General features: G+C 46.0%; 1 protein-coding gene across 1 annotated transcript; it reads right to left on the bottom strand.

The window, feature by feature from the left end:
* Positions 1–33930: 33930 nt before the first annotated feature.
* Positions 33931–87269, bottom strand: EIF4E1B (eukaryotic translation initiation factor 4E family member 1B). Its single transcript, XM_078650616.1, has 7 exons — positions 87237–87269; positions 83683–83783; positions 82430–82525; positions 79836–79899; positions 78283–78396; positions 43505–43644; positions 33931–34270 (listed from the first exon to the last, which is right to left on the bottom strand). Exons 1-7 carry the CDS (start codon positions 87252–87254, stop codon positions 34156–34158), a joined length of 648 nt encoding a protein of 215 aa, XP_078506742.1. The 5' UTR covers positions 87255–87269; the 3' UTR covers positions 33931–34155.
* Positions 87270–144179: the final 56910 nt, after the last annotated feature.

Below are 144179 nucleotides of genomic sequence, written 5' to 3' on the forward strand. Positions count from 1 at the left end.
ATAATACCTTTTATGCAAGACCTATTTTTAGATGTGCAATATCATGGAATAACCCCAATGTCATGGCAGTACACAGACGTTGTAATTTTTTTAAAGAAAGACAAACCCCCAGAACTCGTCGTATCGCCCGATTTCGCTTATGAATACAGATGCAAAAATATATTCGAAAGTTATGGCCTCCCGATTACAAAAGAACATCGCTGCAATTATTTCACCATGGCAGCACGGCTTTGTTCCTGGCCGGGAGACCACAGACCACACGCGGCGAGTAATATTAATATTAGATATTGCTGAGATTGAGAAAAGAGCAGTGGCTGTGGTCCTACTAGACGCCGAGAAAGCCTTTGATCGGGTGGCTTGGAGATACCTGTGGGATAAACTGGCTGATAGAGGCTTTGGTCGAGGATTTATTTGGGCAATACAGGCTATGTATTATAACCCTCACACCAAGATTCAGATATTGGGTTCTACATCTAAGAGGCTGAAGATAGAAAGAGGTACTCGCCAGGGCAGCCTGTGCTCCCCAATCCTTTTCGCATTTTATTTGGATCCTTTTATATCCCTGATTTTAAATAATCCCATAATTAAACCAGTAGTTTCTCATAGGTATGAGACAAAAATATTGCCGTATGCCAGTGGGATTGCCTTGCTAACACCACAAGAAGCAATTGCAGAGGTAGAAAAGCTGGCAGAAAAATTTGGGAGGAGATCAGCATATCTTTTAAACAGTTCAAAGACACAAATCATCTGCTCCCCCCACTGTATATTACACGATCTTCGAGTAAAGGAGTCGGCTACATACTTAGGAGTCAGATTAACAGCGAAAGCTGGTGATATCTGGACAATAAATATAGATCCAATGATGTCTCAATCAGTAGGGAGTTTAAACGACTAGACCATTTACACCTCACAATATTCGGCAGGATAAAGGTCATTAAAATGAAAATCTTTGCTAAAATGTTATATCTAATTCGGGCCATCCCACTAGAATTAACGGTAAAAAATATACAGAAAATTGAGGGGATGTTCGCTAACTTCATTTGGAGCTATCAGAAAACTCGACGTGCTTACAAATACCTGAGCCAACCGATTGATCAGGGTGGGTGGAATGCTCCTAATATACAGCTATATTATTGGGCTACGGCCCTGCAACATCTATGTATTTTGTATTATCATAAGAATATGCAAAATGATGTGATTGAAGTACCAAGTATCTATGAACTGGCGATTTGGGAAGTCACAGGAGGAATATTTCAGCGTCAAGATGACTTGATAAAATATCAAAAGAAAGGCTACAAATGTATTGACTGTGCAACTAAAATTTGGAGACGGGTAGGGAAAACCTATATGATAAGCAGGGTTACCAACTATTCATCACTTTGGCATTCTGACCTCCTGCGTTCAATTATATATGAGGATATGGCCAGAAAGTGGGATGAAAAGGGGATCGTAATGCTGACAGATGTTTATTCAAATCGAGAAATGGTGAGGTTTAAAGAAATTGCACAGAAATTTGGCCTGCAAAGTGATTTGTGTTTTAAATATCTACAGGTTAGGAACTGCATAAGAGGTATTTCAAAAGACAGTATTAGCACTGGGTCGATACCAATACTTCAGCTCATGAGTAATTCTAAGAATAGAATAAAAGATTTTTATCAGGAGCTGCAAAAATTTACACCCAATGATTTGGAAAGAACAGAAGCAAACTGGTCAAGTAAATTAAGTGATGGGGAGGTTGATACAGATAAGCTGTTGGAAATGGGTAAAAATGTTTTTATGTCATCTAACCTAAAGGCTCAACAATACAAAACGGTGTATAGCTTATACTATACACCGTCAAAACTTTTCAAATGGGGAAAAAGAGAATCGGATGGTGGCCCAAGATGTCAAAAGTGTACCAGCTGACATGATACATATGTTTTATTCTTGTGCAAAATTATATAACTTAAAAATGGGGATTGAGTCGTTTATGGCACAGACATTGGGGGAAAATGTTAAGATTTCCCCTACATCCTCCTATAGCATTTGCTACCACAGCCTCCTATCTTGGTGTGACAATGTCAGCTAAAGTGGAAGACATGGTTAGGCTGAACACAGATCCATTATTGTTTTCCGTCAATCGAACTCTGGAGAGGCTGAATAATCTACACTTATCTTTATATGGCCGTACAAACTCTGTTAAAATGATTATATTCCCAAAATTTCTGTATTTATTTTGTACTATACCACTTTTGTTTCCTTCTGTTCTTTTTAATAAAATAGACAGAACTGTATTCAGGTTTCTATGGGGTTTCCGGAGAGCTAGAAGATCTCTTAGATGGTGTGTAATGCCCAAAGAAAAAGGAGGGTTAGGGTTCCCCAACTTTCGTTTATACAATTGGGCAATTTTTCTAAAAAATATGGGTATTTTAATATTTCCAGATTTTAAGTTGGATGAAGCCATGGCACCTTCAATCTATGAAATGCTACTTGGAGCTGAAGCTCGATTATGTTTGCTCAGGTTCACAGAACCGAGTTACTATAAAAAAACGAAATTTAAAGTCTTGATCACGGCGTGGGAAATTTGGAAACAATTTAACCAAAAATTTTGCTTTTGTACAAAATGGAACTATTATACGCCTTTTTTGGGGAACCCTCGGCTTCCTGAAATTTTCAGGGATTCTGTCATGCAGAAATGGCATAATTTTAAAATCTGTTCATTCGGCGACTTATTTCAGAATGGGCAATTGGTACCATTCTCTTATTTACAAGAAACATACAATCTCACAAGAGGGGATTTTTTTAAATATCTCCAAGTCCGTAGCTTCATAGAGACTAAAATTGTGCCAAATGTCAGTTCTATGAACAAAATTGAGGTATTAGAAAGCAGTTAGAGGAAAAGCAGAATTGGCACGATTTATCAATTAATGCTTAATAGAATCAAGGACGATTTAGAAGCTCACACTGTCAAATGGTCTAGACTCTTTGAAATAGAGCAAGTGGACATATCAAGGTCACTGAAAATTGCTAGTTCTGTCTTGTTTAATGGGTGATTCAAAAGCCAACATTTCATGTCTGTTTTTGATTTATACTACACACCATCTAAGTTAGCGAAATGGCAAGTATCAAAAGGTACTAATTGCAGTCGCTGTGGACACATGGCTGCCGATTTAGTCCATATGCTATTTTGGTGTCCGAAGTTAGCTCAATTCATAGTAGAAGTGCAAAACTTTTTAAATAATATAATGGAGTCATCACTAATACTATCAGCTGAATTAGTGATATTAGGAACTCAAGCTGAACAAACGGATACTATTACGATTGAAGAGGAAGGTTTTTTATTTATCACTATGTCAATTTATAGATATTGTATAACATCTCGATGGCCAGAAGTTAATCCTCCAGTTTTTTTGCACTGGCAATCCAAACTACTAAACATATATCAGTTAGAAACTGCGCTATATCGACTTAAAGGCCGGAAAAAGAAGATGTATGGACAAAAATTATGGGCACCCATTAGTAACTGGATATAATTATTTAGTCTGGATTTAATTTTTTTGTATTTCAAATATTGTATATTTACATCCTTTTTTGCTGTATTATCTTGTCTATAGTCCTATTGTAATAATCCCGTGAATGCTTTTCTCTGTGATGAACTAGTCAATGCTGACACAAATGTGATCTTTCTGTTTTTTCCTTCTTCTGTTCTCTTTTTTTTTGTTTTCTCTGTACCAAATAATCATCCACTGCCATAAAATTCAATAAAAACATTTTAAAAAAAAGATTTCCTCTACATTAATGTTATTGGGCTATGACGCAAGGCTGCAATTTGATGTGCCACAAAGGGATTTTGTGTTCTTAAGTCTATCAATAACACGTCTCCTGATTGCCACTGTATGGAAGGACTCCGAACCACCAACATATTATCAGTGGTTAAATCGGTTAATATTTACTGGGAAGCAGGAAATTGCTTTATATAAATGTAAATGGTTAAAAACTATGAAGAAAGGTATGAAAGTCTGGAAACCACTTATTGTTTGGATGGAGGAACGAAATAGACAAGGGGTCGGATAAAGGAATAGATTGTATTATGCTTATAACGAATGACAATGAAATGATAATGCTAGAAAGTTATGTTTTCTTTTGTTTATCTAGTATACCTACTGTATAGTTTTCTTTACCAAGCTATTCTACTGTATCATGTCTGATTTCAATAAAAATATATAATTAAAAAAGAGAGGATGCCGGCTATAGTTGCACTTTCTATATTGGGTCTCTTCTGATGTTTTATTCAAGGGCCTCTTCTTCTAATCATGATTTTCTTTAGGGGTGCCTGCCTTGGTATTTGCTGTACATTTGTTTGGTTACATTTAGAATAGCCTTTTCCAGCATTTCTAGCCTTTGTCTGGAGTCATGTTTTTCTGCACTTGATGGCATTTGTTTTCCTTGATAATTTATCCTTGTGCATGCTGTGGTCTCTCCAGGGAGGTTTTTGATTTTTTTTTGTATTTCTTATGCTACTTATGGGGATTCCCATTTCTAATTATGCCAATAGTTAGCTGCTCTTCAGTAATTGATTTATTTCAATGTCGTAAACTCAACATCCCATATTAAAATCCCATATTAAAATAAAATAGGTTTTCTTGTTGAGATTACGCTGGCAAGAGCTGGGATGTTGTGCTTTTCTATATGTTCTGCTTCTTTGTAAACTCTTATCATTACCTACATGAACACCCTTTGAGGTTGGACAGCATTGACCTCTCCCATTTTCTTTTCAAGTTTTAGAAAGTTGTGCTCAAACAGGTTGATAAAGTCTTTGGTACCCTGGATCAACGCTGATTGTTAGACTTGGCATTCTTGGCGTGGTTTCCCCTGACGTTTTGCCTCTTCCTACTGCATTTTTGACTGTGCGCTGGATTTTGTTTTTGCTGACTTAGATACTTTGTTACTGCTGATCAGTGTCAAAATGAAAGGGAGCCCATTTTTCTTGCCGCCACTGCCTCTGCTGTGCCCACAACTTGCCTTACCTGCAACAGGGCGCTGTCTACAACCACCGAATGCCAGCATAACCATCTGGACACCAGGTGACCACATCCCCCAGCATTCCACGCAGCAGTTCTGCTGCACACCGTGAGAGTGAGCACCAGGATGTGCTCACAGGGTGGCCAGGACTCCCGCGGGGCGGGAGCCAGTTTTTCTTGCCGCCAGGGACGCTGCTGTGCCCACAACTTGCCTTACCTGCCACAGGACGCCGTCTAAAACCACTGAGTGCCGCCATAACCATCTGGACACCAGGGACCACATCCTAAAGCATCCCACACGGCAGTTCCGCCACACACCACGAGAGTGAGCACCAGGAGGTGCTCATAAGGGCGCGAGGGCTCGCGCGGGCGTGCCCGGGCCGTAAGAGGCTGGACCACGTTATTTCCATTTTTGATTATAGGTACATGGTTAATCATTTAAATTGTATGCAGATCTTTCTTCCCGCCTAGTTTTAGTAGGCGGTTAAAACGTCTTAAACTAGTTCTTGTAGGTGGGTCAAGTGGATTCCTCTGGGGTCTATTTAATAACGCTCACATTTTTTCTCTACCTGCACTGAAGTAGACTACAGGCTACATATTGTGGGGCCAATTTACTTTTTCAGGCATTGGCTAACTACCTAGGGCAGTAACTATGGGGAGGCGAAAGACCCAGGCGAATCAAGAGGGGACTATAGTTACAGCCAGAGCAACAGTAACCACCATGGACGCCTTTTTGTCAAGGGCTGCTTCAGTCATTGACAAAGAGATTTAATGCGTTAATAGGCGACTATCAAGATCTCCCTCCCGTGGCCTTTATCCCCTTCTGGGCGGGTCTAACAACCACTCCAAGGAATCTACTGTTGAGGTACAGAGTACTCCTCTTTCCCCGGGGTTGGATAGTGATATCCAGGCTAAGGATGTGCGCTTTCCCGTACCAGAAGTCCTGGGGAGGTACCCCCTAGGCCCTTGTCCCCTGTAGTGATAATCTTGAACAGGAAGGGCGCTGCTCCCGCTGATACATCAGGGAAGGGTGGGAATGGTGGGAAGATTATTGACACCCTAACAGAGGTATCCCGCAGCCCCAATTCATCACAACAAATGAGGGAGGCTTGTCGATCCAGTGGAAGCTTGAAAAGAAAGTGTAAAGCAATAGGTAGCCAAGCTAAAAAGACCAAACCCAACGCGCCGATTAAACCCTCACTTGATATGGGGGCATCTTCGCTAGTAGCATCCCCTATGGTTGATTATCCCACGTTGGAAGTTTTTAAATCCATTCTGAGTTCCATGCTGGAGGAAAAATTGTGCCCCATTGTGGCTAAGCTAAATTATATAGAGCAAAGTATAGCAGACCAGCTCAAAATCTTGCAATCCATTCAATCACCAGAGAGCATCAATACTGAGTTAACTAAACCCAAAACTACATTAGGCATTCCGCCTTCATCAGGGGTAATTGGGGGCTCTTGTTCTTCTAGTATTATCCTGACCCGTGGCGCAAACACGGCCTCCGGCAGCACAGGGGGGATGCCCGACGGTACAACTGAGGGTTTGGCATCGAATGGGGCCCCACTAGTAAAGCAACATGGTCAAGCAACTCCGGATTCGGGGAAGAACATGGGAAAGCCGCAGGGACACTCCACCAATGCCCTGCATAATTCAGCAGTCATTAACTTGCCACCCCAATCGACCCCATTGGTGGTCATCCTGGGGAATGTTCCGCCACTTTCACGTGGTACCAATGAGGACTTTTCCCAACTTAAGAACAAGGTCACCCACTGGTTGTCTAATAACACTTCCGTGGATCCAGCAGCAGAACAAAATATCCTTATGGTGCGACGTGTGGGCTGGCTGGGTAACACCAAGAAATCAAGGGGGGTGATTGTATAATTGTGAATTTTAATAATCCAATGCTCGTGGAGAGAATCTTTAGGGAGGTTCATGCCGAATTGGCTAACAGGGATCCCGGCATTCAGATTTTGCCTCTGGGTTTTTTTTTTATAAGCCTGAGCTTCTAAGGAGTAATAATCTACATTTATCACATAACAGGCAGTTTCAAAGACCCACCGAAGCCCTCGGGACAGCCACTTTATCCCCATGGTAGTGAGGCATAACATGTTGGGGGATTGCCATTTCTCCCCCATTCCGCAGGGCTCAAACAGATTCACAACACTCTCGAGGTTGGATGACTGCGATTGACTGAACAAAAGTTTAGAGCCTAATGTATCATCTGTCCAACACCAGGCACCCTCCCATCCCCCTTCCTATAGTGCCGGGTCCCCTATGCAGATGATGCCCGGGTCACCTATTCCTGTGCCAAGGGAGGTTTCATCTATCGTACTACCAGGGGATTCTACGGAGCTAGATGATTCTAACGTTCTTTCTTGGAACATCGCAGGGCTAACGGGGAAGTTTCAGGATCCGAAGTGGGTGCTGTTCATCAGGCAATTCTCTGAGATTTGTCTTCAGGAGACTTGGCTGGTGAACTGCAACTTATTTTTAGAGGGTAATAAAGCCTTTTTTGTGACGGCCTCCCCGTCAGTTAGTGGTAGAGCTAGGGGTGGTTTGGTTATCTTTACAGCATTAGCTATGAATTGCAGGATTAAGGAACTTCCCACCACTCATAGTGATTTTCAAGCCGTCACCCTAAAGCGAGGAAACGAGAGCTTGTGCACGATTAACTTCGACAATACAGTAAATAGCCAGGGGGTTTGCAGGATTACCCTGTTGAGCTACCTTATTAGACAGTATTGTGGTCATGTTGCCCACAGTCTCATGATAGCAGGGGATTTTAATGTTCACCCGTGTGGAGACTCTGCAACCACTAGCATGGGTGAAATGGGCTGTGCCAGGATGTGGGGACTCCACTTTGAGCACTCCGCTCAGGGGAACGCACTTAATGATTTACTTAATGAATACGACTTGATTTCTTCCAGGTCTTCTGTTGATGCATTAAGTAAACAGCCCGTTCCATCCTTTAAAGAACGCAGCGGTGGGACTTTCATAGACCATATTTTTTATTTCAGCTGGCTGCCAGTCCATCCTCCGGGGATTCACAATCATAGAGAGTGCTTTTAGCGATCACAACCCTTTGTGCGTATGCTTGGAGGGTGGTTTGTTGAAAAGGCAGGCAAGGGTGTTAGCGCTGGGTGTGCTGTGACCCACGGATGGGAGGCGCCGCCTTATGTGGTGCCAGGTGACCCCGGACTTATTTTATGCAAAAGGTACATGAATCATGTGTCTCTGAAATAGCATCATGTGTGTCCCCTGACTCCCTTGCCGTGGGTGTTCTCAAGGCTCTTGAGGGGATTGTCTCCAAGTTGGGGCACTACCTACTGCCCCCGCACAAAGAATGCTGTGTAGAGATCCTAAGTGGTTTAATTCTCTATGCTCTAAAGTTGCCAGAGAGCTAAAGGTAGCCCTGAAAGCAAACCCGAGATGAAAAACCCCGGATCAGGGCCCTCCGCCTCAATTATAAAAGGATATTGGCAAAGCACAAGGCTGAACTAAAGGAAACAACATGGAGAGAATTATTAGATCCAAGTACGTTAGGTAGTAGCACGAGATTCTGGGGATTAATTAACAGACCCTTATTCGAGAGGGATAGGGCAGAGGATATATGCACCAATATAACCAAAGACGAATGGGTGTCTCATTTTGGGTCTATATTTAAGAGTGCCACAACCCAATTACAATTCCAAGCTAGAGTTCAAGATAAAACCATGATCCCATTTACGCAGAGTGAGGTGGAGAAAGGGATTTCTGGGCTGACGTGTAATAAGGCTCCAGGTCCGGATGGTATTCCGCCGGACCTTTTCAAATCAAATCCATCCCTCTGGGCCTCGGACCTGGCGGCCGTGCTTAAAGCGGCGGCAAAGACGGCTGTTCGGAGTCCTGGGGCACCTCAACAATCGTCCTGGTATTCAAGAAAGGCGATCGCAAAAGCACTTCTTGCTATAGACCGATCTCCCTTATTGATTCCGTGGTCAAGGTCGTGGGCGGAGTCGTGTTGAACAGATTGTCCGTCTGGCCTGAAGATAATAGGATTATTTCTGATATTCAATATGGGTTCCACCAAGGGCACTCTACCTTAGCACAATGCCTCAATCTATACATGATCCTCGGGAAGTACACAGTTGCCCGCCGGGGTACGATCTACATGGCGTTCATGGATCTTTCCTCCGCTTTTGATTGTGTTAAATCGGGGGAAATTGTGGCAGTCCATGAGGGCCATGGGGGTGGAGGCTAGCCTGGTTGACTTTCTGAGGGACCTGCATAGGGATACCAAGGCAAATTTCAGATTTGCTCAGGATCACAGGGTATCTAGGGATTTTAATACTGAAAGGGGAGTACGGCAAGGGTGCATCCTGTCCCTGTTTCTTTTTAATTTATACATCAATGACCTGGATAAGATCTTGGTAGAAACCGGGGCCGATTTCCCCTATGCGGGGCGAAGGGGTCTGCCTGTCCTGCTTTACGCGGACAACGCGGTCCTCCTCGCCAGAACCGCTAGAGGTTTGCAGTCTCTGCTCGACACCTTCCGAAGTTTCATGGCTGAACGAGACTTAGCCATAAATAACTCTAAATCCTATATAATGCAGGTCGGATCGAGCCCCAAAAAGCAGTATCCCTTTATAGTGAATACCGAGAAAGTGCCCATAACGCCAACCTTCTCATACCTGGGCGTCCGTTTAGATGACCACCTAAATTGGGGTGCTCTAGTTTGGAGAAAAAGGGGAGAGGTGATAAGAGTGAATACAGCTATTTCCAACTTTGCCGCAAAAAAGGGTAAGCGCCCTATCGCGGCAATGATGAAAATAAATCAGGCGAAAAGTGTAGCAATCGCTAGTTACCACAGTGAGTTATGGGGATATGCAGCATCTGAGGCTATCCAGGTGGCAGAGTATATTTTTTTTAAAACAGCTCCTAGGAAGTACCTAAAGGAACATCAAACTTAATAGTACATGAAGAAACAGAAAAAGAAAATTTAAAAGGTACATTTGTAACATATTAATGTTTTGAGATTTGAGATATGCCTAAGGATATTTAACAACTAGGGAATCCTCTGCTATTGCTCTATGTATATTTTTTTCAACTGCTAGGATATAGAGTATTCTTGGTATAATCGATAAATCTCTCGAGACTTAGCTTATTGGCTTATTCGTTTCTTTCAGGTGAGCTCATATCTTCTGATGAACTGTTGTAATTTTTAGCCCATACAATTCATTTGTGTTCTTGAAAGATATTTGATGTTTTCCTATTTAGTTTGAAGGTAGAGGATTTTCTCAATATTGCTGGTTGGGATAATATCTATCAATTAAAGCGGTTTTCTTACGAGAAAAACCGGAACCATTCATTTCATGTTTCTCCAATAGGAAACGGAACACGGGGATAACTATCCGAAATGTGGGTTGTTACATTCAACATCATGAATGCAAATAGCTTGCCAAGAATTGAATAATACGACTTAAGAAAAGGCCATTTGAGAACTTTTTGTAAGTAACAAATGAATTTCGGAATCAGCCGTTTAACAACGATAACTGTTTTTCCCATAGGTAGATTTTCATTTTGGATTTTTTTATTTTCTTACAGTTACACTAATCTTCATATCAATAGAAAAAAGATTTTTAAACTTTCTTATCGAGTTATCAAAAGTGTTTTTCTTTGAGTAAGTATCACGTTTTAGTTTGGCAGTATCGAGATAGGCTCAAGTATACATAACTAGTTGCTAGCAGAGACCATTTGTTCTTGCCACTATAAAAATGATATGCAGTTATGGTCTTAAATGAGCACTGAAGTAAACCATATTTTATAGACTTAATTGGTTTGTAAGTCTCTCTTGTCCATTTTTTGGGGGATGGAAAAACATTCACTTTAGGTATTTTTAACTATGAGTTCTGTGGCTATGTTGTTACAATTGTTTTATCTGAATTTGTGTTTTTTTCATTGTATAGATCATTTTATAATAAGATGATATATTGAATGTATCTTATTTTTAATAAATGTATTTTATTACACACTTCTTTCTCTAGGTAATACGTGGCTATTCCTGAAGAAGGCGCTGGTTCGCCGAAACGCACGTCAAATTTATTGTTGTGCCACTATTTATGTTTATCTCATTTTTTGTGATTGCTCATAATATTGTGTTTGGTTTGTTCTATATTGCATATAGATACAGATCTTTTTATTGAAGTATGTATTTTATAATGTGTCTTTTTTAAAAATAACTGTGGCAATAAAAAAACAGAACCTCATTTATTAATGTTTTGATTCTCCCATCTATCATTGTATAGACAAGACGGTACAATTGCCTAGGTTGTTATTTCTCATACATATGTGTCCCTGACCTAGGAATTGAATTAATTTTTAATTCAGGGGGTCCTTGTTGGGTTACCATTCATTTGTGACATTCTGGCAATGCGCCCATTGCTTTTCTGGCTCAACTGTTAGTTAAATAAAGACCTAGCCCTTAACCATCAGTTATTGAGAGAAGTCTTGAGCCTTGAGCACATGCTTAACATCCCGTGGCTAAAATATATAAAAGGCTGTTTTGGTGAGTTGGGGCGTCCGGACCTTTTTTTAAGACCTGATCTTATTACCACAGCGGATTTGGAGTTTGTAAAGAAGCCTTTTATCTCACTCAAAAAATTTATTAGAGACGGGGTAGAATTGTGCAAGCCAAGCGTCCGTAAATTTGTGATGCTCAAAACTACACCATCTACGGAGCCATATCTTTTGTGGTCTCGGTCGGCCCACGAGCGGTTATTATTGACCAGGTTTCGAATGGATTATTTCCATCTTTTACTTGCTGTACCGAAGGGAAGCCATAGAGGCCAGGTGCTACCACCCTGTGGTTGCGACAGAGTGTCTCCACAGGATTTGGTGCACTTCATGTTTTTGTAGCTTCTATGATGCTCCCCAGAGGATCTTTTTAAAACCAATTTTTAAAAAGTTGAATTTTATTCAGGTCTGCCCAGCCCTTTGCTTTCAACAAATGTTGAAGCAAGAATGTACCCTATTTGTGGTTGGTTACCTGAAATCTTCATTGCCGATCAGAAACTGCATGGACAACTAATATATCCCCATATCACAGATGTGAAGCCAGTAGCTATACCCCTAGTGTGTACATGTTTTTTATAGATGACTGATTTTGTCGTGTATCGACCCTTTTATTCTTATAGGAATGTATATTTATGCAATGTGTTCATGACATATGTATTTGTGCTCTTATAAATTTTACCGGAAGCATTAGAACTTTTATGGGTTTTGATTTTTAAAACCGAATAAAGTATTTTGAAATTGAAGTGCTCCCCGTCTAAATCACGATTGGTTTTCCATGATTTGCATACTTGATTTACTTGTAAGTCCCCAGTAAAGTGCACTGAGTGTGCCAGGGCCTGTAAATCAAGTGAACCTAGTGGGCTTGCAGCACTGGTTGTGCCACACACAAGTAGCCCTGTAAATGTATTTCTGACGTATCACTGTAGTGTCTGTGCGCACAGTTTTTAACTTTCATGTTGACCTGGCAAGTGCACCTACCTGCCAGGCCCTAACCTTCCTTTTTCTTACATGCAAGTCAGCCCTCGTGCAGACCCAAGGTACCCTCGTGGTAAGGGTGCAGTGTATGGGAAAAGTAGGACATACTAGTGTGTGCTACATGTTCCATTAGTGAAATACTATATTTCATTTTTCACTGTTGAAAGGCTGACTGTCCCATAATAGTGAAATACTGCATTTCATTTTTCATGGTTGAAAGGCTGGCTGTCCCATAGCTATCATAGGAGCTACACTAACACTTTACATGTGTAACTTTCAATTGGGAACAGCTAGAGATTTGGAGCATAGGCTCTCTGAACTCAGGAGTTAATAACATCTTTTAATAAAGGTGGTTTTTCAATTGTGGATTTTAAATGCCACTTTTAGAAAGTGAATCGCAAAAATAGTGACAGAGTGCACACCAATTCTTTCCTGTTAGGTAAACAATCGTTTTTTTCATTATTTAGCGTGCTGGCCCGGAACCGCGGTCTGCCCAACCACGTGAATTGAAGAATCACTGGAGAAAGTGGGGCGAGAATGCACCCCACACCGGACGCACAGCTTAAAGTGCAACATACTGATGCCAAAAGTAGTTCAAGTTCATCAATTTTTATTTTTGTTGTGGTTATTCCAACTATTACGTTGTTCATGGTTTATTGGTCACATGTTAGACAAACTATGTTCACATTTAAACTCCTTAATGCTGTAGACATGCCATAACGAGCCTCGTTATGTAGCATGGAATGTTACATAGATATTCCTCGATCAAATCATTTCCGTCACCCAATGCATTTCGTGCCTTTCTTTGCACTTCGTCAGGGGTTCACTACAATTATTAAAAAACATGACTGTTAGGTTATGTTTCAAAATGACTATGATTTATCCAATTATACAACGAATACACCTCGTGTCAGATAAGCAGGTTTGTAGCTTAAAGCTCATAATCAACGTTTTGCCCGCTGAAATTCATGTTACTAAATAACATTTGTTATATGCCCCATCATTCACTTAGCGCTGCTCTCCAGTCGATCCCCAAAATACTTTCAAATTTTACCGATCCTTAAAACATTTTCAACCCGGTGACTACCCTTTAATTTCCCAGTTGTTTGTTTCAGATGTAATCCCATAAACCCATACCTCGAGTGTTCTGGTGACTTCTTCCTCTCATTTCCAAAGTCTTACTGAATGTTCACCTTCCACTTAATTATAACCACCTGTGTTATACGCGTGCCACCTCGTGCCTAGTCAGAGCACCCTCCCTCATTCGTTAAACTACAATACCCATAATTCACTATTATTATTCTATACAAGGGCTGGTAAGAAACATATAACCGTCTTCGGTTTTTTCCATCTTAGATTGACATATAGTTTTCACTTTTGAATTTTATACCTCCGGTATATGTTTTATCCATCTTATGTATCCCCACTCCTGAAAGGTGTATCAGCGCCCATTATTGTGAACAATTCAACAAAAAATTCCCCGCCCTCCCATAGGTGTAATTTTAAACATTGATCACCCCAAACATCCAATCGTACTTGGTTGAGCTGTGATCGGTAAAGTTTGAAAGTATTTTGGGGACCGACTAGAGAGCAGCGCTAAGTGAATGATGGGGCATTTAACAAATGTTATTTAGTAACATGAATTTCAGTGGGCAAAACGTTGATTATGAGCTTTAAGCTACAAACCTGCTTATCTGACACGAGGTGTATTCGTTGTATAATTGGATACATCATAGTCATTTTGAAACATAACCTAACAGTCATGTTTTTTAATAATTGTAGTGAACCCCTGACGAAGTGCAAAGAAAGGCACGAAATGCATTGGGTGACGGAAATGATTTGATCGAGGAATATCTATTTAACATTCCATGCTACAGAACAAGGCTAGTTATGGCATGTCTACAGCATTAAGGAGTTTAAATGTGAACATAGTTTGTCTAACATGTGACCAATAAACCATGAACAAAGTAATAGTTGGAATAACCACAACGAAAATAAAAATTGATGAACTTGAACTACTTTTGGCATCAGTATGTTGCACTTTAAGCTGTGCGTCCGGTGTGGGGTGCATTCTCGCCCCACTTTCTCCAGTGACTTTTAGAAAGTGGACATTTTCTTGTTTAACCATCCTGTGTACCTGTACCTTTGCCGGGTCATGTATTCACTGCCTAGTTTTGGAGCGACCAGAGCGGTGGATGTTCATTCACTCTAGGTAGTCACAAGGGGGGTTGACGTGTGCCCTGCCTTTCCTGGGTGACTCGTAGCCAGGCTAAATAGACCTACGGGTAGATGTATCAAGCTATTTTTTAGTCGCAAGCACTGCGAATCGCAAAAAAACAGCATTCACGACAAAAAAATAGGAATATGAGATGTATATAAGAAATCGCATCACAAAATAAGTAATCGCTATTTTTGCGATTACTTAATTTGCGAAAGTATAAATTCTGTGAATTTCATTGCGATTTCTTATTTTGCATGGTTTAACATTTGCGAATTTCGCAAACAAGAAATAGCAAAATAAGAAATCGCAAAGAGATGTATGAAAAATTCGCAAATTGCGAAAACATGAAATTCGCAATTTAAGAAATCGCAATTAACACCAACTACATGCAGGTGGTAACCAATTTGAAAGTATAAAAAGAAACACAGAATGCAATTTTAACTTTCAAAATGGTGGGACTTTACATGATAGCTTGGAGGCTGTGTATCCAAGCCCTTGCACAGAGGAGACAGACGCAGGAGAGAATCTTCAGACTGCGCATTACGTTGTTTCAGCAGACAGAAAAGGACATCTTTGAAAAATGCAGACTCGACCCACACACCATTTTGGACCTCATTGATAACTTGAAACACTTTCTGGAACATCAAACAGCCAGGACCCAATCAATTCCTACGCATGTACAGGTATTGTGCTCACTGCACCTTTTGGCTTCTGTTTCGTTTCAAAGGGTCATTGCAAAGGTTGGAGGGGTGTCTCAGAGTGTGCTGTCACGCTTTTTAAAAGTTTTTCTGGATGCAATGATGAACAGGCTACAACATCACATCTACCTCTCCAACACCCAACAAGCGATACAAGAGATTAAACTGGATTTTTATCAAATTGCACGTTTTCCACATGTGATTGGTTGCATAGATGGAACCCATATTGCCATCACTCCACCGGCTGCCACAGAATATGTGTACAGAAATAGAAAATGTTATCATTCCATCAACATTCAAATGGTGTGCAATGCAAAGTACACTGATATTGTGGCTCAGTACCCAGGGAGCACTCATGATTCCTATATCTTTCGGCATAGTGGACTACATAGACGTTTGAGTGCTGGCCAGTTTGGAGACGGTTATCTACTAGGTAAATGTACCACTATTTCACATTCTTACTAACAACAATTTTCCTTTGATGTGAAATACACACTCATTCTTTCTTTCTCATCATGCAGGTGACAGTGCCTATGCTGTGCGTGATTTCATTCTGACACCATATTTGAATCCATCAAATGTACATGAAAGGAGATATAATAAGGCACACCACACCGTTCAACCCGTGGTGTAATTGAAAGGACTTTTGGAATTTTGAAAAGCCGTTTTCATCGCATTCACAAAAGTGGTGGTGCTTCACAATACAATCCTGCAACGTGCTGTAAAATTGTAAGTAGCTGTGCCATGCTACATAACATGGCCATGAGAAAAGGGACTGAAATTGAAATGAGTGACTCAGATACATCTGATGATGATGAAATACCTCCACCTAGAAGAGCTACAGCAGGAGTAGGAGCTGCTGCTGGACGTCAGACGTAGTGAGATAACACGCAATTACTTTTAGGTAAAGACAATGAATCCCAAACATGTATGTGGTTTTAGTATTGAATGTTTTTAATTCACAAACATTGAGGCTACCAATGTAGTGCTACATGACCTGTTAATGCACAGGCAAAGTTACATTTTCATTGCGAAATAAAAGGGTAAATGAGTAGTAACAAAATCAAGATATGCAAAAAGTCATTTTTTGCACTGGCGGCTTTGAGTAGAGCGCTGCACAGATTCCATGCTTCTATTGGATGAAGAATGTCCGGCATTCCTTCCACTCCTGCGCGGTGTTGCATCTGATGTAGGAGTGGGATTACTGATACTCCTACTGGAGGTTTCCTCAGTGTCAGCTGCTTCAAACAGTGCACTTGCACCAGAGTTTGCTGTCTGGAGTAGTTCAACAGCAGATGTTACTTTGTCTAAACCTTTGGCTACACTCTTTGTGCACTCACTGACCTCTCTCTGCATAGTAATACTACACCTTGTAAAATTAGAAGTAACAATGCACAATCTATTTATGGTTTTGGTGTAGCCATGCATCCTGACATGGGCACAGTGTGCTGCCCTGTTGCATGATTCCTCATTGTGTACCAGGGCCAAACAGTCTATCCATTGATGAAGCCATTGCTCTCATCCCATTTCCCATGCCTGCATTATGCTAGTTTAATTTGCACAGCTGCCTGTTTATAGAGCGTAGGGCCTTGTGCTGTTGGCGCTGCACATGTAACATGTCCTGTTCTAATCCTGCAAATACAGTTGGATTGTCCTCTTGTCCACCTCTGCTGCTCCTTGACCTTTCCATAGTATATGCACGTGACCTTCTCTGTGCCTGTGATTGCTCTACAGGTACTGGAGGAACAACTGTTTCCTGTACACTTTCACTCGCACCACCAGCTTTTATGTCATCATCTTGAAAAGGAGGCAGAGGGGCTACATGTGTACGCTTTTTCCTGACAATGGGAGTGGACTCAATGTCATCACTTATACTGTCTTCAACAGCACAAACATCTTGAAGAGGCGATTGATTGCAATCACTTTCCTCCCTGGAATGTCCTGCCTGTGCTGTGAATGTAGATAGAGACATATGAGTTTGTTGTCTGGATTACTTTATGAGCTTAATAAAGTGTTCGTACTTTGATAAAACATATTTTGTAGTGTATTTCAATCTACATTTAAAAAGCACAATGTCATTCTGTTTTTTCACTTAAGTAAAAAAAATGTTGTAATGTAACTACAACTCCCATAATGCATTGCTCACTGTCTGTGACTCAGTGTACCTGGTCTTAAGAAAATCCCACTGTGTACTTGTACTAACTTAAAGCACATGCATGTCTCACAACTTCACTCACACACAAACATGCATCTTACCTTCTGCTGTTTGTGAAGGCTCAGAGCTGTCAATCTGCGCAACACCACTCACACTCTCAGGCAAGAGAGTGGCCTCAACAAGCTCCTCACGGGAGTTTGCTGCTCAGCCGTAGATGTCCCACCGCCTGTCTTGCTGGACTCCTTCAATCTTGCTGCTAGTTTTTCCTTGGACCGGAGGCGCATATCATACCATCTTTTGCGCAACTCCTCGATGGTACGTGTTGTCACTCCAAATGAATTTACCTTCCGCTGGATGTCCAACCAAATTTTCCTCCTACGTGCCTCTGGCACTTTCAGTGCTGGTTTTCCAAAAAGCAATTCATGGTTGCAAGCTATCTCCTCTATTAAAATCTCCTGTTCTTTCTCAGAGAACTTGTGCTTCCTCTTCCACTTCCCTCCGGACAATCCCTCCTGTGTGTTTTCAGGCTCCATGACAAGCAAAACAGGTCTGCTCAGCTCCCAAACAGTCTTCTAACTGCCATTGGGTGTGGCTCAGGCAAACAGGTGCAGGTAATCACCCACACTTCCTGACTGTGATGTCCTCACCCTGTTCCTGCACTGGCTGATTCGATTTCTTAATTTGCGAATTTCACAATTTAAGAAATCACAAATTATTCGCAGAATATTTTGCGATTAAGAAATCACAAAATATTCGCAAAAAACTACATACATCGCATTTTGCGAATCTATATTTGCGAATCGCAAATAAAGGATCGCAAAAGGCTTTCTTGATACATCTACCCCTTAGTCTGCATTTAGACTGGTGGGAGGTGTTTTCTATAGCACCTGAACAGGTGGTCTCTCGTTTACACAATGCTGTCCATCTCCTGTAGTGAAGCTGGATCAGGGAGGACAGAACTGGTTTTTACTGAGCTCAAACTCTTGCAACACAGACTTTGAAGGAAAAAGGGGTATAAGTAGTAGACCTAAAAACCCCAGGACTTTAGATTACTTTTGGACTAAGAGGACCCTAGCAAGCGCTATAGAGCTGTCAAGAGGTGTACTGCCCCTTTGCTGTGTGTTGCTTTGCTGGGTTGGCCTGCAGTTGTTGCTTGTCTGTGGGCAGTGGAAAGGACTGGACTTTTGCCTTGCTGTGGTATCCTGATTAAGAGGATTCTCCAAGGACTTAAAGTAGAGCTCACCTCCTGTTCTGAAGTCTCAGGGACACAAAGACTTCACCTGCATCTTGCTAAACAGCACCTGGACTCCTCTGCTGGACTCCTGATTGACAAAGGGTACAGGTTTCTGATCCCTTGGAACTCTGTGGTTAGTGCTACAAACCAGGAAAAACAGATGCTGCCAGGACCTGCACAAAGGCCATGGGCACCACTCATGAAATGCACAACACACCACCTTGCCTGCAGCGCAGCTACGATGTCGACAAGTTATCACTCTCACACACTAGCGCTCGCACTGCCGCCTGCATCTCAACATCGCAGAGCCAATAACCGACATGGGTTACTTCCCAAACTCATCACTAGCACTGCTGAACAGAACCGAAGCCTCTTCGCTGACTCACCTCACCTTCTTGTTGACTCAACCCCCATGCCTCACCTCCACTGTGGCAGTAAGGAGCCAGCTTTGCCCATCAACACCTCACCTTCACAACACAGTGAACCATCTTTTGACTTCATTTTTCACAGTACTAGTGCTTGGGGTCCATGTAACTTCGTGGCTGGTCCGTGCACCTCACAGTTGGTGTTGTACTTTGGATCTGTGCCTTTCACGACGTAATAGCCGCAGCTGGCTCTATGTTTTTAATAGCTGTTTTTTGCAGTAATCAAATAAAAAGTCATTATGAATTGTGTATGTTGGATTTTTGTCGTTTTGGTCTAGCTAAAGATACTTTATTTTCCTAAACTGGTGTGGTGTCCATTTGTAGTGTTGTCACAGCGTTACTGTGTGTCTGGGTGCAAATACTGAACACATTGCCTTTGGGACAAGCCTATCTGCTCGTGCCAAGGGGGGTGAACAGGGGTAAAGTGTGAAATTCCCTTATCCTGAATAGAAGCAAGTTCCCTACATGGACAAGGCTTATACCACTGTCAACTAAAGACCCCCATTTCCAACCTATAGCGTACCTGAAATACAGTTTGGGGAGGCTATATTTTACATCTAAAAGGTGCATTCACTACTGACATACTCACTTTATGTATTACATGTATTCAACATAAAATCAAAATATTACCTACACCAGTACCAACATCAGTGCATTATAGGTAGTTAAACACTAGCAAATCAAATAGGTCTGAGTTACAACTTAAAATTGAAGACCAACCTCTTGGCTCTGGAAATGTTTCTCTTCTGGTGCCCTCTATACACTTGCTTTAGGTTACATCGTTCTGCATAGCAGAATCATGCTAGTAGGTCTCTCATAGGTAAGATCCTTCTTTGTAATGTTGGGGGTCTCCAATTTCTTCCAGGTGAATATTCTGCTTGGTGGCTCTTAATTTTCCTCATTCAAGGAAATTACGTACAGGCTTGATTCAGGGGAACAGTGCAAGTAAAGCAAAACATCTAGTTTGGACATATGGTGGTGGTTCAACTGAAGTGCTGAAATTTAGTAGCAATAAAGTGATATGCCAGAGTCTAGTTTCTCACTTTCCCTTTTAGAAATAAAGAAATTGAAAAGTTCCAACCTCGCCATTGAACATTAAAATAAAAATCCAATGTTAGTAATTTTATCATATATCAAAATATTTGTAATTTCTGCATTTGTTTGATGAATACTTTTTTTTATATTTGTGTATTGGTTTGAGGTTCAATTCATAGACATTGCTAAGAGAAGGGTCCTCAGCTTCCAGTCGTGATTCAGCGGGGTTCCACAGAAATCAAAAGGTTAAGAACTGCTAGAAAACACCATTTTAACTATAGTATTCTCTGCTTCATATGAATACATGGAAAACAAATGATTTGTTGGTGAAAAACAATTGGATGGGAGCTGCTGAAAGGTCCCAATTCATCAAGAAACATGTTTACAACGCAACAGGTCCGTTACAGCTGCAAACCTAAAGAAACTAGGCCCTACCAGCAAACAACAGCATATGTCTTCAATCAAAAAGGGGAGTCCGCAGCATATTCCTGAACGCGAAAAGTTCAAAGTTTCTCTTTTAGAAGAGACCATTCCACATACCAGGCAATGGAATGTTCTGCCTCTGTTTTCTTTATCACTGTATGGAAATACGATGTACAAAATGCCATACAACATATTGTATGCATCAACACATTTGGACTCCATTTGATGCAAAATTCGGTCAAATTTGCTGCATAATTCCACAACTGTCAGAGTTTTATACATTCGTAAGTGTTTGGAAGAAGTTACCATCTTTTGCATTATGTCCTGACCAGACTTTTGCTCTGTTTTGCTGGCTTTAGAACGGAGCACATTACCCATGCTAACGATTAGGACAGTGTCTGGGGCCCCCCCACCTCTAAACATGATAGAACTTGCAAGCTCCCGATTGGTAGATTTAATCGGTCTACAAGTCCCTAGCATACGGTGCACAACATATCCAAGGGCCTGGGAGTTATATGCTACTAGTGGACTTCTGCACCCATTGTGGGACCCACTATAATGGCAATGCAGCCATGGCTTCAGGCCTACCACTGTAGCCATATAGTGCAAAAAATGCACTTTGACCCCATCAAATTAAACCTTTGGCCAAGTAAACACCTTTAAATAGAAGTTAACCCGATGTCAGCCTTGCAGCCCCAATGGTATGGTGCATGGTATTTAAAAGTGGGACATGTAGAATGTTAGTTAACATGTCCCTACCATGACAGAGCCCTAAAAGCTATTCTCAATGTGGCTGGCCCAGCGGTCTCATGTAGAAACAGAGTATAGATTAAAAGACTAATACTGTATCTTGGAATGGGGTCTGACTGGAAAGACTGCCTTTTAGAAAGTTACCCTTTAGCTGCCTGCACTGTCAGAAGTTGAATTTGCCCAAGTTTCTGCAAGCTCTCTGCCTGCGCTTAGCCTTGAATGTGAGAAAAACATGTGAAATGCCTCCCAGGAGCAAATAGGCAGACCTGAATGGGTAGAGAATACTACTCAACTCCACAGAATATGTGGTTTGGGGGATTTGATCATCCTTTCTGACACTGCACTGTCAAATGCTGACCCACATGTGTATCCAATTTCTGGTAGCTGACCAACATTACTTTCGTCCTAGCAGACTTGGTGTCTGGTTTTGTTGTGGATACGGTGCTATTATTTCCCCTCCTCCCACGTCTATTCTACTTCTCCTTAAAACCCACGTGTGGGATCCTTTGAATAGGAGTCCCTAGGTTGACAGGACAGCTTCTGATTCCAGTGGTCTGATGAAATTACATCTGCATAGGAGGCCGCCCCAGTGAGTGGAGCAAATGTTTGAATGTTTCCTTAGCATGGGGCTGGCTTTGGCCAGAAAATCTGGGAGTGGCATTCCTTTAACCTTTGTTTCAAGGCCTGCTCTTGGATTACAGTCATTCTCAAGGTAGTCTGCTGGAAGGCTGGTATGTAAACAAAAAAAAGTGATTCACCAGTCTTCCAAGGCAAGCAGGGTTCCTCACAGTGTAGGATCTTCGCGAGAGGTTCCTACAGGTTTGACCCAATTCGGATTGTGTCCACTCTCACTAGAATGTATTTGTGAGGGTAACTTGAGGGTTCAGGAGAAGCTCAGAGTCGTAACATGCATAGTGTTCCCTCACTTTCAGAAATTGCATAGGCCAAAGATCGTGTACACTTGCATAACCACCCAGCAGGAGTACAACATAACAGGGTGCCACCCTTCAGCAGTTCAGGGAGGTTGTGGTCCAAAGAAAAGTATTACGTGCTTCAACTTTTAGTGTGGACATGGATTCATAGGGTTGCCTCGGTACATCTTATGAATCAGCAAAGGCGAGGCTTCTTGTGTGAAAAGATGCTACATTCTATCCTCAGTGAAATGTTTTCCAATTGGTCAGTCCGAATGACCCTTGAATAACCTCCCCGTGTGCGTTAGCAACACCTCTCACTGGGCCCCCCATCTGTGGTAATTTTAGGCTATTGCACACAAATCTGTACAAATTGAATGCACTTAATTAAGCTTCAGCTTTTTTATAAGCTTCACTAAGCTTTCTCAAAATATTCAGTGTTGTGTGCATATGTATGGTGAAAGAGGTGTTTCTTTGAAGGATGCAGCAGAGAGCAGAAACAGGTTATCCTATAGCTCCACTTGGATTCTCCTTTTCTTACACGGTTTCCTTTGAGATGGGGTAATTCCTGCAATAGTGTTTACTTCTTGGCTGTAGGGTGCATTTCATTATCTATAATTTATTTTTTAGGGGGGAGGTCCACTCCTATTTGAGGACTCAGTTTAGAAGACTTGTAGTGACTGTTCTGCTATATCAGCCTTTAAGATCAGACACCGGTTGTCTACAGGATATTTTTATTTATTAATCTTGTTAAGCGCGAACAGCTACCCATAAGGGTTTCCCGGCTCTAGGAGACCGAACGACAACATAAGGCAGAATAACTTGGAGATCGAAAAGCCAGGTCTTCACTGCTCTGCGAATTCGCGTGTGACTGTTTTCCATACGTAAGGCCAGTGGAAGTGAATGCCACAGTCTGGGTCCTAGGTTTGGAAAAGGAGCTACCGCCCATTCTGGTAAGTTTGAACCTAGGTACATTGAAAAGATGGTGAACTGAGGAACGGAGAGAGCGAGCTGGATGGTAAGGGCTGACAAGGGCCTGAAGGTAGAGGGGTGCTGATCCGGCTTTGATCTTGTGCATAAAGCTCAAAGCTTTAAACTTAATCTAGTTTTCAACACGAAGCCAATGTAGCTATCTCAGGTGTTCTTTAATGTGGTCACGTTTACGGCAGCCACAGAGAAGCCGAGCTGCAGCATTTTGTACCAGCTGAAGGGGACGTATGACGGCCTTTGGAGACCCCAGATAGAGCACATTGCCGTAATCCAATCTGGAGGTCACCAGGGCGTTCACGACAGATCTCTGGGTGTTTTTGGGGATCATCCAGAAGATTTTACGCAGCCATCGTAAGATGGTAAAACAGATGGCTGTGACTCTGTTTACCTGATCTTTCATGGAAAGACCCCTATCGATGATTACTCCCAAGTTTCGCACTTGTTCAGATGGAGTTGGAAGGGGACCCATGGAAGTGGGCCAGTGAGTCAGGTTCCAGAGATCGGGTTTGTTGCCAAGAATCAGAACCTCCGTCTTTCCGCTGTTTAACTTAAGTAAATTGTTGTTCATCCATTCAGCTATCTTGCTCAGTCCAGTTTGCAAAGGGGAGGGGGCCGTGGGATCAATTCGAGAAAGTGAAAAAACTATGTGAGTCATCGGCATACGAAAAAAGATTTAATCCCGAACATTGTGCAACATAAGCCAAAGGTGTAACATACAAATTAAAGAGCAGAGGGCTAAGGATAGACCCTTGGGGTACCCCATGGGGAGAGGAGTGACTCTTAGAGGAGGATGACTTAGAGAAGATTTGAAAAGTGCGGTCAGACAGGAAAGATGCAAGCCAGTCCAATGCTTTGTTGCCAATGCCAATGGCAGCAAGGGATTTGAGAAGGATACTGTGTAACACAGTATCAAAAGCTGCGCTGAGATCGAGCGCAACGGTTTCTCCTCGATCCAGGAGCAAACGCAAGTTATCTGTGACGCCCAGCAGGGTCGTCTCCGTAGAGAAACCAGGGCGAAATCCCGATTGGGAAGGATGTAACAGATTGTTGTCTGTCACAAATTTTGAAAGATGGATATGGATGTGTCGTTCCAAGACTTTCGAGAATGCCGGTAATAACGAAATGGGACGATAATTGGCGGTTATTTTGGGATCCGCCTGTGGTTTCTTCAATAGCGGGGTAACCATGGCATGTTTCCAGCAGCTAGGAACAGTAGCAGTATCAAGTGAATGGTTTAGCATCTTGCAGATGGTGGATAAATGTGAAGGGTTCAGAGAACGCAGAATAGGGACGGGCAACGGGTCCAGTGGGGATCCTGATTTAATTTTGCTCAGTGTTTCTGAAAGAGTTTCCGAGCAGAGATCAGGCCACGACAGCAGTAGTGGCAAAGGTGACCCAGAAGAATTGGTGGGCACGTTCCTAGTCTGAGGAGACGTGGAGGAGACCGGTATTTTGTTTTGAGCAAGGATATCCTGATGTATATTCGTGATTTTGGAAGTGAAGTACTGAGCAAGCTCATCACATTTCGCGTTGGATAGTTGGGGAAGTATAGCCGTAGTCTGTGAACCAGCGAGCTCCTTCACCACATTGAACAGGCCTTTTGATTTATTTATTGCTTCACTTATGGATTTGTTGACGTGGATGGCTCTGGTTGTAGCACACGCATTATGATAGCATTTCAGCTCAGTTTTATAGGCGGTACCAGATGTAAGAGAATAGTCTTTCCTCCATAGGCGTTCTAATTTCTTACATTTTGATTTGTGCAAGCGAAGCGACTCATTGTACCAAGGGGCAGGTGCTTTGTGAGTAATCCCTTTCTTGCGGGTAGTGGGAAGAAAGGTATTTAAGGCTTCCGAGAGCCAATCGTTTGCAGCACTGGCCATCACATCGATATCATTGGACGTAAGTAAATTCTCTGGCTTAAGATCGGATAGAATTGTATTAAAAACATCAGGGTCAAACTTTTTCCAATCCCTTTTCTGTGAGTAGGTATCAGGTTTGTGAGTGGGTGTATTTACATAATTTGTGACAGTGAATTTAATTAAAAAGTGATCAGACCAGATGATTGGCACAGCCATGGAACACTTTACGTGAATACAATTAGAGAAAATTGGGTCTAAAAGGTGACCGCCTTTATGAGTGGAGCCCTTGTTAGATAGGCTGAGGTTCATGGAAGCAAGGTCTGCAATAAGGTTGCAGGCCAAATTGTCATTCTGATCGTCAAGATGTACGTTCAGATCACCAATGAGTACGAAATTGCTAGATATAGATACAGCCGGGGCTATGATTTCAGAGAGTTGTGACTGCCAGGCGTTGCTAAGACCTGGCGGGCGATATACCAGTAGACCAGAAAGGGTGTTTTTGGGTTGGAGAGCAAGCTTAAAAAACGCTGCCTCACAACCGTTTAGTGGAGCAGGATCCAGATGGCATTGATAGATATTTTTAAATATTATTGCAACACAGCCACCAATTTTCCTGGGGCGATCATGCCTTACAATTGCATATTGAGCAGGGAGAGCTTCTGCAATATCTGGTCCGGAGCTATCACGGAGCCACGTCTCTGTAATAAAGAGTGCGTCAGGGGATTCATCCGTGAGGCGATCAAAAATCTCACGTTTGTGTTTGGGTAGGGAACGGCAATTCAAGCTGAGGAAAGTGTAGCTTGAAGGGGAAAGGGTTGCTGCTCGAGAGGCTAGACTACGGCATCGTTGTGGAGTATCCAGATGAAAGGAGCAGTGGGGGCAGCATTGTGGGAATTGATCTAATAAATTAAAAGTAGCTATCCGATGGTCAGAATTAGGATTGAGAGCGAGAATTTGATCAGCGTCATAGCATAGTCGAGGACGTACCGTTTGACCAGGGGGTATGGTCCCTGGGCCCAGAAGGGCGCGGACGGGCTTGCCTTTGGCGCGCTGACGACACACCCGCTGCGCACGTCTGCTGCGCGTACGGGAAAGCACATTATTATTAGGAAGGGAGGTAAGGGGGCGTGGCCTGTTTGAGGGGGGCGTGGCCGGTGGCCTCTGGACAATGGCGGCGGCGAGGATGTTGTGGTACCGCTGCAGCTCTTACAATCAGCTGCGCGGGACTGCTAGAGCCTTGGAAGTTATTACAATGCAAGTGCCCAGAAGGGGGGACAGGAGTAAAATACAGTCAAAATACACAATTTAAAAGAAATCAGAGGTTTCGCTACCTCCCGGCTTCCGCCTCAGGAGTCTTGTTAGTCTCTACTTCGCGCTCGCATTCAGCGCGATTTAAAGGTTTTGGCGGGGGCGTGGCCTGTTTGAGGGGGGCATGGCCGTTGGCCTCTGGACAATGGCGGCGGCGAGGATGTTGTGGTACCGCTGCAGCTCTTACAATCAGCTGCGCGGGACTGCTAGAGCCTTGGAAGTTATTGCAATGCAAGTGCCCAGAAGGGGGGACAGGTGAGTAAAACACAGACAAAATACACAATTTAAAAGAAATCACAGGTTTCGCTACCTCCCGGCTTCCACCTCAGGAGTCTTGTTAGTCTCACTAGTTAGGATATACTTGAAAAGAATACTGGTACTGGCCAACAAACTGAGAACTGTGTGAAGCGAGTAACACTGAACCACATCGACCATGATACATGAGGTAATTCAGCTGTGACGTGTCAGCAGGGTGCTCCAAATCCCTTTGAGAGATTGAGCTCTGTGCCACTCAAGTTTTTCACCTTTTCCCTCACAAGGAAGTTCCGAAAGAATGATGCATGGATCTACATGGAAGGGGCAGGATGGAAATATGGAGAGAAGTGGAATGTAGATGGGAAAAAATTCCAAATACACCATAAAAACGAATCGGTCATGCGAAATTGTATGCCAAGATTTTTTTCATAGCCTCATACCTGTAAGTTTTTTAGTCAATTTCGGTGCATATACTGCACTAAAACGTTCTACTTGGCTCTAAGACTTCCCCTGAGCATTTGTGGCTTCCGTTCATTCACTGTGTGCACCACTTAAGATTTCCACCCCAATTTAAAATCAGCCAGCCTTTAGAATGAACTATCCCAAGGCATAATAAGGGAGGGAAAAGAAAGATGGCGGATTGAAGCCACCCGCTAGAGGACGCTCTGGTCTTCTCCCACTGAACCTCCAGTGAGCCACTACGGACGACCCGACTGCCTCCAGTCAATGTATCGCGCCCGCTAGGTTAAGGGCCTGGCTGCAGTAAGGGACTTGCTCAGACAAGAACCTGCATATTAGCAAAACTAACAAATGTGTTAGATTTCTACAGCGAAGAGAAGTTTAAGCGAGCCGTGCTGCGCGGTGGATTTCAGTCAGCTCCGCTACAGTCACTCTAGACGCCATGAGCACTCACCAAGTGTTTTACTTGGACTCGCAGAGGCAGACAACGTTCAGCTGTGCTTTTAGAGGGAGAACTGGGATTTGAAATGGCCCCACCACGCACCGCTAAAGGACGGTGCAATGAAGCCCCAACTTCTGCAAGTACAGCAAGCCAAACTGCGGGCAGTTCCGATAAGGACACAGGGAGCAACGCCATTACTCCATCAACAGGTGAGCCAAACTTGTCTGCATGTACCCCCCTGACAGATGGCGATAATACCACTGGTTTAGAGCTGAGGCCGGGTCCGGATCACAGCTCAGAAAACTTATTTTGAAGTGGCTCCAATCCAGGAGGGCAACTGAATTACTTCAGTCATGTGGGTCCGAGAACTCCATTCCAGGTTTTCTAATGGCGAAAGTACTAAACACTGCAGTACAGGATGGTAGGGGTTATGAGGCTGGGTTAGCCAATATGGACAACACTAAGAATGTATTTCAGTCTTTTCCCCAGCCTAAAGTCACACAGCGCTATCATCAATTGTTAGAACCAGGTGCGTTTGCTAATATTCGGTAACTGATGGAAGAGCCCTCATTGTCTAGTTTTATGCAAGAACTGAGCACTCCGAGTAGAAGCTCAGGAATATTACCAACAGGCTAAAGCCGATAGCAGCAAAATTAAGCAAGCTTTGGTGGAGGTAGCATCTAAGGTCAGCCAACTTTCTTCTGAAGTCATTGACCTACAACAACGTGTGGCTGCCGTGGAAGAAGCTATCATGTACACAGTTAATCTTGTAAAAACACTGAATTCCCAAATGATGCACTCCAAGATTGAAGATCTTGAAAATCACCAGAGGCACCAGAACTTATGGATTTTTGGTATTCCAGAAGTAAGGGAAGACAACGACCTGCTGGCTTTTATTGTTAGTCTCCTCCAAAAAGCCTTTCCGGACCTAGCAGACTGGGATAAGGACACTCAAGTTCAACGAGCACTTAGGCTTCCATGGTCACTGTCAACTACCCATGGTAGTCAGTCCAAATCTAATTTTGCTTGACCAATCCTTGTGTTTTTGGGTAATTTTCTATTACGCCAAGCTATAGATCTCAAGGCACGTCCATCGGCACCAGTTAAAGTGGAAGCAATGTCTATCTTTGTGCGCTCCGACCTTTGTAAGGTAATGGATAAACTGTGGAAGCTCCGCCAATTAATGGATCCTCTTAAAACTGTGCTCACAAGTGTTTCTGCAGGAGCCAGCTTGTCTTAAGATCATAAAGGATGGTCAACAAAAATTTTTATTCAACAGGATGCTAAACCAGCTTTTTCAAGATGGCAAGCTATGTTATTATTATGTTATTATGTTGCAGCTTCCTCGCCTTCTCCAATAAAAGCGCCGGGACACTCTTTTTGAGTAGCCGTGCGCTATAAAAATGAACCAATAACATAACATAACATAACAAGCAACCGGCAAGGAATTAAAGTCCTAATGCAGCAATTATTGTACTGTAAGAGGTTGCGCTTGTGAAAAAAAGCTTTGTTTCAATTTGAGACTTCTAAATGATTCTTTAATTTGTTGCCTTTTTACTCACAGGTACAAGAGCTATATTGGGAGGTTGGGGTATGGTGTGGGTCTCAGGGGTCGTGGGGGGGTACAGAGGGCGTCTTCGGTATGCTGTCACTCTGGGACAACAAGGAAGGGAGCGATACCTTTTTGTAGGTAATGGGGTGGGGGAAGGGTGGGAAAGGTAGGGGTTCTGGGAGGTGGGGTAACAAAAGCCACAATTTAGATAACTTCACTGGGGCAGAGCAATGGGGAGAGGGGCATGTAATTTCGGTACGGATGACAACCGGTTTTACAAGTGCTACCTAATGTCGGAATTTAAATGTATGTGCTGGAATGTAGCGGGACTCAATCAAGCTGGAAAGCGACGGTTAGTAACGGAACAGCTACATGTATTTAAGCCTCATATTAGGTCTTGCGGAAACGCATATTGCATATAAGGATGGAGCTATGTTAAAACAATTGGGATACGATATTGTATGAACGTCGCAAACAATTTCTATTCATGGGGTGGCCTTAATAAAATCTAGGAGATGTCGGGCTGTTGTCCTTTGACCTCTTGCAGACTCCAAAGGGAGATGGGCAATCTCCCAAATGATGATCTATGGGCGGAACGTTACAATATGTATGGTATATGGCCCGAATATTGATTGTCCGGATGTTATATTTCATTTGAATTCTGAGCTGCTGGAGTGGCCTGGTGAAATGATTGTGATGGAAGATTTTAACTGTATCCTTGACAAATATTGATACTACTAATACAACTGCCCATGCTAGAATGTGTAAGACCAAGGCTGCTATCTTAAAACTTCTCTATCTGCATCAGTTGGAAGATTCTTGGAGGAGGTTATTTCAAAATGTACCAGGTTATACTTTTTATTCATCACCACAAATATTATTCAAGGATAGATATGATATTTGCTAATATTTTGGAAAATGCATTTGTGGCAGTATGCCCTAAAATTGCATCTGATCACAATCCAGTCATGCTAACAATGCAGTTGCAGGCAAGTGCTCAGGAACCATGTAGGGAATTTACTTTTCCTAGACATCTCATTAATTTGGAATATGTGGTGTGTATGCAAACGGTACTTGAGTATATAATTGGGGCTTGGTGCCAATTGCAATAGTGTGGAATTGTCTAAAAGCATATGTTAGAGGGGCTACATTACAATATATTAAACAAAATCGTCAGGGCTTTCGTCAGCTGGAGCAGGAAAAAAAGCTTTCTTTATTTGGAGCGTTCGCATGCCACAGCTATTGCCGTAAAGGACATGGGTGAGCAGTTGATATATCAACCAGTTATTGAGGCAAGAGCTAAACAAGAAGGTTGAGGGATAAAGTTGCAAATAATTATGAGTACAGAGCTAAACGATAAGAATATGGTGAAAGGGTAGGTCGACTGTTGGCTAACCAAATTGCAGATCAAAAGGCTAAATCACAAGTTAAATCAATTAAAGGAGTGGACGGTTTGGTTTATTCTAGGTCTACGGACATAAAACAATTTATGTTATTCTACACAGACCTATAGAGTGATTCCCATGCTTTAACCAACAAATCGCCTCAGATTACATACAGAAGTGTGCAATGCCTGTCTTGGACTCTCTGCTCTGAGTTTCTGCAAAACGATGTTGGTGTGAGGGAAGTTGAGGAAGCAATTAATGCTTTGCCTGCAGGCAAAGCAGTCGGTGAGGATAAGATTCCACTCGAATGCTTCAAGACTTAAAACCATACTGATCCCCATCTTCCTCGAGTTATGTAATACAATCATGCAAGGAGAAGAAGTTACCACTTCTTGGAATGCAATTAATATTGTTGTTTTTGCTAAAAAGGGTAAACGGATATACTGTAGGATCTCTAACCGGCCTACAGCATTGATCAATGCGGACGCTAAACTCTTTTCTAAAATTCTTGCTTCACGATGTGCCCCGGTAATACATTTATTAGTTTCGGAGCAGCAACACTGTTTTGTCCCCAGAAGAGAGACTACCGCACACATAAACAAGGCAATTGCTGCATTTTAAGTCTCGGGTCAATTGGGTCAGCAGTTGGGGATGTTGATGCTGGATGCAGAGAAGGCCTTTGACCTAGAGACTTGGGGAGCTTTATGGGCAACAATGTCTTCAATAGGTCTCGGTCAAAGGTTCATCTCGGCAGTACAGAAGCTGTATAGGAGCCCAACAGCCGCAATCAAACTTCATTGTCATTCCGCATCCTTTTTTTGTTCAAAGGGGTACACCGCAGGGTTGTCTGTTATCCCCTTTATTATTTTCTATTTATATTGAGCCTTTGAGTAAGCATATACTGTCTTATGGTGATATGTTTCCAGTTAACTTAAATAGGATGGATCAAAAATTAACTGCGTAAGCGGACGATATTGCTTTTTTTTGACTAAGCCAGTTAATGCTCTGGCTGCGATAACCCATGAAGCACAGCGATTTGGCTCTTTCTCCGGCTATAAATTAAATCTGAATAAGACACAGATGATATTGAATTTTCAACTTGAAATGCCTCCGGTAGCCTTAGTGGTTACAAGAACAGCAATTTTTGGGAGAGTCTCCCAGTAGCCAAGTCAACAATATTATTGCATTAAATTATGAACCACTGCTGACGAAAGTAGTGGCAAAACTGTGATGCTGGCAGCTACCTCTTACTATATATAGGAGATGTAACATTGTTAAAATGAACATTCTCCTGCAGTTTTTTGTATTTTTTTCGTACAATCCCATTAAAAGTACCACCAACCTTTTTTAAACTTCTTGATAGTGCAGTCTGCAGCTTTATCTGGGGATACCAGCGTGCCAGGAGAGCTATCCGATACATAAAAGTATCATACAAGCAAGGTGGATTCAAACTTCCAGACTTTAAATTGTACTTTTGGGCTGCATTTACTGGGCGAATACAGAGCTTACTTAGAGGACCTGAAACTAGTGCTAGCTGGCTCTCATACCAGCTGGCTTGTGGACTCAGTACTGGGTTTCTATTGTACAAAATATCCGACCCGAACTACTACAAGCGGGTACGAATCAAGGTAGTAAGGGAAATAACTAATATATGGTATGAAATTTGTAAGGCAGATGCATTACCCAACTTACATTTGTATAATACTGCATTATGGGGGAATCCCTTGTTGCCTAATATATTCCATGACCATGCTGGGAAGTAATGGCAGTGTAAGTGTGAGACTCGGTTGAGTAATTTATATGATGGACAGGGATTTCGATCTTTTTCATCTTTGAAAGAAGAATTTGGTTTGTTACAAATTCATTTTTATAAGTACTTACAAGTCAGGGATTATTTTATTCACGGTCAGGGACTGTTAGAGCTGATTAGCCCCTCTGAGATGGTCTATTTTTCGGTACTACTGGACAAGGAATTATAGGCAAAACCTATCAGAAACTTATAGAAGTGGTCAGTGATGATGGCATACAAATAGCGGCTAAATTAAGCTGGATGTTCAACTGTAATATAACTAAAGAGGAGATACAGGACTGTCTGGAAACTATAGATTCAACAGTAACATCCATCAACCTGAAACTTCAGCAATATAGAACTACATTTATGCTTTACTATACTCCAGAGCGAATTTCTAAATGGGTTAACAATCTAACTGCCACTAAATCATACTGCCCGAAATGTCAAGAATATGCTGCAGATTTAAACCATATGCTTATTGCATGTCCAATGTTGAAGGCATTCTGGTCCAATACAACTCTTGCAACCTGGGTTGGTTATGACAACCCGGTTTCTGGAAAAGAGTTGGTATTGGGAATATTTTCAGAGCTGGGCTGTCTTACGAAACCCTTTGCTTCCATTATTTCAGCTTGTGCTCGTCTATGTATTGCCCACTCTTGGATTCAAAGTACGAGTCCAAGCATTAATAAATGTTGGGTCTTGCTAAGGGAGGTTTAGGAAATGGAGATAGCGTTAGCTAAAGTTAGAGGCCCTCGGTCTTGGTTAAAATTCCAAAGGATATGGTCTAGTCTTCAATGAGATTAAGGATTTAATGCATTTTCTTTATTATTCTCCCTATATAATTAACTGGTGTTTATTACTATTATGGTGCTTGTAATCTGATATATTTACAATGTGGCTGTTTTCTTTTTTATGCTCCTATGTGCTCTGCAAACAATTCTGGATATATTATTTCTGAACGCTCTTTTTCTCAATGTGAAGTATTTATGTTTGTGGCTATAAAAATTAATTAAAATAAAAGAATGAACTATCCCCAATTGTCTTGGAAGACTAGTCCCTGAAAAACTTTGAAACAATGAGCTTGTTCACTTTGTGCAGTTTGCACTAGGCATTTACATGTCACCACTGCTCAATTCCTCTAGTTCACGCTGTTTGTGACTGCCCTTTATGTTGCCCCCATTATTTGTACAGTCAGCACATTTGAATTCAATAGCGAGGACAGTACAAGGCGTCTCCAGAGCATTTTGAACTCCAAGCCCCCTCCACAGAACAAACCTGCCTCTGTCATGAAACTTGGTCACCAATCAGATTCACAGTTACCAAACTAAAGAAACGGTTCGGAAGCAGTATGTTTCTGTGCAGTAGGTGCAGCACCCTCCGCACTGGACTGATCCATTATCCATGCAAGCCAGAGTTACCACACCCAGCACAAATGCAAGGTACATTCCTTTCTACATACATTATGCACTCAATGCCCCCCAAAGAGAAAACTACTGCCAGATCCACCTTGTGCAGAATTTAATATTAATATGTACAACACAAAGACAAATAAACATGACCAATAACAGAACCAAGATCCTCAACCTCCATTTTGGGCTTTTTTTCATCTTCCTCCAACAAGTTTCTTCGACTGTTGTGTGGTCTCCACCCGAACCAAAGGCTTCAACTGCTCATAAATCTCCTCTGAAGGTTCCATGTGAGAATAAACCAGCCATCCGGCTGGGACGATTAAATCACAAACTTTGACTTCGCGATGGAGGTGCTCTTTGTGGCAGTGTCTGCATGGGCTTGATATCCAATGACCACCTTGGAGGACAAGCCAAGACGTTCCTTGTACACCCGCCTGTGAAGCCAGAACATTTTCCGTTAGATAACTTTCTCCATGCCTGCAACATACAATCTCCACCAAGTAACTAAATACAAGTAGAATAGTTGTGGATATGTTACGAGCAAAGGCGTTCACCCTTAAGAGAATAAAGCATCAGAAATTGCCAGCTGTGGAACAGCAAAAAGAGTGAAAAGAGATCAACATGCATCAGGGGATGTAATAGCTAGTCTGTTCAAAGCAGCACTTGGGATGAGAATGAACAAACCGACGCAATCAGTGCAAAAGCACAGTGCACTCAGCAGCTTAGGGGTACAATCAGTACAGGGTCTGCGTGTACTATCTGAACATGAGAGGTTCCAGTATTTTCTGCTAACCCAGGAGGCAGACAAAGTTCGATTCCTTTATACCAATGTTCATTGATCCCAGGCACCGCTGGAGGCAGTGTATCCTGTGTAGAAGTCTTTGGTGCACACATTGTGGAAACAAATGTACAACGTAGGCATACAATCTTAATTGTGCAGCTACTGCTGCAAGTCAAGCATTCTCATTTTAACAATATATATTTTTTTAAACGATGAGTAGTTGCAGTACATGCCTCAGTGTAGCATTAGAGAATGCCTAGAAAATAAGCCAATCAGTGATCATGGTGTGTCATTGGGCAACTATGAATTTTGGAGTTGTGTCGTGTTGTTGTATAGATAAATTCATCCGATGTACAAGGTTTCTAAAATTCTGCATGCTGAGGGAATGAGGTGGCCTGCCTCGCATCATACTGTACAGAAAATGCAAGTGTGAGAATGCACTTGCCCCTGCCCGCACTGCTTGGGGTGCAAACTAGTTGCTAAATATTCACTCAAACTGTACACAATGCCATAATAACTGATCCCTTCGACAGGGTAACTAATATTTGGCATTTACGTTTTATTACAGTTCCCCTGACGAAGGGATCAGTTAGATCCCTAAATGCATTGGGAAAGACCTTCTGGAATATACCTTCTGATATCATTGGTTAACATATCACAACAATTTCTGTTTGAATTTATGATTTTGTTTGTGATAGCACATTATGTGTACAATATGACATGTTAGCGGATAGTTGATCCTCAATAAATATCCAAACTTTGGGTTATATAAAACTGTGTTGTATTGAAAATGTTCAATATTGCATTGTATACAGTTTGAGTGAATATTTAGCAACTAGTTTGCACCCTAAGCAGTGCAGGCAAGGGCAAGTGCATTCTCACTTGCATTTTCTGTACTGTCATTGAGCAACCCCATAAATAAAGGTCTATGCTCATGCTACCTTTTCCATCACCTTCTCAATGTCAGGGTCCCAGTACCATCACTGCAGTCCCCAGCCTCTCCTTGCGCATGTGCATGCAACTTCCAAGTCTCATCTTAAGTGATCAGTGTGCCTCCAATGTGCAGCTTCCATACAAATAGACTAGTGCCTGCTGGCCAGCCGAAGCAGTACATTAACTGTGGGGCATTACAATACAACAGAACCTCAGTGCCTACTGTGCTACTAGAACTGGATTGTAGTGGCCTCCCCCACCCATACCCCCCACATGGTTCCAATTTGGACTTAAATTGCATGAATCTGTAAGCTCTGTTCCCAAAGAGAAGGCATAAACTGAACAATTTTAAGATGTCAAAATACCACCAAAGATCTGCTGCTTCTTAAAGTTATACAGCAAATTAGGACTGAACCTACCCACCAATATATGCACCGCACAAAAAGGGCTGTGAAGACAAACCAGTCGTAGACCATTAACAACCCATGAAGGGACACATCCATCTGCTCCCTTAAACTACATGGACAATGGGGCTTGTGGACCGGTCCACCTAAAGGGTTTCAAGACATGAAAAAGGAAGTACAAGGAGAAGGGCCATATAGTGCCCCATCGACCGTAAAACCTTGGCCTCTGACACCTGACCTGTCTGAGATATAGCCGAGACTGGTAAGACAGGTTGGCCATGCCCTGGAACTCTTTCGGTGGTGCAGTAAAAGCCATGAAGTCTGAAGGAAAGGGTCTGATTCTGGCCACAGTGGCTCTGGTGTCCCAGCTGTATGACAATGTATGGGTTATGCCCCTGCAAGGTGACTAGGATTCTGGCATTTACACTCAACATATTGTGAATTGCCTACTCCCTTCTGAAATGGTGGGTGATTTAAACCTGTCTGGATCAATACAGTTTGAGATTACAGCTAAACACATGTTGCTGTTTAAACCCTGTCCATTGACAAGCCGGGACTGACCCAGTCATGGGAAGAGTGCACCGCTGGCGGGTTTTCAGCTTATCCTCAGACCATGGGAATATGGAGGAATAGGCTATAAGATGGCTTGACTAACAGTCTAACATCATGCCTTTCATACTGATTGAAGGAGGATAAACGGTCCATCTCAGAAGCACCTAGTTAGGGTTGGGGCTGCTCAACCTTTGTTTGGGTACACTTCATGGATGGAGAGATTAGAAGGGCACCACCTGATAAGTAGCTACGTGGAAGGGTGGTGGTCACCAGTTAAACACCTACATTAATGATGGTCGAGCTGAGATTTATTCCCACCCACCCCCGAAAAGACAGCAGGTGAGCAAATACCTTGTCCTCCCACAAGGTCAATCCCAGTTCCAACTCGGATTCATAGTACTAACAATGGCAACAGCCAACTAGAGCTACAGGTAACCAATTTACCACAACTGCCTCACGAAAATATGCAATTGGATGACCTGGCAAAAACAACCAGTTACCCATTAGCTCAGATGCTAAGAGCAAAGCAACATCTTTGTAAGATAACCTTTGCAATTCGGGACACTGAGCAGTCTCTGCAAAAAAACTTGTTTCATCTTTAACTACTTCTGAACCTCAAAAAATAAAACCAAGTCAGAAAATACTCCATCAACTTAGACTACATAGATTGACCCAAATGATATCAATCAAGCAGTTCAGGTAGTAGCTGAATACCAATCAGACAAACTCCACCTGCTTTAAGAATATCCCCCAAAGGAGTGTTCAGTCCGGCTGCCAGTGCAATTTCAGACCCCAGAAAATAAAATCTGTGCTAAACAATTTCATTTAACTAATTACAGATATTTTGGTACACGTTTAGAAACCAGTCACCATACTTGCTTTCATTTTTCTGCGTCCGTTTGCATATATATCAATTAGCATTGTAGAGCATCACAGCCTCAAATAGTAAAATTTTGCAAGCATGGATATTGTATTTTGATGCCATTGCCAGAAATACACAGCTCACTACATTTACTTTGTGTGCCCTGACAGTGACGGCTCAGCATTACTGAACCATATGTACAAATGTCTGTATACATTGGTTTCTTTTTTTTCCTGGCGTTATATATAGCGCAAACTAGACCCAAAGGTATCCGGTATCAGAGCGCTTTACATGAGCACCAGTTGCTTACACAAGGACATATTAATTTTTGTTAGGCATGGGGAGATGAAGTAATTTGCCCAGAATCACAGAAAGTTGAGCGTCATTGCCAAGACTCTAACCTGGTTCCCCAGATTGGAGATACACCCTAGGCTGCAACCTCTCCCCAATATATATATTTAAGTATATCTTGCCTTTAGCAGCAGACAACTGTATCCCACAACCAAGCTGCACATTGTAAATTGGCAGCCAAACTGTTTGGGATGAAGGGTGATATTGGCTTGTCCAGTGGGCACAATAAACCTGTAAGCTGTCACGCAATAGGAATTCCAGACCCCTGAAGCTTAATGAATGGCAGTGTCAAGAGCAAAGACTTGATTCTGGAATCCGTTATCTTCACCTGCCATCTTAACATTGTTCCTTTGCAAAACCCCGAATGGCCTTCACAAATGTCTTCCAACCAAGGTTCAAGACACTTCGGGGAATTCCTAGCACTTTTTTTTCAAGCACAATCATTTAACAGTAGGCCTCCTTAAAATCTCTACATGCCAGCATGAGAACATACCCCACCTTGCGTGCTGACGTATACAAAAACTAATGAGGGTGAAACCAGTCCTGGGATGCTTCTGTTCCAGTTCAGGAGGCCTGGCTGTTTGGGCTGGACTGTCCCAATTGGAGCAGGGTCACGAGTGATTTGCATAAGGCTGGATGCAAACTGTGTGGCATGGTGTGCAAAATCATGGCTTGGGATGCGGCAGACGTGATTCAGTGTCTGAGATTAATTCAAGCATTCCATCCATCACTTTAGTTTACAATAATTTGTCCCCAATTGTTTCCGGAGAATGTTATTTCAGATTCTGCAGAGTATTTCCTCTTTAAATATGCTAAGAATAGTCCTCATTTCATTGCATCCATATGCTAAGAATAGTCCTCATTTCATTGCATCCATAGCTTCAAGAACATTTTCCCTAAGTATCAATGAGAGAATCAGAACTTTATTTCATGACTTGGGCACATAATTGAAAAATATCCAGATTGCGATGAAGGCATGCCTTTCTGGTGGTGCGTCTTCCTCATCTAGTCGCTCTGACTGTATACAAGGTAAGCATCTTGTATGATTTATAAGTAACATTACTGACCCCCACACCTATGGGTGGGACTGCAAGAAACTAGTTTTGCTATTAAGTGTTCAATAAAGTTATATCAATGCTATTTCAACTGTGCTGCATCACAGCAGTTGGTACAAAGGACAGTCCAGGGTTCAACAGCAACACCGAGACCTCCAACATAAAAGTAAATTCCAGTCACTCCCCTGAGTGAAATCAGACAGCAGCTCAAATGATTCTACTGAATGAATAGCAACAGTAATTTACATTTTTGCGTGAAGAGGATATAATTCATTCCAAAAAATGTCGAAGAGGACATTCAACCGCTCCATCTTGACTGCCAAAGCCTAGGCAAGACACTGGCATCCTTATATGCTCATGGTTTAGGTTCCTCCCTTGGCTTTGCCAAGGTTAAGCCTGCACCCAAAACAAGTATTAAGTGGCCCCTGAATGAGGCTCGATGCAGTTGAACAAGCAGCAATGAGAGAACAGTCCTGGCTGAGAAGCAGGGTACAAGATCTGATTACCTCAACACTATCCCAGCATCTCCACCAACACCCCTGGTATAGCTTTCCTGCTCACCTTTCCAAAGTAGAGCTTAAATTCTCATTTGAATTGTATCTTCTGGTGCCAGCAACAATATTCAAAGGATTTTCCATGCACTCCAACACCTCATTCACAAACTCTACAGACGCAGCTCATTGAGAAAAACAGAAGCTAAAGTCTAGAACGTGATAGTGAATGGTGTGCAGCTTGAAGGAGAAGCACTTCATCTGCAGGTGATACCCAGGAAGTGAAGAGTACCACCACTCATCCCCCACCAGAACATGCCTATTGTCCTAAGACTGCTAACGTGAAAACAGGATCCATTCAGGATGCAGAAATTGACGGGCCATCTTTCCAAAGAATGGATCCACGCTTCAAGGCACTAAAATGTGGATGAAACGTATTGAATTTGAACCCACAATTGACTTCTTGATGGGGCTAGGTCGGAAAGTTCACAATCTTTTAGTACGACAGTCAACCGTCCTGATGAGCACTCAATGAAAATAATTTCAACAATGTGATCTAAATTCTTTAAGAGATTCTGGAGAAATTTGAGACCTTCAAAGATTTGTTAAGTCAAAAGAAAGACTTTGCCAGTTTTAATGCAGACAATACAATGTCACTCAAGAAAATGTAGTACGACGCTGAGAGCCTGCCCTGGTTTACGCACCGAGGCCTTATCAAGGCAGATGGGTTAGGAACTTTTCCACAATGCATAATCAAAGCAAATATAAGGCTGCTGAAGAGTGCTCACATTGAGAAGCACTAAGTATTTTAATTCCATACCTGAGCCCTAGCGCTACGGTAAGAAACTGTGGTACAAGAAACTGCTGCATAGGTGTTGTCTCAAGACAGATGGTGGTATTAAATGTGCATACTCTTAATACAAGACAGCGAGCCTAGGTCAGCAGCCTTCATGCTGGTAAAACCAGGTACCAGTGTAGCAAGCATCGGATATATATAGTGGCTATGTAAAATATATATATATATATATATATATATATATATATATAACAAACGAGAACCCTCAGAGTAGGGAGCCTCCAACCCTGCAGGGCGTCCTCATTCAAGACGGGCACGGAGCCGCCCGGACGTGAAGCTTTTATTCTGTAATTAAGCACAGCCTTCTCATAGTCCAACTAGTTTCGGCCATACTGCCTTGATCAGGACAGGAAGTCACATACATATATATATATATATATACACACACACATGTATACACATATATACATATACACACTAGTTTTGTAACTATATATGCATCCATGGCAGGATCCCTCAAACCTGAACTTCCCCTGCCCTCCACCACACGGTCTCAGCTAGGAGCATGCAGCTGCAAACAGATACATTACTTAAAATTTCAGTCTTCAGGGGCATTGTGAATGGCGGTATAACTTTCAATTCTGCTTTGTAGAATAACCTTTGTCCCAAAAACCAGAATATTTACCTAAAATTAAGAAAAGTGTCGGGACACTGCGACAGTCCTTTAAACAGTGTCCAGGGAAATACAGGACGTCCGGTCATCCTAACATGACTAGCAGTTCCATGGTGTCAGAATGAACTTCACATTACCCACCTGAAAGGCATGCACATTCCTGAAAAACTGACATTCACTTTGTTTTGAGACTTTGGACCGATTGAGGTTTTTGCTTGAAAACGTCTGTGCCTTAGTGGAACCATCTTGCGACCAGCAGCTCCTCTGTAGCAGTTACAATTTCAGTTTGTCCCACAGGGTGCAAACTTTCTTCAAAAAAATGACTACGTCCCTTTTAGGATTAGGACTTTTAAGCTTTCACATTTTTCAACTTCCACCTGGACTAATCCATGTGTACATGACCAAGCCACGTCAGTGTCTTCCTGATATCACACCTATGACCCCATCGGCTTCTTCCATAGATCATCATTGGCACTTTATGCTGCTTCACACTATTTTCACTTAAATCCTAAAAAATTAAATCTGATCTTATTGGACTTTTGTAGTTTTAGTCTTTAGTCAAATAGGTTTTATTTCAAAATAGGTTGTAGAATTAGTGTGTTTTGTATGACTTATTGTGAATGCAGTGCTTAAATACGTTTACGCATTGCCTTCGATTTAAGCCAGCTTTGTTTCTCGTGAACTGGGACCGATCACGGATTTATTCCACTTGTGACATCTAGCAGGTAGTGGCCTTAGCCTTTTGAGGTGAATTTGTAGCCACCCCTATTAATCCACCTTCCTACAGTACTGCTCTGCTTACTGCACCAATGAGGCCAGAGCCAGACTTGGAGCAGTCAGCTGTCTAACGGGAGGAGAGGCGCAGTGTAATGTATGGGCACTACTAGGGAAAATAAACCAAAGACCAAAAACAAACCAACAATTTCAGGCTGGACTTTTCCTTCCACTATGAATCTAATGTTATGTTAACCTCCATTTATAGCGCGCACGGCTACTGGGAAGTGTCCCGGCGCAGAAGCCAAAAGATGGATAGAAGGGAGCTGACCCAGCTGAAAGATTACTTTAATAACAGTTTTAAAATGTTTTTTAAACAGCCTGAGGTCACCGATATCGCGAAGTTCAAAGGGCAAGGCATTCCAGGCCATGGCCGCTCTAACAAAGGGAGCTGCTGTCCATTCTAGCCAAGCGGTACCTAGGTACGACAACAAGGCATTGGCCTGTGGAGTGCAAATGTCGGGGTGGCACATAGAACACGAAGCGTCTCCTAAAATACTGAGGCCCTGCGAGGGCACAATGGGCCAGTGTAAGAACCTTAAATAGAATCAGTTGGTCAACCGGGAGCCAGTGCAGAACCCGTAGAGACTGCTTTACGCTAGACCTACCAGGAATCCCCAATAAAACTCTTGCCGTCATGTTCTGGACAATCCGCAGCTTTTTTGGCTGATATGCCAGAAGACCAATGTACAAAGCATTGGCTAAGTCCAGTCGTGACAGGATGAGCGTGCGGGTCACCAAATCTTTAGCCCCTTTGGGCAATAGGGGCAGGAACTTCTTTAAGTGTTTAAGTGTCCCGAAGCACACACCAGCTAATTTATTAATCTGAGGCAGAAATCTTAATTCCTCACTGAACGAAACCCGCAGATTTTTCGCCGGGCTCCCCGTAGAGTTAGGCAAGGGGTAACCCACAGGCAAGATGTCCTCTCTGAAATGCGGGGGTAAGCATCCATAGAGGAGCACCTATCCGATTTCTCAGATCTGTAGCTTAAAAGGTGAGAATGTTTACTGTGGCACATGGCATTTAGCCATCACACATCACACTGCAACATTCTGAAGCTGGTTAGAGATTTTGTAAAAAGAAATCGGGGAATTTATGTCCCCCATTGACGTATATTGAAGCAAAGGGGGTAGTAGGAGCGCGAAAACGTAAAAGCGATGTTTGCCTTAAATACACGGGAGTTTTCCGCCTAAATCAGGTGTCTCAACAAGCATGCACATGAGCTCCCAGGAAGCCGCACTAGTGAGCACAGCCTGCAGATGGAGCATTTCTGATGTTTATATTCAGACTCGCAATCATGTCAGCTGTACAGCACTTAAAACAGCACTATTTCTTAGACCGATTGCAGGGACAGCCAACCTCTAATGAAACCCGTGTATGCCCAGGTTTTCAAACTTCCTACCGCTTCAATGAGATACGCAGAAAGAACACCCCCACCCCCACGCACCACCTGTCAACCATGACCAGGAAATGCATCCTCCCACAGCCAACACTGTACATTTGCCATTGTTTTCTGTTTGTATCTCTTCCTTGTGTGACTTTGCACCTTGTACATTCACATTTTTTTCTGTTTGTATCTCTTCCTTGTGTGACTTTAGAACTTGTACATTTGCAATTTTTTGTTTGTATCTTTTATGTAAATCATGTAATCCTAAATCCTTGTGTATCGTAACTGATTTCTATGTAAAGCGCCCTGACACCTTCGGGTAATGTTCGCGCTATATAAAATCGCATTAAATAAATACATAAATAAAACTGGCGTGCGCACTCGCAACCACAAAACGGCAGCATACAACCCCTACCGACGCAAAGCTCCACTCGCTGCAGCACCTCACCTAAACACTAGCACTGGTCGCACCACCTTGCCCACGCACCCAGGTCCCCTATGGTGAACTAAAGTCTGCTCATTCACGCACGTTACGCATGCGCATCCTTACGCCACCGTGTCCCTTTACGTGCAGCGCGCGCATGCGTGCCCCTCCCCCGTGTCCTTACCCGATGTACGTGACTGCCTCCTTGTTCTCCGTTTCTTTGGTCCAGATGGCGATTTTATCCCCTTTTGCGCGGATGTTGATGACTGCGCCGCAGATATCCTCGTTATAATCACCGAAGGCCTCCCCGATCAGGCACAGCAGCTGAGGCGGGGAGGAGAGGAGGCGGCAAAAGGGAGAAGAAAACCGAGGGATAAAAATTAATTTATGGGGGAGCATGTATAGCGCTGCGCGACAGACAACCAAGAAGAGGGAAAGGTGAATAAGACGAAACATGGATTACCTAGCATAGTTGAAGTAACCACCCCCCATAACAAGCATTGGCATAGCCAATAGGTCTCGCCTTTGGGACCTTATAAGTGTTTAGCCAGAGCAATTGACTTTGCCAATGTCACCAACCCCCATAAAAAGCGAAATGAATAAAGGTGGTACATAGCAGGAAGGACTGTGCTGGCTCGGTGTAGAGGAAATAGTTTTTATGCACCTGCAGTCTATTCATCTAACCTGATGTTCCTTGTTAGTGCGTTATTTCACATGGTGCAGCTCAGTAACAGGAAGGGGCAAACTGTGCTGGGGTTTTCCGACCTGTGCCGTCTGAAGATAAACTCAGGCTCCCTCCAAGAGATCAGGGTACAATAATTTAGTTTACGCCCTGAAAACAGGCGCGGGGCTCTGCGTGGAGGCGGCTGAGCCCATCATTATACAGCCCCTGGTGTTGCTCATGTGAAGGAAGGTACAGAGCGAGCGGTGCAGGAAGAATGAAGGCTCGCACAACCCAGTTACTGCTCTTAATACTCTATACTGTTGCCTTTAAGCCAGTGCACTGCTCCGTCCTTTGACTGGGTTGGAACTATATAAACAGCAAATACAAGGAAATGATGGACAGAGCGCTGAAACTTTTCAGACACTCACCCCCAGTCACAGATCTGGGTTAAATCCATCATCGTTCTTAAGCTCACTTTGCCGCCCCAGTTCAAACCCAGCCATATGCAAATCGGTCTTGAGCCTGTCCATGGGGTTTGAGTGCTCCATCCATCATCTCCTTGTGTATACTAAATACACAGATGCATATCTACAAAGGAGGTAAGCGACAGAGGCACATGGCATGAGTGACTGCCCACATTGCTGTTTTATCAGCTTGGTGACATATTAACCGCCTATAGGCTAGGACTAGTTCTGTAGTGAGGGGAAGCCAGACAGCAGATGCAGGCTCTCAAAACCTAATTTCTGGCGACTCGCTCTGCATAATGCACTTAACCTGCAAGGATGGGTAAGGCTCATGTTTGCCCAAGTTCGCTTTCCATTTGCTCTGCCATGGTTAGGAATTTTCTGCCATTACCCACAAGGAACACAAGAACCCCAGTTCTGCACAGCTAAGACTATGCTTAGCCAGCACCTTGGCCCCAACTACCCCTTCTCAGTGAGGTGTGTTGTAAACCACAAGTCGTCCAGAGGTAGCCACGAAGTACGTTGTAGGTAAGAGATTTATTAAGCTTAGTTACAGGATAGTAAGTAGGGTAATAGTTTCAGCAGTTCAGCCCCACCAGAAGCCGCATCCTTGCTGCTCAGCCCACACAATCCCAACTGTCTCAACTCCACCAGGCACTCCAGCATTCCACTACCTCATCAGGCATTCTAACATTCTATACACATCACATTCACACTGGCTGAGCAGCAGGGAACAAATTGCTAAGTTTGGAAAGTAACATTACAAGTTACAACACATCTCCTTCCCTTAGAGGAAATAATACAACAATGTACAGTGGAAGTACACATCATTTGATATCAAATACCAAAGAGATACACAAATTACAAATAATTGCAATGAGAACTAAATACAGAATCACTTGACATTGCACACTAACGTTATGAAGGACTGGAAGAATGGAGGATACTGCTGACGTAATTCCCTCACCACTCACCCCTTCTGCACACCACACCTGGCAGAACAAGACGTCTCAGGTAAAGCAGCACAGGATACACGACCCTTGAACGCACACCTAGGTAAACCAGTACAGGGTACACAACCCTTCAACACACCCCTAGGCAAAAACAGCACCGGGTACACTATCCCACAAAACACACCTAGGTAAAACAGGACATGGTACACAAACCTCAACGAAACCGGATTGCACAAAGACAAAGCATCGCACAATACACAGACTAGAAATTAATGATAGCCTCACTAGATCAGCACAACATAGGCAGAACCACACCCAGTAAGAATATGCGGTACAAGATCGGACACTAAGCACAGCACGCAATAGCATGCGACAAGAGCCACAACACACCCAGTAAGAAAATGGCATACTTGGGAGCAAACTCAGCAAAGTAGAGCATGAAGTAGAATACCCATGGAAGCAAAATTGAACAAGCACTGGCGTTGCCAATAGGTCTCACATTAGGAAAGTTTAACCTATTGGTATTGTAAATGACAAATTTTGTATTTTTGTGTTGGTTTTGAAAATATCAAAAATAGCTTTGTCATTTACAATGCCAATAGTTTTAACTTTTGCAAATGTGACACCTATAGCATTTGTTATGCAATATGTGTCGTATTTATGTTACTTACATAGTTTTGCAATCAGTCATCCCCTCTGGTAACCTAATTCTCCGACCAGCACATGCCTGCTTACAGTTCAACAGGATTTTACAATATGCGCATTCAGACGTTTTTTTATTCCATTCCCTCACTGCCTGGACGAGCCCAGAAGTGCTGGGGTCGGAGGCAGAAAATCAAGGAGTGTGGCAAATGGCCGGAGGGAAGCCGGATGGGGGCAGGAGAGCTGAGATAGCGTGTTAGGGGAGGAGAAGCCGCAGAGCGCACGCTGGGCGAAGCCCTTTGATGTGCTGTGCGGCCGGGGGCAGGAGAGCTGAGATAGCGTGTTAGGGGAGGAGAAGCCGCAGAGCGCACGCTGGGCGAAGCCCTTTGATGTGCTGTGCGGCCGTGAATGCGCGTGCTTGTTTGCTCACGTGATTCACGTGAACTTAAAGAAAACCGCACGAACGAAACCCTTGGTTTCACGAGTTTTTTGAGCACTTGAATTCTCGCTCCCTCAATGCGCTTGCGCGCATTGATAGGTCGCGAGACCTAAAAAGGCACAACTCCATAATAACGAGCATGCAGCATGCATTGCATGGCACACAGTAGCATATTGATCGTGAACCTGCACAAAATGTGACCTGAAAAGATAAGAAAGGAAGAAAAGTAGCAATTCAGCACAACAAAAACTTATATGCAAGCTATGTACTGCACAATAGTTCAACAGTTTTTCAATATCGTCAAGTCAAGTCAAAGAATTTATATAGCGCGCTACATACCCAGAGGGTCTCAAGGCGCTTGAAGAAGGGTGGGGAATTACTTGTCGAATATCCAGGTTTTAAGTTGCTTTCTGAATGCTAGGTGGTTCTGAGTGAGGCGAAGGTGAATGGGAAGTGAGTTCCAGGTTTTAGCCGCCAGGTAGGAGAAGGATCTTCCTCCCATGGTGGTTTTGTTGATGCGAGGTACAGCAGCAAGGGCTTGATTGGAAGAGCGCAGCTGGCGGGGGGGGGTGTAGAAGGAAATTCGTGTGTTGAGGCATTCGGGTCCAAGATCGTAAAGTGCTTTGTGTGCGTGGGTTAGGAGGCGAAAAGTTATCCTCTTATTGACGGGGAGCCAGTGGAGGTCTTTCAGGTGACCAGAAATGTGGTCTTTACTCGGGATGTCTAGTATGAGTCTGGCTGATGCGTTCTGGATGCGTTGGAGTTTTTTCTGAAGTTTTGCGGTGGTACCGGCGTATAGGGTGTTTCTGTAGTCCAGGCGGCTTGTGACCAGTGCGTGGGTGACCGTTTTTCTAGTTTCGGTGGGGATCCAGCGAAATGTTTTTTTGAGCATGCGAAGAATGTTGAAGCAAGACGAAGAAACGGCGTTGACTTGTCTGGTCATCGAGAGTGAGGAGTCCAGGATGACGCCCAGGTTCCGTGCGTGGTCCGTCGGGATGGGTGCTTTTCCAAGGGCCTCTGGCCACCAAGAGTCGTCCCAGGCGGAGGGGGAGGTACCTAAGATAAGGACTTCTGTTTTGTCTGAATTCAGTTTCAGACGGCTGTGCTTCATCCACTCGGCTACTTCTTTCATTCCTTCATGTAGGTTGGTTTTGGCGGTGTTAGGGTCTTTGGTGAGTGAGAGGATCAGTTGAGTGTCATCAGCGTAGGAGATGATGTTGAGGTTGTGTTGGCGTGCGATGGCCGCGAGGGGGCTCATGTATACGTTGAAAAGGGTGAGGCTGAGTGAAGATCCTTGTGGCACGCCGCAAATGACTTCAGTGGCCTCTGACTTGAATGGTGGGAGGAGGACTCTGAGTTCTTCCGGCAAGGAACGAGGTGATCCATTCCAGTGCTTTTCCTTGGATTCCGATGTTTCTGAGGCGCTGTAACAGGGTGCTATGACAGACTGTGTCGAAGGCTGCGGAGAGGTCGAGGAGGATGAGGGCGACTGTCTCCATTGTCCAGTAGAGTTCGAATGTCGTCTGTTGCAGCGATGAGTGCGGTCTCAGTGCTGTGTTTGGCTCGGAAGCCGGACTGTGAGGAGTCGAGGGATTTGTTGGTTTCGAGGAAGGCGGCGAGCTGGTTATTGACAGCTTTCTCGATGACTTTGGCTGGGAATGGAAGGAGCGAGATGGGGCAGTAGTTTTTGAGTTCGGTGGGGTCAGCTGTGGGTTTTTTCAGAAGGGCGCTGAGTTCGGCGTGTTTCCAGCTTTCCGGGAAGGTGGCGGAGTTAAGGGAGCAGTTGATGACGTCTCGGAGGTGTGGTGCTATGATGGAGTCAGCTTTGTTGAAGATGTGGTGGGGGCATGGGTCTGTGGGGGATCCTGAGTGGATGGAGTTCATCAGGCGGATGTGTCCTCAGTGGAGATTGGGTTCCAGTCATTAAGGATGTTCGAGGGGGGTGAAGGTATGGCAGGAGGTTGGGTGGGTTGGACTTCGAGTTGGTTGTCGAAGCTGTTGTGGATGTCTGCGATTTTGTCGTGGAAGAACGAAGCTAGGGAGTCGCAAAGGGTTTGAGAGGGAGTGATGTCGTTGGAGTTGGCAGTGGGGTTGGTAAACTCTTTGACGATGTTGAATAATTCCTTGCTGTTGTGGGCGTTGTTGTCTAGTCGGTCTTTGAATGCGGCTTTCTTGGCAGTCCGGATCAGTTGGTGGTGTATGCGGGTGGCGTTTTTGAAGGCGTCCCTGGTGCTGGTGTTTGGGTCTATTTTATAGGCCTTCTCAAGGGAGCGACAGTTTCTTGGATTTCTTAAGATCGTTGAACCAGGGGGCGTTTTTGCTGCCTAGTTTGATTTGACATTTTTTCAGAGGTGCTAGGTTGTCAGCGATGTTGGTTAGCCATTGAGTGAAGTTAATGGCTGCTTGGTTGGCGTTTGAGGAGTGGGCAGGGGGGTTTTGAAGAAGTGATGAGGAGATCTGGTCGATGGTGATTTTGTTCCAGTTTCTTCGCAGAGTAGGTTGAGGATGGTTGTGGCTTGTGGTCTTTTTGTAGACAAAGTGAACGCAGCTGTGGTCTGTCCAATGGAGAACTGTGGTGTGACTGAAGGAGATATGTTTGCTGGAGGTGAAGATAGGGTCGAGTGTGTGACCTGCGTAGTGAGTGGGGGTATTAACAAGTTGTTGGAGTCCGAGGTTGGCGAGATTGTCCAGAAGGGTGGTGGCGTTGCTGTCGTTGCTCTTTTCCAGGTGGAAATTGAGGTCTCCCAATAGAATGTAGTCCTCGGAGGGGAGGGCGTGTGGGCTGATGAAGTCAGTGATGTCTTCGCTGAATAATGCACGGGGTCCTGGTGGCCTGTAGAGGAGGGTGCCTCTGAGTGTGGTTTTGGGGTCGGTGTGGATCTGGAAGTGAAGGTGTTCGGCGCTAGCGAGGTTGACGTCTGTGCTGGTTGAGATGCGGATGGAATTCTTATGGACGATGGCGATGCCTCCTCCTGTTTGCTTGGTGCGGTCCTTACGGATGATCTTGTAGCCTTCCGGGATGGCAATGGTGATGTCTGGGGCTGAGAAGGCATTCATCCATGTTCCTGTTAGGAAGGCGACGTCCGGAGAGATGGTGTCTAGTAGATTCCAAAGGTCGATGGCGTGTCTGTGGACCGAGCGGGTGTTGAGCAGGATGCATTTTAGGTGGTTGGGGTCAGATCTCTGTTTGGCGTTAGTGGATGAGGAGTAGGTCTTGGTGCCGTCATACTTGCAGGAGTTGCATGTGAAGGGTCCATGGGTGTGTCCAGGAGCGGCTTGGGCGCAGTTGGGGAGGCGGCCGGGGTTTAGGGCTGAGAGGGTGGAGGCGTCGTATGTAATGTGGGTGGGGTGGGTGGAACGGGGGCCAGGGGGTCTGGCGCTGGGCGCGGTCCAGGCGCGGACTGGCGTAGACGGGCTTACCTTTGGCGCACCTTCGGCGCGGCCGTAGCGCGTGGACGCTGCGCGTTGGGACATCTGCCTTAAGTGGAGAGTGGAGGGGGCGGAGCGTGGGAGGGTCAGCCGGGAGGCGGGAGCGAGGTGGGGGAAGGGCCAGGGGCTGCACACAAAATGGCAGCAACAACAACAAGCTTTGCAGCAGGGGAAACGGAGGCGCTTTTAAAATCAAGTATCTCTAACAAGCACAGCCAAGAAGTGCGCGCTAGCGTTATGAAAAGCACTAACACTGCAGGCACTATGATTTAAATAGAGACAGTGTAGTCAAGCGCTACTAAATGGGAAAAGGTCTGCACTTAAGCGCTACGATACTAATTGCAGAGGCAGAGTCAGGCGCTACAATCACAGGTTAGCAGTCAGCGCTACGAAGAAATTTCAGCAGAGTCAGGCGTTACAATACCAGGTCTTCGCAGGAGGAGGCAAGGGGAGCGACCGTTCGTGTCCAGGACAGGACGTTCCACATAATCTGATGCAACTCTGGTGAGCAATCTGGGAACAAATAGCTAAGGGAAAGTATGGGAAATAACATTACAAGTTACAACAAGGTGTTACCCAGGTGATCCAAGCCACTGTCAGAGAAGTCATTTAGCACACATGAGACTGGAAGTTTGGTCTACACTTAAAGCACTACTGAAAATCAGAACTCAGTGCTGGGACTGTTACCCAGAGGATGCCACTTCGTTTGTAGGTAGTGCAGAGCCTGGCTATGAAGCTCAGCAGAACAATTTAGCCAGCCAAGCAAAAAAATGCCCAAATAAATCAGAAAGATTAAAATGGCCTTACAAGTTTCCTAGCCTGTGGTAACTCAAACTTAAAGGATATTGTGAACAAAAAAGCTCTTAAAATCAGCTAATTATCAGGGCCATATCAGGTGGGGTTGCCAGCAGAGGGGGGGGGGGTGTCATTCTCCAAGGCCAATGCTTTTTCATGGCTTGTGCTTCAGAATGTATAGATTTTACTGGTGGCTAAAATCAGTTGCCGTGTGTGGTGGTCTCAGATTTTTTTCTGAACTTTGAAAATGTGCTTTTGAGACTTCACATTTTTTACCCATGCCTCAGTTAACATCGTAAAGCTGGATGAGAATGTAATCTGAAAAGGTGCTGTGCTAACTATCATCCCACAACATTTTATTTTCATTTCGTCCAATAAGAGGTACACCAATTCATTCATGCTTTCTGTAAATTCTCCAGAAAACAATGCAAGAGAAAAACTGTAAAAACATGTTGGATGATAATCTCAATTGGATAGAAGTTAAATAAATTACTGCCTTGGAGAGGGATTGCTCTAAATTGTGCATAATCGCCGCACATCCTGCGATGCGACAAGAAGCAGAAGGTGAACATCCTCCATGCTTAGAACACTATCAAATCAGGTTTCACACATTGCCTGGTCCAACAGGATCGGATTTAACTTTACAAACCAAGTAGGCCATGAGAAACCCAGGGAATACAGACCGCCATCTTTTCCGAGTACACAAGTGTTCATCCCATATCCATCCCACTTTCTTCTAACTCCTACTTTCTCACTAGACTTGAACACATTAAACGGAGACCAAGAGGCACGTGTGTCTCCAGGTGACCGACCAGAGAGCCTCACATTGTAAGATTGGCTTCCTCTAGCTAGGAGAATAAAGCCCCGCCGCCTGTATTTTCATTTTATGTAAACACTTGTTGCGTTTTGTTTTACTTTTTGTACACAGCGCTCAATCTGCTGAATTTACACATCAGAAAGGACAGCAACTGCCAGAAATACTGCTTATTTGCTGATTCACCCGTGAGATGCCATAGATGCAGAGGTTCTTCATTACCACTATTGAACAGATATATATATATATATATATATATATATATATATATATACACACATATACATATATACACACACACACATTAGCCTGTTCAAAAGTGGTAATGAAGAACCACTGCATCTGTAACCTGCGCTGCAAAGACTGGTTAATCTTACCGTTCTCATTGTAAGGATTTTTATTAATTCAACAATAAAAACATTGTATTGTGTGCGTGTGTGTATATATATATACATATATACACACATATATACACACACATACACAAATACCTATTGAATTAGCTAACCGATGCCTCTGCTGTAAGTTTTTTAAGAATTTAAGCACCATTTCTAGCAATTCCGTATTAAGACTTAGTAAATTGCGTTCATCCAGGTCAGTCTCCAGACATCTGCCCGTCAAAAAGGATGACATCACTGGTCTGCACGTTACCCAGTGACCCACAATTTTAATAGCTCTGAACTCTGGTTTGAAACACCTTAGTGGAAGTCTGCCATGAATCAACTTTGCTAGATCTGAGAAATATGAATTACAGGCCCATCTTTCTACTCCTTTTTGGGCAAGTCTTGGTGGACAGCATGTCCAGTCAACTCCACAGCTATGTTGAGCACTACATTCTGGATAGCTATCCCACAGGCTACCGCCACTTGAGAAGTATATTAGTGCTGCCCATTCTGATGTTTTGTGCAGGAGTGAATAGGGGTGTCTGACCCCGATTTTACGCTGTTTCTGCAGGCACTGGAGACAAACCATTCTGCACAGGTCACAAGACACGAATATTAGAATTAGTGATCTAGCTCTCAAATGTATCTCTTTTTGGCAGAAAGTCAACAAGCTGTAGCATTCCTGACACTGATCTGGGCCCACATTTTGTTTCACAGTGTTACATTTTATCATGTCTGCTGTTCAACTTCTACATGCATCCCCAGCCAAACTGCTTCACAGTTAGGGGTGGCTCCTTTGCTAAGGGGGAGGAGCATGCCCCACCACTCAGCTTTATTTTTCGTAGCTACAGGGCTAGATTGAGGTGGGGCTGGTGCCACAGGGAGGAGCAGGCTGTGCATAATAAGTACACATGACTGTTTGGCCAGCTAAACAGTCATGCACACTTAAAATGTTGTCCACCGGGCTGTTATGCACAGACTCCAACTCACCTGACTGAGCGCGAAACTACAGCGCCCACACCAATCACAATGTTGCTGTCATGCTCGGGACCGCAGCATCATGATTAACTTGGGGAAGCCTGTGTCCTTCCTGCTTCCAGGACTCAGTCAGGAAGAAAAGCGGGAGAGGCAGCAGCCGGCCATGAAGAGGTACATTTTTCTTTTTTATATTTTGGTTCCCCCGCCCCCCCTCCCCCCGCCCCCAATTCCCCACCAGCTGCCACTGTTCAGTGTGGTCAGTTTCATGTGTGCAGACACCCTGTTGCTTTTTGGTGAAACTAATACCACCCCATCCATACAAGTAATAACCCGTCAATTACTTGGTCGCTCTCAGGCTGGTGGACGGCCACCAACAATTTTGGAATTCAACTCACCCAGAACTGAGCTCATGTTAATCTATGCATGGCAGCTGTTTGACTGGCCTTCTCTAATGAACTCCGTGCCAACACCAGGTTCCTCCAGTACAGTTTGTCTGGGGCAGTTTCTCCATTAGGGCTCTGGGGCTGTGCCCCTCTGAAATTCCAACAAGTTTTCTTAAAAAAATATTAAACAGATTTCTTTAGAGATGATCGTATCTCTAAATCTATGTTTTAAGTCTGGGCTGTCTAAACAGGCTGCCTGCCCCACCTCGCTCTGAATCAGGAAACTGAAGCCAAGCAGTCAATCAACTTTCTGTAATGTGATGCACAAGAGAGGGTTTAAAGCCCTTCATTGCCATTGTAGTCTGTAGTGGGATCCACTGTTGGCCAGTCGCGCTGTGAGCATCACTGGTTCGGGCATCAGTCTGCATCCCTGCGGGAGGCCAGACGTTTGTCATTCACAGGCATAGATCCCACCCATCCCTATTTGTCACATGGTAGGAATGAATGCAAGCACTTGTGATTTGGCACTGCAACTGGTTATGCTAACCTCCCCCAACGACACCCCAGGCCCCTGCCGCAGGTTGCTGGCCCCTTTAGAAGTGGAGCTATGTTATTTGTTCCTTTCCAAATTTGATGCAAGTATCATAGTCAAGCTTATATTAAAGACGTTTACATGTTGTATGGCGCTAAAGCTGGCCCTATCTTCGTGTACTTACCATTAATGCCAAAAACAGATTGCTTTACGAATTAATGTTAAAAATATTAAGGTAATGCAGGTCAGCAATTTAGTTCCTCTTATTTCACATGTTTTACTAATCTTGCATTCCCCAAGAGCGTTATTTCTTCACGTGTTTCTGTATTTTTTTCTGCATCTTTAACACTCTTGTACAGTGCATACTTTGAGTCGTGGCAGGTGTTTGAGGTACTTTTAGAACTCTGGTTCTGCAGAGCACAGTACAATGGTTGTATATTCCAGCTGCAACAAATTCTGTGTAAAGGTGTGTGAAGGAGAACACAGATGTCAAAATATTTACATTGCAAAAGTAAAAGACAATAAAGTGCTTAAATGTAAATGAGTGCTGTGCATGTTTGGGGATGCTGAAGTCAGGGAGATGCAAGAAAGTGCATTCGGGGAGATTAAAAAGAGGATTAAAAAGATGGTCCTCAAGAAGGAAGAATAGGTTGAAGATGTGCAGATGGATGAGATGTGCAAAGAAATAGGGCATAAATGTGAAGGAAGTGACCTTATTAGAGCCAACTGGGTCACTCGCGACCACCTCTCAGCCTTCCATACAAATGAAGTCGGTCAGACAGAATACAAACCAAAATTATTTTTATTAGTATGCTCCAGAGTGGAGTCTGGTCTGACCAACCTCCTCATATAGCTGTCGAGAGACTGACCCCCGTCCACAAGGTAAAGCCAGATATACATTTCCAGCACCCTTAAGACCCGCCCAGACTGGAATTTTCCAGCCTGGGCACTGATGAACAAAGGAGGTACAGATGGACAATCTACCATTCTGAGACCAGGTACACATTATCTTAGTTTCAAGGTTACCCAGCCAGTGCCAGTCTCCCTGAGAGTGGGAGCAAGGCTACCTACTTCGAAAGGCATGCAATAACAGAACGACCTATTCATTAGTGCAGCAAAGTTAAACATTGAATATAAAGAGAAACAATCAATACTTTCTGCTGAGGAAGACCGGGAGACAGAAGCTTTATTTCGATCATGGCACAAAATGGCGACTGAATACGAAAATGGTGCAGCAAATGCTAGCTTAACTGGTACAATGCTAGAAGGAGTCAGCTAGACGCATTTTCAGTCCAACAAATGTATAACAAAGCGTGCATAACTGAAGGCCAATACTCCTTCCAAAAGCCACAATATTCATTCACAGCCTCAATTTCAGCATTAAAACCTTTCCAATATTTGTAACATCATTGTTACTCATCTTAAACAGCGAATACCCATTTACAAAGTTAATAGCTCTGACAGGTTTCAGATTTATGTCAGTTTTGATATATCTGGATGCAACAACATCTCCCGAGAAACCAAAATACTGAGCAGTGGCACAAAATGGGAATCACATATATTTGACAGGTTCCTTTAGCAATCGCCCACTTATTTCATCCCACATGAACTGTCTGCACATACTGCTATATGACTGATTGCAGCCAGTGGCTGTGGGTGCTTCCCAAAGCCTGGTTAGAGCATTTGCTACCATAGTTGCAGTGCAAGACACTGGACAAGCTCACACTTTAAAGGGCCTGAAGTTGTTCCGCTGTACAGTTTTCCCATGACAGTAACTTGAGCATATGCAGTAAAATATGGAGCAGTTTTAAAGATTTTAATATGAAGACTATGTACCCACTGCTTTATAAACCTTGCTTTCTCACTAAATTAAATTGCTTTAAAATGCGGTTAGAAATGGGTTGGGGGAGGGGGGAACGTCAGGCAGGCACCCAATGCTAATACAGATATGAAGGTGGATCAGTTCAGGCAGGAATATTTAGGCATATGGAAATGCCACAGACAGACAAGAAAAGGGGCCATAGAAACACTTAAAGGTGATGGGATAGACCACCACAAATCAAGGGTATGGCGGCATTAAAGATTGCATCAGTAAATATATGTGGGTTAAATGATAAGAAAGCGCAAAATGTATCTATAGGATTACAATCAATGGGGGCCAATATAGTTTGTATGCAGGAAACCCATATTGAGGCCTCACAAACACACCTACTAAAATCTCTAGGATATAAGCGTATGTGTGCAACAACCCAAGGGGCTCGGGTACTGGGGGTGGATATCCTGGCCAAAGGTCCAGGCCACATATTTGACGATCTGTGCCATCTATGGTAGTAATAGTGATGACCCCTCTATCTTTAACGAAATTGCTAATGAGCTTGCACATTGGCCACAACCGGTGGCAATCTGCGGAGATTTTAACAAATCACCCCTGGGATTGGTCCATGAAGGATGACTGGAACTATATTGGTCACAAGCCAAAGGTGTTTAAGGCTGTAAAAGAACTGTGCAGTATACATGGGCTTATAGATGGATGGCAAAATTCTCACCCTAAAGATCCAGGCTATACCTTTTACTCCCATCCGCATCACACCATGTCAGAATAGACTTTTTTCTATTGTCAAACTCACTGAAATCCCAAAGCAAAAATCGACAAACTACCTAGAGTCCTCTCGGACCATAACCCTTTAGGATGCTCTATGGATATGGGCCAGAAGTCGGCTGCTCCCAGAGCATGGACTTTTGAAAAATCCCTATTAGTAGACTCGAGATATTGCACACATGCCGGGAATGGATTCCTAATTTTCTAAAAGACAATCTAGAAAGTGCCTCAATTAATGTAGTATGGGATGCACTGAAGGCTGGGATCCGGGGGGAAAAACTGCAATACTCACTAAAGGCAAACAGTATAGCCCCAAAAAAATGAAGGAACTACAGGAAGAACTTAGGCTGAGGAAGGATTAATACTGGACACTAGGGGGCCCGTTGGGGCTGAAGTGATCAAGAGAAAACAGAATCAAGTGGCTATTGGTAGGGCAGCTATTATGGATATTATAACCGCCAAAGCTGTTACAAAAGCTACGGCTAACCAAGAAAAGGTCTATGAGGTGAACGAACTAGTTGGCCACCAATTAGGGAAGCATTTTTTCAATTTTATAGCACTCTGTATAGAGGCGAGGGGAGAGATAATGCTAAAAAAACTGAAGAGTATCTAGAAAATGTCAGCTCACCTAGGTTCCGTGAACCAGATCAAACAATGCTGGAAGAAAACCCCAACACAGAGGAGATAGTAACTATAATTAAAAATCTGCCAAAGGGCAAAGCAACAGGGTTAGACAGCTTATCTTCAGAATTTTTTTTAACCTTTATAGACTAACTGAAAGATTATTATTGAAGCTAATGAGGCACATCTTTAAAGGGGGACACCCACCTAAGTCTTGGTCTCGCGCAAAAATAATATTTCCAAAAAAACAAACCACCGGAGCAATTAGGGTCTTACAGACCAATTACTCTTATAAACGCAGATACAAAAATATATTCCAAATTACTAGCAAACCGATTAGCCCCCATTATCCACAAGGTCATTGCTAGCTATCAACACGGCTTTGTGCCAGAAGATCAACAGTTAATCATGTCCATAGAGTGATCACGCTATTTGATCAGTCAAGGATTACAGGAGACCGTATGGCTCTGGTACTCCTAGATGCCGAGAAAGCCTTTGATAGGGTCTCCTGGCAGTTTTTGTGGTCTGCCATGACTCTGGTTGCCCTTGGGCTTCACTAAAGCCATACAACAACCATATGTTAACCCGGTGGCTATGGTGCTGGTCAACAGTAGCCTTACCAAGGAATTTAGTATAACCAGGGGAACTAGACAGGGCTGCCTGTGTTGTCCCCTTCTTTTTGCGCTTTACCTCGACCCGTTCATCCAGAGGTTGGAAAAAAACAGAGCGATAGAACCAATAAAATCACATGATCTTTCTACCAAAACACTTGCCTACGCAGACGATATTGCGATTGTTACTACCAATACAGAAACAGCTATGACTGCTATTACGAGTGAGGCAATGGCAAAATCTCAGGTTATGCATTCAATCAGGGAAAAACACAAATTGTGATAAATGAAAAAACTGAATTTAAAGACCCTCGAGTGGTGAACAATGCTACCTACCTGGGGATCTCGTTCACTTCCAAATTAGAAGACCTGGTGGGAATTAATGTAAACCAGATATTGAAAACTATGCAAAAAGATCTCCACAAATTAGATAACCTACATCTATCTCTGATGGGTAGAGTTAACGTTCTGAAGATGGTTTTCTTTCCAAAACTTCTCTACCTATTCAGAGCTATTTGCTTAGAATTTCCCGATCATTGTTTAAAATCTATGGAACGTACATTCTCTAGATTCATCTGGGCCTACACCCAACCTAGACGCGCTTATAAACTCTTGACTACCAAAAGAACGGGGTGGACTCACCCTTCCAAATTTGAAAGCCTATTATTGGGCCGCTGTATTACTCAATAGCCAGGAACTATTGCAAATTGATAGGGATGAGGAGAGACCTCGGGAAGGCCAGCCATCTATTTATGAATTAATGATAGAAGAACAAAGTACAGGGTATCTCTGGTGCCATCTGTATGACAGTTATCATAAAAGAGTGAAATTTAAGACCTTACTAAATGGATACAAGGTTTTAAAAATAATTAGGAAAATGATTGGCAGTGGGCACGTTTCTTACTACACACTTTTTGAAGATAACTGATCTACCAGAAATAATTAGAGACAATTGCATGAAGAAATGGGAGGCAGCTGGAACACTTCGGCTGCCTCGGATACTCTACGGGGCCTCGCTCATTCGAAGAACTTAAAGGGAAATTCCTAATTGATAGGCGGGACTTTTTTAAATATTTACAAATTCGAGACTACATCACCAGAAGAAGTATGAGAGGATTATTACCAAAAAGTAAACTATTTGAAAAATTGTCTTCCACAAAGATAAACTCTATTAGGGAAATATATGCCCTTTTAAACACTATTTTCCCCGATTTAGGAAAAACCGCCCAAAAGTGGCATGATAAAATCGGTATATCCCCTGAAGAATTTACTAGAACCTATGAAATGTTACAATCATGTCTTAGGTCTACCAAATTGCAGGCGCAATTCTACAAAACATGCTTTATGCTATACTACACTCCTGATAAAATTGCTAAGTGGGGTTCGGGCAAAGGAACATGCTTCCCTAGATGCCAAATCTGCAATGCCGATTGTTTACCTATATTTGCCACCTGTGATGGTCTAATCCATTTGAAACAAGAAATTAAGAGATTTGTTTCTAGTGTGTTGAAAAAACCTATTAGGTTAACAGAAGAAATGATCCTTCTAGGGGCCACGGATGCTAATCTCCGTGGACTAGGAGCTGAATTTTTGTTTATTACTATGGCCGACCAAAGAATTTGTATTGCATCAGCGTGGCTAGCTGAGCTAGCACCCTCATTTCAACAATAGCATGTGAGGTTATTGGCCACTTTTGCTATCTATAAGGGGAAGGGCATGAGAAAACGTAAACTAGGATTGAACATTTGGTCACCGCCTCTGGAATGGTGCCAAGCCCAAAGTAATGTATGAAATATAAGAATTAACTATGAGACACTTGGCGTTTTTTGGTAATATAGAAATTACTGAAATGGATTTAATGGAGGAACTAGATCTTTGTATAATTTGATTCTGCATGAACTTTCTTTTTGTATCTGCCTGACGAAGGGGTGGGGGGGGGGAAATGCTCATTTATATATTGTGACAAAACCAAATAAATACATCTTAAAAAAAAAAAAAAAAAATGGGGTCTCTTGTTGGCAGTGGTTTGCACACTGTCCAAGCACGGAAAGTCACTCTAATCAGAGTAGCTACACCCACAGAATAACTCTTGCTCAGCCCTTTGACAGTTTGGCAAGAGCAGTCAGGCTTATCCCAAGAGGAAATGTGTAAAGTATATGTACGTACACACAGTAACATGGTGAAAACACCACAAAAGTATTCCACATCAGTTTAGAAAAATTGCCACTTTATCTTAATAAAAAACTGAAATGACAAATCCACCATACAGAAATCAAATGATGAATTCTTAAAGATTAAATGTAGTTATTGAGATTAAAAACACTAGTTCAGGGCTGACCTCAGAGCACGGGCCGGCTACGTACTTGTACAGATGCCAGTTACGGTCCCTTGGAAACTATGACAAAACAAAGACGCTGTGAGGCACTGGGAAGGAGAGGCATCTCCGGTGCGCTGTTGCTTACTGTCAGTGTAGGTCATTGCAAGTCGGTACAGGGGAGGTGATGCGAAGTTGGCGGTGAGGCGTCTGGTCTGTTCCACTGGCAGTGTGGTGTCTATGTCATACCATGGGGCCACCAGTGCAGCAGAGTGATGCCACAAACGTCAGTGACATGGGGCTGACTCCCTTTGTGCTGGTTCTGCGGAGGCAGCATTGTGGCCTTTGTTGCAAGTTGCGCTCATTATGTTGAGCACAGACCATGGATCCGGTGCAGGCAGAGGCAGTGTCAGAGCGGCGCCGAAGTCACTTGAAGTCAATATGCAGTTTTCTTCTTGTTGAAGACAGCAAACTCCCTTCCAATGGCCCAGCAACTGGATTGGACACCGCTTGGCAGAGTAGGGCTCTCAGCCGGAAAGCCCAGGCGCTGCAGGTAAAGTCGTTGATGGCCCTCAGACGTCCAACAGGAGGCAAGTTCAACTTGGAGAAACTTGAAAGCAGGATGTATAAAGCAAAGTCTGGCCCTTTCACTCCTAGGACAGAAGCAGCAGCAGGCCAGCACAGCTAAGCAAGTGGCAGTCCCTCCTGACAGCAGCACAGCTTTTACTGGCCGAATGTCCTCAGTCCAGAAGTGTTCATATTTTATTGGGTCAGAGGTCCAGTACTTATGCCCATTTCAGCCCTTGAAGTAGGAAACTTAAGTCTTTGTAATGCACAAGACCCAGCCCTTCCTGGCTCCAGACACTACGGGGGAGGGGGAGCACAGCCCTGTTCAGGTGTCAGTTTCTACTCCCCCAGCCACTGGGTCAGGAAGACCCATCAGCCAGGTGATGGGCCATCTGGATATGCAGGGCACACCTCCACTCCCTTTGTGTGCGACTGTCTAGAGTGAGTTCCCAAACAGCCGAACTGTCATCTTGACCCAGACATTTATTCAGAGACAGGAAGAGGCACAGAATGATTAAAGTAATAAAATGCCAACTCCAGTAGTCTGGAATACAGAGACCCACACTGCCAGGAATGAACACACCGGAGATACTGCAAGAGCTGCACAAAAAAGCAGGATCAAGGACCAAGATAGACAGATGGTCCAAGCCTGATAAACACTATGGTCCAACATCCACGCAGGACCTGCCTACCAATCGGAACATGGAACATACTGGCTAATTACATCATATAACGTGTTCATGTTCTTTTTTTATTTTTATTTAGGTCCACAGTTCAGCAACAAATCATAAATCAAGAATTAGGTCCCAAAATACACAGCTTACAAACAAAAGGCAATCCAATTAATATGAAGAGTCAGAGGGTTAAACATGACTAGTCAAAGCAAAAATCATAATATTCATAATCGTAAATCAGGTGACAATGTCCAACATTTGCACGTTCAAGTGTTCATATGAGCAACAAAGAGCTACCAAATATTTAATCATAATTTGCGTTTCGTCGCCCCCTTTACTGAATATAAGCTTAATTCAAGATTAGCTAGTCGATACATTTTCGCCCTCCAGACTTCAAACCTTGGTGGCTCAGGGCATAGCCAGTCCCCAGCAATGCACAAGCGCGCTAATGTGTTCATGTTCATGAAGCAGCCAGAATCATGTGTCCACAAAGTCAAATAGCCCTGAAGAAGCCCTTCCAAGACAGTGCAGGCCCATATTGGAAGGTCAAAATGCATTGGCGTACATATACACGGGGCTAAGAGCAACCACCATCAGGGTCTTTTTGTGCACATAAGTCGTGCAGTATGAGAGAGGGTAATTTGGTTCCAACCTTGACTAACTCATGCTCTGACTCCAACCTCTAACTGGGCATAGTTGCAGCATTCAGCACTTCTCAAAAGAGGACTAAAGGGTCAAAAGTCCCAAAAACTACAGTACAGGACACAAGTCAGGCAACTGCAATGGGTCAGCTGCTTGTCTGCAAACAAAGTTTAATATTGTAATCAAGATAAAGTGATTGTTTTGTTGTACATAAATTGTGTTCTTGATCAAGTCACAATATGTCTATGTAATGTCAAGTAAGTTGTGTTTCAGTTGATGTTAAGTCTTGTCCTAGGTCTATATGCATGCAAATGTAGAGCACGCTTTTTCAAAAATTTTGTAAAAAGAAAAAAGTGCTATGATCTAAAAAAAAAAAAAAAGATGTGATTCATCGCACAAGAAATAATTTTTCCAAAGAAAACCAGTAATATGCTTGATATATAAGAGTATAACCTGGAAGAAACTGTAGATAACAGGACAAATTAGTAACGATCGTAGGAACACATGGGTTCTCTATGAAAATCGATGTTTGGTCGATGGTCTGGGAGGAATTTCCTTCATGTAGATTCTAAAGTATTGATTCCAGCCTTCATAGTCCACAACTGAAGCACTCCATTTCAGGATAACTTTCTAAAAGTGGCATTTTCAGACCTGCAATTTACAAGAACTTCACTAAAAGATGCATTTTTTATTTGGGAGTCCAGACAGACACCAAACTCCAATTTTCTATCAGCTCCCAATTGGAAGATAAACTTGTAAGATGTTACAAAGCAGCTCCAACGCTAAGCGATGGGAGAGCTGGGCTCAGTTGTAGCGAAAAACGAAGTTAGCAGTATTTCACTACTAGAACATGCAAAACGCAACAGTAAAAGTCCTACCTTTCAAAAAGACAGCACCTTGTCAATGGACCTACTTTGGGTGCGCCTTAAGGGCTTCCTTGCATGTAATAAAGGGACGGTTTGGGCCTGACAAGTGGGTGCACATGCCAGGTCAAAATGGCAGTTTAAAACTGCACAAAAAGACTTCAGTGGCAGGCCCAATACATGTTTGCAGGGCTAATCATGGGGGTGGCACAATCAGTACTACAGACCCACAAGTAGCATTGGACGGGCCATGGTCTCACCTGGTGCACTGTACCGGGGCCTTACTAATAAATCAAGCAGGCCAATCTTAGAGAAACCTAATTCCATTATATTTTGGACAGGGAGCACTTGCACTTTGGGCATTTTACCGCTGCTGGCTAATGCTAGTGTCCTAAAGCAAGCAAAAACGAAATCTGCACACATTCAAAAACAAGCCAGAGGCAAAAAAAGACCAGGGAAACCATGCCAAAAGATGCCAGGTCTAATATATGTACCATTTGCTCATCTTTTTTTAAATTGAAATGTCCGGACCCCACATTTGTCCATTTTGCATGCTCGGTTGGCTTGCTACATAAAAGTCATACCCATCTTTTACACCCTACTACTTAAATGTCACCAGCCATCACTGCAGTTTGGGCATGTATATTGACAGCAAGATTTTTCTGAAGACCCAGATAGCAAAGGTATCAAAACCTTGTTTTAAACTTAACGCCCCAAGCTATTCTTCCATTTGTTGGAAACCACCCCCATGTGTCAAAAATGCACTATTCCATTTGATGCTGGATTATGGGATTTCGCTTTATTTAGCGGTCCTGGACAATCTGCACTGCGAAAATTGGTGCAAAATGCTGCTGCCCTCATTTTTCACTTAGCAAAATTTCTCACCCCGTTACTGTAGTAGTTCCATTACGTACCAATTACATTGTGTCCTAGTCAATTTTTAGGTAACTGCATAGGGCAATCAACCTTGACTTTCTAGTGAAGAATCTTTGGTATATTCAAAACCACTGCCTCAGATCAACCCACATTTTTCTGTTAACCTCCCCTGAACCAAAGCAGTAACCTATAGGGACAGGGCCTTCTGTGGCTATAACCAAGACACAAATGTTTTGCCTTTTTATCTCCATATTGAAATATTTTACTTAAATTAAAACTTCTCAATATTTGTCTTCATCATTAATGGCTTGGTCTCAGAATCCACTAAGCAATTATTTCCATAGAACCAAGCAGCTTCAGCACCTGTGCACTTTATAACAGACCGTGGAAGAGTTTTTCAAAAGCTATGTTGCACAGCAAATAGAAATATTTTTTATGTGGGATCCAATAGGCAAATGAGTTAACATGATTACAGTTGCAACTGGTTTAATATGATGTATGGGAGTAAATGATTTAGTTATGCCACATTTTTGTGAAAACGCCATCTTATTTAAAAAGAATGCGGTTTGTCATTCACTCTTAAAATCATCCCCTCCCTTCTTGTTCTCCTGATATTCATTTCTCCTCGCAAGCACCATAGAATGAAGACAGCTAATGTAATGGTTTATGTCTAGTTATGAATACAGAGCTTTTAATTACGTTTCTAGTGTTCCTGATATGCTGCAACTTCCAACGGCTTTCTGCTGCAGTTCCACTTTGTTGACAAGTCTCATTTGTATGAAGTGAGATTGGTGAAAAGTTTCATATTTTGTTCAAACATCTCCAGATGGCAGTGCCTGGGAAGATGCTGAATGCTTCCTTAAAAATGGGATAGTGCTAATGGGTTATGGTTATGACATTAACACTTCTGATTTGCTAACGAATTGTTATACTATCAAACCATGATGAATTTGCAGTTTTACTAATTAGTTACACAAGAATTGTATATAAGAGCCCCATGTTGTGGGGATAAGCCAGATTTTCAATGATTTTTTTGAGACTATGGGCAGACTTAATTTGGTTGCCTTCCAACGCTTTTATTATTTAATGCTCATTTGGGACTTGTAAGGATTTCCGATTTTTTACTATGTCAATATGGAAAAGTTGATGCTACTGTGGATAATGATACATTCATTTAAGAGAATGAAATTGCGCCATTGTTAATGACATCAACCATTGTGAACTCCACATCAACCACGACTCGTAAATACAGAGTCAGGCAAGCTCTGAGACCTAGACATAAGGTCACTGATGGGTCACAGGTGGGGTGGCACCTAGCCAGCAGACAAATGCACTAAGAAACCTTAGATCAGTCCCACAGACAATGGTCAAGGGAGATTGGCCCCAATAAAGCACACATGGCTTGAGGGGGTAAGCGTACTCCTAACACCATAAAGTCAGATGCCACATGTTAGGACCGATGTCAGCGCCCGGACGGATACAAGATCACCCAGAGGGACCGCGCCAACCAGACTGGAGGCGGCATCGCCATCGTACACAAGAAGACCATCCGCATCACGACCAACTCCGACGACACCCTCACAACCGCCAAACACCTGCACTTCCAGATACACACCGACCCCAAGACAACACTCGGAGGCACCCTCATCTACAGACCCCCGGGACCTCGCACACAATTCAGCAAAGACATCGCAGACTTCATCAGCCCGCACGCCCTCCCCTGACTACATCCTCCTAGGGGACCTCAACTTCCACCTGGAGAACAACAATGACAGCAACACCACCACCCTGCTGGACAACCTCGGACTCAAGCAACTGGTGAACACCCCCACCCACTACGCCGGACACACGCTTGACCCAGTCTTCTCCAGCAAGTATATCTCCTCAGCCACTCCACCGGACTTCACTGGACAGACCACAGCTGCGTCCACTTCAGCTTCAGAAGGACCACGACCCACCACCACCGACCAGCTCACCACATCCCTGAGCCGGAACCCTCCCGCCAGCTCAACGGACCCCTGCCAAGCAGCCAACAACCTCACACAGTGGATCGCCAACTGCGCCGACAACCTCGCACCACTGAAGACCCCGCCCAGCAGACCCGGCAGCCAGAAAGCCTCTTGGTTCACCGACTAACTCAAGAACTCCAAGAAGAACTGCCGTACCCTCGAGAAAGCTTGGCGCAAAGACCAGACTACAGACAACATGACCGCCCTCAAGCACGCCACCCGCAACCACCACCAGCTGATCCACACCACCAAGAAGGCAGCATTCAAGGAACGACTAGACAACGCCCACAACAGCAAGGAACTCTTCAGCATCGTCAAAGAGCTCTCCAACCCCAGCGCCGGAAACGACATCACTCCCTCGCAAGACCTCTGCGACTCACTCACCTCGTTCTTCCACAGCAAGATTGCAGACATACACAACAGCTTCGGCGCACAGACCACGCACCCTACCACCGAACCAACACCCCCCCACCACCGCCCTCCGCGCCTGAACCCCGGTCAGCACCGAAGACACCATCCGCACGATGAACACCATCCACTCCGGATCACCAACCGACCCATGCCCCCACCACGTCTTCAACAAGGCCGACTCCGTCATCGCACCCCAACTCCGGGACATCAACTGCTCCTTCAAAACCGCCACCTTGCCGGAGAGCTGGAAGCATGCCAAACTCAGCGCCCTCCTGAAGAAACCATCAGCGGACCCCACCGACCTCAAGAACTACCGCCCCATCTCGCTCCTCCCTTTTCCTGCCAAAGTCATCGAGAAGACCGTCAACAGACAACTTGCCGCCTTCCTCGAGACGAACGGATCCCTCGACCACTCGCAGTCCGGCTTCCGAGCCAACCACAGCAGCGAGACCGCCCTCATCACAGCCACTGACGACATCCGAGCCCTGCTCGACAACGGGGAAACAGCGGCCCTCATCCTCCTGGACCTCTCCGCAGCGTTCGACACGGTCTGCCACCGCACCGGAGTGAAGCGCCTCAACATCGGAATCCAAGAGAAGGCACTCGAGTGGATCATCTCCTTCCTCGCCGGAAGAACCCAGAGAGTCCGCCCCCCCCCCCGTTCAGGTCCGAGGCCACCGAAGTCATCTGCGGCGTACCACAAGGATCATCTCTCAGCCCCACCCTCTTCAACATCTACATGAGCCCCCTCGCGGCCATCGCACGCCAACACAACCTCATCATCTCCTATGCCTCGACACCCAGCTGATCCTCTCCCTCAACAATGACCCCGCCACCGCCAGAGCCAACCTACACGAAGGGATGAAAGACGTAGCTGAGTGGATGATGAACAGCCGCCTGAAACTGAATTCAGACAAGACGGAAGTCCTCTTCCTGGGATCATCACCCTCTGCCTGGGACGACTCCTGGTGGCCCCCTGCCCTGGGCAGCGCACCCATACCAACGGACCACGCACGCAACCTGGGCTTCATCCTGGACTCCTCCCTCTCGATGACCAGACAAGTCAACGCCGTCTCATCGTCATGTTTCAACATCCTACGGATGCTCCGAAAGATCTTCCGATGGATCCCCACCGAAACCAGGAAGACGGTCACCCAGGCACTCGTCACCAGCCGACTGGACTATGGAAACACCCTCTACGCCGGAACAGCCAAACTACAGAAAAGACTCCAACCCATCCAGAACGCCTCCGCTCGACTCATCCTGGACATCCCCCGACACAGCCACATCTCTGGACACCTGAGAGACCTGCACTGGCTCCCCATCAGCAAGAGAATCACGTTCAGACTCCTCACCCACGCACACAAGGCCCTCCACAACCTGGGACCCAGATACCTCAACAACCGCCTGACCTTCTACACTCCAAACCGCCAGCTACGATCGACCAGCCACGCCCTCGCCGCCGTTCCACGCATCCAAAGAGCCACCACGGGAGGAAGATCCTTCTCCTACCTGGCAGCCAAGACTTGGAACTCCCTCCCCATCCACCTCCGTCTGACCCAAGACCACCTCTCCTTCAGGAAGGAACTCAAGACCTGGCTGTTCGAGCAGTAGCGGACCCCCCCTCCCCCAAGCGCCTTGAGACCCTCCGGGTGAGTAGCACGCTATACAAATTTCTTGATTGATAGGAACACAACACGTAGTAATCAGTCGCTTCCCATGCCGGACATCTGGACATGTTATCGACTGGCCACATTGTGTCCACGCAAGGTCGAGGCCCACCTGTATTTTTCCATAGACAATTTACGACCCCAAAAGCAGCAACTTACATTCCTCACCACATATGGATCACCAGAAACCTTTTACCTACAATGAACTGTATAAAAGAAAGTCACAGGCCGATTGTGAATTGAGAGTCCTCAGACCCTGTAACTGTTCTCGCGGCTGCTATGTTTTAACAAACTGTTCGCATTTTCCCTAAGACCTCTGTTCTCTTTTTTCCCCCAAAGTATTTCAGGTTTGAGTAAAATTTTGGCAAGCCACAATCAGAGCGAATTGGTACCTCAAACCCAACTGCAGCCAAAGGAAGGAGATCCACCTCAACAGATTCACATTTGCGCATCAAGGAAGGTGAGAAGACACTGCAATTTATTGGAAGTTCTGAATCTGCAAGGTGGAAGTGTCCTGAACAGTCATCACAGAGGGTAATTTACTACATCAACCAAATTTAAAGCATATAGCATATGGTGAACTAGGGAGAAGCATAAAAAGATAACCCGAGCGGCCTGCCACTGGCAGTCTGGCATATTACCTATTTTATATGTCCAACTGAGTAGTCATAAGGCGGCCTTGGAGGCGATCCCACGGATGTCACCTTTTTCCGACAGTCAGCATGCTAGGAAAGGTGAAAATGTATTCTATAGCCTTTGATAAGTCCCAGGATGCCATTTTTGTGATAGAGATACCCTGATTGGGCAGAGTTGGACCTCAATTTAATTTTTTTGCCTAACAGTTCTCTCAGTGCTACTAGTTTCTTAACACTATTGGTATCTGAAAAGAGGGAGGAGCATTGATGTCTTGGACCGCTGGCCATAACAGACTTTACTCTTAGGGAGCTGGGAGTGACAGACTGTACACCTGGACACTGGGCATGACATGGTAGATGGTTTGCTTGACCACAGGTGTGATTTAGACAGAAAAATATTTTGATATGGGAAACTAGTTGTAGCTTGTGTGTGGCCAAGAGGGGCCTGTGGTTAGAGTTAGTCCTTTTTCCGCATCTTTTACTATTACCTTAGTCCCAGAGCCGATATTGGCAGGCTATCAGGCTCACTTAGTAAAGCGGCAGGGCTTCCCCTATTTATAGGATAGCATGCACTAGAAGAGGACCAAGACATTTTTGACAAAGCAATCACTTTTTTCTGTCAATCTTTGTGGAGTTGGTTTAATGTGCATATGTTATGGTGCCATTTATTGCAAACTGTTTATTGTGCAAGAATTGATATCATGCAGATACTGTCCTAATATTGCATGTTTTTCGCCTAAGTTTCAATACTTCATAAAAGGGTACTGTTATTTTGCAAACAATATTTTGCACAAAAGTGAATATTGTGAAGATACTGTTCTAATATTGCTTTTTTCCACCTGTTGCCACCCTTCATATGCTTGATCTGTGTTTATTGAAATGTTAAAGTTTGATGTATCTACGATTAGCGCTAAGTTCTTAGTATGTAAAATTGGAAAAATGCACCACATACGCTCGTCCCCACAGTTGGAGCAAACCGTCCCAAAAAGATTTGTGTCTTATTTTGTCCACAAAACTACTAAAATTGTCATGGATTCCAAAAAAAAAAAAAAAAAAGGAAACCAGGTTCCCCTCACAATCACAGAAATGCATGTTTTGCCAAGAATGGCACGCACAGATGTCCCTGGCTTAAGGAGGAAAGACTGGACACCAATGCAATTGAGCATAGTAAAACAAAAACTAAATATACATTAGAAAAGAGTCAGGAGAGAGGCATTACTAGAATTATGGGCCATCTTCAAAGAGGCCAAGAGCGATAGCCCTACAATACCAGTAGCAAGCAAAGAGTCAGCACCTCCCCCACCATATGCAGGAATGGAGGTGCTCACGCCAGCTCGTCCTGAATTAGAATATTTCAAATCCACCATTAGTAGAATCTGAGCACCCACAATCACCTCCGCCTCCACGGAGAGTCAGTTACGCCCAAGCATCAGAAACCATATGGCCAGCAAACCCAGACACTTCTAGCATAACCAAGATCCTTGGAAGGGTCCCCTAAAGCGCGACCTCCCGTCTATCACGCCTAACACATAGGACCTCAACCGTAAACAAAACTCACGAGTTCAGGCGGACATACAAGCGACAGGTAAGTTTGTGGCAATTAGATAGTTCAGCTAGTGAGGATAAGGAAGGGCACGCCACTCCCCTGAGAACCGATGACAAAGGTTGGGCTACACCATTTTCCCAGGTAACCTAGGAGACCGTGAGTTTGAAGGCTAAGCCTGGGCAAAAAGATCAGCGCATAGCTCGTAGGGAAGGAGGCAAACCAGACAGGGTTGGGTTTAAAGGTGTGAGCTGAGGCTAGAGAGCATGCATGCAGAAGTACAGCAAGAACACAGGGCAGCACAATCCTGAGAGAAGTGGGGCAGTTACTGGGCACCGACCGGGGAAGAATCTGGAGCAGAATTAAATGAGGCTTGTAGCAGGTATCAAAGCCTCACCAATCTGACGCCAAATGAGAAGGGCTGAAAAGGAAATAAAAGACCAAGTGAACCTAGTACTAATGCAACCAAGATGCTGGAAAAACCAGATGGTGCTTTTGCGTGCACACGAGGGGAGCAGCGACAAGGATGCGCACTGCTCCACATGAGCAAACAATGATAAGTTAACCCCGAGGGAGATAGTGAGAAGGGGAGATCATTTTGTGCCCATTCTGCCACCTATTGGCCTACTGGACTACGGGAAAGGGACCAATATGATTGACCTTGGCCAAAGGAAGGATCATTTGAGCCAGAGGACAGCTATAGCAGAGGAACACATGTGACATGGAGGAGATCCCAAGTAGAATTCCCCTAAATGAAGGAATGCATAAAAAGATGGGAACGCCATGTTGGGAAGAAACCTGTAGTCGCCTGAAGAATGTACCCATTACTACAGAGCGCCACGTCCGGGATTATATTTGTGCCATAGGCTCAGGTGGATAAAAAGGGGTTTGACAGTTACTGTCATTGCTGGATGGAGCAGGGAAATGGATTTTATGCTTCTAGAAGAATACTGCAGGAATCAACCTAGCGATAGGTGTAATTAAGAGCTTGTTAAGTAGCCATATTGGGGAACAGACTAACTAGATGTTCGCCCAAGCCCACATTCCAGCAATTACCCTAACAGATAAGAGCATGACTGGGCCGTATTCAGTTCCTAGAGGCACCAGATATGGGGAGCTCTGAGAGCCCAGATGCAGGAAGGTTATTGGCAGAGACTGATGTCGGGGGAGAGCATAACAGATTTCTTGAATAGAATGAGGGAATGATGGGGACAAGAGAAAGGACAACCATGGATAGATGCAGTCCCTCAATTCGCATTCTATGATATTCTTATAAAGGTGTTACCCACAGAGAGAGAGTGGGCTAGATGGCGTGGTTGGGTTAGATACCAAACCCTGGCAGGAGAACAAGCCCATATATTACATAATCCACAAAAGGCAAGAAAAGGATAGAGAAAAACAGGAGCAAGCCCAGAGACGCCACTAAATTGTCTAACACAAATTGAAAAAGATCGCCCTCAAGGGGGCTGAGTTGAACATGACTGTGCAAATGTCACCAGCCTCAAGTGAGTTCCACCTCAAAACACCAGATGGTCCCATCCCAGCGATTGTGGTAGAGGCCAGGGAGGTGGCCAGCAACCAGATAATAGGGAGTGTTACTATAGCCACAGGCTTGCCCAGCCACCACAAAACCGCAAATGTCCATCCACAAAACCATGCACAGGGAAATGAGTGTACCCTACTCTCAGCCCCTTGTGCCGCACCCCTGCAGCAGAGATCGGGTAACTTGACAACCACAAGGCTGCAGAGATGGAACTCTGCATCACTAGGGACCAGTTCCACAACCAGGCAGGGAGGGTTAACTGTATGGGAAGGTAGCGCCTTCACACAATCACAGCCATATGCTCATTAAGAAACCTCCAGCATAAGTAGGAGTAACTACCACCCACTTTGCATTATCCCTATAAAACTATCAACCCAAAAGGACAGTATGACAGAGGGAATTCACATTTTTACGTGCTTCGAGAGATTGAGAGACAGCTGTGTCGACTGGGTATCACTAAAGTTAATCAATGCCGACCCCAAGGGAGCGTGGAATAGCCATGTCCCCTAGGGCACCTCAGAAAGATAAGGCCCCACTCTGCTGCTGATCACCCAGGGTTGGGATTGTTGGCTGCATTCCAAGGAGGGTAGTCTGACAAGGGGGCATGGCGGCATTCATAGAATGTATTTAAAAAGCAGGCACTCTGCTTCCCACTTCCAAAGTCAACAGGGATGGGTTCCAATCACCAAGACAAAAGGTCCCCATTCTCAGGCATCCGCCCTGGGAGCAATGTTTCCATCAGGGAGCGTAGTCCTAACCGAGTCTCTAGATATCTAGAAACCTCTGTCCAGTGGAGGCTCCTTTTTCAGTAGGATGGTAGAATCCCAAAAACTGCACAGTACAATCAGAGCCAATAAGCTGGGAGGCATCCACATGATGTGGAGTCCAATCCTCCAGTTGTTGTGGGGGTTCACCAGGGTGACCAGATGTCGCAGATTACTAAGGCAGTCCCAGGTATTTTGTTTTCATTAACACCCAGCAAACAACATTTTTTGAACGAAGCCCTCAGTTCCACATTTTTTTAGGCTGCAAGGCAAATGCGGGCTTAGCCAGCCTTCTATGCTTTGTGAACTATTTCACTTTTCTGAAGTTTGGTCACTGTGCCATGCCCTTATAACGCACAACCATTGAGATCTTAATCACCAGCTAGGGTCAGCAGGCCCAAGTATGCTGAGAGTAAGCTGGGTATGGTCCAAGAGAGGTGGGGGTTCCTGGGAAGAGTGACCCAAATGTCCACTGCAGCTCTAGATGAAGTTAGGACACTGGATGCACTCACCTGCAGATAAAGCATTGAGATTAACCAGGGCTCGACAAATCCTAAAAATGGTACTAGTCCTGCTAGTCTAGTACCATGGAAAATCCCCTCGACCTGACTCCAGCCCACTTGACCTCCGTCTCTGAAAACAGAGCAAAAGTGACAAGATAAGATTTAAAGGCATCTTTATTGCTCATTCCCTTTATGAGCAATAAAAATGCCTTTAAATCATGTTATCTTGTCACTTTTGCTCTGTTTTCAAAGACAGAGGACAAAAGTTAGTTTGACTTCCTACTCGCCAGAAAGGGCGAGTAGAACCTAAAAATAGCTCGTCCTCTTCCATTCTCCCTCGCAAAAGCGAGCGGGCGGATTTGTCGAGCCCTGGATTAACAAATGCTTCAAACCTCAGGTACCATCTAGAGAGCAGTTTGCTCGGACCATGTACACAAGGCAGTATAGGTAGGGATAAAAAGGGGGCCATAGAGTAGCCTCTGATCCTCCCTCCCCAACATGACAAATGAGGAAATAGATTGTGCAAAGAAAAACAGGCCTAAGTTAGAAAAAAAAAGTTTCCAGATAAAAGGCAGGTCAAGATACCAGGCACTACAAGGGAGGGTTACGAGGCATCCCAACTGCTGGGAACTGAAATAGATGGATGTATGACGTTACAACGCATACTTTTACAACGACTACCTTTACAACGCATTTTTTACAACGCAGGATCCATTACAACGAAGTACCATTACAACGCATGTATTTACAACGCAGATACCTTTACAACGCATACCATTACAACGTAAGTATTAGTAAGTATATAATATTTTTTGAAATATAAAATTTAAATTAATTTAATGTAATTTAATTAATTTATTTAATTTGAATAATTTATTTTAATTAATTTAATTTAATGTAATTTAATATAATTAATTTTATGTAATTTAATGTAATTTAATTAAATTAATTAATTTAAATAATTTAATTAATTTAATGTTATTTAATATAATTTATTTTATTTTAATTAATTTAATTAATTTAATTAATTCCAATTTAATAATTTAATTTAATTAATTTTAATGTAATTTAATTTAATTTAATTTTTTTTATTTAATTTAAATATTTAATTTAATTTATCCTGTACACCTTTACCCCAAAAACCCAAAACTGACCCTGAACCCTAAAAATACCCCTTTACCCAAAAACCCAAAACTGACCCTGAACCCTAAAAATACCCCTTTACCCAAAAACCCAAAATTGACCCTAAACCCTAAAAATACCCCTTTACCCAAAAACCCAAAACTAACCCTGAACCCTAAAAATACCCCTTTACCCGAAAACTGACCCTGAACCCTAAAAATACCCCTTTACCCAAAAACTGAAAACTGACCCTGAACCCTAAAAATACCCCTTTACTCAAAAACTGAAAACTGACCCTGAACCCTAAAAATACCCCTTTACTCAAAAACTGACCCTCAACCCTAAAAATACCCCTTTACCCAAAAACTGAAAACTGACCCTGAACCCTAAAAATACCCCTTTACCCAAAAACTGAAAACTGACCCTGAACCCTAAAAATACCCCTTTACCCAAAAACTGAAAACTGACCCTGAACCCTAAAAATACCCCTTAACAAAATCCAAACATATAACATTTTAAATATAATTATATACTTACCAATACTTACGTTGTAATGGTATGCGTTGTAAAGGTACCTGCGTTGTAAAAACATGCGTTGTAAAAACATGCGTTGTAATAGTTTTTGCGTTGTAAAAGTTTCGTTGTAATGGTACTGCGTTGTAAAAGTTGCGTTGTAAAGGTTGTTTCCCGAAATGGACACGTGATCTCGGGACACATTGCAACCACCAGGGGCACTAAACAGTGCCATGCCCCCTCATAATTTTCCCTTGCACATGTAGACCAAAAAGACGCAACTCACACCAGCGGCACCTTCATGCACACACCAAGCGAGAAGTTTCATGGAAAAGTAGTGACACCCATGGAACCCCTGCTAAGCTATCCATCCCTATGTTCATGAGACCCCCACACATCTTGCAATAATTAAAGCATCCAGCTGGGAATGGAAGACGGGTGGGGGCTCAAAGAGTAATCTGCACAGATAATCAATAATCACCCTTATTCCCCCAAAACTATCAAAAGATACCAGAAAGGGGTCACCTTCCGGTACCTCTAAAATATGGACTGGAGGAGTGTGGAGGACACACCCTTGGTATAAAAACACTAGAACTCAAAATGTTGATTTCGACCCGCATGTAATGTTTGTGTTAACAATGAACTTGTTATCCAAACAGGTCAACCACCAAACCCTCAAGTGCATCAACACCCAGCTGTCATATCAAACACCCCAGTCGGGACAAGAAGTGTACATTTGAGACTGAGCTAACATTGCCAACTTTGTTTGTACTGATAAGGGAAACCACAGCCACCAAAGGACCATAGACTCCTTGCTGGGGATCCATACCAAGACCTGCAATGTCAAATTAAAAGTTACGTATCATTGTATTGTTATGTACTCTGTCTTCTATGAGTGGTAACACTTATTCACTGCTGAGGAACTGCCCAGTAAAAAGGAGTCTATTTCAAAGTTACCACAACGCTTGCATAGGGACCTCTGCAATGTCCCCTACAGTTACACTAAGCAGAACACCAGCATCCCAAATGCACTACACATTGCCCTTTTGCATAACACATGGTACCAGCACATGACCGCAGTTGGCTCCCAAACAGCCAGGTCATGTTAAGTCTGTTTGTGGATTCCACCTGCAGTAGGCACAGACAGGCTTTACTTATCCGAAGAGGTAGCCTCCGAAAAAGCAAAATGCCTGTTTGATCTAGGTCTATACAGAATCAGGGCCAAGATCCAACCCAACAAGATAGAACACAGGGTAGTAGTACATTTGACCCAATATGACACCAACCCAACTGTGTTATATCTCTTTACTGAACCTAATTATAACCAAACCGAGCTGGACAGGGTGCATAGAAAGGACACCATAGAAGAGGATACTCATTTGCCCAGAGACTTCCCTGAGAAAAGATTCTTGGAGGTAGCAAAACCCCCTACTCCATCCACAAACATCTACTCCTGCATCCATCTATGAACAGAGGGTGACACTTAGCGTACCTGTACAGTGTTACAAGTGGTCCCAGACATGAAGTTCCTGTGTAGGGATGTCCAACTTGAGGATAGAATAGGGAATGTGTTGCTTGGGGAGGGTTGAATGAGCACAACCACCCTATGTCCGGAAATCTGGGACAGAGGTGGGTGAATACACTTGGCAGGAAGGGGCAACCCCTAATTGTATGGAAACTTACACTGCATTCCTTGTTTTTGAGGTAAAGGAATGCTTCCAATGGGCACAAATGTTAACACAGATGTGATCATGCACATTCCAGATATGCAGTGGGGCTCCTCCATGCTGATGGATTACTGGCAATGCAGCAAGTTGGCCTATACTCCAGTCGCCCAATAATAGGGCGGACTGTTCCCTGGTAGATAAACACACCCAACCCTGGTCATTCCATGAAAATAACTTTTGACTTGTACCAGCACCCGTTGAAGAAAACGTTGCTACATCAAGCTCGTGAAAAGAGCTCCAGGCTATTTGGGCTGGGCTCAGGTCAAAGACATCCCAGCCAGCCGACCTATGCACGAACAGGAAACCTTAAATCAAGCACGCTGATGGGGGCAGCGACATAATGGGCACGGGAGATTGGCCCCAATAAAGCACACATGGCCAGAGGGGTAAGCGTGCTCCTTAAACACCATAAAGTCAGATGCCACATGAGTTAGGAGCACATAGCCAATAAGGACAGCACATGCAGTGGTCATGTGCTCCCTATGCAGGACAGCACATGCAGTGGTCATGTGCTCCCTATGCCGGACAGCTGGACACGTTACCCACTGGTCACATTGTGTGCACCCATGGTAGAGGTCCAATCTGTAATTTCCATTAGACAATTAATGACTCCAAAGGCAGCAACTTACATTCCTCTCCGCATATGATCAACATAAACCTTATATTACCTACAATTAGCTGTATAACAGAAGTTCACAGACATAGTAAATTGAGAGTCCTCAGACCCTGTAACTGTTCTTCCGGTGGTTATGTTTATTTAAACAAACTATTCCTGTTTTGCCAAACGCCTCATCTCGTTTTCCTCAATGTATTTTATATTCAAGTAACCATGTATAAACTGCATTTTAGCCTTTATGGGATTTAATCACATAATTGAGATCTTAATAAAACCTTTAACTTTCTATTGATCTACACCTCAATTGTTGAGTGGGATCAATTATTTGGCCTGCTTAACTCCAATAGGTGTTGATGGGTTGTCCTGGCAGGCAATTCCACTTGTTGGAGAACTGTAGGAGGTAATAGGTCTTATTCAAATCGAGGTACCCAAAATGTGGTGGTATGGTCTTGCTCCCACACACTCAGACCAGTAGTAAAAGACCTCTAGTGGATGAATAAAAAACCTCAGGACAGCTAAGAAAAGGTAAAGTCAGAGCCAAAAAAACGTATCTGATTTCCCCTCCTCCCCCTCTAAATCCTGAATGGAGATCGAGCAGTGGCTTATCAGGAGAGACCACTCACCCGACTAAACCTTTAACACATTAGTAGATATTTACACCAGGATACTAGGCAATGCCTGCAACCACATAAGGAACAGTCCCGTTTGACAGGTACAATGTCTTGGGTGTCAGGGAAAGAGGGATTGTGTTTAATGGGCAAGATCTTAAATAGTTTATAATAGGCCAAGACAACTCCATATTAACCTTATTAACACCTTTGAAACCTAGGCCTGTTGGAAAAATAAACCTGTTAGCCATTCAAACATTACATAACCAGGGCTCAAGTATCAGTTATTCTAGGAAACTTGAAGCAAAAACAAAAATGCAATATAGGTTTCTAGCAGGAGGCAAAGTGAAGTAGGAAACCAACCCTGCACCAAGGGAAGGAGCATGTGTAGCCACCAACACTGAAAGCGGGGTCTGAATTGGAAGTATACAAGAAACCAGAATCCATACAATTACTGGTAGCTGCCAATATGTGAAGAGGGGCACTAGTTCTAAGACGAAAGCATCTCCGAGACCTTTGAGTAAACGTTTGTGGGCAACAATAGGATGTGGAGGAACCAGCAAAAAAGTGCACTATTATGCACCCAGGTTGGGTTTTGGGGATTAGGTTGTGAATGGGATTAGCTCTTCAAAGTCCATGTGTCCCATAGCTTTAGTTTGAAGCTTGCACAGTGCTTTGCTTTTCAGGTACTTTTGAATCCCACCTTAACAGAAGACCCACATACAGCACCATTGGGCAGCAGAAGATTTCAAGGGGATACAGAAAGGCTCAAGGCAATGTGTTGCCTGTGAAAAATCTAATGGTACGAGAGCCCAGAGAAACCAGTCGATAATATATTTGGCACTATTTTGTTTTGGAAGCAAAGGCACAGGGAAGGTCAGAGTGAGAAATACGGACATCTCTTGACTCAGAGCGTTTCTAGCTAACCTGTGACACTACACTTGTGTCTCAAAGTGCACCATCATGTTTTCATATTCCAGCTACCCACCTACTGCCATTCTGGTAACATGGCTAGGACCTCCATCACTCACCCTGTACTTGGTACCCACACTTACCGTGTCCAGCCAGAAGCGGTCAAGCTCGGTGTGCCTCTGCTGCTTGGAGAGCGTGATCAGCCACCTCCCTCCACGCTTGTTGCGATAATCTTCCCACATGGGTTCGATGCCTTCCTGCAGCAGAAAAGAGAATTTCAAACCCAGCGTTAAAGGGCTCCATCTTTCTGATCACAAATATTCAGAAGGGTTAGACAATGACAAGCAGTTTGAATGGCATCCAGGCCTCTGTGAGGTATGCCACAACTACTAAGCCACTGCAGCACCAAGCCACCGGACTAAGCCAACTGAAAGCTGTAGAAGCGCTACTAACCTGCCCAGAGGTTGCGCCACCAGAAATCTACCCACGGTAAAGTTCTATCAAACTTCAAGGTCATGCCAAGGCGGTGTATTGAGAATATTGGGGACGAGATATGGCCAGAGCTGCCAGCCATGGATCGGGGGTACCAGGTTGGAATCCCAGCCTTTGCTCATCTGGGCAAATAGCTTCATCTCATTCCTACAAATATAACGCCTGGTTCTTATGTAAAGCACTAATGTCCTCTCTCCAAGTCTGTGCTGTGTAAAACAGCAAAAAACACCCATTTAATATCATTAGCAAACTGTGAGCCCAATAGAAAACCCTCATTGCCAGAAAAATAAACAAGCCACACAAACATAACACTTGGTTCGGCCTGAAGCCATGATGGAGGCATATTAGACCACTCACAAGCTGCGCTGGCAGCAGACCTTTAGTTCACCCATCCCAAAAGCAGAAAACTCCTGCCATCCCAGCTGCAGCTCCTCAAACTGCAACCAATTAGCATTCTATGCTACCTCGAACCTATGCAGTCAGTAGATTTGCCTGACCTGTGACTGACCCCAGGCACAGCTGGCCTTTTAGCTCTCGGAATTTCCCAGGGGTCACTCTGCAGAAACTGTCTGCCCCTTGTGTGTGGTTTGGACTGCATGACGAGCGCTGCTTCGCCAGTTGTAGGTGCTCCGTATCCTTGCTCCTGCAAGGCCGAGCCAGGAGAAGGCCATCAGGGGACGTATTACAAGAAGTTCCCCAGGGGAGCAATGGGCGTTTGCGCCTGCTTTGTGTGCCCCCGGGGCACTTTGGTATTATAGAAGGGGGCGCAGACGCTTGTGCATCCCCTTCTATAATACAGATAGCGCTGGTGCTCTTAAAGTGCCAGGGTTACCATCAGAGGGATTTTCCCTCATTTGCATAGGGGCTTGCCATATGCAAATGATGGATTTCCTTTGACTGTGCCGGCGCCATATTACAGACGAGGGGCACAGTCAAAGAAGCCCTCTGGAGGCGCAACTGCCATCTTAAAGGTGCCACTGTCTGTGTGCCTCCTGACAGCTGCCCTCTGCAGGGGGTAACGAACACCATGGACCCGCCAGACATCCCCTTGCAGGCTGGTGCACACGCACTGTGAAAATAGAGCCGCTGCTCTGAGTTTTCACATTCGCGGCTCCCTGGGGGCAGCGCATTCATCATAATAGGCGCAAACGATCACAATGTATAATACGGCCCCTGGGATCCAAGCCGCCCGAGCCAGGCTTACCTTGAAGATGGAGTAGTCGCAGCCGGACGTCAGCTTACTGGCCAACTGGATGTTGGTGTACAACCTATAGCCGGGTAAAAGCAAAGACCAGTAAATGAGATGTTCATGTTAGTAAGGATTCCGCGTGCTCATCCCCCGTCCCAACAACTGGTCTGTCATTCCTTGCCCCCTCCATCTCTGCACCATGGAGTCAGCGGCTGTCCAGCATCACAGAAGCCCCCACCAATGTAGAGCTGATAAAACTAGGTTTGGGCGAAGGGCTCATTACCATAGGATAGCCTCAGCCTTCCTGCCATTCACCAGTCCCTGCCTACTGCCCCATGGCCCACTGCCCCTCAACAAGCTAGAGCCATCAGCCACCCCTGCAAGTAGTCAGACCAACAGTAGCCCCTACCCCAGCCTTGCTGCAGATCATGGGTAGACTCTACAAGGCCTCTACCTACATTTTCTATTTGTTGAAGTTCTCTCACTAGATGGATCCTGTCGCCGGTTTAAATACCAACAGTCATCAGGTTAAAAGTGTCCAGAGTAAACCCCAAAGCAAGGCGTATCAAGTGTGGCATGATGAGCGAGGCCCATGGAGAGTCCGAAGACAGACCACCGATGGAGGAGGTGACCGTGTGGATTTCCAGTTTTGCAGCAGTCAGTCTTTCAGCCTGCATTTTCAGGGTCTCACTCAAGACTGAAAATGAGCTTGTTTGCTAGTTTAGAGTTTACTAAAAGTAGCTTAGGAGTTAGTTGCACATTTGACCAAACTTTGTGTCAGTGATTTATTTAAAGTCTCGTGTGAATTCTTAGTATTGTGTTTGAAGAATGATCTGGGTCACTGGAATTATAGTGAACGGTGGTGTCTTCCAAATAATTATATATTTACATAATTTGCCACAATCCATTTGCTGTCCAATTCACAGATTAACAAAAACGGGCCTCTGGGTCAAGCAAACTTTTTTTTTAAAAAAGTACAACATGTGGTGGCAGACTTCACAAGAACTTTTCACCTTCCAGGTGATTGCAGTATTCGAGAGTTAAACGGGTACTAATGATGTGAAACCTTTATCCCAGACTTAATTTGTGAAAATGATCAAAAATACTGCCACAGAGTGCACTGCATGACGCACACATACTTTGCCTTTTCTTGCCGCATAATTTAGTCATCCCTGCCACAATGTGCTCTCGCGCATTCCAGTGGCCATGAGAATGAGGCACTGGCCATTCTGCTCTTCAGCATTTACGGAGTAGGCTGCTCGTCAAGAGGATGCTATGGAAACCGGATGGGCCGCCATGACGCAGCCATGGAAGCCCCACAGCATCACTCTCGTTGCCGTCTCTGGAAGGGTCAGGCTGGTTTGATCATTTTTGACAGGCGGATTTTAGTTTCCAGTCCTTTCACAAGCATGGTTCGTCAGTTGATGCTTCGCTCCCGCCCCATAGCCTTCAGGGAGTCAGAAAAAGCTCACTGGTGCACAAACAGGAGTACGGCAGAGCGCAGGAGCCAGCAAGAGGAGATTTAAGACTGTTCTAAATGGTCCAGAGAAATGTAACCAAGGTTGGTTGTCAGAAAGGTGACATTTCGCAGTGTGGTGCATGGTGTACTTTGAAGATTTGGGTTTTGTGAGCCTGGCCACAAGAATTGCCTGGTACAGATTGAGATGGTTTGATTTGTTCAGATGCTCCATCCATCACCACCCCCTTTTGTACCGCTTTGTTCGCCATAAGTTGGCAGGGTATGCTCAGACGCGAGTCCCTTGCTCACTTTGCCACTGGATTCAAGCAAGCCGGGCTGAAGACGGCTGAAATGCCAGAAACCGATCCTTGGAAGCTTGTTTCCGGTCCAGGGAAGGCATGGCTTGGCAGTTCGGGCTGGACTGTTCCCATGAGGCACAGGGTCAGACTGATTTGCATATGGCCATGTCTGAACTGGGGTGGCAGAGTGGGCTAAAGAACGGTGATGGATTAAACCCAGATCTATTGACTGGGTGTGAGTGTTTGATTGGTTCTGATGCTCCGTCTATTACCACCCCCTTTTGTACCACTTTGTTCGCCATAAGTTGGCAGGGTATGCTCAGACGTGAGTCCCTTGCTCACTTTGCCACTGGATTCAAGCAAGCCAGGCTGAAGACGGCTGAAATGCCAGAAACCGGTCCTCGGAAGCTTGTTTCTGGTCCAGTGAAGGCATGGCTTGGCATTTCGGGCTGGACTGTTCCCATGAGGCACAGGGTCAGACTGATTAGCATATGGCCATGTCTGAACTGGGGTGGCAGAGTGGGCTAAAGAACGGTGATGGATTAAACCCAGATCTTTTGACTGGGTGTGAGTGTTTGATTGGTTCAGATGCTCCATCCATCACCACCCCCTTTTGTACAGATTGAGAACAGTCCTATTCCTGGAGCCTAGAGCAGCCCTCCCTGTGTCAGCGCCTTAACACCCCCAAAGCAACCCACCCCTTACCATCCTCCACCTCATTAACTACTGCTGTGCTACAGAGGCTTCGTCTCCTTCCGGTTCCCCACATGTCGAATTCTCAGCCATAGGCCGTCCAGAGGCTCCGCCCATGTCTGGCTCCCTCTCCACCTATCAGGGTGTGCAGTACTTACGCCCAGAAGTCCTCCACGGTGTCGAACGTGGTCAGCAGGCGCAGGTTGCCCTGCCAGGTTTTGCTTTTGTCGTTTTTGAAAAACCAGAGTGCCCACCTGTGGAGAGAAGGCAGAAGGTCTCAATGCCCAAAAGACCCCTCAGAATGGCTTGCAATATATATTTCATCTCACGCATTCCACATCTCGATGTGCAGTTCATCTGTTCAAATGCAGCCAGGGACAAATCAACCCTTTATCAGTGCTTTATCTTTAATATTTCAAATTGAACACTACTAGATTGGGCTTGAAAAATTAGCCATTTCTGTCAATACCACCCCCTTAGCAGGGGTGTAACAGCTCTTGCAGTGCAGGGGGGTCCCAACCCTTTACTAGGGTACATTCAGCCCAAGGCCAACTAATATCTGTGAGATGGGGAGACAGGGGCTCCTCCTTACATTCTGAAGGGGGGCCCCATCAGTTTGCCTTACACCACTCTCCCTTAGGGTAAATAGATGTCTGATTGCGACCTGGACAGGCTAGGAGTCTGTGCGGCCTGTGGCTGGAAGGTCCTGGTGCACAGCTGCCAAGGGGCTCCAAGACTGGTGTGACACCCAGGCCCGGCTTATTAGCCTTATGTCTCTTGCTTTCTGGGACTTTTAGTTTTGATATGGGGTTTATAAGCATTGGCAAATAAAAACATGTAAAGAACTGGTTGTTAAAATGCCAAGAATGTGTGAAAAGGTCACATCTGGCATGGGACCAGTTGTCAGCTGCATGTGTGCGCTCCCCAAATTTCCTACCCCCCTAAAAAAAGCCCCTTCAGGTTCTCACTGAATCTCAGCAGGCTAGCAGAATCTGCTTCTGGACTAAAGAAATGGAAACGTTGCCTACAAATCTCTGCCAGCAGTAAGCAGTCCGTTGTGATGTGACTGACCCTGTGTTTCTACAGGTGACGACTTGTTAGAAACACCTACTACCACCTCGGACACTACTCACGCTACCCCATAGCTGGGCCCTTGGGATTGGAGGGGGTAGCAATAGAGTGACAAGGCTGGGCTCGAGCTGGTATGCTGGGCTGCTGTACTAGTAAGCAAGTACCAGGGTGAATCCAGTAGGTACTGCGAGCTGGTTAAATGAATTCATGTACCCAAACGGGCTCCACCCAAGTAAGGTGGTCACACGATGGGTTGGAAAGACACCCAGAGATTGCTAGAGACTTAAATTTGCCATCTTTCCTTCACTTTATGTTTAACCCACCCAAGTAGACTCCATACCTGTTCTCCAGAGGGTGTTTACCCGGTTGGTCGATGGCCAAGGGGGGCTTCTCTACTTGCTTTTTCTTTTTCTCCTTTTTTGGGGCCAACAGAGTGTTGCGCTGTAAAGGACAAGAGAGGGAAGTCATCGACAAAGAGCACCCCACATTCCCACCCACCACAGGGCGAGATCAGAAACATCTCCCCCATTTGCTATCCGACCCTCTACTTACAAAAATCTAAAATATAGTTAATCACCGGAAGCAACACAATAACTTTGCATCTATTATAAAAATAGAAATTATCAAAATCAACCAAGTCTGATTAGTTTAACAATTCATAATCCTTTCCTTTTAGTTTTACCTCAACAGTTTTCATAATTGTAATAGTAGATGGTCATGTTAAAAGAGAAGCGTGGCTTAATGTTAGAGCGGCAGACCCTGATGCAGAGGTCTGGCCCGGGACCAGGGTTCAATTCCCGCCTTGGCGGGTCTTGGACTCAATTTCCAGGACCTGATAATTCTCGCCTCGATGCCTAGTCTAATCATGGGTCCCACTCTGACTCTGGGCAATAGCTTGCTTGATCTCCACAACGGCCCCAGCAGCGCTTGGATGCCTGGCTTCACCTTGGGGGTGCCCAGGAGTGGACATTTCACAGGAAAGCCAGGATGGGTTCCACAGCGGTATGAATACAGCGCTACGAGGCCTCCGGGTAGACGTGCGCTATATAAATACTATACATTTAAAACAATGCATGAGAATGTATGGACTGAGTAAGAGGGTGTTGAATCAATTACTTGTATACATTCATATGCCCTGGACAAACTCATTGCATATTCAGATTTTTTTTGTTGCAGATTTATATAGTGCCATCTCGATCCGAGGTTATTGTATTGAAGCGCTTTACATGAGCACCAGTTACGTTACACAACATTACACAAGGACACATTCATTGTTTTTTGGTAGGCACCGGTAGATAAGTGATTTGCCCAGAATCTCTGGAAGTGGAGTCAGCCCAGAGGCTCGAACCTTGGTTTCCCAGCTCCAAAGTCCGCAGTCTAGCCTGAGACCACATCCTCTCCCCCCTCTTTGTAATGACTGTATTGATCAGTGTCAAATATTCCAGTACAAGATCTGTTGCTGGGAACTTAACCCACACATCACCGAGTTTCAGTCTAAGAGGGTCATTTTCCAAAGTAAGATTGGCTATTTCCAAGTATTGACGACCATTCAAGCATGGGGCCGTTTGCATAAAATTATTTTATCAACTTGTGGGGTTCTTTTTACAAATGTATTCACACTTTTAACCAGTTACTCTCCTTAACATTTCCCACTGCTCATTCAAATTCAATGTTTCCAGAGCAGGAAAAAAGCATTGCTGCTTTGGGTTTCTTTTGACATTTTTTGCGCTTTCATTTTTAGCCAATATGTGACGTTTACTGACCGGGATGGGACTTTCTTCAACGTATAGCCTAACCTGAGGATTGCCCCTTGCTGCCAGCTGGTTTTCACCTTACCATACCAAACTCCAACCTCATCTGAGCGGTTGACCTACAAATGGGAAAGCTATTAAGCCTTCTGAAAAGACTAGTCTTTCTTGCACCACTCACTCCTGCAGGTTTTTTTCATTCATACTTAGTCTCTTTTCGCAGACTATTTCATCCTCTTCTGCCTTTACAACTTGCTCTGAGAGATTTATAAATAAGGCTCCCTGATTTCCATTTTTACAGATAAATACAGACATAAAATGTTTTCTGTCTGGATTTTTAAAAGTGGATCAATACAGAAAATTGTTCTTTTTAGTGACTGTGCGGTCTTTCATGAATTGTAGGTGGGCAGATGGACACCATGGGAAATTAAAAACTAGGATAACATTTCTTGAACTATAAGCATATGTCAACATACATTCATGGTATAATGCTAGTATTTACCAGTGGATGTATTGGTGTGTAATATTTGGCAGCTTAAATACCTAAAACCGGACAGACATCAAAGTATGTGTGCGTCTATCAGTTAAAAAGATATGGAAATGTACAGTTTTTCAACTTAATTTATACGCAAAAAACAAAATATGGATAAATACAGATAAAATGGCCAGAAAATAAATATGGATAAATACAGATGGAAATGGCCCAAAAATGAATACCATAAAAACAGGAGCCCTATATATAAAAGACACCCTGGCTCCCCAAAAGTAGTGTGTGTGGCGCTCACCACATACAAGTACTGACAAAAATTAAGCAGGGTGGAAGTTAAACATTTTTTATAGATTCCCAGGTTAGTCGGTCAGAATCAATTCAAGAGGACGAAAGGTGGAAGGTCTATGGGGAAAAGTAAAAGTAAGCACGCAACTTAGTAACCACCGGACCTACGGGCCTTAACTTCAAAGAGTAATTCGGCCTTTAGGAATAGTTTCTCAGAGCGAAACACGTGTCAGATGCTGCGCTTTCCATTTAACGAGATTTGCAGCCAAAATGTATTTTTTATTAATCGAAAAAACGGTTATGTATATGTATCAGTGAGTCAAACACGTTCCCAGTCTTAGCTGGGCCTCGCGTTCTAGGTGTTGCTCGGGTGGGGGTAATAACGGTCTGCTTGGTATAGTAAACATAACTGTTTAAATACACTTTAACAGTACCCGTGTTAGGAAAATTAGTCGTTTTAATTAAGCGGATGAGGGGGGGGGGGGGACAAGCCACACTAATGGAAAGGGCTGGATTTTTAAAGCTTGGCGAGATGAACGCCCTGCTGTTGGAAAAGAAACGACCCCAAGGCCGAAGAAGCGTTAGTGCGTCCTCGGGTTATCAGGTGACGTTTAATCGATGTTGCCCAGTGAACTGGACGCTATGGGCCCCTGAAACCAAGGGGCGCACAGCCCCCCACCAGCCATAACAGGAATATTCAATGGGTGGGGGATTCGTTTTCAAAGCACAAAAAGAGGCATTCGGCGCGAAAACCTACATTAACCTAGGAGCGCACAGCAAGGGCTCGGAGGCGGAGGGACCTCCAATTACAATTTAAACTTTATTCACGAGGGCCTCGTAGGGCCTGCTGCGGTTCACGCCGGTACTTTACTAGTTACGCCCCTGCAGCGCCGACATTTCTTTTTTTTTTTATTCGCGTTACTGAATTATTTCGTGCAAGTTACACAAGCACAAGGTAGCCGCGGAGCCCGGGCTCTGGTGGGCCTCGCACCGCACCTACATCAAACAGTGATACTGACCGGGCCCGGCCAGGAATTAAAAATCGTGGGCAGAAGAGAATACGTCTATGCAGGGATGAAATAAATGAATGCTATGACCTCAAGCGACTGTAGCATCGGCCCGAGGGTGGCGAAGAGGAATCCGGGCCACAGATGTGCAGGGTCACAGGGGGTGAGGGTAGTGAGAAAGAGGGCGTTTGCTGCGTGGACGCTCGCAGAGTTAGGGTAGAAGCAGTTTTTCCACAGCTGGGGGCTGGCAGCCAGCGCCTCGTCTCCGGTAATAAGCACTATACAAACATGAATGGAATACAATATTATTAAGGGCCCTCTTTCGCGGCGGCGAGACAGGCCTCCTCCACTGACGTGCGCTCACCAGCTCAGCTGAAGCCATTCTGCCAGAGCTAAGGTGAGTCCCGCCCTCCCCGGCCTGTATTTATAACGCAGCACACTTAAAGGGGCCCTGACCCTAATGGGCCTGATAGGATGTATCCTTCCACCAAGCAGGCCCTTGTTAAGGAACCTTCGCCTATCAGTCACGGAATGTTACGTTTCTGAAAGGGCAGTTGCTACTTTTGGCATCACCACAAAGAGCTAGTGATATACGTACAAGGTCTTAACATAAGCAATGCATCTGATCTGACACATACGTTGTGTTCCTCAACCCTCTCCACTTGACGTTTGGAGACACTGACGTGTTATGACCCCCACCCCTGGCATGTCCATACACACCAGCCCCGCAACTCTACAAGAGAACAAAATGTGTCCGAATGGGTAAGGTTGCCTGTGACTCACATCACGACTGGTGATTCGCCAGTTCCGTGTGTCTGGTAAACTAGTCAGTGCATTCTGGGAGTTGTAGTCCTTGGACAGTTGACGGGCGCTTATAATAATAAACTGTAATGGAAAGCCTGGGACTGGCGAAGATGTGCAAGTGGCACAGAATGGTCGGTGCTCACAGGGTACCTTTTCAGTACATTCCCCTGCCTCCTCTGTAAAGAAGACAGCGTCTCGCTCGCTCCCCATCCAGCGCCCCTTCTTTCACTAAAAGAACAACTTCCTGAGTGTTCATGGCGCCGGCCGTCACATCCCAATCTTAATCTGAACCCAGGCCCTCAAACGGGGGTCGCCCGAGTGCTGCGAGAGAGTGAAGTGTGTGTCGATCCCGCCTTCCCCCTGATAAGGCCCTGATTCTGAGTGCGTAGCTAAATTCCAGACATATAGGTTGTGCCGCAGACACCGCACTCAGGGCCGGCGCTAGGCATGGGCAGTATGGGCAGCTGCCCAGGGCCTCGCGCTCAGCTCAAAAACATGGGGCCTCGCTGGGGCCTCGCTTCGGCCTCGCTTCGACGTGAAAGGCTTCATTAAAGTCAGGCCACCTGCTCCTCCGGGGCCCCCTCCCCTCCGATCACTGCAATTTTACATGTAGCTAATGAGGTGCCAAAGGCGTGGTGTCAGCCCTGGGATAACGGGCATGGGGGATGGAAAGAATGGCCGGGGGGGGGGGGGGGGGGGGGGGGGGATCTTGGGACAGCAGGGAAGACTATTGTGTGTGAGCAGGTCAAGGGCGGGGCTGTGCTCTGTTGAAAAGGTACCATTTGCGTTACCACGCAACAAATGGCCCTTTTGTTTTCAGGATCGGCTGAAAAGTAATAGGTGAGGAGGGGCGGCAAAGTAGAAGAGGGAGAAGCTGTGGCTTAGCAAAGTTTATAGTCAAAGCCACACACCTCTTCTAAGCCCTGGGGAGGTGGTCCCCACTTCCCTGGGCTTCCATGCTTTGGATCATGGCCCAAGTGTGGGGCCCCCTTCTCTCGGCCTCACATCCCTTATCCAGCGCAAAGAGGCCCAGGGTAGGAGAGGTCCCTTGTGCCATGCAGCAATGGATCAGACCTCTAGGCCCAAGTGTGGGGCCCCCTGCCCTGGGACATACAGTCGTTATTCAGAATGGTGACACCCAGGGTAGGGCCCCCCACCCCATCTCCTGACCTTTGTAGCACTAAAGTATGGCTCTGAAGCCCATGGGACTAAACACTTTCCCCTGGGCTTTGTGCGCATTGAGCAGCTTAATAGAACTGAGGAACTAGGTTAGAGTCCCAGCGTCTGCTGAACATCCTGTGATTCTGGGCATATATCTATTTGCACATGCCCCTAAAAAATGAAAATATCCTTTTGTAAGGTAACTGGTGATCATGTAAAGCTCTCTAATGCCTTAGAGCTGATTTCACATAATATGAAACTGCAAATCCCCTCACGTTCTGGAACTGTGAGTCATGCCTGACTTTACTGCCACAGTCCATGTAACACAGCAGAGTTTTACATTTGTGGGTGCATTTGCTGTGGGGGCCGTCCAGAGAATTTTCACATGCGCTGGAAATAGGGGTGAGTATGGTGCTATAGCACCCCATAAATAACCCTTCTGTTGTTCCAAAGGTAAAGGAGCAATGAAGATGCTTTAGAATTATTGATTTTATGTTGTCACATGTGTTGTGTGTGTTGGTTGACATCTGGGTCTGTGCTGTACCCTGCGCTTTAGAACAACTAAGTAAATGTTTGGGCGGTGGCACCAGGACCGAGGGCGTGAAGGACCCACTGCACATTATTTATGGTCGTCTTTTACTACCCAACCATGGGGCGGGGAACACTTTTCTTTGCTTTCGTTATGGCCCATCGAAGAATCACTGCACCACTGTGAGTGAGCAAGTGATGGATGGAGGGTAGCATGAGCTAGAGGAGGATGACGTAAGGAGAAGAGAAAGTGTGGTCAGACCAGGGCATCTTGAGGAAGAGAAGAGCGGAATGTGATAGAGAGAGAGATATTGGAGAAAGCCAGTAAGGAGGAAGTGAGAAGAGAAAGTCCAGGAAAGTAATCATGTGGATGAAATGGGGAGAAAGAGTGCTGGAAAGAGAGGGCATTTAGGCAAATAAAAGGGGGAAAGGCTACTAAGGGGAAGTGAGGGCGGATATTGAGATTAAGGGAGAAGAGGGTGTGAGAAGAGAAAGCTATTTGGGGAAGGTTGAGCCAGAGGAAAATGTGAAGGGAGAAAACTAATAGGGGATCTGATGGAAGAAAACGTGAGAGGGAGAAAACTGATGAAGAAAAGAAAGTGACTGAGAGGTAATATGAGAGGAGAAAGTGAAGTAAAAACAAGGGTAACAAATAACAAGCATTGGTCGTGCGGCCGTTAAAGTAACGCGGCTTGCACTGGCTTCAAGTGGAGGAAAGGGTAGATTTCAAGGCACTTTACTTGGCGCATAGGGGAATCAACTATAATGGACCCTCCTCGATAGTGGCTCTTCTGATACCTTACACTCCTAGCAGTACCGTAACATCCTCCAATGCTTGATTGCTAAAGGTACAAATGATCAGATTGGGGGTTGTATCCTTCTCGCATTTGACCCCTATGCTTTGGAATGCTATGCCCACTGAGCTCAGAAACTAAATGAACAAGACCCGACTAAAAAAAATCCTTAAAACATGGCTTTACCCCCACTTGCTCTAGACATGTACCGCCTCCCGCTAGTGTACACAGTGATCCACTCACGCAGCACGGGGAAGCCCTCAGGCGGCTATCTGCTTTATAAATCTGCATAGAATAAATCTACATAGCATAACTTGAGGAGCACTGTTACAGGGTGGTAGTGAGGGAATTCATAGCGAAGGAGCTCATTGGCGAGTCGACCAACTAACATTGTCGCACCGACGGCCACCAGCACTAACGCCGGCATTAGATGTCCCAAATTAGAGGGGCCTCACATCTTCCCTTTCGCCCAGGGCCCCAAAAGTCCTAGGACCGGCCCTGACCGCACTCCTTGTATTTTCTTCAGGTGCGTTTAAGCAGCTCAAACCTGACGACATTTACAGAATAAGAAAGCTCGGCATATTCTGATATGTGTGGGATTTGAAGAGGAAGGCATACATTCAGCATGTGATGTACTTGGAATATGAGTTGTTTACTGCACCTGGTAAAAAGAAACTCCACTGGGCCTAATAATGGGTTTCACCACGTGGGGCAACTAACCAACTCTCTCATAGTCCATATGTTATTGGGACCTAATGAGTTTGTGTCTAGACAGAACGCCAAGACTGGCTGAAGATATTACCCGTGACGTCATTTACCTGTTGTAATACTACTACCTACTTACCTCATCGATAAGGTGATCAGATGACGCCATGTCACCAAGGAGGCAGAGTTAACATCTTGTACTTTCTAGTTATTGGACCCAGGCGTGTCCGTTTAGTTAGATAAACTGAAGCGAACTAAGACTACTACTCCCAGAATGCATTATGAGGAGAGTAGACTTCCCTTGGCAAGATGCTCTCCCTGGCCGCTGCTCTAAGCGGAAACCAGAGGCCCAGGTGGGCATGGGGCGGGGTAGCAGTGGGCAGAGGATGAATATAGAGATCGAAGTTGGGAAGTAAAAAAATAAATAAATAAGAGCGAAAAATAACAGAAAGCAGGAGAGATGAAAGAGAGTAAACAAAGGGGAGGAAAAGAGGAGAGGTAATTACAATTAGGGCAAAAAGGATTGATTGCGAGGAAGAGAAAAGGGGGAGATAGAGGAAGGCGTTGAAAAGGAAGATGGAGCAAATTCTACCTTTCGTGACGTCACCTCCTGTCGTGACGTCAGCGTCCCCCCACTTCTTTTTTAGGACTTGTGCCCTGCTTAGTAGGGGAGCATAATGAAGAGGAGAAGCAATATATATATAAGAGAATGAAAACCAAAGGGGGAGGGAGCGATTGGAGGAGTGGGTAGCGAATCAGCAATTACAGTTCCACTGACAGATAGTTTGGTAGTCTGCACAGACCAACATGATGCATGTGCACAGGGCTCGAGTCGGGGTACCACGCGGGTGGACGCGTCCCCCCACTTATTTTACCAGGGGGACGCCGTCCCCCCCTGCCAAACAGCTGGATTTCACTCTTTGGCCTCTCTGGGACGAGGAGCTCGGCACCTTTCGTGACGCCACTTTCTGTCGTGACGTCACTTCCGGTGAGAGCGTCCCCCCACTTCTTTTTTTACGACTTGTGCCCTGCATGTGCATCAGAGACAAATGTAATGTCATTCTTTACCATCGGTCAGTGGGGAGGTCCAACTCTATCAGTAACCCAGTTCACTGCCTCGCCTTCAAAAATTCAGAGTGAGTGAGTCAGTGAAGGCCCGACAACCAGTGCTTAATTTGTACGCCGGGGCTCTCGTCAGAAGGCCACTGCAGCTTACACCACCCGTTGCCCCTGCCATGCTGCAGATGATAGTAACAACACAATTACTAACCATCACACTCCTGCAAGTGTGACAATTGGACTATTTCAGGCCCCCAACGCTATAAGAAAGACTTGGGAAGCATGTAATAATAATTTTTAATGTAGCTTGAAATAATAATTAACTGTTGTTGTGGTCATCTCTAAATTAGCCAGACAGCGCCACCTTGTGGCAGACAGTCTAGAACCGATGTTGACAATGAAGTGCCTGTGCCGAGCACCAGAAACCACCGGCTCAAATTAAGCACTGGCTAAGCTTCACTCAGGCCACAAGTCGGCCTTGGCTCAGTTCTTCTCCGACAACACAGTCAAGTCATTTCAGAGCTGAGTCGAGTATCGAGGATACCACCGCCTCTGCACCCTCACTACTGCAGATTTAGAAAGGTAGAAATGTAGTGAGTTTCCTGGTTAAAGTTCAGCTGGCAAGTATATTGTACCTGAGCATAAATCAGGTGCAAAATGCCTTCTTCCTAAATTGTAATTGTAATTTAAATGCAGAACAAGCATCTAAAGTTACTTCAAAGGACTAGAAGAGCACTCTGCCCATCCATCTCATCAGGGTCGGCCTGGGTATGCTAGATGGGCCGGTCTGAAACCTTAGGGTGTGGGCTAGTTCTTTGATCTGCTGGGCCAGTGTTTGCTGTTGATTTCCCCGATGGTAAAACAAATGTTGCCTGCAGTACGCTCAAATCTCTGTATTCTTCCATACCTTGCAAAGCACTTATACAGGATGTCTTTAAAAGTTCAAACTACCCCAGTTTGCAGACATGGGCCAATATTTAGGTCAAAGCCTACCAGACAGCTCAGCTGTCTGGTTTCCAAACATCTTGAAGGCATGTTGAAGGTTTTCCTAGAAATGCATTCCGTCCATTGCTTACCACAGGCTTTGCGTTTTGTAATTCAAACTTGCTTTCTACTTTCTGACTTCATTTGTTTTAGTCTGTTTAGCTTGAGATGGTCCCTCCTGTGGAGCACAGCCTATTTACTGTTTTCTTCCATGGATTGCTTTCTGTAAAATATTGTTCTTATCTTGTCACATTTGCAGTGCATTCATAGACAGAGGTCAAATGTTGGTGTATATCTTCTGGGGGAGTTTGGTGTTTACTTTACTTTCTCTGACTTCAAAGTGAGAGTATGTATGTGACAATCTTGATGGGTACCCATATGAGGAGAGGTTGTAGGATGTTATTTAAATTTCTGTAAATCAACTGGGCAAATATTTCATAATATATCCAAATTAAGAATGCTCAAATGAAGCACATTTTTAGTAATTCTGAAGTGTGGTGGAAACAAATATTTGAATATGATCAAAACAAATCAATACACTATTTTCACACATTATCAATTGTGTGCTGTATAGTTTTATCCGTAAAACTGTATGTCTGTGCAAAGGTAATGGTCATTTCAATTGAAAATGTGTTATCTGTAATGGCAGTGTTCTACCATGCCATGCATACCCCACTCTACGCAACTCCACTGTACGACACTCTACTCCACTCTACCCCAGTCCACTCGACAGCATTCTACTCCATGACATACTACAACTCTCTACTCCCCTCTATGCACCCCTCTCTATCCCACTCAACTCCACTGCACTCTACCCCATTCTAATCTACACCACTCCACTCTATGCCACTCCACTCTACACCACTGCACTCAAAGACACATCACACAATACTCAATGCCACTCCACTCCAATCTACACCCCTCCACTTTACTCCACTCAATTCTACCCACTATACTTCACTCTCCATCCACCAATCCACTCTGACACTTTACTCCACTCTACACTATTCCACTCCACTCTACAGCACTAAACTCTGCTCCACTCTACAGCACTTTATTCTACACCACTCTGTGCCCCTCCACTCTACTTCACTCCTTTCTATTCCACTTTATACCACTCCGCTCAATGCCACTCTATATCCACTCCATTAGCAGACACTCCACTCCACGGCCCTCCACTCAACACCTCACGCTCTACGACACAACACTTTACAACACTACACCTCCTGCCACGCCACACCACTCTACACCACTCTATGCCACTCAGCCACTCCACTCTATGACACTCTACTCTGCGCCATTCTACTCTACTCCACTCTACACCACTCCACTCTACTCTACTTTACACCACTGCAGTTTACTTTTCTCCACTTTTTGGAAACAAAAATATCAAAGGACAAAATATCGGGTCAAGAATATCGAGGACAAAAATATCATGAAGGTAAGTTTCTATAGGCAATCAAAGATTTACTGTATATAACTTCACATATATGTACCATGACAATATACATATCTTCAGGGTATGAAGATGTGGAGTTAAGAATAGTAAATCTATAATTACCTATTTCCACTTACTTTCTTGATATATTTGTCCTCCATATGTTTGACACAATATTCGGTCCACACAATATTTTTGTTTCCGATATTCTGTCAGTGATCCTATTATATGCCATTCCACTCTACGCCACACTATGACCCTCTGCGCAACTCTATGTCACTTAACTCTAGGCCACACTACTTCACTCTATGCCACTCAACTGTACGTCAATTCTCTCTACAACACTTCACTCTATGACCCCCCACTCCACATTACTCTTCTCAATTACACTTCACGACACTGCACGACACCCTAAGACACTCTATGCCACTCTACGAGACTCCAGTCTAGACTACTTTACTCCACTCTTTGCCACTTCACACTCCACCCCTTCAGTCTGACACTTTACTCCACTCTACTCAACTCCATGGCACTCCACTCCACTTTACTGCCCTCTATTCTGTGTCAGTCTAAGCCTCTCCATTCTACGTCACTCCACTCTATGCCACTCAGCTCCACTCTGTGCCACTCTGCGACATTCCCCTCTACGGCACTACACTCCATGATACTCTACGCCCCTCAATTCCATGCATCTCCACTCTACGACATGCCACTGTATGACATTCCAGTGTATTTCATGCTACTCTACGACATGCCACTCCACTCCAATGTACAACACTCTACTCTATGCCACGCCACTCTAGACCACACTATGACACTCCACACTACTATGACATGCCACTCTATGAAATGCCACTATACAACACGTCACTCCACTCTACACCGCTCCACTCCACTGTATGACACTCTACCCACTCTATGCAACTCAATTCTAGGCCACATTACTCCACTTTCCGACACTACATACTATGACACTCTACTGTATGAGACTCTCTGCCATGCCACGGTTCGACCCTTCACTCTATGACCCTCCTTGATACTCTACAACACTCTATTTCACTCGACAACAGTCTACTCTATGCAACTCTGCTCCGAGCTACTCCATGTCACTCCACGACCACCCACGACACTCTTTGCCACTGTACAGCACTCCACTCTATGACACTCTATGCCACTTTACTCACCTCTATGCCACTCCACTCTATGCTACTTTAGTTCACTCTGCTCTGTGCCACTTTACTCTACAACACTTTATGACACTTTATTCCATTTTATGCTTCGCCACTCTATGCCCCTCCACTCTACATCACTCCACTCTATGACACTCTACGCCATCCATGCCTCTATACTCTACTCTGTGCTACTCCACCCCATTCCACAACACTCCACACTACTCCCCTCCTCTCTGTACCCTTCCATTCTATGCCACATCTACTCCATTCTAAAGCTCCCCACTATATTCGACTCTACAACATTCATCTCCACTCTACACCACTCCATTATACTGTACTTTACGCCATGCCACTCTACACCCCCCACCCTATGACACTCTATCCCTCTCCACGCCCCTCAACTCTACAACACTCTACTCCACAACACTTTATTGCCCTCTACTTCACTCTTTGCCTGTCCACTCTATGCCGCTCCACTCTATGCCCCTTCATTCTTGGCCCCTCCACTCTGCGCCAATCTACCCTACACCATTCTACTTTACTGTAATCCACAACAATCCACTTTACAACACTCCACTCAACTCTACATCACTTCACTCTATGCCACTACACTCCATGCCACACCACTCTCCTCTACGTCACAAACTTTTAGCCATGCTGAACATCAGCCATGCTCGTGTACAATATGGACTAAAAACATTGTTGAAAACAATAGCTTTTGCATAGGCGAGACCTTTTGGCTTTACCAGTGTTTGTTTTACAATCTAACTTACTAATGCGGGTTACTTTTATTTTTGTGCTTGGGCCTATTTCCTGCCCCAGATCAAGCTCTGTGGCCCTTTGATCTCACTGCTTTGATAGTGTATTTAACAGTCTTCATTAAGGTGGTGAGCTGCTCCTAGAATAGTTATGCTTGTTGAGCCAGAGGTAGCACTGAGTTTAACATATAACTCAAATGATCTGGCTTACTTATACCTGGCTGTGTGTTGTAGAAACAACAAAGTGTCCTTTTTAGGTTTCGCCTGTCGAAAGCTGCGCACCGCGCAGCTTTTCGGCGCAGGCGAAATCTTATGTCAACAGTATGTGGCTTGGTCACCGCCCCTCTGTTCCATTGGCTAGCTCCATAAATGGAGGCTAGCCATTGGAACAGAGATCTGTCCGTCATAGCCGGAGCAGATTCGTGGGCGTTCCCGAGAATTTTAGGCATTTGCCCACGTCATGCGGTGGTTTTTTGGGTCATTCCTCGAGGCCGACCGCCGCCGGAAGAAGTCCTGGAGAGTGCTCCCGTCCCCTCCCGCTGTCCGTTTGCCCGTTTACCTCTCCCGCTGTCCGTGTGCCCGATGTTAACGACCCCGGAGGTGACAAGAAGCACATTCAAGCCCACTTTACGTTACTTCGGTTTATGTATACATGGGACAAAGGGCGCGCCAGCAACCTGCAAAGCCTGACCCCTGTTCCAGGTCAGCCAGGACCATTAATTCCGAAACTAACCTTCAAGAACAAGCCTTTAAGGGTTAAACCAAGGAAATGCTGTGCGCGTGCGGGGTCTGAGTTCAATTCAGAATAGAAACATGCTGTATTGTAGGTCGACGAGATGGACTGTTGTTTATTTATTTATTGTGTTATGTATAGTGTGACCCACTTTAGTGCATTTCTGGGGTGTGAACCACAGCATCCTAAAAGTGAGGCTCCGGTACCGCGGTTTTTTCACGCTGTGCTTGTGGCGGGAGAGGAGAAACAGTAGCCGGGCCACCAGAAATGGCTGATCAAGGGCCACTGACAAATGAAGCCAACTGGCTACGCTGCGGCTTCACTCGATGCTTTTAAAATGCCCTAGAGGCCGAGCCGCAGGAATTACTGCTGCAATCGAAATTACAAAGCCACGGGAAAACGAAAACAAATTATTTTTGATGATGCGATCAAAGTGAATCACGGGTCAGTGTGGCATCGCAGGAATTACTGCTGCAATTGAAATTACAAAGCCACGGGAAAACGATATTTTTGATGATGCGATCAAAGTGAATTACGGGTCAGTGTGGCATCGTCTTTCACATTTTACCTCTGAAAAGGGAGTACGCACTTTTTTTAAGTTCACTGTATGCGGGGCCGAAGCTTTGGGAGCGACAGATCAGAGGGGATACTGTTCAAGCATTTGAGGGCATGGCTTTGCGTTGAAGCGCAGTAGAGCCCTTTTATGTACACTTCCCAAGCTATCTCCCAGAGTCGAATAGCTTGTTGAAACGATGCACTCCCCAAATAACCCCGAGATGGTTTCAGTTGTCCTGCTTAGCGCTGGGATGCCTCCGGGTAGCCATGCGCTTTACAAGCTTTTAATTCATTCATTCATTCATTCCGCAGAAAACATGCCCATGTGAACACAGTACTCCTAATAGCCTTCATTCTGCACCCCCCAAATACGTTTTAAACCCACACTATATTGACTGAGTCCAACTCAGGCAATAAACCGCCCCGCAGGAAAGAATTAATTTCATGTCTTTGATTTATCACTGCTAGGACAAGACTAGAAGCATTACGCAAACTATTCGGGAATCCGTCTGCCCCCTGAAATGACTGCTGCTGAAAAGTAGTACTCGATCTGAATACTTATTTAAGACTCTTCTATGCTGCTCTTAACCCCAGTCCATTCACGAGTTCGTGAAGAGCGTCACTTGCCCACATAGAAAGCGACAGTTCCCTCTTTCAGCGTGAGCATCAGGCTGCACTCTGTGGGGTGCTTTAACGTGGGGGTCCGTTGTATCTGAAACCCACTTTTAAACGAAACGCTGCTGGTTATGCAGCAGATGGCAAACAGCAGCCATGTGCCGATGGAAAAGGCAGGCATATCAAGGTTCTCGTCTACAGGCAATACTGCTCCTGGCTGGAAGCATGTAAAGCGCCTATGGCTTTGGGAAGTAGTCACTAGGTGTTAACATTCGCACTTTCGTTAGATGGATATGGATTGTTACTACACTAAAAGCGGGGGGAGAGGGGAGGGGGGCCGGTGGAGGACGACTGCTGCAGGGCCTTTTTTTAGGTGCAACTTTAAGTACCCATCTTTTAAAATTAGAGCTGTCTGGAAAGTGCCAAAACCAGTTCAACAGCTGTCCAAAGACCCACTCAAGGTAAGCTTGGCTAAAACGGTGAACGTACTTCCGCTATTTATTAGCATAACCTAACCTTCACAAGGTAGGAGAAAAATATTTTCTCAAGATTTAACAAAATACGTGACACTGCCTGGTGCTCGCTGCTGGCACAAACGTACTGGTCCTCCTCCCAGCCCCCCTCTTCCGGCCCCACTGCTGGACTCTCCCATCCTGGGGCTCCGCCTCCATGGAATTCTTTTGTGGGTGGTGGGGGGGGGGGATGGGAGGGGGCTAGGAATTAGGAATGCTCAGCTTGTTGGGTTTAAAGGCCCTGAGCAGGGGGGATGGGCTGGAAGCAATCTGAAAAGATAGCAAGGGGGTTGGGGGTGGGTACACAGGGGTTAAATCAACCTGGTGGTCTGTTCTGGAAGGACGGAGAGCCCTGGTGGCAAAAGAGAAGACAGTTCATGCACGTGATGCGTGGGCTACATACACAAGCGGTAATGTTTAGGATTATAAATCGTCCACATGGGCTGTCAAAAAGTGTCCCAGCTGTGCCCATGCTTCTAACAACGTCACGTTAAACCATCATACCTCTACCCGCCCTTTCAGGAGTTCATGGGCACCCGCTGTCAGGAGGGCATCTCCCGATTTCCCTATAGCACCCATAAAATGTTTATGTGTGCTGCACAGTATCATATTTATTGATTTAGACGGCTGTCAATCACATTAAAACTGCGTCGAAGGCTTTACTCACAGATGTGCATGTTCAATCGAGGTGGAAAGGGTCCTATTTTGGGAGAACACGTGCTGTTTGCAGAGGTAGTCATTCTAAAATACTCGAAAAGCAGAGACGCGCATAACAGATTAATGGTGATAGTAAACTGCAGAGCCCGGAGTTAATTGACCAGGCCCATGTGGAGAGGAGTTATTAGCTAAACTTTTGTCATCCACCTCGCTGCGATGAACATATGAGCCGGCTCTGCAGAGATCATCGCCCTTCCTTTTGCACCCTCAGCCCAGAAACAAAAAACTGCCTTGAAACCCGCTGATTTCTAATCTCACCGTTCCACAAATCAACCTTGTGATCTTGGTAACGGGTTCTCCTCACGCTTTAATGTGATTTACTGAGTTAAGCGCCCGCTGCCGAGGTGCGTGGGTAACGTGTAACTAGTAGGTCACTGGTTCGGTCGGGCAGATGAATAAATGACGTGCTTTTTAAGTGGCACTACGAACAAAAACTATGTTACTCCAAGCGCTGTGAAATGCACAGAATCTTATCTGCCTCACCGTCCCTCTATTTACATGTTGTGGAAAAATAAGAAGCGTTTAGAATCTGAGCGCAAAGTAAAATAAAATAAAATAAAATGGGCTTCTCCAAAATGGTTTCCACTCCCTTGGGCAACCTTATACACTCGTTCGCCATTCCTATATACTCAGTATGTAAAACTGAAAGACAAATCCAGCGAGCGGACACAGCAGGAAATTCTATTCACGTGATAAATCGAGCATTTCTAGTCACACCGAGGCGTCAAGTTACCTGCGCGGTGCACATTTACCGACTCCGACTCTGAGGCTTTGGTGTGGGGGCCGGGGGTAAGGAATAATATTTGGGGGGGGGTTGCCTCTTGGCGTCTGGGGAAAGCGGTCCGCTCACGTGCGCTTTGCTATTGTGTGGGGCGTTGAAATCATTCCATTTAACACGCCCCAGAAATAAAAGCCATTTTACACATTGCCCATTGGCACATTAAAAGGTAAAAACTGCCGGGTCCTGATTGAAACACTTTGTACAGGTGAGATGTTTATGAGGGGCGAAAGAAGGAACACCACTCACGAATCCACAAGGCGAAAAAAAAAACGGAATGTCACTCCAGAGCTTCCAGCGGAGGAGAACGTCATCCGCACCCCTCCTTCCAGCTCCTACTGTACGCTCAAGTGGCAGCACTTTGTAGCGCTGGGCGTTATTGTCGATTCTGTTTCTTAACACTTCCAACCCGGACCGCGATTGGCCCGGATCACACAATGTGGTCAGGGGAGACGATGGGATTTGAAACTACGTTTTATTGCTCCGCAGTCATTAACAGGGCCACCAGACCGTAACCCACCACCACATGCCACCCCCACCGCCTGTACGCAGCCGAGGCCACGCCCATCTAGCGAGCTCCTTTGTGTCCACCCCCGTCAGTGACTCGGATCTCCAGTGGATCTCCAGTTCTTTGCAGCCTGCACTTATGAGTTTGGGAGGATTGTTTAGTGCCGGCAGAGAGTAGGCAGGGGCACCAAAACTGCCCTGTGTACACTAAATGCATCAGAGTCAGTTGTCAGAATGCACCTTTAATGTTGTATCTAATCGTTAGTCTGTAATAAGGAGAACCTTGGAGAATTGATGCCTGTTGGTACAAGGTTGAATAAAATCGACAATTATCCATTTGCAAGTTCTATTTTAGGGCGGTGTGCTGGTTCGGAGATTGTTAAAATGGGCTGGGTGTTTATGAACAGATTGTTTTTCTTTTTTTTTTTGTTCTTTTTTTTTTGTAGGACCTGCATGGGGTATTGTGGCTGGCACTTTCTAGTAGCGTGATACCCTCACCCGTGTCTCTTTCCCTCCTTTGTCGCACACGCTCTGTCCCCCCACCACTTTTTAATATCCATCCTAGCTTTCTCAGTGTCTCTTCACTTCTTGATCGCTCTGTCTCTTTCTATCTCTGCTCTCTCTCTCTTCTCCCCCTTCCTCCATGCCTCTCCCCCTCGTGATTGCATTAATTTTAATGCTCCCTCTTCCAAAATCCATTCTACCTCTTTACTCCGCTACCTCTTTGCACACAATCTCACTCTCACTGTTGCTGCTTCTTCCGTCTCCCACCTTTTCCCCTCACTGTTACGCACCCGCTGTCTCCTTCACAGACACCCACACATACACACCGGTTCTATCGCACTATATCTCCCTCTCGCTCGGGATGCCCCTTCGCCCTGTTGCTGCTACCTGTGTTCACACGTAGAAAGGCTGGTGTGCTTACAAGCCCTCGGCGACCCCCTCTCAGCTGGTCTGTGACCGAGCACGAGGACAAACTGCAGCTCACAGCCCACCCCTCAGGGGCTGCACCACGGTGCATTCAGTGGAATATACCGGATAAAAAGCTGAATCATGCTGTGGGGCCAGCGTGTGTTGTGTCGTCCCAGCCGTGGTCCGTGCAGTGCTTGTGGTGTAACGGAAAGTGCTGCTGGTGAATCGGAGCTCAGCTGTCTCCTCTCAGGGAAGCCCCTCTCAGGGGCACCCCTCAGGGCCGCCCCTCTCTGCGGCTCCCCTCAGGGCTGCCCCTCTCCGTGGCCATTGTCTGGGTGTGTGTGTGTGTGTGGCTCTGGGTGTGTGTGTGTGTGGCTCTGGGTGTGTGTGTGTGTGGCTCTGGGTGTGTGTGTGTGTGTGTGTGTGTGGCTCTGGGTGTGTGTGTGTGGCTCTGGGTGTGTGTGTTGCTCTGTGTGTGTGTGTGTGTGTGTGGCTCTGGGTGTGTGTGTGTGTGTGGCTCTGGGTGTGTGTGTGTGTGGCTCTGGGTGTGTGTGGCTCTGGGTGTGTGTGTGTGGCTCTGGGTGTGTGTGTGCATGTGGCTCTGGGTGTGTGTGTGTGTGTGTGGCTCTGGGTGTGTGTGTGTGTGTGGCTCTGGGTGTGTGTGTGTCTCTGGGTGTGTGTGTGTGTGTGGCTCTGGGTATGTGTGTGGCTGGCTCTGGGTGTGTGTGTGTGTGGCTCTGGGTGTGTGTGGCTGGCTCTGGGTGTGTGTGTGTGGCTGGCTCTGGGTGTGTGTGTGTGTGTCTCTGGGAGTGTGTGTGTGTGTGTGGCTCTGGGTGTGTGTGTGTGTGTGGCTCTGGGTGTGTGTGTGTGTGGCTCTGGGTGTGTGTGTGTGTGGCTGGCTCTGGGTGTGTGTGTTTGGCTGGCTCTGGGTGTGTGTGTGTGTGTGGCTCTGGGTGTGTGTGTGGTTGTAATTGCTGTCTGCTGAGCTCGTCCGTAGGGTACAATAGGTCTCACATTTGCGAGAGATTAAGCTAATGGCAATGTAAATGACAATGCCATTTATTTATCTGTTTTCAAAACCAACACATAAATACAAATTTTGTCATTTACAATGCCAATAGCTCTGTGGGAGGGCAAGTTTGCTGAACAGGCGTGGAGGCTTAAGTAAGGGTTTAAAGGATGATTTATTAGACAAAGTAAGAGATGTGGATTGGTGAGATACAGTTACTGGATGATTTTCCTCTTCATCCGATGAATCCCGTGAGCTGGAATGGTCTGGTGAGGATAAAGGTGAGGTTCTCCGTTCTGGTTGTCCTTGACCGTGGTGGTTACCCCGGAGGCTCATAGGAGGATAAAGAGAGGAAAAAGGAGCCGTCAGAATGTTATATGGCACTATTTTAAGGGTATACTCCCATCACCACACCTTGATGCACTAGATTTATTACGGTGCCTCGTGAGTTCCAACAGCCAAGGATGGAAAGGAGGAAGAATGAAATCGGGGAAATGAAAAACGATAAATCTCCTTTGGAGGAGTTGAATTTAAGTGCCTAAGTTGAGAAAAGAAATGGTGCACACTCGTTCAAACATAAGGGTTCTTTGGGCGTATCTGGTCACAAAAAGGGAATTAACGCTGTTGCCCCTCTGTTATACGCTTTTGTCCCGCTGTCCCGATATTCCCCACCCACTTCTTCTCCCACCCTCACTCTCTCAATTCTCAATTATAACCCCGAGCCACAAACACTCACCTGGCTCCGCCGTAACTCTCCTGAGTCACGGCCGCTCCCCAGCCACCTCCGGACACCACCAGTCCTCGGTATTCTCCGCCGGCGTCCAGGTCTTCTCGGTGTCAGGTCCCGCGTCTTCTCTCCGCCAACCGTGTCCCGCGTCTTCTCCTTTCCTCAGGCTGAGTCCCGCGTCTTCTTTCCGTTGGTCAGGTCCCGCGTCTTTGTGCTTCAAACAGGGTCCCACGTTTTCGTTCTTCAAACCGGGTCCCGCGTCTTCCTTCCTGGTTGTCTCTTTTCCGCCTTCTTCCTCCTCTCCGTCACAGTCGTTCCACTCTTCCGGTTCGCGAAGGCGGGACTTCCGGGTTGTAGTTCCGATCGCGTCCCTGTGGAAACAGAGTAGAGGAGTCTGGATCTCGTGGTCTTGTGGATTGGTATGGAACCTCGCTCTGCTCAGTATCTTTCTCACAAGCTCTAACTTTTCCAAAGGCGAAACCATTGCAATGTAAATGCTTGTTATTCTGTGTAATTGGGTTCCTTTGTATGTTCCAGTATTCACTTCCTGCCTCCCCATGCTCCTCACCACTACCCCCCCCCCCGCCCCGCTTGCAGTGCAATCATGGTGGGCTTGCCTGTCTTATATCTAGAAAGACTTCTTGTATATTCTCAGATTCATTCAGCATGCAATATATGCATTTTGCAAATCAGCTTTACTTAGGGCCATTGGACTTGTGCAACAGGGAGGGACCAAATCATAGCAGCTATTATAGCAGGGTTAAGTATATTATGCGTCAAGAAGAAACAAGTTATGCAGCGTAATGCAGCTCATTTTGTTACAGTACCACTGCATTGTTTTGTCATTTTACACATTACCACTGTCTAGGTAAAAGTTCCACCTCACCAGTAACAGTTCAACACTCGAGTACAGCTATAGGCAACTGAAAGCAGATCAGCTGGCATTAGTGAAGGACTCCTGCTGCGACGCAACATGTCGCAGTATTTTTAGTAACGTTTGATCTGTGGGCGCAGAAACACTTTTTTTTGTAATATCTGCAAATTATGCAGCAGATGACAGATTATGTGGCAGATGTGACAAATCAATCAATCAATCAGGGCACTTTTAGAGCGCACTAAATACCCGCGAGGGTCTCAAGGCATGCGGGGGGGGGGGGTGCTGCTACTGATCGAAGAGCAAGGTCTTGAGTAGTCTTCTGAAGGTCAGCAGGTCTTGGGTCTACCGTAGGTTGGTGGGGAGGGTGTTCCCTCCCCATATAATTATGTGGAAAACACAGCAGATAAGCACATCATTTCTGTGGCCTTGGTTTTATTGGATTCTGTGTACTAAATGAGCTCTTAGCGGTCAGCTAAGCACAAAAACACGTTAACAAGGGGTCTGTAATTTACATCATTATTTCTTTCCACTCCCCCAGAGTTACTGATATTAGGGTCATCTGTGACTCCAGGAAGCCCTGGTGGAAATACTCCCACTAACATGTTTTTGGGACTGTCATGCTATCTGTTTTTCCATTCCATTTCCTGCACGTTTCCTCATTGTTTTACCTAGAGGCTTTGGCTTTTTTCCACATCCTGCACTCCCAGTGGGGGCAGACTGAGATCAGGTCATCTGGTCATCTGGGCTCAAATCCCTGCTTTCTGACTTAAATAAATTGTGTGCTCACGCCTAAATCACTTTGATTTTATGTGCCTCATTTTCCTTGATTACAAAATTTAGGGGCATGTAGAAAAAAATCAGACTGGAAGTTGAATACACGAAAAACAAAATCCTAACGTGTGAGGTTTAAAAGCATCAAGCTCCCTTCATGTATAGTGGTAATACTGGGCATATTGAAAGTGGACACCCACTGCATAATTTGTAAAAGACTAAGGGCTTGATTACGAGTTTAGGTGGGTTTATGGGGAATAACATGCTGATTTTGTTGTTTAACGCACCAAAATCCACATGATATGGAATTTCCGTATGTTTCCCCCTGTTAGATTTCGGCAGGTTTGCCGAAATTTAACAAAAGATGAGTTAATACAGCCGATGAATATCAAATGCGTTAAATACCTTCAAACTTATAATTCCAACAAATGCATAATAGGGGTTAACACATAGGTCGGAATATTACGAGCAACTCGTAATCATGCCCCATGTGTCAGGGCCCAAAGTTTTTTTAAGAGGCCCATAACCAGCTCTATTAAAGGCCAGGGTGCTGAATTCTTAAGCTGTTAGTCTTGATTCCCAATGGCGTAACATAGGTCCCTGCACCCCTGTTATGTCGGTGCCCCCAAACTCCAGGGGGCCTCATCAGCACATTATCCTGGCCAGAGAGCTCCTGATTGTGTCCAGAGTGTGCCCTCCACGTGCCTTGCAGGGAGTCCCCCTCAAGTTCATTACGCCACTGTTGATTCCATCTCAGGCCTCTTTAAACCACCTCTGTATGCTGCCTGCCCCACTCTTGCAGGTTATTTTTCATCCCTGCTTTCTTCGTCACTGTTTTTCCATCTTTCTCTTCCTATTTTTGCCCCATTTTGTGTTATTCTTGCTCTTGTTCTGGATGAAAGCCTGTTGAGGAAAAATAATGAGTGGTGTGGCCCTCCTGCACTCACCAGCTCAATATAAGCATTGTGAACGCCTCACACTGAAATGTCTCTTAGCTCACACAGTTTTAATTAACGTTACTCAGTGCAGTAAAATAGTGTGATGTTCAAAGTTCAAAAAGTACTTTATTCGGTTAAAAGACAATAACCATAAAAGCAACAGTATAAATATACACATTTACACAAGGAAGTTATTTGAAAATGACATTCTAATAAATTTCATCAACACCAATTGTTTTCTGTAATTTAAAAGCATGTTTAAAAAAGTTTAAAACTACAGTAACAGTTAAAACAGTGTCCATTCTCTGAAATTCTAAAAAGGCTGGGCGACATCTGTTTAAATTCATTTCTTTGAGGAATGGGACAATGAATTTCCTACGTGGTAAAATATAAAATTTACAGAAAAATAAAATATGGATGTCAGATTGGGACGAGGAATCATCACACGGGCAGGTAGGCAAATTTCGCAACCATGAATTCATTACTGGGAAGGACAAGAGTCTAAAAGCAATATTTAATCTAAAACGGGACAAGAGAAATCTATCATAATTAGACATCGGCAGGGTTAAGTATGAATGAATGAATGAATGAATAAAGTATTTAATAAAGCGCACGATGGCCGAACGGCTTCCTGGCGCTGGGGGCCTGATCAGAGCTCAGCAGAGGGAACCCAAGGAGGTTTAGGAGGGGAATGCCTGAGAGAAAAGAAAAGTTTTAAGAGCTTTTCGGAAGTGAGTGTAGATGGGAATGGAACGGATAGAGAGAGGGAGACTGTTCCAGAACTGGGGGGCCAGGACTGAGAACCGAGTGCCCCCTGTTCCTGATTTACGGAAGCGAGGGATGTGGAGAAGAGAAAGAGAAGAAGAGCGGAGAGTGCGGACCGGGGCATGAGAAGAAACAAGAGAAGTGATGAACAGGGGCGCAGAACGGAAATGAGCCCGAAAAGCTAAACAGGCCAATTTGAAAAAGGATCTAAAGTGAACTGGAAGCCAATGAAGTGATTTGAGAACCGGGGTGATGTGAGAAGATTTGGGAAGGGAAAGGATAAGACGAGCAGCTTGATTTTGAATGACCTGTAGGCGGCGGGATTCGTAAGCCGGTATGCCCACGTACAGGCCATTCCCATAGTCAAGGCGGGAGATGACCAAGGCCATGACTATGGATTTAAGTGCATCGGTAGAAAAAAAGCGTGAAATTTTCCGGATTAAACGAAGAGAGAGAAAGCAAGAAGACACGACGGAGCTGATCTGACTGTGCATGGATAAGTCATGGCTGACTTTGTTACCAAGAGTGCGAACAGAAGAGGCGGGCACCGGGGGGGGGGGGGAGGCAAAAGAGAGGGGCCAATGTGCAGGGGACCAAGGGTTGGAGGGGCCACCCGTGAGAACAAGTTCCGTCTTGTCTGGATTGAGCTTCAGATGGTTAGCGCTCATCCAGTCAGAGATGAAAACTAGAATGGAGCAGAACGTGGGAAGAGAGTCAGGGGAAGAGGAAAGATCAAAGACGAGCTGGAGGTCATCTGCGTAGTTGTACACCGAGACCCCCAGCTCAAGGAGAGAGGTGATGAGGGGGTAAATGTAAAGATTGAAAAGGAGGGGGGAGAGAGAGGAACCTTGGGGAACACCGCAAGTGACAGGGTGGGGGGGAGCAGAAAAACCGGGGAGATGGACTGCCTGGGACCTGTCCCGCAGGAAGGACGCCAGCCAGGAGAAGGCCGCGCCCCGGATGCCCGCTGCGCTGACACGGTCGAGAAGGATGGAATGGTCAACCGTGTCAAACGCAGCGGACAGATCGAGAAGGACCAGGGCTTGGGGGAGGTTGGAATCGGCCTTCCCCTTGAGTTCGTCCAAGACTGCGAGGACCACCATCTCCGTGGAATGGCCCGGGCGGAATCCCGCCTGGTGGGATGCAAGGAGGCCGTTCTCCTCTATATAGGTGGAGAGACAGGAAGTGACATGAGCTTCAAGGATCTTGCCGAGGTAGGGAAGAAGAGAAATGGGGCGGAAATTGGAGGGAAGAGAGGGATCTAGGCCAGTTTTTTTTAGGATAGGAAGGACTATAGCGGATTTGAAGGAAGAAAGGACAGATCCAAGAGCCAAAGAGGAGTTAAGAAGAGCAAGAGGGGGGGCAGGACAGTTGGTGAAAAGAGTTTTGAGAATGTGTGCTGGCGCGCAATCCGCAGGAGAACCGGACTTGATTTTGACCAAAAGTTTTAGAAATAAATCGGTGGAGATGGGAGGGAAAAGGGCGAAAGGGGAAGAGGGACAGATAGGGGAACAGGTGGGACGGGGTTGAGGCACTGTGGGAATGTTGGCTTTAATCTTCACGATCTTGTCGATAAAAAAGTCGTTAAGTGAAGAACAGAGGGACTGTGAGGGAACTAAACTAGGAGTGGAGCGATCGGAGGTGGCGAGATGGCTGTACTTTATCACCAGTTAATAACAAGAGATACGAGGTAACAGTCTTTTTTCTCATTTCCTCTCGCCTTCTCTTTTCCTCGAGGTATTCCATACACAGTTTTTTCAACACTTTTCTGGATATATTGCACATTAAAAGTGGGTCCTCATAATATTGTTGGCAACCAATATCAGTAAGAAAACGTTTAACGTAATCTAGCCATTCAAATCTACCCACATTGTCCATTTTTAATACATCCTGCAACATAGCCCGATTCATGACACACTCATTAGTTGTCCATACCCTATGCCACAAGAGGATGGGTTGTGTTTTAATTGTGTCAGATATATGGGGTTGTCCCAGTTCAGTATTACTGATGTAAGTCGACACACTTTGTGGGACTGTCGGGACATCCCTCATAAATGTATTTTCGGCTGTTTGAATTGATTCTATGTTCGAATACCCCCAAAGACCCGAGCCATACAAAGCTACTGATATACACGTGGCATTATATATACTTAAAATTTCTCGAATTGGTTTCTTGCCCAGCTTTTTAATAAAATTCTTTAAGGCCATTATTGTTTTTAGGAACAAAAGAGTTCTGGCCTTTACAGCACTTGTCCAAACCCCTGATTCATGGAACAAGATACCAAGATAGGGAAAAGTGGAAGTGTTTTCCAGAGGAACATTATTTATGAACATACGTTGCATCTGCTTTCTAGATTTTATGCCACAGTTCATGGAGAAGGTTTTACTACAATTGATTTTTAAATCTAAGCTCGACATGAACTTCTCAAAAGATATTATCAAGTTTTGTAGGGCTAAGGGAGTACGTGCCATTAGGACTGCATCATCCGCATACAAGAGTGCAGGGATAGATCTCTTGCCAACCCTGGGCATATCCCTGCACTCCTGCAGCAGATGGTGCTCAAGTCCATATATGTATACCAGAAATAGGAATGGGACCAGGACGCACCCCTGGCGTACTCTGCGTCCCACGCCGAATTTTCTGGTACATTCGCCCCCCTTACCATAACGAACTGATGCTGTAGCTCTTGCGTATAGTTCTCTCAGAAAACAGATGAAGGAATCTTCCACGCCCAACCCTTTCAAGATTACCCACAGTTTGACATGTGACACACAGTCGAAAGCCGACGATAGGTCTACAAACATGAGGAACACGCGTTCACCTTTTACCCTAGTGTACTTTTGCTGAATAGTCCTTAAATTTAAACATTGTTCAACAGTTCCAATGCCCTTCTGGAATCCATACAGTAGGTCACTTATTATCTCATTCTCCTCAGCCCAGCTTTGAAGTCTTGCCAAGATGATTCTCCCAAGGATTTGTATCGATGAGTCTAGAAGGGAGATTGGTCTATAACAAACACAGTTTTGTCTATCTCCCTTCTTATATATCGGCACAATGACCGAGGTAAGCCAAGACGGATTTAAGCCCCTTGCTAGTGCGGCATTGAAAAGCTGTACCAGCATGGGGCCCCAGATCTCGATATTTGCTTTGTACCGGTCTGCCGGAATCCCATCAGGACCTGCGGCCTTGCCACCCTTCATTACTTTCAGACCCATCGTAACTTCCTCCAGGGTTATCACCAATTTTTCGGCCCCTGCTTCAAAATTACCCATTGTAGTAGGATCTAAAATATGGCTTTCATCATGAGACCTATAAAGATTTGAGAAGTGCTCTACCCTGTCCTCTTCAGTGATAGCAATCTCCATACGAGCCATGAGATTGTCGTAGAGGAAAGGAGTGTTTACTGCCCTCCAGAATGCGGATGTATCTTTGGACAGTGATGCTTCGCATAGAGCTTCTAGGGCCTCCTTTTTAATCACATTTTTTCTCTTTTTTAAAGCCTCATTATATAATTTCCTAAAACTTCTTATTTCCAAAGGGTCTCGGGGTGTCCTATGGATAGCATGTTTCAAAGTAGTCAAAGCCCTTGTACATGCATTATCGAACCAGCTTTTCTTACCCTTTGCCCAATTCTTTACCTCCACCCGCAAACTATTTTTAATTGTTGAAGCAATTTTATTAAAGTGCTCTAATATCTGCTCACTATTAGACTTCTCACCCAGGCAAATCGCAAAACTATCCGCACACGCCGACAACAATTTGCCTAGGAACATTTCTGGGACGACCTTACCCCATTTTAGAGTATACCCATTTTGTCTCCCAAGGACCACATCAGGAGCTGTGCATAAGGAGTCCACGTCTTCATGCTGTTCCGAAAATGGGTTTTCAACCTCCATTATTTGGGGTAAATGGTCACTTACTGGTAACTCCATAGGCTTTATCCTAATAATTTTTATAACTAAAACTATTTGAGGAAATAATGTAGTCAATGGTGGATGATGCTCCTCTACCAATGAATGTGGGCATAAAAGGAGTGGGTCTATGGGCTATCTCCTTAGCATAACCCAAATCATACATAAACAATATTTCATTTAATAAATCCCCAATCAAGGAGTGGTCAAAATGTGTTAGGGTAATCTCCTGGTCTAACATTAGTCCACAAATACCTTGTTTTCCCTTTGTACAGAGCGGACAATTAAAATCACCTCCCCATAAAATTATTACTTCCTTGTCGTTTTTGTCTATTTCGTGTTGTATGTCCTCCCTCAGCATTTTTAGGGTGCTGGGAATTTCATATTTCTGGATAATATTATAGAAGTTGATAACCACAACTTTGATTCCCCTCTTGTTGCTTAAGGTTATTAATTGATAATAACAGGATTTCGGCGTAAAACATACCCGCTCATACTTGAGCTGGTTTGAGAGGAACAGAATTAGGCCTCCCTTTGCTCTCCCCGATTGCCCCCCCACTGCCGGGGTGAAGAAAGTTCTATAACCATTTATATACACAGGAACAGTAGACTAGGTTTCTTGAAGGGCCAGAATATCACAACCATTTATAACAGTTTCCCAAGATGGATTTTTAATTTTCTACCTTAATCCTGCCACATTCCAAAATAGCAATGCACAGGATTTACTATTTTCATTTACTACGGGATCAGACAGGGAACGCATTACCCAGAACCTTATCATGTGGTGGGGAACTCACTCCTCTACACTTATCCCCCTCTTTTAAGTCAAGGTTACTGAAGGTCTTACAACAAACTTCTTCAGTCTCACCAGGGTTCTCTATACAGGCAGTTTCTACTTGTATAATGGCCTCATTGCCCTCCTATAGCTTCTGATCTTTTTCAATTCCCTTGATTTCACCAATATACTCCCCTAGTCCTGATATTTTGTTTTGGCGAGTATCCTTCTTGTGTCAATCCACATATTCAAGACCTGAGAAAACATCAAACCTATTGTTAGTTGGAATATTATAAGCAGGTAGGGCTATACCTCTACCATCCCAGAAATAATTATTTCCAAAACTGGGGCCTGGGGTTGATGGATAAAGCTGCCTAGGATGGAAATTAAATGATCTATGTGGTTGAGGAAAAGGAATCTGACTATAACCTTGATGGTTAAATCCAAACCTGTTAACGGGTTGCATTTCTACTTCTCGATTTTTAGGATGTTGAACCGGGCGGTATGGGTAGAAGTAGCTAAGATAATGTGTAGAGATGGAATCGCTACTTCTTAGGTCGTACCAATCCCCCAATATGCCAGACAGCTCTTTGATCTTTAAAGTTTACTATAATTACATCCCCTTTCTTGTCTTTGGGTCTTGAACCCACCCAGGTTGAACGCCTGACATTCAAAATGTCCCCGTTAATGTGGGCAGGCAAAGGTCTGTTGTTACATAACCAATAAATGACTTTGTTTCTTAAGGCTCGATGGTCTTCCCTAGTGCCTAAAGGGAGCTCAGGGACACCCGTCATGACAATCGTATAAGGGACAGCTTCTCGTGGTAAATCAACTATTCTATGTGACTGCCAGTTTGTATTATGCGGATGTCCAGCCCCATTATCCTTAGAGACCTTATTTTGCGGGGGTTCTGCCTTTTCTTCTAGGATCAAATCATCATCCCTTTGCTCGCTTGCTTTATTTGTACTTTGAACTTTGGAGGCTGGCTTCATCTTCAGCAAAGGGGGTGTCTGTACTTTTTTCGGGGAAAGAGAGGTTGACTTAATCCCAACATGGTTAGGTTTTATGGAGGGAATAAGACATGGTGGGGCTGTTTTTGTTGCTAACCTCGCTTTTACAGGTATTACACTGGGGTTTATGTTATTTAACCCCTTCGCCAAATCCGATAATAGGAGTGTATTTTTTTCTACCTTCTTATCAATGAAGTCTAGGAGCGTGTTAATCATACTGGTCTTTTCTATAAGGGGCTTCATTAATGATGTGACCAAGATTTCAATTTTTTCCAACAAACCGCCCTCACTAATAGCAGAGTCAGTTGTCATTAAGGGGACCCTAGGTGGAATCAGTGAATCATTCAGCTCTAACAGTGTTGAAGTTGGACCCCTCTTTTGTACTTTGGCGTATCGATTCTTTAATGGACAACCCCTTCTTTTTTTGATTTTGGCCTTAGGTGGTGACATATAGTTTGGTTTAGGAGGAGATGTAATAGAAAATCTAGGGGAATTAGATAGCCCTTCATCCTCATTACTGTTGTATGAACTCAACAAAGACACGCAGGTATTGGGAGGTGTGCTCATCAGGGAGACATCAGAGCTAGGATTGGCCGACATTTCTCCTTTGTCCTCTGTGTCTACCATATTAGCTAACCCATTTTGAATTCGTTTAATGTTTGTTAAATTCAGCGGTGGTACAGTCCCTATTTGCCCCAGGGAGGATCATCTTCCAATCATTGAGTCCATGGAAAGACCCTTTTTAGGGTTAACAGTATCTACTCTTTTGTTATACTGTTTCCCCCTACGTCTTGGTTGTGCTTTTTATATTTTCTGACCGATCTTGGGGGTGACGGAGCATGCTCTATAACCTCAATAGGGATGTCTGGCCGATCTTCATGCCTTTCGGCATGTACCTGAGCCAACGCCGTCACAGTTTTCCTTACCCCAATTGGTGGATTATTGGGCATCAACGTGTCCGCCACTAAGAGGGACACCTCTTCCTGTATTGTTTTAGGACTCCCTTGTCCAAAGGAGGCCCTTCTGTCATTATTAATCTGATTTACCTTCTTAATCAGGTAATTATCCATGGTACCCTGGCCAGATACAAATTTATCACAATTACCTTCAGACATCACATAAAAAATATTTCTACACACAGCCCCGAAACTATAAGCACCCTTTGCCCGTACCAAATATTGGAATTATAGACTCACAGTGCGTTACATAGGGTCCTTCCCCGCAAAATCAAATCCTGTGGCCCAGTCCAGTCTCCTCAGGCCTCTGAGGGCCTAAGAGGGCCCGCCCTTTGCCCGGGCTTAGCCCCGCGCTCAGTCCCGCGCGCGTCCCGCGTTCGCGTTGTAGGTAATCCTATTAAAGGATGAGCACAGGAGGGGGCGGGAAGAGGACCAGCTGCGGCCGATCAGCGCCGCTGGGCAGGCTGGTCCTCGCAGTCCCGCCTCTGTCCGTGGTACAGGCAGTATCAGAAAAGGCCACTGGGTCCCAGGCAGGTCGTGGGCAGCAAAGTTCCTGGTCCGGCGAGCGGCTCCCGCGAAGCGGGGGCCACGAGATGTGGCAAAGTGGCCAGAAAAGCAAAGCAGGGAAGCAAGGTCCATGGCAACAGCAGCCCTCCTTCTGACTCCAAGGCACCCACCGTATACACTCACAGCTGGGTCTTCTATGCTGGAGGGGGCGGGAAGAGGACCAGCTGCGGCCGATCAGCGCCGCTGGGCAGGCTGGTCCTCGCAGTCCCGCCTCTGTCCGTGGTACAGGCAGTATCAGAAAAGGCCACTGGGTCTCAGGCAGGTCGTGGGCAGCAAAGTTCCTGGTCCGGCGAGCGGCTCCCGCGAAGCGGGGGCCGCGGGTTGTGGCAAAGTGGCCGGAAAAACAAAGCAGGGAAGCAAGGTCCGTGGCAACAGCAGCCCTCCTTCTGACTCCAAGGCACCCAATAGTGTGATGTACTAAATTGATATTTTTGTGAATGGTAAATAAAGAGGCTCTTAATTTACTTATTTCTGTATCTCTTCTTATATTTTCGCCCTCAGGAGCAAGACACACCCTTGCCTTAGTCCTGGCTCGTGTCTTCTTAACAATTTACAGACTTCCTCACGTACATTTACACTGCTCACTGGTGCACATATTGCAATAAATAAGATGTATGACGATACAACACGTTCCGTTGTAAAGTATGCTTTTACTACGCATGCGTTACAACACAAATATCATTACCACACATAACCTTTACCACACATTTCTTTTACAACAAATAAGCCTTTACCAAGCATGCCTTTACAACAAATTTCATTTTAAAAGCATGGATTTTAAAGGCATATGTGTGGTGAAGGTTTTCCCTGACCCCTGCCCTAAACCCTAAAACCAGTCCCTGGTGCCCCCCGGCCCTTTTTAAAAATACACCTTCCCTTGGCCGTAAAAGTGGATTCCAGTGCGACCTCTCCCTATCCCTTGTAAATAATACCCATCCCCTGCCCTGAGCCCTATAAGCGGAACCCAGTGCGACCCCCCCCCCCGGCTCCCAGTCCTTGTAAATGATACCCATCTCTGAGCCCTAAAGGTGGACCGCTGTGTGACACCCCGCCCCCACCCCATGTAAAAACAATCCCTCCCCTGAGCCCTAAAAACTGACCCCCCCAGCCCTTGTAAACACTACCCCTTCCCTGAGCCCTAAAGCGGACCCCTGCAAACCCTCCCAATGGCCCCCAGCCCTTGTAAAAACGACCCCTCCCCTGAGCCCTAAAAGCAGACCCCTACGAGACCCTTCCCCCAGTCCCCAGCCCTTTTTAAAAATACCCAACCCCAGCCCAAACCCTAAAACCGTAGCCCCCCTGCCCCGGGCCCAATCCCCCTTACCTCTCCTTGATGACCAGGCAGCTCTTCTGAGGCATGGCTCACGTCATAAAGAGGAAGCAGAAGGGTCTCTCCGTTTCCTCTAACGACCCTGATAGCCTTCATCACCCATACCACACATATGCCCTTACCCCCAGTCACACACATATATCTTTACCATACATACCTTTACAACATAATTTGTTGTAAAGGCATGCGTGGTAAAGGCATATGAGTTGTAAAAAAAAATGCGCTGTAAAGGCTATGTATGATAATGGTGCATGTGTTGTAACGCATGCCTGGTAGAGGCTATGCATGGGAACAACCGCGTTGTACTGGCTGTTTTCCCAATAAATGTGAATACTGGTTCCCAAGGGACTCAGCTCAGCAAGATATGCTTTCACTGAAACTACTACTTTTCTCAACAACAAGGTTAATGCAGCTCACATTTCAGGGAGCACCTTACCTTTGCTTTTGTTACATAGGGTTTCCATGCAATCGATGTTTTTCTTTCCTGCGATGCTAGTGTTCATTTGCTTTGACTAACGTGGGATGCAAAAAACTCTCATGATATTTCATTGTATTTACACAGCCTCTACACTTCCATGGAAAATATTTATACACCGGTGTTATCTGTAAGAGAATAAAAGACATGACGATTTGGGGAGATTAACCCGTTCCATGACGTCACAGTGGGTGTGTGCGGAGGACGGCCGGGGTCCGCCCGAGCCCCGCTCCCTGATTAAATCGCCCGCACCGCAGCAGAATTTTTGCCGTGATGAACGGGTTAAAGAGCTTGAACTGCATATCTTTCAGTGTTAGAAGTGGGGGGGAACGGAAGGGCACGGCGTGCCCCTACTTATAAAACTTATGCTAGTCCGTTCCCCTACTTCTTGTTTTAAAAAAAGCATACCGGGAACTTTCTTTTTTTCTGCCTTTGTGGTGCAACGTGTACATTGAGGAAGGCCTCTGCAGTGCGCCCGACCTCCTCCTCTTCCCCTCTGTGTCTAGCCTAGGGACCTGCAAAGTGACACTGAAAGGGCTATCTCTGATGGCCCTGCTGCTGCCGTGAGCCCGTGATTCACACCTCATTTTGTGAGGATGCTGCCTGCCTGCCCCCACTGCGTGACCAATACAATTGTCACATCAGGAATCGTTGGCCCGATTTCTAGGGGTGCAGGACGAAGCCTCATTGTCCAGGCAGACTGGAAGGTGCCGCTTATCCATCGCTGCTGACTTGAAAGGACCCAGGAGGATACTTTGGTGTCACGCAGACTGAGGGACGCCAGCTGGGAAAGAAGACAAGCATTTGCAATGCAATAGGTCTCGCATTTACAAGAGTTTGAGCTATTGACATTACAAATGACAATGCCTTTTATTTTTGTTTTCGTTTTTAACACATAAATAAAAGGCATTGTCCTTTACAATGCCAATAGCTTAAACTTGCGTAAATGTGAGACCTATTGCATTGCGAATGCTTGTTTTAAATGTCTTGGGCTGCTCAGGTCCTAGATCTCCTCTGAACATGAACTCGTGATCAGTGTTCTCCTGCATGTGTTTTTCTTCAGCACCCTCCTGGCATTTTATTGTCAATGAATGAGGTGTGAATGTAGGTGAACAGGAGAAAGACACTGATCCCAGCGAACATGCAGTAATTGTCTATTTACTTCTGCCTCTCGCAGGACAGTGTAAAGGAAACTAGCACTAGGAATGCAGCATCAATGAACATGCAGTGATTATATGCCTCAAACGTATGAGTTCACTTATACTGGTGCTTTAATTGCCACTAATTTATGCGGGGAGTGAACACGCATGAACATGTGATAGACACTGATCACAATAGGATGACGTGAAAGAAATACGTAGGTAATAATTTCTGTTGTTGTTTGCTTTATATCTATTTCTGTATTTTTGTGTATGTCATGGCGGTTCACAACGTGGATATTGCTTAGGCCTGGGTCGATTCGGTGGATTCCACGAGAAGTCAAAAGGTTACGAACCGCTGCCTTAGACCATTATTTCTTAATAATCCAAATGTGTTTCTCTGTAGTCTCTGGCTTTCCTTCACTCATTATTTATTCTCTTTCGTGTGTTTGGTAATGTTCTGAACAGACTCAGGCTGTAAGCTGCAATGCAATCTGGGCCTGGTGTACGGAATGACCAGATAATAATTAATGCAGAAAATAAGAGTATCTTTTACAAAGCTCTATTTTTCCACACACCCTAATTATCTTACAGTCAACCTAAATTTGTTGTCCAGCAGTGACCATCCAGAAATGGTCATCTACTCCAGTGTTTCCTAGTTCTGTGGCTGCGACCTTAATGGGGTCACGTCGAGGGTGCCTGCAATCACTTGTACAGACCAGGCCAGTCAGTTGTACCTCTCTAACGTCTACACTGGGGTGAGGGACTCGTATGCACCCAATAGCATCGACACTGATCATCCCATTTTTGCAAGATCACCGAGTGAAAATGTATCATCAAAGGCTACCAAGGGCTTCATAGCTCAAAATAATATTTGCAACGTATTGTATAGCACGTATCATTAGATTGAGGTGTCATAAATGCGTGTGTATTACAGACTCCCCAATACAACTAATGTGGTATATTCAAGATCAGCCTCGCATGGGAGTGTTGGGGGGTTTGTGGGCGGATGGGGTGGTGGGGAGAGTGTGTGTGCACGCGTGTGTGTACGCGTGCCTTCATATTCTGACGACCTGCCCACCACCCCTTCTGAATTGTGACCTCATTTGAAACGTTTATTATTCCTAGTGGGTGTGCACTCGGCAACGGCCTTATGTTGTCTTGTCACAGACAGACAAGATACATGTGACTCAGTGCTACGTGAAGATATGAAATTAACTGTGTTACGTCCACAGTTTGCAACCGTTTCAGCATTATGGCACACGCTTCATGTGAGGACACAATGCTTATACGTTGCACACTTTCCACTTTGCATGCCTCCTTCAGGGCACAGCCCCACAGTCGAGGAGTGCAGCTGCTCTGCAGGAAGCCCCACCCTTTCCCTCTTTAGTAAGGTCCGCTGGGACAGTGCGAGTTTCACTCAGTGGGGCAGAAGAGTGTTTGGTGGGGGTAGGATGTGGCACTATGGCCAGAGCTACAGACTTTGGAACTGGGGATCCTGGTTCAGCCTTCATGCCTAGTCCATCAGACCACTCCTGAGGGAGCACATTCCCATGATAGACCTTAGAAGGCCCCACTAGACCTTAGAAGCCCTGGTCACTTAGCACCAGCAGGTGAACCCTACCGGTGGCCAGTGTGGGTTAACCGTGAAGCCCTGTCCACCACAAACCATACTGAAGTTCACCTCCAGTCTTGTGGGCAGGCCTACAAAGCAGCACACCCTAGAGCAGCAGTGACTTTGCCACTGAGGTCACAGGACCCTTGAGGCCAGTCCACCTCACCCATTTGTGCCTCCATTGGTCTTATTCCAGTAGTACTCACCAGAGATTTACAATGCAGAATATGCATGCACACCAGACAAAGGAGCATGTATTGAAGGTCCTTGTGTCATGCTTGCATCTTGCTATGTGGTACATGCACAATGCTGAGCTCCAAGTCCTGTTTTAAAAGCCACTTAGCATGTCTTTAAACAACTTCATAGATATTGAGTAGTGCAACGCAGCACAAACTGCTGCATTGCCTTACTGTGTGCAAGGGAAGTGTTGCGGTAGATGTTGCATGGGAGACTGGTTTTGTAACTGGGGACTGGTTTTGCAGCAATCCTGCAACATCGGCCCCCAGTAGCAAAACCAGCAGAACTGTGCAGCATTATGACTCACTTTTAAAAATGCATAAATCACTGCAGAGTTCCTTGTAAACCCAGTAGTTTTCCTGCAACAATAAAAGTCTCCCACGTAACTCCCACGGTTTTTAATGCATTCACAGATTTACAAGGACTTGTAATCCTGGGAATGCGTCAAAATTTTGCGCTGCCCCAGGGGAGGCATAACTAGGAGAAATATCTTTATTTCTCCTCGTTTTTTCCTCTTTCAAAGTGTGCTTTATTCTGCAGCACACATAGAAAGAGGAAAAAGCCTCTCAAGATTGTTTTTGTGCAGGATGGTGCCCCTTCCTGCACCAAAGGAATCCTGCATGCAACAGAGGCACCCTTGCACCATGGGCCAAGTGTTCCTGCCTTGGTGCTAGGCTGTCGAAATGGCGCCAGCGCAGGGGGAAAATACAGGAATTCACAATATTGGATAAATACTGTGCATGCTTGCCCTTTCACTGTGATACAGGGCAGTGCAGCAAAGTAACTTGCTGTGTTGCCCAGCGCCACCATTCCCATAAATATGCCCCATAGCTCACAAACTTCATGGTCTCTCTGCTTCATACACAAGCACTTTTAGCATGTGCCGCCTGCTTTGGGGCCACTGCAATTATGCAGCAATGGAGGACAACATTATGTTGCAGTGTTGCCTAAATTATGCAGCAAAGAAGACTGCAGTGATACTTTTTTAGTTTTACATTTTTACACATACTAACAGTCTCTCGAAAGCTTTCGCCTCATTAATCCCAGTGTAACATGCAAATGCAGCGATGAGAAAGGTGACCAGTCAACCTTTGCACACGGCCTTCCACTTCACAGCAACAAAATTCACGTTGTTTAGTAACTTTTGCTCCATTAAACAACTTATCTATTAAACCTCAAATAAACATGTTTATCGATTGTTTGAATTAAATAGCGTTATAAGCTGGAACTGGTCAGTGAAATGCCAAACGTACTAAAAATTGGTATGTTTTGCTATTTCTAGCCACACCTCCGACTCCGCCCATTAATCCAATCCTCTGCTTATTCCTGCCCCCTGAGTCTCCGCCCACAGTTCCCCTACTTTTTTTCCCCCACTTGGACCACTGATATCTTTCGACCAAGACACTCCTTACCTCTTTCCAACACACCAAGTTGCTAGAAGATGCAGAAAGCAGAAGGACCATCTAGGCCTCTATGTGTTTTTATGTGGCATGTGAAGTTACTTTTGTGTGTTTGTTTTCTAATTTTACATTCAGAATTCTAGTTCTTAGGCATACATTTGAGGAGAAAGATTCACACACATTCAGTGGGATCATTTAGTTCCTGGCTGGTGGTCTTCCAGCATGGTGGAGGCTCTGGCCTGCATTACCCTTGTGGAGGGTGACCCACTATATTTTGAGACCCTGAATAAAACTTAAACCTTTTTTTGATTTTCAGAAACAAACCCCCAAAGCAGAGTTTTTTTTCTCAAAGGCAAAAAAATCAATGCCCCTGATACCTAGGGAGTTTATGTACTGTGCTTAGGGATGGTGTAGGGGAGACATGGAATATTTTCCCTAGCTACGTGCACCTAGGCTTACACGCCAAACCCAGCAAAAAACAAATCTGTGGCGTTCACCCTGCCCTATGTAGGGTGGGGCAACCGGTGCTGTGTGTGGCTGCCTAGCGGCCAACAGACAGCCAGGTCAGGAGCTTCTACTCGTGGAGGCCCCACTGGTAACAAAAAACAGCAATTCCTTCACCTGTGAGTGGGTTGTAGTAGTCATAAAGTTGGTGAGTGGTGCATTCATAATTTTGGTTGATGTCCTACATCCAAGAACCTCTAAATGTCCATCATGCTCTTTGTGTTGTTAAGCATTGATTTGCATGAATTCGCATGCACAATACTGACAGCCGCATACACTGTGGTACGATGAGCAGCAATGAAGTCACTCTCCAGTAAATAGAAACTTTTAAATGTTAGGGCTTGTCGTACCTCCTGCCCAGGGTCACTGGAAGTATGTAGCAATGGAGGACCAAGTTGTGCAGCAGACGGACTAAATTAGGGAACATGAAAAGGCAGATTGTGTGCCTTGTTCCTTTAACTTCCATTGCAATATTATTTCAATGTTTTGTCATTTTGACACAACTTAGTACTATGTAAGCAAAAGTTTCAGCCAGGGCCGGACTGGGAACCAAAACCGGCCCTGACAAAGTGCTCGGCAGGCCCCCCACCCCCATTCCTGGGGTTTGGGGGTGCGACCGAGCTCTTTGCCGGGGCTGGTTTTCGGCCGATTTTGTTACAGGCCTGCAAAAACGGCCCTGTAACAAAAACGCCCCCCAGGGGCCCAAAACCGGCCCCCACCCTTGCGGCGCACCGGGGGATTGCCTGGTGCCCGCTACGGCCAGTCCAGCCCTGGTTTCAGTTCATTAGTTTCAGACCGCTGCGAAGACCTGGAACTCCTTGCCTCTGCACCTCAGGCAATCACCATCGCTGGTCCAATTCAGGAAGGACCTCAAGACCTGGCCCTTCGACTGAGCCGCAGACCCCCTCCACTCAGCGCCTTGAGACCCTAACGGGTGAGATGTTGCACTGTACAAGAAACTTTATGGATTGATGGAGCCATTTATAAGACAGGTAGGCTACAGGCTAGAGGGCTATTTTCATTGTAGGATGAGCTGTCATGACCCAACAGGCCTCCAGGCCCCACACAGTTCGAGGTCCACTAGGCCTGGGGTAGGCTTTTGCCAGGGCTGACCTTGGGTGCCAGCCCTAGCTTTAACATCTGAACCCAATAATAATCAACTGAAAGGCTGTCAGCCACACAACAACGCAATGTGCAGTACTTTTTAAGTCATTTTTTATCCTTTGGAGCTGAAACATTTTTTAAATCTGCAATTCACGTAGCAAATGGTGGAATATGTGGCACGTGTAGTAAATCCACAATCATGCGGAAAAATTCACGGCCTAGTGGAATTTAGAATTTTTGCCGTAACCTAATTTAGTAGAGGCAGCCAAGTTCTTGCCCAGTGCTAAATCAATGCTACCAAGTTGTACCCTTCCTTTATCAGCAAAGCAGGAGGAGCTCCTCAGTGGGAGAGGAGGAGCGCCGCCCCTCCTAAAAATATACCCCAGACCAGGTCAAATATAAAATGGTAATATCGTTTATTTATTACCATTTTATTTTTGAAGCGGGGCCAGTGCTGCCGAGTGGCAGCAGGGAGCTGTGCACTTAAGTTTAAAATGCGCATGTCTCTTTGGTCAGCCATCTTGCAACGGCCAGTGAGACATGCAAATGTTAAACTTCTCTAACCTATCTTAGACGGCTAGGTTAAAGAGAGCGCAGGCCTCCAGTGCTCTTAAGAGCGCTGCAAGAGGCCGCTCCCTCTAAACCTGACATGTCTCTCATACTAATAGACATGCCAGGATTGGAAAATGTAGTTTCCTGGTCCGGAGCGAAGACACCCAAGCAAGGAGGACATCATGTAGCAAGTCTGCAAGGTAAGTGCCTTTTTTAAATTATCCGAATGCCAGCTGTATGTTGCCCGTCTCACCACCCTAAATGTATGCCATCGCCACTGGAGCAAAGCCGCACTCTCTTGTCTGTCCTTTCATCTCCAACCTGGATGAAACGCAGGCAGTACCTGGCAACAACCCACCAGACTGTGAAAGAAATCTGTGCTCACAACATATTTAGCTGTGTGAAAAGGTTTATTTAAAAAAAATAGCCTGTGAATCACTGAGTCTGGAGAAGAGGGTGATTCCCATGCACCCTCTGAGCATAAAAGCTAAAGCACCCACATAAAGAACGCAATATTCTGTTGCCATAAACCGGTCTGCAATGGAAATCATGTGACGAAATCAAAAGAAAAAAAACTATACCTTTGCAGCAACTTAAATCGTGGGAGAGTGAACTTTCAGACAATCTATTCGAGAATCCTCTCCTCCGATTCCAGTTAAGAGAGTGAGGCTTTACACATCAGAGATAAGGGCACAACTTGGTAACCTTGGTTTCACATAAACCACCAGGACTATTACTTTTAGGCAATATTTCTAAATTCCACAATTGTGTCCTGTACAAGGGTGCTTCAGCTTTTATGCTCACCTGGCCCACAAGGTCTCTTGCCGTCCACTCTGTGATTTACATATTCCTTTTCTTTTTGTTAATAAACATTTCCATTGGCATGAGTGCAGGGTACTTTCACAGCCATGTAGCTGCTGTCTTGTGGATCACCTTAAGACGCTGGCAAAGGTGTTTCCACAGACCTTAGGAGCGGGAGTCACTGTAGTCACATTTGGAAGGAAACGCTGTTAATTACGGTTTTCTAGGTAGAACTGGGGGAAAATGTTTTCAAGGCAGAAAAACAAGCACTGGAAATGAAAACTGCAATGGTCATTACAAAGCCTAGACTGCAGCCCATATTATCAGGAATAGCGGAAAGGCCCACATCTTGAGGCCCAAACGTAGAATTCTAGATACTATTCAAGCAGTGGCGGCTGCTAAGGAACGGGGAAGGGTTGGACAGCAGAGGGTGGTTAGGAAAACAAACAAACAAGAAAAGAAAAAAAAAGAAAACTTACCTTCAGAACGCCAGCCGCCTATCCTCCTTTTTGCCTTGGCTCCTGGGTCCCGGAAGCATCCAGGCTCTCAGGCTCCTCTGACCAATCACAACGGTGCCTTACAGCAGCGTTGTGATTGGTCTGAGTGCTGTGGTTCAGAGCTCAGGGAGGGCGTGGGCCTGGGCATGTTCTCCACTCAGGCTATATTGCAGCCTGGGGGGAGAACATGCAAAGTGCACATGACAGTTTGACCAGCCCAAGAGGGCCGGCCAAACCGTAATGCACACTTAAGTGCCCATCACTCCTCCCATTGCTGGTTGTGACGACAGCCAAGCCCCGCCTGTGCTGTAAAACTGCTGCATTACGGAAAAATAAAATGATAATAACATAGAGTTATTATTTGATTATTCCTTTTTCCACTGCTCGAAGAGCAGTGGGCCGGCGCTCCTCCGCCTTAGCGGTGGAGCCGCCACTGTATTCAAGGCTCTAAACACTAAAGCTTACTGTTAACGCCCAATTCACAGTGGGCCTCTGCACTCATGGTGGACGCTTCGCAGTCATGGCAGGGGTGACTGCACTTGTGGCAGGACCTCTGCAATGAGAAACTGCAATGTGGAGGTCCCGCCATGAGTGCGGAGGTCCCGCCACCAGTGTGAGGGTCCCACTACGAGGGCGGAGGTCCCGCCACCAGTGTAACGGTCCCGCCACAAGTGTGGAGGTCTCGCCACTAGTGTGACGGTCCCGCCACGAGGGCAGAGGTCCCACCACCAGTGTGACAGTCCTGCCACAAGTGTGGCGGTCCCACCATGAGTGCAGAAGTCCCTCCACCAGTGTGAGAGTCCTGTCATGAGTGCGGAGGTCCCGCCATCAGTGTGACGCTCCCGCCACGAGTGCGGAGGTCCCACCATGAGTGCGGAGGTCTCGCCACAAGTGTGGAAGTCCCGTCATGAGAGCGGAGGTACCACCACCAGTGTGACGCTCCCACCACGAGTGCGGAGGTCCCCCTACAAGTGTGGAGGTCCTGCCATGAGTGCAGAGGTCCCGCCATAAGTGTGGAGGTCCCACCATGAGTGCGGAGGTCCCTCCACCAGTGTGACAGTCCTGCCACGAGTGGGGAGGTTCCGCCACCAGTGTGAAGGTCTTGCCATGAGTGCAGAGGTCCCGCCACAAGTGTGGAGGTCCCACCGGGAGTGGGGAGGCCCTTTGTGAATCGGTTCCTCAGTCTTTTCCATGTAGCATTTGAATGAATCTGCAGCTTCTTTCAGACAGCTCCTAAAAGTTTCACCAGAGGTGCAGGTAGGTCTATTCAGCATTAGGACATTTGGGGGCAGACTGGGGGCTTCGTTTTTTTAATTACAGAAGCTCCTGTAATGTATTCATACATTTGTTTCTCATGTTTCAATGAATTACCATTTCTCATTATGAATGTCTGAGGTTTTAACACACTGTTAGAAGCGGCTGTCTCTAGTTGGCAGAGGTATACACTTCTGACAAATAGGGACACACCTTTTCTAGTCAGAGCAAGGGGATCACACACTCAGATAACCCCTGCTCACCCCCTTGGTAGCTTGGCCAAGCAGACAGGCTTATCTCAGAGGCAGTGCATTAAGCATTTATGACCACATACAGTAATAAAGTGAATACACTACAAATGGACACGACACAATAGTATTATAAAAATAGGGATTTTTATATAAGGCTTAGCACAAGACCAAATAACGCCAAAAATATACCACAATCTTAATAAATACTCTTGGAAGGAAAAATAATAGTTCAAGTGTAGTTTCTTCTTAGCACAAAGTCTTTAGTAACAAAAGCAACTCTTCTTCTTTAAAGCACAGTTCTTGGCAACAATGTGACCCTCACTGGAGTCACACGACGTTGAGGCAAAGTTAATCCAAATGTTTGGCGTCGACCGCGAGGAGCGCTACGTCGAGCCCGGAGTCAAGACAGAGCCCCACAACATAGTACCTTGGAAAAGTGAAGCACAGGATGATCAGCGGCGTCGAGATGTCTGGCGTCGCGTCTTCGGCGTCGATCGGGCTTTGGAGTCGGGGCGATCTGCAGCAGCGTCGACAGATGTCAGGCAGGAGCAGCGCTCACGAGGCGAAGCAGGATACGGCGTCGTCGTCGATGTTGACGTTGCAAGAGTGAGCAGCGCTCACGGCGTTGAGAGGGCTCGGTGTCGAGGCGTCGGCAGCGGCTTCGCTACTAGCGTCGATCGGGCCCGGCGGCCGGCGTCGAAGAGGCGGGACACGGGAGCTGCACTCACGATGTCGAGCTGGATTCGACGGCGTCCATCGGCGTCGAGGTTGCCGGATTCTTCAGAGGTGCTGGATTTTCAGGTTCCAGCAACAAGCACTTTTAGCAAATGATGAAGTCCTGTAGCCCTGTGACTTCAACAGGAGGCTGGCACTCTTCCAGCCCTTGGAGATTTCCTTGGCAAAGCTTGAGAGTACACACTTAGTTCCTCTCTCCTGGTTCCTTGGCAAAAATAAAGAAGTAACTGCAGGATTCCCCCAACAAACAGCACACTGGCAGAAGGGGTAGGCAAGTCCTTGGATCAGCAGGCTTCTTGTCCTTGGTTCAGGTTTCCTTGTCAGAAGTGATCTAAATTCTTGGTTCAGGGGTCCTTCTCTTATACCCCTTTTTGGCTTTGATTCCTTTGTCCATGCAGGGGAATTTCCCCCCATCCTGGGTTTGTTGTGGGTGTTGCCAGGCCGAGGCACCTGGCCTATTCACTGTGCAGGGCAGGGTCTTCAGCCGCCCAGCAGGAAGTGGAGCCAGCATTGTCACTGGCAGGGGCAGGGCCATCAGTCGCCCGGTAGGAGGTGGGGCCAGGATCGTCCCTGGCAGGCACAGAGCCATCAGTCGCCTGGCAGGAGGTGGAGCCAGCATTGTGTCAGGCAGGGCAGGCTATCAGGAGCTACTCTTCCCCTACTCTCAATGCAAATGCCTCACTCATCCCACACTAACACATTCAGACCTCTGGAGCCACCCAGCTCCTGTCACACGCACACCAAACCAGCAGAGACCAGTAGACAGTCAGACAAGAAAATAGCCACTTTCTAAAAGTGCTATTTTCAAACACAGAGTCTAAAAACCATCCACCCAAACGGATGCGTTATTAAACTCTGAGTTCAGGGATACCAAACTTGACATTGTACCATGCTTCCCGAGCCCGCTAGGATTATAGCATTAACAATCCGGGCCGCCCATTCTAACTGATGGGGAGCAGGTAACCTTACAATAGTGAAAAATGAAGATTGCTGCAATTCACTATTAGGACATGCCAACCTCATCAGGCTTGTCCTACCTTAGGCTTACAATGCACCCTGCCCTTGGGCCTACCATAGGGGTGACTAACATGAAGTTAAGGGAAGGTGTAGGGACTGGCAAGTAGGTGTACATGCGCAGTCCGCGTGGCAGTACTAGACTGCACGTAGCTCTAGCAATGGCAGACCTTTAGACATATTTTACCAGGCTGCTTCTGTGGGTGGCACAGTATGTGCTGCAAGCCCACTAGCAGCATTTGCATTTACAAGCCCTGGCACTCCTGGTGCACTCTACTAGGGACTGACAGTAAACCAAATAAGCCAAACATGGAATTCAATCAATACAGCAATTTCACATAGGGAGCACTTGCACTGTGGCACTGATCAGCAGTGGCACAGTGCCCAAAGCAATATTCCAGCAAAAACATCGTACACAGAGGAGGCAAACAGAAAAAATGGAGGAGAGACTCATGCCAATGATGCCAGGTCTAACACGTGTCCCCTCCAGCTGAAATGTAGGGAGAACTACCCTTACCCTAGGGAGTCCTCATCACGAAGGCGGAAAAATCTGGACAGACCATCAGCATTGGCGTGATCTGTACCAGGGCGGTATTCCACCGTGAAGTCCATCCCCTGTAGGGAAATGGACCACCTCAACAGCTTTGGATTCTCACCCCTCATCTGCATCAACCATCTGAGGGGCCTGTGGTCTGTCTGAACCCGGAAGTGAGTCCCAAACAGGTAGGGTCTTAGCTTCTTCAGTGCCCAGACCACAGCAAATGCTTCTCTCTCTATCGCACTCCATCTCTGTTCCCTGGGAAGTAACCTCCTACTGATGAAGGCTACAGGTAAGTCTCGGCCCTCTTCATTCACCTGAGCTAGAACAGCTCCCACGCCATGCTCTGAAGCGTCCGTCTGGACGACAAATTCTTTAGAAAAGTCGGGTGCCTGGAGTATGGGTGCTGTGCACATTGCAGTTTTCAGGGTGTCAAAGGCCGTCTGACAGGCGTGTCCAGATCACAAGTCGTGGCTGCTTCCTGGAAGTCAGCGAAGTCAAGGGGTGCACAATGTTACCATAATCCTTGTCGAACCTCCTGTAGTAACCCGTGAGACCCAAGAAGGCTTTCACCTGAGTCTGGGTTTTGGGTAGTGCCCAAGCCAGGATGGTATCAATCTTGGGTTGCAGGGGGGCCACCTTGCCGCTCCCTACTTGGTGCCCCAAGTACACCACTGAACCCTGCCCAATCTGGCACTTACTGGCTTTGATTGTGAGGCCTGCTCTGCGCAGGGCCAACAACACTTCCTGGAGGTGGCGCAAGTGTTCCTCCCAGCTGGCGCTGAACACTGCGATGTCGTCCAGGTAGGCTGCACTGAAATCCTCCAGTCCAGCCAATACCTGGTTGACCAACCTCTGGAAGGTGGCAGGGGCATTCTTCAACCCAAAGGGCATAACCCGGAACTGGTAGTGCCCATCTGGTGTGGAGAATGCTGACCTCTCTTTTGCCCCATCAGTCAAGGCGATCTGCCAGTACCCAGACGTTAGATCAAACGCACTAAGGTACCGGGCAGCCCCTAACCGATCTATGAGCTCATCAGCTCTGGGGATGGGGTGCGCCTCAGTCTTGGTGACTGAATTGAGTCCTCGGTAATCCACACAGAACCGAAGTTCTGGTGTAGCACCAGGCGCTGCAGCCTTCGGGACCAAGACCACTGGGCTGGCCCAAGGACTGCTAGAGGACTCAACCACCTCTAAGGCAAACATTTTGGAGACCTTCTCCTTGATGTATGCTCTGACCTTGTCAGTCACTCTGTAGGCCTTGTGCTTCACAGGAGTGCTGTCCCCGGTGTCCACATCATGGACACACCACTGAGTGACACCAGGAATCAAGGAGAACAGATCAGGGAATTGTCCCAACAGTTGGCGACAATCTTGCTGCTGCTCAGGGGTCAGTGTGTCAGAGAGGACAACACCATCCACTGACCCATCTTGCTCTTTTGCATACAGGAGGTCAGGAAGAGGCTCACTCTCCTCCTCCATTCCAGCATCTGTAGCTAGGAGCATGCCCACTTCGGACCTTTCTAAGTGGGGCTTTAAACGGTTGACATGCAGGACCCGCAAGGGGTTCCTGGTAGACTTCAAGTCTACCATGTAGGTGACATCGCTCTTTTTCTCCACAACCTCAAATGTTCCAGTCCACCTGTCCTGGAGCGCACAAGGTTCCACAGGGGACATGACCCAAACTTTCTGACCAGGCTGAAGCTCCACCAGAGTGGCATTCTGGTCGTACCACCGCTTCATCTCTTCCTGGCTGGCCTCCAGATTTGCCTGAGCAAGATCTCTGAAGCGCCAAGTCTGGTTCGTAAAGGCCAGCATGTAACTGTATACATCCTGGGGAGGTTTCCTGGGAGATTGCTCCCTGCCTTCTTTGACCAGACTCAAAGGTCCCCATACCGAGTGTCCATACAAAGCTCAAAGGGGCTGAACCCTAGAGACTTCTGTGGGACCTCACGGTAAGCAAACAGCAGGCATGGCAAGAGGACGTCCCATTTACGCCTCATTGGTTCTTCAAGACCCATAATCATGCCTTTAAGGGTTCGGTTGAATCTCTCAACCAACCCGTTACCTTGAGGGTGGTAAGGAGTGGTGAACTTGTAAGTTACCCCACACTCCTTCCACAGAGACTTCATATAATTGGAAATGAAGTTGGTGACCCGGTCTGACACCACCTCTCTGGGGAACCCCATGCGGGAGAAAACACCCATCAGTGCCTGTCCCACCACGGGGGTACGTCACTGTTCTGAGAGGGATGGCTTCCGGGTACCGTGTGGCATGGTCCAACAAGACCAGGATGAACCTGTTGCCCAGGGCTGTCTTGGGGTCCAGGGGCCCTACAATGTCGATCCCCACCCGGTCAAAGGGGGTACTGACGACGGGAAAAGGTTGGAGGGGAGCCTTCTGCTTCCGCCCGCTTTTCCCACTTGCATGGCAAGTTTGACAGGTTTTGCAATGGATATCTGTATCCCTTCTCATCTGAGGCCAATAAAAATGGGTGACAAGCCTGTCATGGGTCTTGTCCTGCCCCAGATGTCCAGCTAACGGAACGTCATGAGCCAAACCCAGTAGGAAGGCTCTGAAGCGCTGGGGTACCACCAGCACACGGGCTGACCCAGGCTCAGCAGCCTTAGGCTCGCTATACAGGAGATCGTTCTCCCAGTACACCAAATGTGACCCTGACTGATCACCTGTTGTCTGGGCTGAGGCCTGCTGCCTCATACCCACAAGAGAAGGGCACACTTTCTGTCTGCACAAAATTCTTCCCTGGAGGGACCACCATCCTGCTGCCAGTGGGTCAGCTCGGGCAGGTCTCCCAGTTCAGCAACTTGTTCTCCTATGGGTTCCAGGGCATCCCCCTCAAGGTCTGCCTCCTCCTGGACCACGGGAACTATGGGGGCCGGTTTCCCGCGCCTCCTGCCTCTTCTCTTTACAGCTGGGTCCTGGGCCATACTTTCAGGCTCCGGGACCCCATCAACACCCTTACTTGCTGTCATCGATCGAGTGGTTGCACACACCCACTCTGGCACACCCAACATTTTCAAATGTGTCTCCTGCTCCACCTTAGCCCAAGGGGAGTCTTCCAAATCATTGCCCAGGAGACAATCAACAGGCATGGCGGGCCTTACAGCAACTTTAAGAGTACCTGAACCCCCCCCCCCATTCAAAGGGAACCTGAGCTACCTCACACTCTCTCTGGGAGTTGTCAGCAGCTATCACAGGGTAGAATGCGTGGGGGACCACCTGCTCTCTGGACACCAAGTGACACTTGACAGCTGTCACACTTGCTCCAGTGTCTCTGAGAGCTTCCACTCTATGGCCATTAATGGTCACCCACTGCCTATATTTATTAGTGTTACTAGGCAGAGGGGTCGGAGGGACCATTTCCATGTCTCCTAAAGAGACCAGGGTCATTTCTGCGGGGCCCCTCCCTCCAGGGGCAACCATCTCCTCCCCTCCCAGGGCTACACTCGCCAACTGATGGCGGGGTGCACGTGGTGGTGCATTAGAGTTCTTCATGGGACACTGGGGATCATAATAACGGTGTCCCACCTGCTTACAAACGTAGCAGGTCATTGGGCCCATATGAACAGGTTTACCTGTCGGGCCTCTGGCTTCTTTCCTGGGGGAGGCTGGGAACCGTTCCCTTGGTTCCCTTGGGGATTACTTTGGGGCCCTTTCTGGAACACCCTCTGTTTACCCTTGTCCCCCCCTCTCTTCTGCTGGGGACCCTGCCCACCTTTGGCTGAGTCTCCCACTGGACCCTTGTGGACCCTGGTACTGACCCAGCGGTCCGCCTCCTCAGCAAGTTTTCTAGGGCTAGATATCTTGCTATCAATAAGGTGCTGGCGCAGCTCTGGAAAACAGTTATTAGACAAGTGCTCCCAAGCAAACAAATCATAAAGAGCATCATAACTTTCCACTTTGCTGCCCTTTACCCAACCATCCATGGCTCTGCAAAAAAATGACACATATTCAACCCACGTAGTACCAGTCACTTTCTGACATTCTCTAAAGGTTTGTCTGTACTTCTCTGGGGTTAGGCCATACCTAAACATTAAAGCATCTTTCATATGAGTATAAGACATCCTATCCTCCACAGGAATGTCTAACAGGGTATCTTTCCCCTCATTCACAAAGCGACCCCACAACCCCGCTCCCCAATCCTTCTCAGGGACCCGGTGGGCCAACAATGCTAACTCATACGCTTTAAACCATTGGCCAATATCTTCATTCTTTTGAAAATCTTTGATAACATCTTTGGGAAAATAAAACCTACTTTCTGCAGGCACAGATGGGATGCTGCCACCAGAGGGATTCAATTCTAAATTCTTAGCTCTGAGCTCCATTTCCCTCACCATTTTCTCACGCTCAAAAGCTAACTTTTCTCTTTCAAACTCCAACCTTTTGATCTCCATATCAGCTTCTCTCCTGCTTCTTGCATTCTCTAACTCCAACTGCCCATCTATCTTAAGTTTTTCCATTTCTAACTGGTATGCTCGCTCCTTCGCCCTGTCTTCCAAATCTTCAGGAGAAAGATCCTTGGAGGAAACACTGCTGCCGGGAGAGGATCCAGGCCCATTCACGGGCACCTCCTCTTCCCCTTCCCCTGGCGGTACCACCACCGGAACAGAGGAATCTCTGGCCTCTAACCAGGCCTCCAATGCTTTGCAAAAGTCCTCCTTCCTTGTGAGGCCAGGGATGGGAACTTTAAACTGTTTGCAAAAGGATTTCAGCTGACTTGACTTGTAGTCTTTGAACTTACTTCTATCAAATTCCTCCACAACAACAGGGGTAGTGACTCCAGCATCACTCATGGTCAAAACTGGCAGTGTTAAAAAAATCAAGCTCCAGGAAAGCGGAGAATAAAAATAGACTATCCTACCAAAATAGATTGTGGCTGCGCTACGGTCTGCTTTCACTGTGTAGCGCACACTAATCACTGCACATGGGTCATAAATGCAAAGTTCAAATCCTCACCGCTGACCCACCAATGTTAGAAGCGGCTGTCTCTAGTTGGCAGAGGTATACACTTCTGACAAATAGGGACACACCTTTTCTAGTCAGGGCAAGGGGATCACACACTCAGATAACCCCTGCTCACCCCCTTGGTAGCTTGGCAAAGCAGACAAGCTTATCTCAGAGGCAGTGCGTTAAGCATTTATGACCACATACAGTAATAAAGTGAATACACTACAAATGGACACGACACAGTAGTATTATAAAAATAAGGATTTTTATATAAGGCTTAGCACAAGACCAAATAACGACAAAAATATACCACAATCTTAATAAATACTCTTGGAAGGAAAAATAATAGTTCAGGTGTAGTTTCTTCTTAGCACAAAGTCTTTAGTAACAAAAGCAACTCTTCTTCTTTAAAGCACAGTTCTTGGCAACAATGTAACCCCTACGGGAGTCACACGACGTTGAGGCAAAGTTAATCCAAAGGTTCGGCGTCGACCACGAGGAGCGCTACGTCGAGCCCGGAGTCGAGACAGACCCCCACAACACAGTACCTTGGAAAAGTGAAGCACACGATGATCAGCGTCGTCGAGATGTCCGGCGTCGCGTCTTCGGTGTCGATCGGGCCTCGGAGTCGGGGCGATCTGCAGCGGGATCGACAGATGTCAGGCAGGGGCAGCGCTCACGAGGCGAAGCAGGATACGGCGTCGTCGTCGATGTCGATGTTGACGTTGCAAGACTGAGCAGCGCTCACGGCATCGAGAGGGCTCGGTGTCGAGGCGTCGGCAGCGGCTTCGCTACTAGCGTCGATCGGGCCCGGTGGCCGGCGTCAAAGAGGCGGGATACGGGAGCTGCACTCACGATGTCGAGCTGGATTCGGCGGCGTCCGTCGGTGTCGAGGTTGCCGAATTCTTCAGAGGTGCTGGATTTTCAGGTCCCAGCAACAAGCACTTTTAGCAAATGATGAAGTCCTTTAGCCCTGTGACTTCAACAGGAGGCTGGCACTCTTCCAGCCATTGGAGATTTCCTTGGCAAAGCTTGAGAGTACACACTTAGTTCCTCTCTCCTGGTTCCTTGGCAAAAATAAAGAAGTAACTGCAGGATTCCCCCAACAAACAGCACACTGGCAGAAGGGGTAGGCAAGTCCTTGGATCAGCAGGCTTCTTGTCCTTGGTTCAGGTTTCCTTGTCAGAAGTGATCTAAATTCTTGGTTCAGGGGTCCTTCTCTTATACCCCTTTTTGGCTTTGATCCCTTTGTCCATGCAGGGGAATTTCCCCCATCCTGGGTTTGTTGTGGGTGTTGCCAGGCCGAGGCACCTGGCCTATTCACTGTGCAGGGCAGGGTCTTCAGCCGCCCAGCAGGAAGTGGAGCCAGCATTGTCACTGGCAGGGGCAGGGCCATCAGTCGCCCGGTAGGAGGTGGGGCCAGGATCGTCCCTGGCAGGCACAGAGCCATCAGTCGCCTGGCAGGAGGTGGAGCCAGCATTGTGTCAGGCAGGGAAGGCTATCAGGAGCTACTCTTCCCCTACTCTCAATGCAAATGCCTCACTCACCCCACACTGACTCATTCAGACCTCTGGAGCCACCCAGCTCCTGTCACACGCACACCAAACCAGCAGAGACCAGTAGACAGTCAGACAAGAAAATAGCCACTTTCTAAAAGTGCTATTTTCAAACACAGAGTCTAAAAATCATCCACCCAAACGGATGTGTTATTAAACTCTGAGTTCAGGGATACCAAACTTGACATTGTACCATGCTTCCCGAGCCCACTAGGATTATAGCATTAATAATCCGGGCAGCCCATTCTAACTGATGGGGAGCAGGTAACCTTACAATAGTGAAAAATGAAGATTGCTGCAATTCACTATTAGGACATGCCAACCTCATCAGGCTTGTCCTACCTTAGGCTTACAATGCACCCTGCCCTTGGGCCTACCATATGGGTGACTAACATGAAGTTAAGGGAAGGTGTAGGGACTGGCAAGTAGGTGTACTTGCGCAGTCCGCGTGACAGTACTAGACTGCACGTAGGTCTAGCAATGGCAGACCTTTAGACATATTTTACCAGGCTGCTTCTGTGGGTGGCACAATACGTGCTGCAAGCCCACTAGCAGCATTTGTATTTACAAGCCCTGGCTCTCCTGGTGCACTATAGTAGGGACTGATAGTAAACCAAATAAGCCAAACATGGAATTCAATCAATACAGCAATTTCACATAGGGAGCACTTGCACTGTGGCACTGATCAGCAGTGGCACAGTGCCCAAAGCAATATTCCAGCAAAAACATCGTACACAGAGGAGGCAAACAGAAAAAATGGAGGAGAGACTCAGGCCAATGATGCCAGGTCTAACACACACCAAAACATAAAACAACTGATTAAACAATTCTTATAATGCTCAGTCAAATACAGTCAAGAATTAATTTTGTACGAAGACATAAATCAAAACATTCAATACATTTCAAACATTTTATACATGAACATTAAATCGGTACACCAGGATTAATTCACATTCTAGTCCTAACTTTTGGTTTCCTCTAAGACTAGCCTCACAGGGCTTTTATTTGTAAGTTCAACTGGGTCCACAACCCATGGATATTTATTGGCCCTTCAGTGAGTTAAGGTATCAAAATCCTTAAGCAGGCCAAGGTGTGAGTATCCTTGGAAAAGCTGACGCGTTTCCAAACCCGTTCGTAATTGATCGGGTTCTTCCTCAGGGCAAGGCTGGGTACCTACAATGTAAAAAGCAAAAAAAGGGGATTTTTAACTTCTCCTGTTCCCTGATTTAATTAATAACATTTGGATGGTGTCCTCGAAAGGTTACCTTTGTTATCAAAACGACTGTTCTCGTCAATTTTCTTTGTTGGGGCGTCTTTCGCTACATCTTTTAAAGAAATGCCTGGGCAAAAAGATTGAAAAATCCGCTGAAATTCTTTTAATAATACAAGGTGAGTTAAGCGAAGAGAATGCGAATGCCCCATAAAATATAACTCTCGAAAATGCAGTACAATAATAAAACCACACTTCAACGTTGCAGGTTCATGAAATAGAGAGAAACCATTGTGAGCGTGCCCGTACCCAGTGAGAACCTTCCTCCCCGAGTACAAGTAAGGAAACACTTTGTGGTAAATAGGTTTAAATGTGCAGCTAAATGAATTCCTCAAAATTAAAAATCCTCCACTGCATTGATTTTCACAGAAAAAGCACCCGTGAAGCAAAGAGCTATAAAAAGATGATGCTACCGTTCGGGAGCCATTAAACAATCGAAAAAGTAAGTCTATTCAGCACCTAATAAAGAATTGTGCACCAGAACGGTTGGAAATGTTCGATGTTTTCACACGCAACCAGTAAGACATTAGCATGTCTTTTCTTTATCTATTCGCCCAGGCATTTCTTTAAAAGATGTAGCGAAAGACGCCCCAACAAAGAAAATTGACGAGAACAGTCGTTTTGATTTTTAATTTTGAGGAATTCATTTAGCTGCACATTTAAACCTGCACATATGTGCCCGTTCACATATGTGAGGGAACACCCTTTGACACAGGAAGTACAGAGGGGGCTGAGGCATGTGAGGGAACACCCTGTGACACCAGGAGGAACAGGGGGTGGCAGAGTACATGTGTGAAGGGGACTGAGGCATGTGAGGGAGCACCCTTTGACAACTCGAAGTACAGGGGGTGGCAGAGTACATGTGTGAAGGGGACTGAGGCATGTGAGGGAGCACCCTTTAACACCAGGAAGTACAGAGGGGGCTGAGGCATGTGAGGGAACACCCTTTGACACTCTGTACTCTGTACTTCCAGTGTCAAAGGGTGTTCCCTCACATGCCTCAGCCCCCTCTGTACTTCCTGTGTCAGAGGGTATTCCCTCACATGCCTCAGCCCCCTCTGTACTTCCTGTGTCAAAGGGTGTTCCCTCACATGCCTCAGCCCCCTCTGTACTTCCTGTGTCAAAGGGTGTTCCCTCACACACATCTCTCAATAGCAGTTGCTCTTGCGATAAATAAGTCAGCAACAAGTGTAGTCGCCTCTGGATAAAGCGGCGCCGTCTCTCTCCTCCAATCCTTCTATTGCTTGGGAACACTTCCTCTCTGCCCGGGAATTCTGGGTAGACAATCCGCTGGAATAATTCAAATCCAGTTGAAAATCTAGACAATGTTCGAAGTCTGCAGGAGACTTGGAGATCCGTGTTTTCTCTTCCCAGTAATAGGACTTAAGTTTATGAACAACGCGGAAGTTACATTGACTGATGCAGTATTACACTGTAATGCGAGTGCGGGTACACTCAGCAGTGCTGCACTCACCGCGTTACAACACCACAGGGACCAAAATCAGATTTGAACTGTAATAATTCTCCACAGTCAATGAAGTATGTTAGATCAACGCTGTGAAAACAATGCTGGAGTTGCACTGTAATCATGATGCAGGTACGTAAACACACAATGAAATGAAGTGATAACGCACATTGCGGGAGTTTTACTCTAATTGCGCGATTGACCACAAGCGATGCTTGAGTAATGTCAGTTCAACACCGAAAACATGCTGGATAATGATGAAATGGACCTGTTATAAAACTGAATGAGACTCGTGTAGTCCTATGTTTACACTTTCTATGCTAAAGAGACCTCGGAAAATGCTGGCGTCCCACTGTAATAACTAAATAGTGATCCCGACAAATGCTAAAGTAATACAGCCAGATTCATTATCGTCCTGTTTTGCGAGTCCTTATTAGCGATTATTAAGGAATCGCTATTAAAGACTCGCAAAACGGGATTCATGTAGAAATCGCAATATTATTTGCGATTTCTATCAATCAATCAATCAATCAAGCCATTTGTATAGCGCACTACTCACCCGGGAGGGTCTCAAGGCGCTTAGGGGAAGGGGTATGCTACTGCTCGAACAGCCAGGTCTTGAGTTGTCTCCTGAAGGCAAGATGGTCCTGGGTCAGCCGGAGGTGGATGGGGAGGGAGTTCCATGTCTTGGCAGCCAGGTAAGAGAAGGATCTTCCTCCGGCGGTGGCTCTTCGGATGCGTGGTACGGCTGCGAGGGCGAGGCTGGTGGACCGTAGCTGGCGGGTGGGCGTGTAGAAGGTCATGCGGTCGTTGAGGTACTTGGGGCCCAGGTCGTGGAGAGACTTGTGTGCGTGGGTGAGGAGCCGGAAAGTGATCCTCTTGTCGACGGGAAGCCAGTGCAGGTTCCTCAGGTGGCTGGAGATGTGGCTGCGTCGGGGGACATCCAGGATGAGTCGGGCGGAGGCGTTCTGGATGCGCTGGAGTCTTTTCTGTAGCTTGGCTGTGGTTCCGGCGTAGAGGGCATTTCCGTAGTCCAGTCGGCTGGTGACGAGTGCCTGGGTGACTGTCTTCCTGGTCTCAGTCGGGATCCAGCGGAAGATCTTGCGAAGCATGCGCAGGGTGTTGAAGCACGATGAGGAGACGGCGTTGACTTTTCTGGTCATCGAGAGGGAGGAGTCCAGGATGAAGCCCAGGTTGCGTGCGTGGTCGGTTGGCTTGGGTGCGGTGCCCAGGGCTGGGGGCCACCAGGAGTCGTCCCAGGCGGAGGGCGAAGAGCCCAGGATGAGGACTTCCGTCTTGTCCGAGTTCAGTTTCAGGCGGCTGTCCTTCATCCACTCGGCGACGTCTTTCATCCCTTCGTGTAGGCAGGTTCTGGCGGTGTCGGGGTCCCTGGTGAGGGAGAGGATCAGCTGGGTGTCGTCGGCGTAGGAGATGATGTTGAGGTCGTGCTGGCGTGCGATGGCTGCAAGAGGTCTCATGTAGACGTTGAACAGGGTGTGGCTGAGTGAAGATCCTTGCGGAACGCCGCAGATGACTTTGGTGGCCTCGGAGCGAAATGGGGGGAGGCGGACTCTTTGAGTTCTTCCGGCGAGGAACGAGATGATCCACTCCAGTGCCTTCTCTTGGATACCGATATTGCTGAGGCGCTGGACTAGGGTGCGGTGGCAGACAGTGTCGAACGCAGCGGAGAGGTCCAGGAGGATGAGGGCCACTGTTTCCCCCTTGTCGAGCAGGGTCCGGATGTCGTCGGTGGCTGCGATGAGGGCGGTCTCGGTGCTGTGGTTGGCTCTGAAGCCGGAAGGCGGCCAGCTGTCTGTTGACGATCTTCTCGATGACTTTAGCAGGAAAAGGGAGGAGCGAGATGGGGCGGACGTTTTTGTGGTCGGTGGGGTCCGCTGTTGGTTTCTTCAGGAGGGCGCTGAGCTCGGCGTGCTTCCAGCTCTCCGGGAAGGTGGCGGTGTTGAAGGAGGCGTTGATGATGTTCCGGAGTTGGGGTGCGATGGTGGAGTCGGCCTTGTTGAAGACGTGGTGGGGGCAGGGGTCGGTCGGAGATCCGGAGTGGATGGTGTTCATCATGCGGGCTGTGTCTTCGGTGGTCACCGTGGTCCAGGTGCGGAGGGTGGCGGTGGGGGGCGTTGGTTCTACGGTTGGGTGCGTGGATGGTGCGCCGAAGCTGTTGTGGATGTCGGCGGTCTTGCGGTGGAAGAACGAGGCGAGGGAGTCGCAGAGGTCTTGTGACGGAGTGATGTCGTTGTTGCCGGTGCTGGGGTTGGAGAACTCCTTGACGATGCTGAAGAGTTCCTTGCTGTCGTGGGTATTGTTGTTCAGTCGTTCCTTCAGGGATTTCTTCTTGGTGGTGCGGATAAGCTGGTGGTGCTTGCGGGTAGCGTGTTTGAGGGCAGTCACGTTGTTGGTGGTCCGGTCGAGGAGCCAGGCTTTCTCGAGGGTGCGTCAGGTCTTCTTGGAGTCCTTGAGTTCGTCGGTGAACCAGGATGCCTTCTTGCTTCTGGGTCTGCTGGGAGGGTTCTTCAGTGGTGCGAGGTTGTCCGCGCAGGCGGTCAGCCACTGTGTGAAGTTCCGAGCTGCTTCGTTGGGGTCCATTGCGCTGGCGGGTGGGTTCTGGCTGAGAGAGGTGGTGAGCTGCTCGGTGGTGATCTTACTCCAGCTTCTGTGGGCGATCTGAAGCGGGTGGTGGTGGGTCGTGGTTCTTCTGAAGCTGAAGTGGACGCAGCTGTGGTCGGTCCAGTGGAGTCCGGTGGAGTGGCTGAAGGTGATGTGCTTGCTGGATGAGAAGACTGGATCAAGCGTGTGGCCGGCGTAGTGGGTGGGGGTGTTGACCAGTTGCTTGAGTCCGAGGTTGGCGAGGTTGTCCAGCAGGGCGGCGGTGTTGTGGTCCTTGTTGTTCTCCAGGTGAAAGTTGAGGTCCCCAAGGAGGATGTAGTCAGCGGAGGGGAGGGCGTGTGGGCTGATGAAGTCTGTGATGTCTTCGCTGAATTGTGTGCGTGGTCCCGGAGGTCTGTAGACGAGGGTGCCTCTGAGGGTCGTCTTTGGGTCAGTGTGTATCTGGAAGTGGAGGTGCTCGGCTGCGGCGAAGGTGTCGTTGGAGTCGGTCGTGATGCAGATGGTGTTCCTGTGGACGATGGCGATGCCCCCTCCGGTCTGGTTGACGCGGTCCCTCCTGATGTTCTTGTACCCGTCCGGGATGGCGATGGCGATGTCGGGTGCAGAGGAGGCGTTCATCCAGGTTTCCGTGAGGAAGGCGACGTCCGGTGATGTAGCGTCGAGGAGGTTCCAGAGTTCCACGGCGTGTCTGTGGACGGAGTGGGTGTTGATCAGGATGCACTTGAGGTGGTTGCTGCTGGTGCTTGGCTTGGCGAGTGTGGGGCAGGTTCAGAGGCAGGTGAACTTGCAGGTACAGCAGGTGAAGGGTCCGTGGGTGCGTCTCGGGGTGGCTCGGTAGCAGGCGTGGTTCCGGCCGGCATTGAGTGCGTTGAGAGTGGCGGCGTCGTAGGTCCGTCGTATGGGCTGGCATCGTCGGGGGCCAGGGGTCCTGGCACTGGGCGCGGTCCAGGCGCGGACGGGCGCAGACGGGCTTGCCTTTGGGGCGCCTTCGGCGCACAATCGGCGCGTCCGCTGCGCGTGCGGGGAGGCATCATAAGAAGGGAGCCGGGAGGGAGGGTCCTCTGGGAGGCGGGAGCGGGTTGTCCAATTGGCTGGCGGGGGGCGGGGCCGCAGGGAAGGCAGCGGCGGGAAAGCGGGGACGCGAGTGCGGGCGGCTCAGCGGCGGCTGGGTCGCCTGCAGCAGAAGAAATGCAGGAGGCAGCGCCTGAAGGCTCACAGGAGGCGGGAACGAGCAGCAGAAGGAGCGTGGGGGCGGCCTGGCCTAGGAAGGCACAATGGTCGCTTTACAGCTTCCTTATTTGTGATTAGCAAATTGCTAATCGCAAAAAAGGAATGTCTTCCCATTCATTCCTATGGGCCTACAGGCCCATAGGAATGAATGGGGAGTCATTCCTTATTTGCGATTAGCAATTTGCTAATCGCAAATAAGGATGCGATTTCAAGGGTGCCAGGGGTGTCCAAAGGACACCCTGTAGCACCCCTGAAATGAAAATGTAGACTGATATTGCGCACACATGCACTAAAGTGCATTTTTCTAAGTTTTCGCTATTTACCACAAAGTCAGACTTCACGGTAAATAGCGGCCAAAAATTGCGATTTCGCAATTCTACAATGGTTCATGAATTGTATTTAAGGAATCTCAAATAGAGATTCTTAAATGCAATTCCTCGCAATTTAGCGATTTCGCAATTTGCGATTTTTGCATTTGGGATGATGAATCCCAAAAGCAAAAATTGTGCTCGCGAAGGGCCAGATTCTGATTTTCCGTTGATGAATTTGGCTGATAATTTACTAGCACAACAGAAATCCAGAGCTATGCATGGGTTAAACTGCAATAACAAGTTGGCCATCTTGCACAATGCTGGTGTAATACATGGAAGCCTGCAATCGTAGTACAAAACCTGGCTGCTAGGGAGTCTGGATCTGTAGGCAGTTTAACACACTCACTTTTACATTTTATTTGAGGTTTGCCTCAAACCTGGCGCACCCCAATACTCCAAGAAGGACAGAATGAAATATTTGTTTGGCCTGTGCAGTATCTGGTTCGGTATTGCCAAAACCTTTCAGGTATCTAATGTACATAACTATAGCCCGATTGGAAGTAATATTAATACACCCTTACCCACACCGTATACATTCATTTATTCTTACAAGAAAAGAGGAGGATACCATCTAATGCTGCTGTTTCTAGGTTGAGCCTTTTGGAAATACTCAGATCTGACATGACTCATGGGTTGGGAAGTGTTATGTGGGACGCGGACCGCCCCATCTCCCAGATGAGAGAAGGGGGGAAAAGCAAAGGACCCCGTCACGGACGGCCCAAGTGGTATCGGCCATGACGTAACGGGGCAGTAAATAAAAGGACCCAATGCCTGGGACCCACCATTGGTCTGTAATTGTGTGGAAATAGCTCTGCCTTTACTTCGACTGTGCCCCGGTTTCGTTTTGACTCTGTTAGCCACCATTTTGTTGTTGTTGTCATCTCTCCTGGCCCGCCTCTACCTCCCCGCGAACGCCTCCCAGCTGCCCCTCCCACCCACGAATAGCAGACTCGCCTCCTCCCTTGTGCAGCTGTGACCGCCTGGACTCACTCCTGCACGGTCGCTCCCCACGCTCCCTTGGCCCTGGAACGAGTACTGGTATCGTTAGCTGCTTGCATTGATTCCATACAGCGCTGCTTGCATTGATTTCATACAGCGCTCTTGCACAGCACTGTTACCTTTGTTATTTGCTGCCTGAATACTGGTTTCGCATTCTGCACATATTGAAATAACACCGCGCTTCTGCACACAACTCGTTTCTGCAATTACTTGTGAGCTGCTTGTCATTTGTTTACATAGCGCTTCTGGCCGGACCCACCATTGGTCTGTAATTGTGTGGAAATAGCTCTGCCTTTACTTCGACTGTGCCCCGGTTTCGTTTTGACTCTGTTAGCCACCATTTTGTTGTTGTAGTCATCTCTCCTGGCCCGCCTCTACCTCCCCGCGAACGCCTCCCAGCTTCCCCTCCCACGCTCCGCCCCCTCCACTATCCATTTAAGGCAGATGTCCCAACGCGCAGCGTCCACGCGCTGTGGCCACGCCGAAGGTGCGCCAAAGGTAAGCCCGTCTACGCCCGTCCGCGCCAAGACCGCGCCCAGCGCCAGACCCCCTGGCTCCCGTACCACCCACCCCACCCGCATTACATACAACGCCTCCACCCTCTTAGCACTTAACCCCGGCCGATTCCCTAACTGCGCCCAAGCAGCACCAGGACACACCCACGGACCCTTCACCTGCCACTCCTGCAAATTCAGCTGCATTAAGACCCACACCAAACCCTCAAACATCAAACAAAGATCCAATGCCAACTACCTCAAATGCATCCTTCTCAACACCCGCTCGGTTCACAAACACGCCATCGACCTTTGGAATCTACTCGACACCATTTCTCCGGACATCGCCTTCCTAACAGAAACTTGGATGAATGCCTCTTCAGCTCCAGACATCACCATAGCCATCCCGGACGGCTACAAGATCATCCGTAAGGACCGCACCCTCCAAACAGGAGGAGGCATCGCCATCGTCCACAAGAACACCTTCCGCGTCTCAACCAGCTCAGAAGACAAACTAGCTATCGCCGAACACCTTCACTTCCAGATCCACACCGACCCCAAGACCACACTTAGAGGCACCCTCCTCTACAGGCCACCAGGACCCCGCACTAGATTCAGCGAAGACATCACTGACTTCATCACCCCACACGCCCTCCCCTCGGAAGAATACATTCTACTGGGAGACCTCAATTTCCACCTGGAAAAGAGCAACGACAGTAACACTACCACCCTCCTGGACAACCTCGCCAATCTCGGACTCAAACAACTTGTTAACACCCCCACACACTATGCAGGACACACACTCGACCCTATCTTCACTTCTAGCAAGCATATCTCCTTCATGCACACCACACCCCTCCACTGGACGGACCACAGTTGCATCCACTTCACTTACAATAAGACCATGATCCACAACCTCCCTCAACCAACTATGTGAAGAAATTGGAACAAAATCACCATCGACCAGATCTCCACATCGCTTCTTCAAAAACCCCCGGCCTACTCAACGAACCCTAACCAAGCCGCCAACAACTTCACTCAATGGTTAACCCAAACCGCCGACAAACTAGCTCCCTTGAAAAAACATCAAACCAAACAAGGCAGCAAGAACGCCCCCTGGTTCAACGATGACCTTAAAAAATCCAAGAAGCTCTGTCGTTCCCTCGAGAAAACTTGGAAAAAAGACCCAAACACTATCACCCAAGCCGCCTTCAAAAACGCAACCCGCAAACATCACCAACTAATCCGGACAGCCAAGAAATCATCACTCAAAGACCGACTAGACAACAACGCCTGCAACAGCAAAGAACTTTTCAACATCATCAAAGAATTCTCCAACCCCACCGCCAGCTCAAACGACATCACCCCCTCTCAAGTCCTCTGCGACTCCCCAGCCTCATTCTTCCATGACAAAATCGCCGACATTCATAACAGCTTTGACAACCAACCCGTAAACCAGTCAACCTCACTTACCTCCGAACCTGTAACTCCTCCGAATAACCTTTTCGACTGGAACCCAATCACCACAGAAGACACCATCCGCCTAATGAACTCCATCCACTCAGGATCCCCTACAGACCCATGCCCCCATCACATCTTCAACAAAGCAAACTCCATTATCGCACCCCATCTCCGAGACGTCATCAACTGCTCCCTGAACCCCGCCACATTCCCAGAAAGCTGAAAACACGCCGAACTCAGCGCCCTTCTGAAAAAGCCCACTGCTGACCCCACCGAACTCAAAAATTACCGCCCCATCTCGCTCCTCCCATTCCCTGCCAAAGTCATTGAGAAAGCCATCAACAATCAGCTCGCCGCCTTCCTCGAAACCAACAAATCACTCGACT

The sequence above is a fragment of the Lissotriton helveticus genome, chromosome 7 (assembly GCF_964261635.1).
Source record: "Lissotriton helveticus chromosome 7, aLisHel1.1, whole genome shotgun sequence".
Lineage (NCBI taxonomy): Eukaryota > Metazoa > Chordata > Amphibia > Caudata > Salamandridae > Lissotriton > Lissotriton helveticus.

Bases quoted from the DNA above. Each gene is read 5' to 3' on its own strand.
- EIF4E1B (XM_078650616.1), bottom strand. The intron at 79,900-82,429 runs GTAAGTACTGCA...ACCCGGCTATAG, and splicing joins ACCGTGGAGGACTTCTGGGC to GTTGTACACCAACATCCAGT. The intron at 43,645-78,282 runs GTAAGTGTGGGT...TCCCCGCCTCAG, and splicing joins ACCGCTTCTGGCTGGACACG to CTGCTGTGCCTGATCGGGGA.